This window comes from Mustela putorius, unplaced genomic scaffold (assembly GCF_011764305.1).
Source record: "Mustela putorius furo isolate JIRA1106 unplaced genomic scaffold, ASM1176430v1.1 tig00000450_pilon_pilon_pilon, whole genome shotgun sequence".
Classification (NCBI taxonomy): Eukaryota; Metazoa; Chordata; class Mammalia; order Carnivora; family Mustelidae; genus Mustela; species Mustela putorius.
In genome coordinates this window covers 7,783,798-7,924,001 of record NW_025421385.1, presented here as the reverse complement: position 1 = coordinate 7,924,001, position 140,204 = coordinate 7,783,798, and the positions used below count along the sequence as shown (strand labels likewise).

Here is a 140,204-nt window from a genome sequence, read left to right as displayed (position 1 = left end):
AACAGACATAGAATTAGACAAAATGAGACAGGAATTTGTCCTAATGAAAGAACAGGATAAAATCATAGCAAGAGACCTAAGCAAAACGGAGATAAGTAATGTGCCTGATAGAGAATTTAAAGTAATTATTATAAAGATACTCCCTGGACTTGAGAAAACAATGGAGGACCTTGTGAGAACCTTAAAAAGAGATAGAAAACATAAAAAAGAATGAAACAGAGATGAGGAACTCTTAACTGAAATTGAAAATACACTAGGTGGAATAAATAGAAGACTAGAGGAAGCCAACAAACAGACCAGTGACCTAGAGGACAGAGTAATGGAAAGCAATCAGCTGAACAGGAAAGAGAAAAAATAATGATAATAAATAAAAATAGACTTAAGGAACTCGGTGACATCATCAAGTGTAATAACTTTTGCATTTTAGGGGTCCCAGAAGGGAGGGGAAAGAAAAGGAGGCAGAAAATTTATTTGAAGAAATAATAGTTGAAAACTTCCCAAATCTGAAGAAGGAAACAGAAACCCAGATCCAGGCGTCATGGAGCGCCTCCAACAAAATCAATCTTAGGAGGTCCACACCAAGACACATAGCAATTTAAATGTCAAAAAGTAGTGGCATTCTTGGGGCACCTGGGTGGCTCAGTGGGTTAAGCCGCTGCCTTCAGCTCAGGTCATGATCTCAGGGTCCTGGGATCGAGTCCCGCATCGGGCTCTCTGCTCAGCAGGGAGCCTGCTTCCTCCTCTCTCTCTGCCTGCCTCTCTGCCTACTTGTAATCTCTCTCTGTCGAATAAATAAATAAAATCTTAAAAAAACAAAACAAACAAACAAAAAAAAAAAAAGTAGTGGCATTCTAACTGGTGTAAGGTGATATCTCAATGCGGTTTTTATTTGAATCTCCCTGATGGCTAGTGATGATGAACATTTTTTCATGTGTCTGATAGCCATTTGTATGTCTTCATTGGAGAAGTGTCTGTTAATATCTTCTGCCTATTTTTTGATATAGTTATCTGTTTTGTGTGTGTTGAGTTTGAGGAGTTCTTTATAGATCCTGGATATCAACCTTTTGTCTGTACTGTCATTTGCAAATATCTTCTCCCATTCCATGGGTTGCCTCTTTGTTTTGTTGACTGTTTCCTTTGCTGTGCAGAAACTTTTGATTTTGATGAAGTCCCACAAGTTTATTTTCGCTTTTGTTTCCTTTGCCTTTGGAGACATATCTTGAAAGAAGTTGCTGTGGCTGATATCGAAGAGATTACTGCCTATGTTCTCCTCTAGGATTCTGATGGATTCCTGTCTCATGTTGAGATGTTTTATCCATTTTGAGTTTATCTTTGTGTACGGTGTAAGAGAATGGTCGAGTTTCATTTTTCTACATATAGCTGTCCAGTTTTCCCAGCACCACGTATTGAAGAGACTGTCTTTTTTTCCACTGTATATTTTTTCCTGTTTTGAGGTATCACCTTACACCAGTTAGAATGACCAAAATTAGCAAGACAGGAAACAACATGTGTTGGAGGGGGTGTGGAGAAAGGGGAACCCTCTTACACTGTCAGTGGGAATGCAAGATGGTGCAGCCTCTTTGGAGAACAGTGTGGAGATTCCTCAAGAAATTAAAAATAGAGCTTCCCTATGACCCTGCAATTGCACTACTGGGTATTTACCTCAAAGGTACAGATGTAGTGAAAAGAAGGGCCATCTGTACACCAATGTTGGGGTTTGGCCATGGCCGCCAAACTGGAAAGAACCAAGATGCCCTTCAACGGACGAATGGATAAGGAAGATGTGGTCCAAATACACTATGGAGTATTATGCCTCCATCAGAAAGGATGAATACCCAAGTTTTGTAGCAATATGGACGGGACTGGAAGAGATGATGCTGAGTGAAATAAGTCAAGCAGAGAGAGTCAAGTATCATATGGTTTCACTTATTTGTGGAGCATAACAAATAGCATGGAGGACAAGGGAAGTTAGAGAGGAGAAGGGAGTTGGGGGAAATTGGAAGGGGAGGTGAACTATGAGAAACTATGGACTCTGAAAAACAATCTGAGGGGTTTGAAGGGGCGGCGGGTGGGAGGTTGGGGGAACCAGGTGGTGGGTATTAGAGAGGGCATGGATTGCATTGAGCACTGGGTGAAAAATAATGAATACTGTTATGCTGAAAATTTAAAAAAAAAAGTCTTTTGCTCCAAATATGAAAAAAAAAAAAAAAAGCAGTGGCAAAGAGAATTTTTAAAGCAGCAAGAGAAAATAAAACAGTTACATGCAAGGGAAACTCCATAAGTCTATCAGCTGATTTTTCAGCACAAACTTTCCAGGCCAGAAGAGAATGGCATGATATATTCAAAGTGCTAAATGGAGAAAACCAACAGCCAAGAATCCTCTATCCACCAAGCCTATCATTCAGAGTAAGAGAAATAAATAGTTTCCCAGACAAATGAAAGCTTTCAAAAACTCATCACCACCAAACCAGCCCTACAAGAAGTGTTAAAGGGGTCTCTTTGAGTAGAAAGGAAAGACTGCAAGTAGGAAAAAGAAAAGTTGGAAGCACAAAAGTGGTAAAATTAAGTATGTCTGTAAAAATTAGTCAGGGATTCACAGAATAAAATGATGTAAAGTATAATACCATATAACTAAAACACAGAGGAGTAAAGATGGGGTTCAAACTTCAGCAATCTTCAATTTAATATAGACTGCCATCTGCATAAGAGGTTATAGATATATATAATATATATATATATGTTCTATATAAACCTATTGTGTATATATGTGTGTGTGTGTTATATATATAAACACAATGGTAACCACAAATCAAAAACCAGTAATATATACACAAAAAAATAAAAGGAAAGAAAGCCAACAAACCATGAAAGAGGATAGAAAGAAGAGAAAGGAGCAGAGAACTACAAAACAACCAATACAACTGACAAAATGGCAATAAGTACATACCTATCAGTAATTACTTTGAATATCAGTGTAGTAAATGCTCCAATCATGGGACATAGGGAGATGAAAGGGATAAAACAGTAACACCCATCTATATGCTGCCTACAGACATGCAGATTAAAAGTGAAGGGATGGAGGGGTGTCTGGGTGGTTCAGTAGGTTAAGCAGCTGACTCTTGATTTTGGCCATGATCTCAGGGTTATGAGATAGAGCCCCATGTTGGGCTCCATGCTCAGTGTGGGGTCTCCCTGTCCCTCTTGATACCCCACACCCTGCTCACACTCTCTCTCTCAAATAAATTTTTTTTATCTTAAAAAAAAAGTCAAGAAATGGAAAAGCATTTATCATGCAAACAGAAATATGTGTAAGAAAGCCAGTGCAGCCAATATTTATGTTGGACAAAATAGATTTTCTTTTAAAAAAAGATTTATTTATTTATTTATTTATTTATTTTATTGGGCGGGGGGGGCACAAGTGGAGGGAGGGGTAGAAGGAGAATGAGAGAAGCAGACTCCCTACTGAGCAGAGAGCCTGATGTGGGGCTCACTCTAAGGAGCCTAAGATCATGACCTGAGCCAAAACCAAGAGTCAGATGCTTAACTGACTGAGACACCCAAGTGACCCCAAAATAGGTTTTAAAACAAAGACTGTAACAAGAGACAAAGAAGGACACTACATAATGATAAAGGGAACAATCCATCGAGAAGATATAACAACTGTAAATATTTATGCACCCAACACAGGAGTACCCAAATACATAAAGCAAATAATAACAAACATAAAGGAAGTAATTGAGAGTAATACCACAATATCCCACTTACATCAATAGATAGATCATCCAAACATAAAATCAACAAGGAAACAGTAGCTTTGAATGACACATTGGACCAGATAGATTAAATAGATATATTCAGAACTTTACATCCTAAAACAGAATATACATTCTTTCCAAGTGCATGTGGAACATTCTCCAGAATAGATCACATGGTAGGCCACAAAACAAGTCTTAACAAATTCAAAAAGATGGAAGTCATATCATGCATCTTTTCCAACTATGATGCTATCAAACTAGAAATCAACCACAAAAGAACATCTGGAAACAACACAAGTACATGAGGTTAAATAAAATGCTACTAAACAAGGACTGGGTCAATCAAGAAATCAAAGAAGAAATCCAAAAACACATGGAGACAAATGAAAATGAAAACACAATGATCCAAAATCTTTGAGATGCAGCAAAAGCTGTACTAAAAGGAAAACTTGTAACAATACAGGTCTCCCTCAAGAAGAAAAAGAGTTTCAAATAAACAGCCTAAACTTACACCTAAGGGACCTAGAAAAAGAAGAACAAACAAAACCCCAAACCAATAGAAGGAAGGAAATAATAAAGAATTAGAGCCAAAAAATAAATGAAATAAAAACTTCAAAAAAATAAAAAGCACAGTAGAATAGATCAATGAAACCAGGAACTGGTTCTTTGAAAAGATCAACAAAATTGATAAAACTTTATCCAGACTCATCAATAAAGAGAGAGAGAGAGAGAGAAAGTACTCAAATAAACAAAATCAGAAATGAAAGAAGAGAAACAACAGCCAACACCACAGAAGTACAAAGAATTATAAGAGAATATTATAAAAAAAAAGTATATGCCAACAAAATAGACAACCTAGAAGAAATGGATAAATTCCTAGAAACACATAAATCCCAAAACTGAATCAGAAAGAAATAGAAAATTTGAACAGATCAATTACAACAATGAAATTGAATCAGTAATCAAAAACTCTCAACAGACAAAAGTCCAGAACCAGATAGATCACAGGTGAATTCTACCAAACATTTAAAGAAGAGTTAATACCTTCAGCCTATGAGGTCAGTGTTACCCTCAGACCAAAACCAGATAAAGACACTACAAAAAAAAAGAACTGTAGCCCAAATCTCTGATGAACACAGACAGAAAAACCCTCAACAAAATATTAGCAAACTGAATCCAGTAATACATTTCTAAAAATCATTCACCATGATGAAATGGGATTTATTACTGGGATGCAAGGGTGGTTTGATATTCACAAATCAATCAACATGATATATCACATCAACAAGAGAAGGGATAAAAACTATGACCATTTCAATAGATGCAGAAAAAGCATTTGACAAAGTATAACATCCATTCATGAAAAAAATCCTCAACAAAGTAGGTTTAGAGGGAACATACCTCAACATAATAAAGGCTCTATATGAAAAACCCACAGCTAACATCATAATCAATGACAGAAGCTGAGAGCTTTTCCCCTAAGATCAAGACAAGGGTTCAATCTTGCCACTTTCATTCAATGTAGTACTGGAAATCAGTCCTAAGCTGCAGCAATCAGACAAGAAAAGAAATAAAAGGCATCCAAATTCGTAAGGAGAAAGTAAAACTTTCACTATTTGCAGATGACATACTATATATAGAAAACGACTAGAAATGATAAATGAGGAACGCCTGGGTGGCTCAGTTGGTTAAGCAGCTGCCTTTGGCTCAGGTCATGATCCCAGGGTCCTGGGATCGAGTCCCACATCGGGCTCCTTGCTCGGCGGGGAGCCTGCTTCTCCCTCTGCCTCTGCCTGCCTCTTTGTCTGCCTGTGCTCTCTCTCCCTCTGTCTCTTACAAATAAATAAATAAAATCTTTAAAAAAAAAAAAAGAAATGATAAATGAATTTAGCAAGGCCACAGGATACAAAGTCAATATACAGAAATCCATTGTATTCCTACACACTAATATGAAGTAGCAGAAAGAGAAATTAAGAAAAAGACTCCATTTACAATTGCACCAAAAATAATAAAATACCTAGGAATAAACTTAACTAAAGAAATGAAAGCCTATATTCTTAAAACTATAAAACATTGACGTGGGGCACCTGGGTTAAGTCGGTTAAGTGGCTGACTCTTGATTTCAGATCAGGTCATGATCTCAGGTTCGTGAGATCGAGTCCCAAGTAGGCTCCATGCTCAGCAGGGAATCTGCTTGAGATCTGTCTCTCCCTCTCCTTCTGCCTCTCCCCACCACTCTCTCTCTCTCCCAAATAAATAAATCTTTAAAAAATTAATGAAAGAAATTGAAGACAACACAAACAATGGAAAGGTATTCCATGTTCATAGATTGGGAGAACAAATGTTGTTAAATGTCCATACTTCCCAAAACAATCCCTATCAAAATACCAATAGCATTTTTCACAGAACTAGGACAAATAATCCTAAAATTTTTATGGAATTGCAAAAGACCCCAAATAGCCAAAGCAATCTTGAAAAAGAACAAAACTGGAGGTATCACAACCCCAGATTTCAAGATATACTACAAGGTTGTAGTAATCAAAACAGTATGGTGCTGACACAAAAATAGACTCATATATCAATAAAACAGAATGGAAAGCCCAGAAATAAACCCACAATGATATGGTCAATTATTCTGCGACAAAGGAGTCAAGAATATACAATGGGAAAACGACAGTCTCTTTCTTCAACAAATGGTGTTGGGGAAACTGGACAGCCAAATGCAAAAGAATGAAACTGGACCACTTTCTTATACCAAACACAAAAATAAGCTCAAAATGGATTAAAGACCTAAATGTGAGACCTGATACCATAAAAATCCTAGAAGAGAGCAGAGGCAATAATTTCTCTGACATTAATCATAGCAACATCTTTCTAGATATGTCTCCCTGAGGCAAGGGAAACAAAAGCAAAAATAAACTATTGGGGCTACATTAAAATAAAAGGCTTCTGTACAGTGAAGGAAACAGTCAACAAAACTAAAAGGCAACCCACAGAATGGGAGAAGATAATTGCAAATGACATATGTAAGGTGGTACAGCCACTGTGGAAAACAGTATGGAGTTTCCTCAAAAAATTAAACATTGAATCACTGTATTTTCCAGTAATTCCACTACTGGATATTTACCCAAAGAACACAAAAACACTAATTCAAAAATGTGTTTGAACCTTCATGTTTATTGCAGCATTATTAACAATAGCCAAATTATGGAAGCAGCTCAAGTGTCTATCAATAGACAAACAGATAAAGAAGATGAGGTAGGGGTACCTGAGTGGCTCAGTCAGTTAAGCATCCAACTCTTGATCTCAGCTCACGTCTTAACCTTAGGGTTGTGAGTTCAAGCCTGCACCCAGCATAGAGCCTACTTAAAAAAAAAAAAAAAAAAAGATAATAATGAGATATATCTATCTATCTATCTATAGATATCGATATCGATATCTATAGATAAATAAAACTCAGCCTTAAAAAAGAATGAAATCTTGCCATTTGCGGCAACATGGATAGAACTAGAGAGTATAATGCTAAGTGAAAGAAGTCAGTCAGAGAAAGACAAATACCACAAACACCACATGATTTCACTCACATGTGGAGTTTAAGAAACAAAACAAATGGGGGCACCAGGTGGCTCAGTCTGTTAAGCAAGTGCCTTTGGCTCAGCTCAGGTCATGATCTCAGGGTCCTGGGTTCAAGCCCCACATCAGGCTCCCTGCTCAGCAGGAAGTCTGCTCTCCCTCGGCCCCCTCTTGTGCTCTCTCTCTCTCTCACTCTATCTCAAATAAATAAAATTTTTTAAAAAAGAAACAAAACAGGGGCACCTGGGTGGCTCAGTCCTTAAGCAATTGCCCTTGGCTCAGGTCCCAATCCCAGGGTTCTGGGATCCAGCCCCACATTGGGCTCCCTGCCCAGCGGAAAGCCTGCTTCTCCTTCTCCCACTCCCCCTGCTTCTGTTCCCTCTCTCACTGTGTCTCTATCAAATAAATAAATAAATTTTTTTAAAAGAAATTTAAAAATGAACAAAGGGGGAAAAAAGAGAGAGAGAGAGACAGGGCGCCTGGGTGGCTCAGTGGGTTAAGCCGCTGCCTTCGGCTCGGGTCATGATCTCAGGGTCCTGGGATCGAGTCCCGCATCGGGCTCTCTGCTCAGCGGGGAGCCTGCTTCCCTCTCTCTCTCTCTCTCTCCGCCTGCCTCTCCATCTACTTGTGATTTCTCTCTGTCAAATAAATAAATAAAATCTTTAAAAAAAAAAAAAAGAGAGAGAGAGACAAACCAAGAAACAGACTCTTAACTCTAGAGAACACACTGGGGAGAAGGGGGGTGGGGGGATGGGTGAACTATGTGAAGGGGATTAAGAGGAAATTTATCCTGATGAGCACCAAATAATGTATAGAATTGTTGAATCACTGTATATAACACTGTATGTGAACCTTACTGGAATTAAAAATAAAAATAGGGTTTTTCTTAATACACACACGGCTAGGCCAAACCTTGCTCCAAAATATCCTCCCTTTTTCTGAAAAAAGTATCACTCTCAACACCCCTCCCCCCACAAAAAAATCTCAGTTTGCCTACAAGGCCATGTAAAGAATCTTACCGCTTAACTATTCGATGGCTAAGTCTGATACAGAAAGAAAAGGAAGGAAGGGAGAGATTAAAGCCATTTGCCCTTTCCCATCTGCTGTCTTGGCAAGGACGGGTACATTCACTTTTGGCTTATTCCAGGCCTTCTCATAGGACTTAACCAAATAAAAATGCATTTTTTAGAAAAAAGAGTCTTTGCCATCTGACTTCCTCTCAGGTCATGATCTCAGGGTCCTGGGATTGAGCCAAGTCAGGCTCCACACGCAGCACGGAGTCTGCTTCTCCCTCACCCTCTGTCCCTTCTCCTGCTCATGCACACACACTCTCTCTCTTTCTCTCTCTCAAATAAATAAAATCTTTGGGGGGAAAAAAAGCTTTGTAAAAAAATTGCACACTTTGGTACGGGGGAGGAAATAAAAGTAATATTTGAAATGTGCATACAGAAAAATAAATCAAACACATCAGCAGAATTACTTTATTAAATCAGGAGATTAGAAGGGGTTTTTTTTCCTAAATGAAGCAGCTTTGCTCCCCTGACTTAAAAGGTATAAATAAAAGGCATTCTTTAAGAGTATCATGCAGGGCTGTGGAATGAACACTAGCATAGGCAGAGGTTCCCAGAAGTGGCCATTGAGCTGGGGCGGTGATATCTGTGTCTGTCCCGGAGACTGTGTTCATTGAGCTGGGGCGGTGATATCTGTGTCTGTCCCGGAGTCTGTGTTCTCCATGCCTTCACTGAAGAGTGGCTGAGTCAGACCACGTGAAAATTGGGAAGCCACATTTAGCTGCGCATCATGGTGTAATATACACTTCATGGTACATATTACACAACAGACACTGTTCTAAGCCCTTCACATGTATTACAGCATCTGAAACTCAGATTATCCCATTAGCACCAGCTGAGGACACTGAGTCACAGAAAGGTCAAATCAACCTGGGCATAGGAGCGGAGCTTAAACTACACATCCCAGCCTGCCCCCCCGGGGAGGTACAGTGTGGTCACCCATGAAACAGGAGAAGCACAGGCACGACCTAGCCCATAAAACTTCACACCTGCCATCCTCACATTTGTTGAGACCACAGGCTCAGTGAAGATGACAAGAGCTACCTTGCATGACACTTACCTGAGATGGCAAAGCAGTAAGACCTAAAGAGCCTGGATCATGGAACTTCCACTTGGAGGAAAGCCCCTGCGAACCAGAACAACTTCATTGTAGACTTTGCGTGAGTTAAAAAAAAAAAATAAGTCGATTGTCCTTGAGCTATTATATATTTAGGGTTTGTTGTCGATGCAAGTATTTGTTAATTAAGTCAAAACTTAGGATCTAGAAGTGGGTACTTCCCCAGAAAAAAAAAATGTAAAGTAGATGACACTGGGTTAGTGGGCGGTGAGTAAATTGGGAGTCCGAAGCTGAAGAGATGGAAAGCCACGTCGCACGCGGCAAATCATGCAGTAAAGCTGGTTCCCGCGGTAACATGAAGGGCAAGGCCGTGGAAGCTCTGCAAGTGTTTGGGCAGAACCAGACGGATATACTGCATGTTGGCTCTTATCTTCCCCTTCCAAGAATTATTGCTGGCGTGTTCAAGAAAGAACTGGTCTGTCTGCACACAGTAATGAAAGGGGAAGGGCGCCTGGGTGGCTCAAGTCAATTAAGCATCTGCCTTCAGCTCAGGTCACGATCCCAGGGCCCTAGGACTGAGCTCCACATCGGGCTCCTTGTTGGGCAGGGAGTCTGCTCCCTCTCCCTCTGCCTTCTGCTCCTCCTGCTTGTGCTCTCTCTCTTGCTCGGTCAAGTAAATAAAATCCTTTAAAAAAAAAAAAAAAAGGCAGTGAAAGGGGTATCATTCAGAAATTTGGGACTCCAAAGTCTGGGAAAGCTGACTATTTCTAAACCCCAAACAGTAAGAGATGTAAGACTAAAAAAGGCTCTGAGCAACAAGGGCTCCAAACTCAACCCCAAAGCAGAGATGAAGGATGCGGGCTTCCCACGAGAGCCTGCGGCTCTAACGGACTCAAGTAGCTACTGTTACACAGATGGGGTGAAGAAACAAGCATGTAAATCATTCTTGAGAGGTGTGTCTAGTAAAAAAATTTTAGAAGTGCATACTGACACATGAACTGGCAGCACAACTTGGTTCGAAACCCACTAAGCTTTTAAGGGAATCGTATTGCCACGGAAAACAATAGACTAAACAGTATTCCACTTTTTGAGTTTTAAAATAACCTTTAGGGACACCTGGGTTGAGGCTCTGCCTTCAGCTCGGGTCATGGTCTCAGGGTCTCAGGGTCCTGGGATCAAGCCCCATATCAGGGTTTCTGCTCAGCAGGGAGCCTCTTTCCACCCACCACTGCCTGCATCTCTGTGTACTTGTGACCTTTCTCTCTCTCTGTGTCAAATAAATAAAATCTTTAAAAAAAAATTTTTTTTTTTAAATGTGGGATCGAGCCCCACATCCGGCTCTCTGCTCAGCAGGGAGCCTGCTTCCCTTCCTTGCTCTGCCTCTCTGCCTCTCTGCCTACTTGTGATCTCTGTCAAATAAATAAGTAAAATCTTAAAAAAAAAAAAAAAAGATTTTGAGGGAGAAAGGTTGATCACAAGTAGGCAAAGATTTTATTTATTTGAGAGAGCCTGATGCGGGGCCCGATCCCAGGACCCTGAGATCATGATCTGAGCTGAAGGCAAAGGCTTAACCCACTGAGCCACCCAGGGGCCCCTCAAATAAATAAAATCCTTTTAAATAAATAAATAAATAAAGGACATAAGCTGGATGGATGCCCTTTGTGACATATTTTGTATAATCAGTATTCACTCATCCACCACAATTTTAGTCAATACACAGATAAATCCATAAAATGCTGGGAGTTGGCACCTGAGATGCTCTCTCCCTATCTATCATTCTACATCAAAGGGATAGGAGTAGCAAACCTAAGGCCTTCAGTCACAGCACCTGTCATCAAACATCCTTGTGGGTTTTGGTAGGTGAACTTGGTAAGTGAACCCAGCCTTCCAAAAACATGTATTTATACTAAGGACTGTATTAAATCACATTATTTAATAAAAACATTTGAATATGGGCCTAGGATGGTGTGCTCAGTACCAAAGACACAAATGAACAAGAACCTTCTGTTCTGGGCCTTCCCAGAGCTCATGTTTTAGTGGGGGCCGAGATAAACACAGAATGGCCTCTGTGTTAAGCACTGAATGCAATGAGACAGTAAATACCTAGCAAAGCCGAGACTAGAAGCGCTCAGTCTCCTTTCTTTTCACAATGTAAACTGAGAGGTCTTACTTTTCCTCATACGGTCCAAAAGAATCTTGAGAACAACACCCATTACAAGCACAGGGGAAGAGCAGACAGCGTGACCTCACCGAACACAATGCACCTTACTTCCCTTTCCAGAACAGTTTAAGTCCAGGGATAGCCACATGAGGTGAACTCAGATTTCCCAACATGAGTGGATAAAATACCAGCTACCCAGAACTTTACAGAAAAAAGTAAACAGCTTTTTTTTAATCACAAGATGTGCTATATATATATAGGCAATTTTTTTTAAAGATTTTATTCATTTATTTGACAGAGAAAGCAAGCACAAGCGAGAGACAGCACAAAGGGGGAGGGTCAGAGGGAGAGAATCTCAAGCAGGCTCCCCACTGAGCACGGAGCCCAACACACAGGGGGCTCAACACCATGACCCTGAGATGATGACCTGAGCCAAAACCAAGAGTCAGAAGCCCAAATGACTGAACAGCCCAGGCACCCCAAGGCAATGTTATGTCTGGTTAGTGTTTGAAGATGTTCTAACTTTATAATTTAGTATCTAAAATATGACAGTATTACATTTTCCACTGTTACTACAGATATGAATAAACTTCATATGCCTTCTGAGTTTTAAGAGTAAAATTGCAACGACCTTTTATTTATTAGCCCTGTCCCACAGGAAAGCAGTAAAAATGATAAAGCATTTTAAGATGATTTTGACACACAAGCACAATGCAAGACCTCTTTTGATAGTTGACAGATTCTTTTATTAACAATCAAAAAACTTCACACAATAGGAAAATAAATGTTTCTCTAATGGATAATTAAATGAAAACTATCCAAGACCTTATAGGATTTTTAATGCATCCCAGGTTTGATGCGTACCTTCAGAGATAGGCCATCTGCTTGCCCAATCGTTAGGTATGACTGAAAATGAGAAACAGTGATTTATAAAACTTCTACCTAACAGCTTTCCCAATGCAATTATAACAGGAAATAAAATTTCTATTTAGAACTAGTTTTAGATGACTCACAACACACATCAATCTTAATTTTATCATCATGATGTTATTTTTTTAAATATATAATTACTAGAAACTCAAATCTCATTTTAAGATCATGAATTTGAGATGTGCAGTGAAATTTGTAGTTTCTCTCAACCTCAAAGTCTAATTATCACACAACAGTTCCAGCAGCAGATTCTACTTGAGACAGTATTTGTCTCATGCCCTGTTTTCTTGCAGCACTGATCACACTACGGTGTTTGAAGCACACTTAAGATTAGAACAAGCACTGCTGAGTTGGTCACAAAGATCCCTCCTGGATGAACAACGAATGCTTGGTTCATTTCAGAAGAGATGCCTTTTACTTTTTCTATTTCTTTTCTATTATGAGTAACAGGGCTAAAAAAAATGTTGAAATCTCATTTTCTGTCAAATGATTAAAATCTTTATCTGTAAATTATCTTAGTCTCTTAAAATCTATCTGATGGGGAGGACAAAAACAAAACCTTAGGGAAGAACAGCATGCTTTCCCTTGTTCCCTCAACCCAAAATCAGAGCAAAAACAGAGCCCCATAGAAATTTCAACACTGAATTATTTTTTGAAATCTTAAAGCTTAATAACAGTCAAAAAGTTTTATATGAATCAGTAATCTCTGCATACCTGCTGGTTCAATACAAACCAGGATCTGGCAGACTACTTGTGCTCAAACCGCTGTCTTTCAGAAAGGTTCCACTTTTCTAAATGGTCCATTTAAACAGAGTTCACTGCCTTGCTTATACTTATATGTGTGTATATATCCGTATATATGTGTGCGTCTGCATACATACGTACAGGCACGCGTGCATACATCTGTACACGTGCAAGCCGTAAGCCCGGCTCTCACTGGACTCCACGAAGTCACTTCGTTGCGGGAGAAGGATGGCAATCCCGGTCCCCACAGTGTCTTCAATCTACTCTCATCACTACTCTCATCAACGCTGCCAACCATTCAGAAAACCTAAATACTTTCTAATTGAATTCTAAAAGAAAAGTGCCTTAAATTTAATTTTTTTAAACTTCAGTCTTCAATATCGAAACTGCTAAGTTACCCCATTTTTCCATGCCAAATATATAGAATAAACTTGGGGAAAAAATAATATACTAACTCGGGAAAACATTCAGTTACTAAATAGGCATAAGAAAAAAATCTATATAGAAAAACTATTCCCATGGAAGGTAAAATCTATGTGTGTTGCTCACCACAGCATTATCTGAATAAATAACAATTAGAAACCAATGAAATATTCAGTAACAGAACTGTAAGATAAATTAGCAAGTGTCCAATTATACAGCCCCCTAAAATAACGGAAATGATGAAACATGGAGCGCATGACAATTTAGGCCAAATTACAAGAGGCTCGCTGCTACATTTAAACAGTCCTGCAAGCAGGAAACAAGAACACAACTGGTCAGGCTGTGTCACTGGATTATGGGTATCACTTTCCTTTACTTAAAGGACTATATAATATAAAGCTTCTATAGTGACCGTGCATTTGTTTAAAAGAAAAGAAGATCAAATATGATGGAGTAATTCAAAAACAAGTCTTTGAAAAGCAATGCTCCTGTGCAGGGACATGCCGCTGGCCACATCCAGAAACCAACCACCTGCCGCTCTGGGAAGGCAGCACCGACCCAGGCTGCTGCTCTCCAGGGGGTGCTTGTGAACAGGCAGAGATGGGGACAAGTGCTTGGCCAGAACGGTCTGTGGCCTCATCCCCAACATTTGTTTTATCAATAAGGCTCAGATTTGTCTCCTTTGAGCAGTCACCTAACACATATTTCTGTTTGATGACAAGATTCCACATAAAAGTCCTATTTCTCCCAACAGAAAAATTCAAATGCATGACTATTTCCTTTTCATAATAGAGCAATTCTCAATTAGCAATCAAGTGATTTTTTTTAAAAGACAAAATGGTGTTAACCTTGTGAAACATGTGACCAAAGATAATTAAAAGCCCACGGGTGATATCTACCACAAATACTACTAGACAGATTACTTACAAAAAAGAGCAATTTTCAATAGAAAAACTGAACATTTCCCTTGGGAAACAAATTTAACCTTTTATCATTAAACAACTGGGCAAAGGACCAGGTTTTCTACAAGTGCAACAGAACAAGAGCAAAAAGGCTTCCCCGGAGGCCCTAAGAGGACAGGGATGAGATCTTTTTGACAGTTTCATGATGGCAATCATAACCTGCTGGCTGTTTCAGCTCTCAGAAGAAGATGTTCAACCAAAAGACTAAATCAAATAAAGCACTTACTATTTTCAGTTGCCCAATAACAAAATTTGAAAACAAGAAATTCATAGCATTAAATCATGTTCATCAAATGCTTGAACAAGCTACATTAAGAAATGCTACAAAAGAGCAGCTTACTGGCATACTACGGTACTCTGCACTACTACAAAAATAGTCGTGAGAAGCTTATTTTGCTCAATGTAATGATCATGTTTTACTTTTTGCAAGCCATGTATCTCTCTGTTACATTCTCCCAGTTGATTACATTCCAAATAGCCTTTAGGTAATCCGGTCTGACATTTTTATACTGAAGGTAGTAAGCATGCTCCCACACATCAATCCCCAGCAGTGGAATAAGACCTATTGGAGAGAAGGGGGAAAAAAGCAAAAACTATGAATTTCCATCTAAAACGTGACTTAAACTTTCTTCTACGCACACAAAACTGCCCTTTACAACATTCCCATCCATTTTTCAGTTTCTTTTACAAACAGGAAATTTGCCAAGAATAAATACAAACATTTTTTTTTTTATTTTAGTCTTTGGAAGAAAATGTGATAAAGAGTGAAAAATTTAAAATAGAGTTTGGAAAATTAAGTATAATATTTGAAGAGCTGTTCTTGAAATACTAGTAAATCTACCCATGAGCCAAATCTTGGGCGGGGATCAGTAAGGTACTATGTTTGTGGGGGTGGTTAAGGACCTTCCCAAGCAGTCAGTGGAGTTTTAGGAGAACCTGCTCTGCTCCCAAGGCTAATAATGTTAGTCTCAGAGAATACAGAACATTTGTGAGACACTAACAGAAAGAGTAAGTTAACAAGGGAAACTAAACAAGACCAAAGAAAAAGAGACACTGTATAAAGAAGGAATTATTTCTACAACACTCATTTTCAAAAACTCTCAAACTAAATGACAGCTCTCCTCCAGGAAAACAAGTTCCAACCAGTAGGTCTTGAGCAGTGGAGAGGTTTGTCACTCATCATGTATTACGAGTAATTAACGTAACAAAGTTCATAAATGATTTTTCCTCTCCATATACTGCCATGACTTTCACGGATTTTCATTCCAATGGGTTTTCCTCAAGTGGAAGAGAAGCAGGTATGGCCAGGGTTTACCTAGAAATCACAGCCTCGTCTGTCAGGCACCTTCAAAGATAGACCTGACTCTCCACTGCACTCTCCAGCATCTCACTTTGCCAAAAGAGCCATTAGATCCTGACTAATTCTGAATATATCTAGGGCAGTGAGGGACGTATGCAAGTCTGTGGACATGCACAGAGGCAGAAAACCGGGCTGAGAGCTACTGGTTATGGACACTGAAATGTCACTGCAGGTCGGTCACACTGCAGATCAAAGTTCCAACTAACAGCTGGATGTCTTGTGACTATTTCCTAAAGACATTCTGATTCAATCTGGCTCAACATGAAAAAGGATTTGGTGAGCCCAGCCTGGAGCTTCTAAGCCAAATATTTTCCTATACCAAAACCAAAACCCCCCAAAAGGCCTAAGTCTGGAAATCTGAGCTCCAGTGCTACTCTGACCACAGGTGCTCAGCAGACGGGCTGACAGTCCAAGGTCTGAGGTCAGACTCGGCTTCCAGGTCTTATCCTCCTATGTGTTGTTTAATCTAATTTCAGTGCATGTAATTATGTAAGCTGGTATGCATTCTCTGTCAACTGAAGCAGAGTTTATGTTCAAAACATGTTTTGTTAATGTATCTGTAAAATTACATGTGCTAATTTTACAAAACATCAAGGGCTCTTTAAGCATTTTTGTTCATAGGAGACTCAGACTACTATCAGCTGTTAAGATTTACTCACATTAGGACATACTCAAGATAGGTTTAATCACTACTCATGTTACTTATTTCAAGGTAAATGCTTTACCGTGAACCATCTCACACTAATGAATATGAAACAATTTTCAAACCTAACCTGTTGTTCCTTGCAGTGGATCCTGGTTAGAACAAGCAGCAATCTGCAAGCGTCCCTGTTCCTTATTGAAACCAAGCCAACCCCAACCTGAGCCTTGGACGCCAACAGACACGGCGGTCAACTTCTCCTTAAATTTGTCGAAGGAACCAAAATCACGTTTGATGGCTTCCAGCAATTCTCCTATTTAAAAAAAAAAAATCCAAAAATACCCACAAGTGAACATACTGCAACAATAAATAATTTTATTACATATGTTAAAATCTGCCTGTCATGAGGCACAAGATACCAACTAGACAACACGTGGAAAACATAACATAACCCAGTGAGCCCCAACGTTACTCCTTCCCTGACACTAGCATCATAAGGTCTCACAACCGTTAATTCAGGTGTTACTGAACCATGTTAGAGGGATTTCTTTCCTCACTATGCTATTTCCATCAGAAAAGAAATAATATTTTCCATTATTTTGTTTCCCTTCAACAGAAAATTTTACTTCAACTTCTACCCTACCTGTTCTGTCTCAATTGGCGAATAAAATTTTATGGCTGTTATTTGGTTCTTCCCCAAGGCAGTCAAGATCTTTCCTATCACAATCATGTAATTTTAAAAACAGTGATTTTTGTCTTTTATTACCAAAGGGTACACTGTAAGAGCAACAGTCCTTTTATTCTGTACCAATGTAACATACAATTCTAGATTGAGCACATCAAAGCAAGTAGGCCAAAAATATCACTACTCTGATTCCACTGGTTTAAAGTAATTACCTACTGTAAGCACAAATAATAAAATGGTACAGATAACCCAAAGTGTCAGAGAACCAAGACCTGTTGGCTAAATATGGGCATATATGACATTCTACTAATCCCAAAACCTCAAAAGTATTAGACCTAACCCATCTGCAGACCTAAGCCATAAAAAGAAATGCCCAGGTTTGCCATATTTACTCCCCTTTAATCTTTACTTCCAAATGAAATAGCTTAGTACAAGCACCTAAGATGACTTCCAAAAAACAAGTAAGAACAAACAAACGAACAAATCCACAGAAACTTAAGATGTATGCCACAAGCCGAGAGACAGGGAGAGCTCTATTTCCGCCCCCTCCGTTCCTGGGATGAGGCGGGTAATGAAATCATCTGGGCCTCCAAGAAGAGACACAAGAAGTCAAGTAGACCCACCAGAGTGAACAGACCATTGGCTCTGCAGTCCCTCATTTACCCTCCAGGTGTCCTGGAGAATCTCATTTCCTGGGACAACTGACTTTTTATCAGTTAGGAAGAGCAGGAAAATAACAGCAAGAGGCACTATTCTAAGCATTTTACGTTTGGTAACTTATTTAGTTTTCAAAACAGCTCTATTATTGTCCCTGTGTCATACAGATGAAGAAAGTAGATACAGAGTCATTAAGTATCTGACCCACCCCAGGTTGCTCAACTTCTCTAAAATCGGTTTGCCAGTTAGAAGTACAGTACATTTCAACCAGAACTTGACACATATCTGACACTCTGTGTGTATACAAAAAAAGCTGATGACATAACTACCTGAATGTAGTCTCCATTCCTACATGTGCCCCATTCAAAGTTACAACTTTGTTATACTCCTTGCTATGAAAAATATGTCACTAAATAATGTAAGAATTAACATAAGAAAAGCAACAGGCGGGGCGCCTGGGTGGCTCAGTGGGTTAAGCTGCTGCCTTTGGCTCAGGTCATGATCTCAGGGTCCTGGGATCGAGCCCCGCATCAGACTCTCTGCTCAGCAGGGAGCCTGTTTCCTCCTCTCTCTCTGCCTGCCTCTCTGCCTGCTTGTGATCTCTGTCTGTCAAATAAATAAATAAAATCTTTTAAAAAAAAAAAAGCAACAGGCATTGCTGTTGTGCACAGAATGTAGCTAAGACTACACCAATATCTACCAACCTTTGGGTTCTCCACCACCCTTAGGGCTCAGGTTGGTCCAGAAGATGGAATGATTGATATGGCCTCCACCATTGAACTTGAGCCCAGGCTGAAGAGCTACCTGAGTTGTAACGTCACCTGTAATGTAAAGAGGCAAACGTTTTTTTTCTAATTCTTACTTTTCAAACATTCTATATACCATTTTCTTTGGAAAAAAATCTGATAATTGGACTAGCTTATTTGTAACATCCCTATTGGTCCTAAAATTCCACAATTTACACACACACACACACACACACAAACACACAAGATTTTCTTCAAAAATTATTTGTCCCGGTGGATTTTCAGTTCAATTAATGTCCTGAACAACTCATCAGTGGCCCAGGAGGGAGTGCATGCAGAAAATTCTTTCCTAAAAAAAAAAAAAAAAAAAAAAAAAAAAAAATTCTTTCCTGAGCTCCAAAGACCTCAAAGTTTTCTTAGATATTAAAGATTTCAGCAATAATGAAAACAAAGATAGAAAACAGTGAAATGAGAATATGCGTGGTTCCGTAAACAGATTAAATGGTAAGTTTTCTGGGGCACCTGGCTGGCTCAGTCAGGAGAGCACACAACTCTTGGTCCTGAGGTGATGAGTTCAAGCCCCGTAACGGGAGGTAGAGATTACTAAAAACAAATAAAACTACTTTTTTTTAATAGACATATATTTTTATCCCCAGGGGTACAGGTCTGTGAATTGCCAGGTTTACACACTTCACAGCACTCACCAAAGCACACACCCTCCCCAATGTCCATAATTCCACCCCCCCTTCTCCTAACCCCCCTCCCCCCAGCAACCCTCAGTTTGTAAAACCACTTTTTTAAATGGTAGATTTTCAACTCTCATTTTCTAGATAGACAACTCTTCATTGGCAAATAGTTCAATGTTCCATAAACAAAAACTCAGCATATTCAAAACCCAACTCCAGATTTTCACTCCCAAACTTACCCAATGGCCTTCCCCATCCCAGCAAGTGCCAGCTCTTTTCTCAGGACATTTTTGATAACTAGGTTCTTTCTTTCTTTCTTTTCTTTTCTTTTTCTTTCTTTCTTTAATTAACATATACTGTATTATTTGTTTCAGGGGTACAGGTCTGTGTACTTCGTCATTTCTTACTCCTTTCCCCACACACCATGTTCAACCCACCAATGTACCCACCAGCAAAGCCAGCTCTACCTTTAAAAAAGATCCAGAACCAGGGCACCTGGGTGGCTCAGTGGGTTAAGCCGCTGCCTTCGGCTCAGGTCATGATCTCAGGGTCCTGGGATCAAGTCCCGCATTGGGCTCTCTGCTCAGCAGGGAGCCTGCTTCCCTTCCTCTCTCTCTCTGCCTGCCTCTCTGCCTACTTGTGATCTCTCTCTCTCTCTCTCTCTGTCAAATAAATAAATAAATAAATCTTTAAAAAAAAAAAAAAAAAAACCAGAACCAATCCCTTCCTCGTATTTCTGGGACAGACCAGCAGCATCACCTACCTGCATCTGTGCCACCATAACCCACAACAGTCTCCTGCTTCCACACGTGCCCCCTACTCTCTGTTCTCACCACTGGCCAGAGAGCTCCTCTAGACCCCACACTACTGAGGCACTCCTCTAGGCAAACCCCTCCAAAGGCTGCTCCTCTCACTCAGAGTGAACCCCAAGTCCCTACAATCTGCTTGCGAGGTGCATCATCTGACCCAGCATCTCCTTGTTAGCCCAGCTCCAGCCACACTGGCCTCCCTGCACTTACAAAAGCAGCTCAGCCTGCTCCCAGTTTAGGGTTTCCACTGACTGTCGTTGCCTGGACTGGAACCAGTTCCCCAACTTGTTTTTCTTGATAGGACTTATGGACCTGGCATACCACTACATATTTACTTGACCATCTGTCTCCCCACTAGAACAAAACCTCCAGTATTAAGGACTTCAGAGCACTGCTGTGTCTCAGGGGCCAATATATCGCCTTCTAGGGGCAACCTGGGTGGCTCAGTGGGTTAAAGCCTCTGCCTTCAGTTCAGGTCACGATCCCATGGTCCTGGGGTCAAGTCCCACATTGGGCTCTCTGCTCAGCGGGGAGCCTGCTTCCCTTCCTCTCTGCCTGCCTCTCTGCCTACTTGTGATCTCTGCCTCTCAAATAAATAAATGAAATCTTTAAAAAAAAAAAAAAGATTTTATATATATATATATATATATATATATATATATATATATATATATATATATATCTTATATATCGCCTTCTACATACCAGGCACTCAATAAATGTTTGATTGACTAGATAACGGAATATATTAAATGTAGTATTCATGGAAAAAAAATTAATTCTCTGATATCTACACCAAAAAAGTCACATTGGAAAACATTTTTCCTACCTTGGCAATAAGAAAACAAAATAAAATATTCTTTTTCATGCCTTTAAGAAGCTAAGATTAACTACTTTGGAAAATGGCAATTCCCTTGTTCAATTAAGTCCCAAGTGCTTATTATTCACAAGATACTAAGAGACAAAGTGGAAGAAACAAGAACCACTGAGAGCTGTGTGCTTAGGGAGTTTACATAATAGAAGAAGTTCTCTAATCTGCTCTTGGGGCATATCTCAAAGAGGAGAAACGGGCCAAGTGATCTCAGAATACACAGATCATCTTGGAGACTTGTTTAAGATGCCAATTTCTTTTTTTTTTTTTTTTAAGATTTTATTTACTTATTTAACAGACAGAGATCACAAGTAGGCAGAGAGGCAGGCAGAGAGAGGAGGAAGCAGGCTCCCCGCTGAGCAGAGAGCCCAATGTGGGGCTCGATCCCAGGACCTTGGGATCATGACCTGAGCTGAAAGCAGAGGCTTTAACCCACTGAGCCACCCAGGCGCCCCTAAGATGCCAATTTCTTGTTATTATGTTCACAGGATAATTTTGGTATAGATCAGTGTCCCTCTTAGAAATTATTCCAGGAACATCACCCTAAAAATAAATGTAGATTTTATAGTTTTTTAATAAATCAACAGTAACTAAATTTTTCTAATGGGAAAGAAACATGGTTATTGAAAACTAATTTAATAATCTCAATCTCTCAAAGTTTATTTCACTGTTTTTTTTAAGATTTTATTCATTTATCTGTTTGAGAGAGAGAAGCATGTGCACAAGCAGGGGGAGCAGCAGGCTCCCCAATGAGCAAGGAGCCCAATGCAGGACTCAATCCCAGGATCCTAGGATCATGACCCGAGCCAAAGGCAGACGCTTAACGACTGAGCCACTGAGGCGTCCCTACTTCATTATTTTTAAATTTTAATACAGAGGTGCCTGGGTGGCTCAGTCAGTTCAGTATCTGCCCTTAACTTGGGTGGAGATCGCGGGGTCCTGGGACCAAGCTGCTTGGAGGGCTCCCTGCTTGGCAGGAGGTCTGCTTCTCCCTCACCCTCTGCCCCTCCTCCCTGCCTGTGTTCTCTATCTCTCTCTTTTCAAATAAATTGAATAGATAAAAAAATAAATAAATTTTAATACAAACTTGGGGGGTCCCTGGCTGGCTCAGTTGGTAGAGGATATGACTCAATCTTGAGATTGTGAGTTCGAGCCCCATACTAGAATCAGAGTTTATATTAAAAAAATAGGGGGGCCCTGGTTCAGTCGTTAGGCGTCTGCCTTTGGCTCAGGTCATGATCCCAAGGTCCTGGGATCTATCCCTGTGTCAGGCTCCCTGCTCGGTGGGAAGCCTGCTTCTCCCTCTCTCTCCCACTCCCCCTGCTTGCAATCCCTCTCTCACTGTCTCTCTCTTGGTCAAAAATGAATAAATAAAAATCTTAAAAAAAAAAAAAACAGTAATAATAATAACAGAAATGTGGGGGGTATTACAATCTGCTTTTAAAAATACTATTCTTGGGGCGCCTGGGTGGCTCAGTGGGTTAAGCCTCTGCCTTCGGCTCGGGTCATGATCCCGGGGTCCTGGGATCAAGTCCCACATCGGGCTCTCTGCTCAGCGGGGAGCCTGCTTCCTCTTCTCTCTGCCTGCCTCTCTGCCTACTTGTGATCTCTCTCTGTCAAATAAATAAATAAAATCTTTTAAAAATATAAATAAATAAATAAATACTATTCTTGAGGAGCCTGGGTGGCTCAGTGGCTTAAAGCCTCTGCCTTCAGCTCAGGTCATGATCTCGGGGTCCTGGGTTGGAGCCCTGCATCCAGCTCTCTGCTCAGCAGGGAGCCTGCTTCCTCCTCTCCCTCTGCATACTTGTGATCTCTGTCAAATAAATAAATAAAATCTTTAAAAAAGTAAATAAATAAAAATAAAAATACTATTCTTAAGTTCAACATTTTCTTCAGTTTCAATTTTTTTCCTGTTAAAGTACAATAAAAGTTAAATACTTTTGTTTGAAAAGCTTTTATTTACCTACCTGTAATGAGACTGATGATGTTATGTCACTTAATATTGTCGCCCCAAATTCTCAAACATGGAAATTTAGTTCTTCAACAGTCTTTAATACATATAATTTTTTAAATAAAAGAAAATTCTACCGGTGCTTATTAATTTATACTCAATATAACACAACATAATATACAGCTTTTTTTTTTCCTGTAACTTTCATGAAAACAGGTAAAGGTGTGATTGCACAAGAAAAGAACTGAAATTAAGTTGTTTTTTAAAATACTGAAGAGAAAGGTTCAAGTTGTCAGGCGTTGTCATGCAGGAAATAATTTCGCAACGGGGATATTCCCCACCTTGTCATTATTAGCACATCTTTCCCGATTCTGTTATTTTCTAAAACCCCTTTCCCGTACAAATCATGAAACTACCCTCCTCCCACCCCTCCCCTCCAGAAAGGTTCCCGTCACAAATCTTCCAGAATGTGGCAACTTCCTCTTGTTTTTGTTTAGCCAATTACCGCCTGCAACGAGGCTGAAATACTACATTTTCCCACTAGATGCCCCCAGTCGACAAGGCGTCACGGTCTGACATTTACTCAGCAGATTTCGGGGGCCTGAAGTCCGTAAAAATAAAGAAACAACCCCTCTTCCAAGCGGGCAGCTAAAGAAGCGAGACCCGTCAGTCAGTCGGCTGGTGCGAGCCGCTGCGGAACCGGCTGGAAAGGGTAACGCGATTTTGCACGGAGACAGGAAAACACGGATTCGCGTACGCGCACGCCCCAGACACACAAAGTCCACACACTTCCTACTGGTTTTGGCAAATGGGCTCTTCAGGAAAAAAGAAAAGTGTAAGTCCGTATTCTACCATAACACCGAATTCTAAACACCGGCAGGCACCCACAAGCCTGTTTCCGTTTCGCGCAAAACGACCGCTTTCCTCGCGAATTCTGGCCCCGCGTCGACGCCAGGACACGCGGGGCCGCTGTCCCGCCCCGAAGGGCCCGGGCTCCCCCGCGGCCACGCCTCGCCCGGCGCCCCCAGCCCCGCGCCTACCCTTCTCCAGCGCCTCCAGATACTTCTCCTCGACGGCGTTCAGGTTGTTCACGTAGGTCGCGTGGTGCTTGCTGTGGTGCAGCTGCATGATCTGGGCGCTGATGTGAGGCTCCAGGGCGCCATAGTCGTACGGCAGGTCGGGGAGGCTGTGCTTCTGCCTGGAACCCAGCGACCCCAGCGCCGGCACCAGCGTCCTGCTCGCGCTGCAGAAACAGCAGACACGGGACACGGACCGGTTCGCTCACGCGTCTACGCAGACCCAGCGCCACCCGGGCCTTCCTGCCGCTCGCGCGCTCCCCCTCCACATTCCCTGACGCGTCACACCAACGCGGCAACCCCGAGCCGCGGCCGCACCCGGACGCGCTCAGCGGACACCTGCCCTCAGGCACCACCGCCCGCCGCTTCTCCGCGACCCCGGGGCCTCCAAGGTGCCCGGGACCCGCCGCGCCGGCGCGGGCACGCAGGCAGGGGGACCCTGCGCCCTCGGGGCCGTGACCCGTCTCCGCTGCGCCACGCGGCCCCGGCGCCTCACCTGCGCGCTGCCCGGGACAACATGGTGAGCTCTGCCCGCGGACCACACCTCAGAGACCGAGTGGCCGCGCCGACCGCCCGGCGTACACACACGCGCACCCCCGGCCGCGCCGCAAGGACACCGCCGACCTCCACGGGCCCCGCCCCCGGCGCCCGCCGCTCCCACCCGCTCCCACGCCGGGGGGCGCGCGGCCCCGGGGTCTGCCCTCCAGAGCCAGCCCGCGCGCGGATCCCAGGGGAGGCGAGAACGAGGGTATAAGGGTCCTGCCCCAGGGGGCCGGGGGAACAGCGGCCCCCACTCGCCCGCTCTGGGCGTGCGACCAAAGGGAAGGCCGCGCTCTACCTCCCCCATGGTGGAAGATGGTACGGTCCGCAGTCCCGCCCCTCGGGGGCTCGTGGGAGGGCCGCGGCCGGCGCTTCCACGCCCCTGGTGAAGGGGGCCGTTCCGTGAGCCGCGGTGGCGCGCCCTAGCGGGCTGGGGAGGTCCCTCCGGAAGAAAGGTCCTTCCTGGGCGCTGGTAAGGTGTAGAGCCAGGGCTCCTCCAACCGCTGCCCGGAGTGACCTTTCTCTGCGAGTGAATTTGACCTTGGGATCGGGGCGAGGACCCGGGCGGCCTGCTGGTAGAGTTACTGAATGCCTACCGTGTGCCAGGGACTATGCTGCGGGCTTTATATGCATTTATCTTTATTTCACTCCTAGAGTAGGCACCGTTGACTCCAGACGACAGTAATGAGCTCACTGAAGTTAAGCCGGTTGCCCTGATCACACAGTTAATAAGGGAAAGCGGGGATTAGAACCGAAAGTTCGTACTTTTTTGATGACTAAGCGTTACCAGGCCGGTCCTGAGTTTGTTCAGAGGGACTTCCACGAACCAAAAGCTCAGAATATTTTTAAAAAGTACAACAGAAGATTCTTTCCTACTGTGTCTGATGAGCTGCATCTGATGCTTTCTTAACAATGAAAAAAAAAAAAGAATCCTGAATTGTATGACGACTCCTTATACAGAAGTTAGGAAAGCCTTACACAATTATTGGCAAAAGTTGGGTCCTTATTGAATAGAATAATACAAAAGGAAGCTAAGAGTAGGTCCTGAATAGTTTGAGCTACTCTCTTCCATCCCCATCCCCACCCCTCCCCTTCCCAAGGATGACTAGGATTAGGGGTGGGGAATAGCTAACGGGAACCACTGAGCTGGCTTCTCAGCAAGAGCGCTGGGGCTTGCTGACAGTTGCGAAACTAACCAAGAATATGTGACCGGGTAAAGGAGGAAAATCAGGTTGCAGGCAAGTAAGACATGTGCTTAAAACTCAAACATCTGGGGGTGCCTGGGTGGCTCAGTGGGTTAAAGCTTCTCCCTTCAGCTGAGGTCATCATCTCAGGTTACCGGATCGAGCCCCCCATCCGGGTCTCTGCTCAGCGGGGAGCTGGCTTCCTCCTCTCTCTCTGCCTGTCTCTCTGCCTGTCTCTCTGCCTGTCTCTCTGCCTGTCTCTCTGCCTACCTGTGATCTCTCTCTCTTTCTGTCAAATAAATAAATAAATAATCTTAAAAAAAAAAAAAATCCCCTCAAACATATAGTTGGTTACAGAAATTAAGAATCACTTACGTTAGCTGAACTGAGATATAAAGTAGTTTTTCAGTCAAGGTAGTCTGACATTGATATCAGGAAGGGCAAGCTAGTTAGAAAGCTGTTCTGTGAATCCTAGCTGAAGTCCTAAGAGCCTAGCTCTGAGAACTGGAAGAAAAGGACATTTTGAAGGATGAAATAACAGAATTCAGTGACAGATCAGTCTCTAATAAAAGGGCTTGTTCTAGTGAGAACAAAATATCCCTGTAAGGTGACTGAACCCAGTTAGGCTGCATGGATGTACTCCTAGTTTGTACAGATGATGATACTTTGATACTCAAACTGATTCCCTCAGGAGATGCCGTTTTGAACAAGCAACAATGGGGGGGGGTGCTAGTAACAGTAAGTCTGGTAGAAGTGTCTCTAACATCATAAATGTATCAGCTACATCCTTCCAGAAGACAACACTAGCTGTGAGAGTATCTGGATTGAGACCAAGGACTTGGGGGATACAGGAGATTAGAAGTTTTTTTAGCTCCCTGGTCTGCCACACCCAATAAACAGGACTCTTTTTTTCTTTTCTGTTGGCCACTATGTGAAGTACTCATTCAGCGTTGGTTAGATTACAGTTCACCGGGGTCTGTCCCAAATTCCTCCAGCCAGCTCAGAATGTCATCTGCCACATCCGGCATCATCATTGTGCATTTCCCTTGCATAAACTTCCCAAGGCTACTCAGACCCACCATGTTCTACCAACATATTGGCTGGAGGAGGCAAAATATGGGTTGAGATTAAATCATTTTGAGCCAATTAATCACATTCATGTTCTAGTGACTGAGAGTCTCAAACACAGAACAGCATATCCATTCCCTCATGTAAAAGCAATCTGAAGTAGGCAGTCCAGGGCTGGGATGACAGTGCCATGAAATGATCAAGGACCCCAGCTTTGCTTCACGATACATGATAGTTTGTGGAGCATACCAGCCATCTCATCTCCTTCTATGAAGAGGGAAGGACAAAACTTTGGGCCCCAGCCATGTCCATGTTAAGGACCCTTTGTAGTAGTTTTGCCCAACGGATTCCACTCAAAATTTATGCACAAGGCTACACTTAGCTACAGAGAAGGCTGGAAGATGTAGTCATCATTTAGCTGTGCACATTTCCAGACTGAAAAAAATGTAAAATCTAATCTCCAGACTCATCTCTTGCATATGACCCAGGTCATAATTCTTGAACCTGAGCTTGAGACTTCTCCTCTGTTCTCATGTTGGGTTGTGCTTTCAGTCACATTTGCCTCTCAGCCTCAGTGAAAACCCAGCTCCCTAAAGCTGCCTTTGGCATCAGGTCACCTGACTCTTCGCACCCTTGCTAACCATAAGCCTGGGAAACCAGAATGAGGAGGGTAAAAAGAAAGGGGCCCCATATTTAGAGTTCAGCAGATCCCTCCATAAAGACTGTGCAACGTCTACCCCTTTAGGGGAATGAATAATCATCATAACTCCTCCAGGTGTATTGGTCAGAGTTCCCCAGAGAAACGGACTTGATATGATTTGTATATATGGAGAGAAAGAGATGTATTAAGAAACAGAAGAGAGGGGCAACTGCCTGGCTCAGTTGGTTAAGAGCCCAACTCTTGATTTCTGCTCAGGTCACCATCTCAGGGTCATGAAATTGAGCGCGGGCGTTGGGCTCCATATTCAGCAGAGAAGCTGCATGGGATTCTCTCCCTCCCTCACCCCTTCTCCCTTGCATGTTCTTTCTCTCTCTCTCTCTCTCTCTCTCTCTCTCTCTCCAAAATAAATAAATTAATCTTTTTTAAAAAAGGAAACAGAATTGATATGATTTGTATATATAGAGAGAGAAAGAGATGTATTATAAGGAATTGACTCATGAATTATGGAGGCTGGCAAGTCCAAAATCTACAGTGTGAACCAACAAGCTGCTCAGGACAGTCAATGGTGTGGATCCAGTGCAAATACAATCTTTGGCAGAATTCCTCTTGCTTGGGAGGTCAGTTTTTGTTCTACTCAGGTTCTCAGCTGATTGGATGAGCCCCACCCACATTATGGAAGGCAATCTACCCCAAATTCACCCATTTAAATGTTAATTTCATCCAAAAAACCCTCCAAAATGACATGTAAAATTAGCCACCGCACCAGTTAAAAAAAAAAAAAACCAACATGGCCAATATATTCTGTATGAGGAGTGTGTTGATATTCATATCCCAGGATTATCATGAAATAAAACTGAACTCATGGGCACAGTTCTAAGAATAATTCCCGAGAGCTACCCAAGATGAATGGACTCACATCCCTGAGGGCAATGACCAAGCATAAGGATCTCAGGGTAACTATATCTCCTGACTAGCACATGTCAGGTGTTATGCCCCACACCTAGGAACCAGAGTAGGTGTGCAGGAGGCTCAATCTCATATACCACAGAGGTTCAGATCTTGGTCCACTGGGAAGAGTATGAACTTTGGGTCCCTCCTCAAGCATGTTCCAGAACACTAGCCATCCTGGTTTACATCTCCCATCCCCCTGCATTGGTGCTGGCTTACATCTTCACTGGCCCTTTTGTGGGAAAAATAGCAAAAAAACATGTGAAATGAGCCTAAAAGTGTCTTCACCCTAAAAGTATTAATTTAGGGGCACCTGAGTGGCTCAGTCAGTTAAGCAACTGCGTTTTTGGCTCAGGTCATGATCCCAGGGTCCTGGGATCAAGCCCTGTATCAGGCTCTCTGCTCAACAGGGAGTTGGCTTCTCCCTCTCCCCCCTCCCCAACACTCGTGTTCTCTCCTATTATCTCTGCTTCGCCTTCTCAAATAAATAAATAAAATCTTTTTTTAAAAAAGAGAGTATTAATTTAGTTTAAGGAACTAGTCAGCTATATATTGGCACAAGATATCCTGGCTGATTATGAAAGAAGGCTGGTCAATTACTCATGTGTGGGGTTTGAAGACTATCCTCTCAGTGAGGTACAAACCAGAAGCTCCCTCTTTTTTCTTTTTATTTTTTTTAATTAACATATAATGTATTATTAGCCCCAGGGGTACAAGTCTGTGAATAGCCACGTTTACACTTCACAGCACTCACCATAGCACATACCTTCCCCAATGTCCATAATCCCACCACCGTCTCTCTACCCTCCTCCTCCCGATCATCCTCAGTTTGTTTTGTGACAGTAAGAGTCTCTTATGGTTTGTCGCCCTCCTGATCCCACCTTGTTTCATTTATTCCTTTCCCACCCCCCGCAACACCCATGTTGCCTCTCAACTTCCTTATATCAGGGAGATCATATGATAATTGTCTTTCCCTGATTGACTTATTTTGCTAAGCGTAATACCCTCTAGTTCCATCCACGTTGTCGCAAATGGCAAGATTTCATTCTTTAGATGACTGCATAGTATTCCAGTGTGTGTGTGTGTGTGTGTGTGTGTGTGTGTGTGTATCACATCTTCTTTATCCATTCATCTGTTGATGGACATCTAGGTTCTTTCCATAGTTTGGCTGTTGTGGATATTGCTGCTATAACATTCGGGTGCATGTGTCCCTTTGGATCACTACCTTTGAATCTTTAGAGTAAATACCCAGTAGTGCAATTGCTAGGTCTATGGTAGCTCTGTTTTCAACTTTTTGAGGAACCTGCATGCTGTTTTCCAGAGTGGTTGCACCAGCTTGCATTCCCACCAACAGTGTAGGAAGATTCCCCTTTCTCCGCATCCTTGCCAACATCTGCCATTCCCTGACTGGTTAATTTTAGCCATTCTGACTGGTATGAGGTGGTATCTCATTGTGGTTTTGATTTGTATTTCCCTGATGCTGAGTGATGTGGACCACTTTTTCATGTGTCTGTTGGCCATCTGGATATCTTATTTGTAGAAATGTCTGTTCATGTCCTCTGCCCATTTCTTGAATGGATTATTTGTTCTTTGGGTGTTGAGTTTGGTAAGTTCTTTTTTTTTTCTTTTTTTTTTTTAAGATTTTATTTATTTATTTGACAGACAGAGATCATAAGTAGGCAGAGAGGCAGGCAGAGAGAGAGGGGGAAGCAGGCTCCCTGCTGAGAGCCTGATATGGGACTCGATCCCAGGACCCTGGGATCATGACCCGAGCCGAAGGCAGAGGTTTTAACCCACTGAGCCACCCAGGCGTCCTGAGTTTGGTAAGTTCTTTATAGATTTTGGATACTAGCCCTTTATCTGCTATGTCATTTGCAAATATCTTCTCCCATTCTATCAGTTTTCTTTTGGTTTTGTTAACAGTGTCCTTTGCTGTGCAGAATCTTTTGATCTTGATGAAGTCCCAATAGTTCATTTCTGCCCTTGCTTCCCTTGCCTTTGGTGATGTTCCTAAGAAGAAGTTGCTGCGGCTGAGGTCAAAGAGGTTGTTGTCTGTGTTCTCCTCAAGGATTCGGATGGATTCCCTTCCCACATTGAGGTCCTTCATCCATTTTGAGTCTATTTCCATGTGTGGTATAAGGAAATGGTCTAGTTTCATTTTTCTGCATGTGGCTGTCCAATTTTCCCAACACCGTTTGTTGAAGAGACTTTTTTCCATTGGACATTCTTTCCTGCTTTGTCAAAGATTAGTTGACCATAGAGTTGAGGGTCTATTTCTGGGCTCTCTATTTTGTTCCATGGATCTATGTGTCTGTTTTTATGCCAGTACCAAACTGTCTTGATGATGACAGCTTTGTAATAGAGCTTGAAGTCTGGAATTGTGATGCCACCAACTTTGGCTTTCTTTTTCAACATTCCTTTGGCTATTCGAGGTCTTTTCTGGTTCCATATAAATTTTAGGATTATTTGTTCCATTTCTTTGGGGAAAAATGGATGGGATTTTGGTAGGGATTCAATTTCATCAATGTGTAAATTGCTTTAGGTAGCATAGGCATTTTCACAATATTTGTTCTTCCACTCCATGAGCATGGAACATTTTTCCATTTCTTTGTGTCTTCCTCAATTTCTTTCATGAGTACTTTATAGTTTTCCAAATATAGATTATTTGCCTCTTTGGTTAGGTTTATTCCTGGTATCTTATGGTTTGGGATGCAATTGTAAATGGGATTGACTCCTTAATTTCTTTTTCTTCTCTCTTGTTGTTGGTGTATAAAAATGCAACTGATTTCTGTACGTTGATTCTATATCCTGACACTTTAATGAATTCCTGTACAAGTCCTAGCAGATTTGGAGTGGAGTCTTTTGGGTTTTCCACATAAAGTATATCATCTGCAAAGAGTGATGGTTTGACTTCTTCTTTGCTGATTTGGATGCTTTTAATTTCTTTTTGTTGTCTGATTGCTGAGGCTAGGACTTCTAGTACTTCGTTGAATAGCGGTGGTGATAATGGACATCCGTGCTGTGTTCTTGACCTTAGCAGAAAAGTTCTCAGTTTTTCTCCATTGAGAATGATATTTGCTGTGGGTTTTTCATAGATGGCTTTGATGATATTGAGGTATGTACCCTCTATCCCTACATTTGAAGAGTTTTGATCAAGAAAGGATGCTGTACTCTGTCAAATGCTTTTTCAGCATCTTTGAGAGGATCATATGGTTCTTGTTCTTTCTTTTATTAATGTATTGTATCACATTGATTGATTTGTGGATGTTGAACATACTTTGCAGCCCACTTGGTCGTGGTGAATAATCCCTTTAATGTACTGTTGGATCCTATTGGCTATTATTTTGGTGAGAATTTTCGCATCTGTGTTCATCAAGGATATTGGTCTGTAATTCTCTTTTTTTGATGGGGTCTTCATCTGGTTTTGGGATCAAGGTCATGCTGGTTTCATAAAGTGAGTTTGGACGTTTTCCTTCCATTTCTTTTCTTTTTTTTCTTTTTTTCTTTTTTTTTTTTTTTTTTTGAACAGTTTCAGGAGAATAGGAATTAGTTTTTCTTTGAATGTTTGGTAGAATTTTCCTGGGAAGCTGTCTGGCCCTGGGCTCTTGTTTGTTGGGAGATTTTTGATGACTGCTTCAATCTCCTTACTGGTTATGAGTCTGTTCAGGTTTTTTATTTCTTCCTGGTTCAGTTGTGGCAGTTTATATGTTTCTAGGAATGCATCCATTTCTTCCAGATTGTCAAAATTGCTGGTGTATAGTTGCTCATAATATGTTCTTAAAATTGTTTGTATTTCTTTGGTGTTGGTTATGATCTCTCCTCTTTCATTCATGATTTTATTTATTTGGGTCCTTTCTCTTTTCTTTTGTATAAGTCTGGCCAGGGTTTCATCAATCTTATTAATTCTTTTAAAGAACCAGCCCCTAGTTTTGTTTATTTGTTCTACTGGTTTTTTTTGGTTTCTATTTCATTGATTTCTGCTCTGATCTTTATTATTTCTCTTCTCCTACTGGGTTAGGCTTTCTTTTTTGTTCTTTCTCCAGCTCCTTTAGGTGTAGGGTTAGGTTGTGTATTTGAGACCTTTCTTGTTTCTTGAGAAAGGCTTGTAATCCTATATATTTTCCTCTCAGGACAGCTTTTGCCATTCCCACAGATTTTGAACAGTTGTGTTTTCATTTTCATTTGTTTTCATGAATTTTTTTCAATTCCTCTTTAATTTCCTGGTTGACCCATTCATTCTTTAGAATGATGCTGTTTAGCCTTCATGTATTTGGGTTCTGTCAAAATTTCCTCTTGTGATTGAGTTCTAGCCTCAGAGCATTGTGGTCTGAAAATATGCAGGGAATGATCCCAATCTTTTGGTACTGGTTGAGACCTGATTTGTGACCCAGGATGTGATCTATTCTGGAGAATGTTCCATGTGCATTAGAGAAGAATGTGTATTCTGTTGCTTTGGGATGGAATGTTCTGAATATATCTCGGATGTCCATCTAGTCCAGTGTGTCATTTAAGGCCTTTTTTATTTTTTTTCATTTAAGACCTTTATTTCCTTGTTGATCTTTTGCTTGAATGATCTGTCCATTTCAGTGAGGGGGCTGTTAAAGTCTTCTACTATTATTGTATTATTGTTGATGTGTTTCTTTGATTTTGTTATTAATTGGTTTATATAGTTGGCTGCTCTCATGTTGGGGGCATAGATATTTAAAATTGTTAGATCTTGTTGGACAGCCCTTTTGAGTATGATTTGGTGTCTTTCCTCATCTTTTATTATAGTCTTTGGCTTAAAATCTAATTGATCTGATATAAGGATTGCCATCCAGCTTTCTTTTGATGTGCATTAGCATGTAAATTGTTTTCCACTCCCTCGCTTTAAATCTGGAGGTGTCTTTGGGTCTAAAATGAGTTTCTTGTAGACAGCATATTGATGGGTTTTGTTTTGTTATCCCTTTTGATACTCTGTGTCTTTTGATTGGGGGCCTTGAGCCCATTTACATTCAGGGTTACTATTGAGGGATATAAATTTAGTGTCATTGTATTGCTTGTAAGGTAACTGTTACCGTATATTGTCTCTGTTCCTTTCTGGTCTACTACTTTTAGGCTCTCTCTTTGCTTAGAGGACACCTTTCAATATTTCCTGTAGAGCTGGTTTAGTGTTTACAAATTCTGTTAGTTTTTGTTTGTCCTAGAAGCTTTTAATCTTTCTTTCTATTTTCAATGATAGCCTCGCTAGATATAGTATTCTTGGCGACATGTTTTTCTCATTTAGTGGCTTGAATATATCATGCCAGTTCTTTCTGGCCTGCCAGGTCTCTGTGGATAAGTTTGATGCCAATCTAATTTTTACCATTGTATGTTACAGACTTCTTGTCCCGGGGTGCTTTCAGGATTTTCTCTTTGTTGCTAAGACTTGTAAGTTTTACTATTAGATGATGGGGTGTGGACCTATTCTTATTGATTTTGATCCACCTCCTGGATTTTGATGCTTTTCCATTTGCCATGTTAGTGAAATTCTCTACAGGAATTCGCTCCAATATACCTTCTGCTTCCCTCTCTCTTTCCTCTTCTTCTGGAATCCCAGTTATTCTAATGTTGTTTCATCTTATGGTATCACTTACCTCTCAAATTCTCCCCTCGTGGTCCAGTAGCTGTTAGTCTCTCTTTTGCTCAGCTTCTTTATTCTCCATCATTTGGTCTTCTGTATTGCTAATTTTCTTTTCTGCCTCATTTATCCTAGCAGTAAGAGCCTCCATCTTTTATTGCACCTCATTAATAGCTTTTTTGATTTCACCTTGGTTAGATTTTGGTTCTTTTATTTCTCCAGGAAGGGCTTTCATTTCTCCAGACAGTGTTTCTCTAATATCATCCATGCTTTTTTTGAGCCCAGCTAGCACCTTGAGAATCATCATTCTGAACTCTAGGTCTGACATATTTCAATGTCTATATTGATTAGGTCCCTAGCCTTCGGTACTGCCTCTTGTTCTTTTTTTTTTTTTTTTTTTTTGTGGTAAGTTTTTCCACCTAGTCATTTTGTCCAGATAAGAATATATGGAGGAGAGGGACGCCTGGGTGGCTCAGTTGGTTGGACGACTGCCTTCGGCTCAGGTCATGATCCTGGAGTCCCAGGATCGAGTCCCGCATCGGACACCCAGCTCCATGGGGAGTCTGCTTCTCTCTCTGACCTTCTCCTCGTTCATGCTCTCTCTCACTGTCTCTCTCTCAAATAAATAAATAAAATCTTTAAAAAAAAAAAAAGAATATATGGAGGAGAGAATAAAATACTAAAAGGGTGGCAAAAGATCCCAGAAAAATGTGAGTTAACCAAATAAGAAGAGAACCCAAATTGTGGGGGGAAGAAAGGGGGTAAAATAGAAGTTCAAAAAAGAAAGAAATATAAATATTAGACTGGTGAATAGAACAGAGCCACCCACTTACTTTTGGGAGTACTTTGGTCTCTTAGAAGAAACTGTACTTCCCAAACTTTTAAAGAAAGAAAAAAAATTATAAATATACACACACACACACACACACACACACACAAATAAGGGTAAACACAATGAAGGGATGGAATATGACTATAACGATGAAAATTTTTAAAAAATCTAAAAAAGGAGTTAATAAGATAAGTTGGTTTGGAAAAGAAAGAAAAAAAGAGTGGAGAGAATTTGTTCAGGCTGGAGACTAGAACAAAGCCTTGTGCTAGATTTAGGGTATATTTTGATGTATTAGAAGTTGTATCCCAAATTTTTTTAGAAGAAAAGACCCTATGTATATACAGAAAATAAGGTTAGATACAATGAGGGATAAATATGACTATAATAATGAAGGTTCAAAAAGACTTTTTTAATGAAAGGTATTGTTAAGATACACTAGTTAAAAAACGTTAAAAGAGGAAAGAGTAAAAGTTTAAAAAATTAGAATAAGAAAAAATAAAATTAAAAAATTTTAATTAACTTTGCAAATCTAAGGAATCATGGAAAGAAAGCCATGAATTCTATGCTTTGCTTTCTCCTCCTCTGGAATTCCACTGTTCTTGGTAAGTGAACTTGGTCTTGGCTGGATTTCTTGTTGATCTTCTGGGGGAGAGGCCTGCTGCAGTGATTCTCAAGTGTCTTTGCCAGAGGCAGAATTGCACCCCTTGCCAGGGGCCGGGCTGAGTAATCTGCTCAGGTTCGCTTTAGATCTTTTGTTCCCCAAGCACTTTCCACAGAGTTCCAGAGGACGGGAACGAAAATGGCGGCCACCCAATCTCCAGCCCGGAGGAGCCAAGAGCTCGGGACCCCACTCCTCAGCGTGACCTCGGAGAAAAGCACTGTCACTCCCGTCTCCCTGGCCTCTGGCCATGCTCCGAGCTCACCCAGCCTGTGACTGAGCGTCTCTGTCTCTGGCACACAGCCTCGCCTGGAGTCTCCAAACCCAGCAGATCCCTGCCATTCTCCCATGGGTGTCTCCCCAGATCTGCCACTTGTGGGGTCCCTGCTCACAGAGCGGTGGTCTGTGCCACGGATCGCAGTTTAAGATAACCCCGAGCTGAGAGCTCACTCCTTGACTCCGGCTCTGTAGCCGGCTTCCCCGCTCTAATACCTGTGAGCTCTGTGACACTCAGACACCCCCGATCCTTCTGTGACCCTGTGGGGCCCGAGACCATGCTGTCCCCGTGTGGGCTCCACCCTGGGTTAGCCTCTGGAGCGATGTCCCTCAGTGGAGCAGACTTTTAAAAATCCTGATTTTGTGCTCCGTTGCTCCACCACCGCTTGCCCCACAGTCTATCTTCCCGTCACTTTGGATTCACTTCTCCGCCGGTCCTACTTTTCAGAAAGTGGTCGATTTTCTGTTTCTAGAATCGCTGCTCTTCTTCTCTTTGATCTCCTGTTGGATTTGTAGGTGTTTGGAATGGTTTGATAAGCTATCTAGCTCATCTCCTGCTACCTGATATCATCTCAGCCTGCTACTCCTCCGCCATCTGGACTCCTTCAGAAGCTCTCTTAATCTCAAAACTGACCCTGAACATTCAACTCTCCTTTGAGCAGACATCTTAGTTTTGTCCCACACCAGTTTAGTACTTAATTCAGTTGTTATGGACTGCATTGTGTCTCCCCAAAATTTCTATGCTCCCCCAAATGTATGTTATAACTCCCAACCCCTCAGAATGTGACTGTATCTGGAGAGAGGGCCTTTAAAAAGGTATTTAAATTAAAATGAGAGTTTCAGGGTGAAAGGTGTCCTTATAAGGGGAGAGAAAGTCACACACGGGCTGAGAGATGACCATCTGCAAGCCATGGAGAGAGCCCGAAGGAGAAATCAATCCTGCTGACAGCATGGTCTCAGACTTCCCGCCTCCAGAACCATGAGAACATAAATTTCTGTTCTGGCTCCAGCCACCACATCTATGGTATTTTGCTTTACAACCCGAGCAAACTAATAATGGCAGTTCACAGCTTTCTGTAATCCAATCTGGTTATCAAACTGTCAGCCACAGTTGGGGTTTTAATCACAATCACTGGGTCTTCTTTGCCCTGGGGACTTCCTCCCGTGGCAGCCCCCTCTGCTTTCCTCCCTGCCCTGCTCCTTCAGAGGGCGGGCTGGTGCTCACCGGCTGGGAGGGAAAGAGAAGTCTGTATCCAGGAGGGTTGGCCTTTCACAGCTGGCTCCTGCTTTCATGTCATCCGACCCCACGTACCAGCTCCAGTTCCAGTCAGGGGATGAGAGAAGTGCACTTTCTTTCCATCTGCTTCAGCTTCATTCGAGTGGCCCCACATATGGACAAACACTGTTGTACAGGTGACATAACCGGCTCAGCTTCCCCCCAGTTCAGGTAGATCCCCTGCCCCTGTCCAGGTGTGGCCTGTCCCTTTTCTGGGTAAATGTTCCTCTGGTCAACATGCAAGGCAGACGGCCTGGTTCATGCTTCGTCACCATGCTCCCTCTGAGACTGGCTGGTGCCTCCACCTTCAGAAATATCCTGACAAATGCTGGTAGCAGTGTACAGGTTCACCCCCAAGGTTCAGGGCACATAGGCATGAGTGGGGAGTGAACTCAGAAAGGACCAAGCCCAACACTCTGTTAAAGCCCAGAACACCTCTTCCTTCCCGCCTCCTTCTGTATTTCCCGTTGGGGGCGTGGGGAGCCGCCAAGCCCGCACAGCTTGTCCACAGTGTGAGCTTCTCCACCACCTTTGATCCAGGTTGGAGGGAACCCAGAATCTTGCTTTTGGGAGCAGCTGACTCCATTCGTTGAAGTTGGAGGGTGTGTGAGAAGGGATTTCAACCAGTGCTTTCATCTCCATGTTCTGTCGCTGTTATTCAAACAATGATATACCTACTGTCCTCTGGAGGCTAAGCTTGTTATACGCTGTGCAAAGAACCAGCCATCATCCTTATCCCCAGGAGCTCTGTCACAGACCTGGGGAGCCCGTCACTCAGGAAGGATGGTGGGATCTGGGAGTGCTGATGGGAAGGCCCCATAAGCCACCCAAACACTGGAGTCTGGAGTCAGAGACCAGAACCCAGAGAGCATGGTGTCCCCCCCCCAGCACTGGTGACATTTTGGACCAGACAACTCTGTTACATGGGTTACCCTGAATGTTGTAGGATACTTACCCTCCCCCTGACACCATGCACTAGATGTTATGCCCCTCCGGCTTTGACAACCAAAAATGTCTTAAACATTGCCAAATGTCCCCTAAGGGCCAAGTCCTCTCCAGTTGAGGGCCCTTTTCCTAAAGGTAAAACTATTACAAAAGTGTGAAACCGAGTGAGTTAGTCAGCAAAGGATGCCAGACCTTGGAAGGCATAGTGGAAAAGCCCATGCTTTTCCACCATAGTATGCTGTTCCAGGCAGAATACATATAGTAGAAGCTTTTATACATAGTCCACCTCAACAGCTTTCCAGATTAACAGACATCTTTCTGATCCTCTGGAGGGCACAGTGACAGACACCAGTAACCCATGAAGGATCAGGGCCAGACCCCTCACTACTGCCCCAACAGTTGAGAAGGATGCTTACCAAGAGGCAGCTGTATTTGTTCCCCCGATTTATGCCTAGTTTCACTTACTTACCACTTATTAAAATTATGTGATTTAATGAAGTCTTGTGTATACTGATAGGATATGAGAAAGCAAGTTATTTTCATGAAAACCAAAGTGAATACTTTGGAAAGTTTCCATAAAGGTGAACTGCTAATTATAATCACTGTTCAATTAGATGTGGGCAAAATGAGTAATATAAGATTGGGAAGATCATTGAACAGTGAAAGGGTTGGAATGCTTTGCTGGTGTCTTCAAGTTCTCACTCTACTCCAGAGAACTGACAACGGAAACCGTAGACAATGCATGGTTAGCGTGGTCATGGGCAGCTCCGACAGTTCTCTGGCTCTTCATCTGAGAAGTACTGAATGGATATGCATTTGCATGTTTTAAGTTAAAATGCATTGTTCGAAGTAAGTACATGACTTTATTTTTTTATGCCTCCAACCTTTTTGATCATATGGAATAAGAAGATGTCTCAGTGCTAAGTGAAGAACACTTATCTCTGGGTATGCACTTTGGAAGTAGTGTTTAAAGACTGGTTTTTGGACATACGCTCATTTTTGTTAAAATTTGACTTTCTGATGGTCTACTTTTCTTTCTGGTTCAGTGTAAAGTGGAGATTTGGTTTTCTTTCCTTATGCTTCCCTGGAACACAATGTGGTCTCTCAGCTTTTTTTTTTTCTTTTTAAAAATTTTATTTATTTATTTGACAGAGACATAGCAAGACAGGGAACACAAGCAGGGGGATTGGGAGAGAGAGAAGCTGGCTTCCCACCACTGAGCAGGGAGCCCGATATGGGGCTTGATCCCAGGACCCTGGGATCATGACCTGAGGTGAAGGCAGACACTTAACCAACTGAACCACCCAGGTGCCCCCTCAGCTTTTTCACTAAGTTCTGGGTGAGAAATCCTCAGTGACAGGTGGTCTACAAAACCACAAGAGTCAGTGTCAAACAACAACCAGACAAACCAATAGCAGTCAAGTTAAGATTCCCCCACAGGCCCTTCACTCCACACACCACCAGTGTGAACTATGAACACACACCTCCTCTCTCGTGCATCTCAGTCCCTGGAAAATCAGGAGCGAGGGTCAGCATGGTAAGAGAACAAGAGCAGGAGAACAAGGTCTGAGACTGGAAGAGCTCACCAGCTTCCCTCTCTTCCTCCCGCTGCAGATTGCCAGCTTGCCAGGGGCCTGCACTAAAGGACAAGTCTCAACTTAAAGTCCATGACAGAGGTTTGTATGTAGAACTGGGCATTTAAAACTGAGCCTGTGTTCCAACTTAAAGTCATTATATGATTTATCACCTATGATTAAAAAAAAAAAAAAGGTCCTAGCACCAGCATTTTGATCCAGGGACAAAGAGAAAACCAAGCTCAGCAGGACAGCGTAATGACACAGCGGAGTCACTGTATAATCACATCCCACAAGTCATCGCTACCCCATGTGACAGTGACACATCAACACCATGTTTACCAGAGGGGCTCCTGGGGCGAGGTTAAGTTGGTTCAGTTGATTAAGACTCCAACTCTTGGTTTCCGCCCAGATCATGATCTCAGGGTCGTGGGTGGAGCCCAGTGCAGGGCTCTTCACTCAGCGGGCAGTATGCTTGAGGATTCTCTCTCTCTCTCTCTCTTTCAAGCCCCCCACCAATTAAAAGAAAAAAAAAAAAAAGACTATGTCTACCAGAAATTCTCCCATGATTCTCTCTCTTTCTCTCTTTCTCTCCATCAGTCCCTGCCCTGCTTATTTGAAAAAGAAAAAAAAAAAAGACTATGTCTACCAAGAATTCTCCCAGATATCTGGTTTTTTAGTGTACTTCAGATTTCTGGCAGTGATGTGGCTGTTTTCCCCCCATGAGTTTGTCCCATGAGTCATTTCGGTGGGATTTTAGAGGACAAGCCTGTACCCACCACTTTACCGAAGGGTACCCACCTCTACTCAGCCCAAATGTGGCTTTACATCTAGCAAGTAGTAAGAAAAGTCACAACTTCAGTTCTTCAAGACCTGTTATGGCAGCCTGAGTTGTTTTCAAATGTTTCTTGAAAATTCCTTTAAAGTTGAGGCGCCTGGGTGGTTCAGTCAGTTAAGCACCTGACTCTTGATTGCAGCTCTGGTCGTGATCTCAGGAGCCTGGGATTGAGCTCCGTGTCGATGCAGGGAGGTGGGGGGCTCCGGGCTCAGTGGGAGGTCTACTTGAGATTCTATCCCTCTGCCCCTCCCTTTGCCCCTCCTGCCTCCCTCCCTGAAAAAGAGTTAAAAATTAAAAAATAAAACATTTAGCAGTAGTTTGAATTTAACTTAATTTTTTAAAAAATATTTTATTTATTTATTTGAGAGAGAGCACCAGTGGGGGCGGGGGGAAGCAGAGGGAGAGGGAGAAGAGGAGAGGGGACTCCCCACTGAGTATGGAGTCCTACATGGGGCTCCATCCCAGGACCTCTAGATCATGATCAAAGTTCATGAGCCAATGTCAGACACTTAATCAACCCAGCCACCCCTGTACAAAAGTAGTTATTAAGAATACTTAGAAAGCTAGGGGTGCCTGGGTGGCTAGGTGGGTTAAAACCTCTGCCTTTGGCTCAGGTCACGATCCCAGGGTCCTGGGATCAAGTCCCGCATCGGGCTCTCTGCTTGGTGGGGAGCCTGCTTCCCCCTCTCTCTCTGCCTGCCTCTCTGCCCACTTGTGATCTCTGTCTGTCAAATAAATAAAATCTTAAAAAAAAAAAAAAGAACACTTAGAAAGCTAAATACATTTGAAAACAAGTTGAAGTTAATGAGAATGTTGAATATTAGGTAGATAACTTTAGGAAGACCATTACATTCTTTTTGAGTCAATAAATGTTTATTTTTAAAATTTTCTTTTAATTTTTTTTTAGATTTTTACTTATTTATTATTATTTTTTAAAGATTTTTTTTAAAGATTTTATTTATTTACTTGACAGAGAGAGATCACAAGTAGACAGAGAGGCAGGCAGAGAGAGAGGGAAGCAGGCTCCCTGCTGAGCAGAGAGCCCGACGTGGGACTCGATCCCAGGACCCTGAGATCACGACCTGAGCTGAAGGCAGCGGCTTAACCCACTGAGCCACCCAGGCGCCCCTATTTTTAAAATTTTTTAAAAAAGATTTTATTTGGGGGCGCCTGGGTGGCTCAGTGGGTTAAAGCCTCTGTCTTCGGCTCAGGTCATGGTCCCAGGGCGATGGGGTCGAGCCCCGCATTGGACTCTCTGCTCGGCAGGGAGCCTGCTTTCTCCTCTTGCTCTCTCTCTGCCTGCCTCTCTGCCTACTTGTGATCTCTCTCTGTCAAATAAATAAATAAAATCTTAAAAAAAAAAAAAGATTTTATTTATTTGACAGAGAGAGACACAGAGAGAGAGGGAACACAAGTGGGGGAGTGGGAGAGGGAGAAGCAGGCCTCCCGCCAAGCAGAGAGCCTGATGTGGGGTTTGAACCCAAGACCCCGGGATCACGACCTGAGCTGAAGACAGAGGTTTAATGACTGAGCCACCCAAGCACCCCTGAGTCAATCAATGTTCATAAGAATTTAAATATTACACAGAAGAGAGATGTATTTAGCTCTTTTAAAGTTTTTGTGTGATGCATATACATTTATACATCTAATAGAACTTCAGTGAACAGAACCCAAGATGTTCAACCTATGCTACATCTGCTACATCTATCTATTAAAAATAATCTGGACAGCACGCCTTGATCCCATGAGTGATGTTGTTACCCCCGTGGAATATGACACTAACTGAAGCTATTACACAATCCCTTGTCTAGCACAAGGCCAGGGATGGTCCAACTGACAACAAAGTGAGCACTTGACTCCAGTTTTCCAAAGGCCAAGGCTGAAGCCACATCTATAGTGGGTTTTGAAAAATACCTAGGTCAAAGCCACACCATGGTTTATCCCTTAAAAACTTATTTAACAGGAGTGCCTGGGTGGTTTAGTTGGTTAAGGGTCTGCCTTTGGCTCAGGTCATGATCTCAGGGTCCTGAGATCAAGACCCACATCAGGCTAGGCTCCCTGCTCAGTGGGGAATCTGCTTGTCCCTCTCCCCCTATTCTCTCTCCCTTGACTAATTAAGGAAAATTTTGAAAAACGTATTAAATATTTATTATCTTTGTAATGCCTTCTAGTAAGATTCCCATACAAAACACATTGATCTGCTGTGATTCCTCTTGTATATCTTACTCATTCCCTGTTTTCAATGTCTGAGGCCCACAGACACTTCCTGGCCCTTGCCAATCCCTTCTTCTAAAGGCCTGGATCCTGGGCACCTGGGTGGCTCAGTGGGTTAAGCCTCTGCCTTTGGCTCAGGTTATGGTCTCAGGGTTCTGGGATTGAGCCCCACATCGGGCACTCTGCTCAGCAGGGAGCCCGCTTCCCCCTGCTTCTCTGCCTACTTGTGATCTCCCTGTCAAATAAATAAATAAAATCTTTAAAAAAGAAATAAAGGCCTGGATCCCCATCCTCTTCTCTGAATCTGGGCTCCTGCTTGGGCTCCCACTTGGTTTATAACTAGCACCGCCACCACAAACTCTGTCCCGCATCACTTTCCACCCGTGGGACCCCTCACTGCCGATCCCTGCTCAGAGAATGGAGCTTTGGAAATGTTTGTTTGCCTAAACAATACCTAAATTTCCTATGCCTTCTGGATATGGCCTTGGACACCTGGGTTTTCCTTATTAAGAAAGACCCTCTGGTCTCTGCAGCCATTTTTCGGTTGCCTCCTACCCAAATCTGCTCTCGTTATCATTTGTCTACTCCTCTCTCGGGGGCAGAAGCACTGGCGGTGCTTACTGGTAGTTTGATTGTATTTAGCCCTTATTTTCTAAGGAACAAGAACAAAACCCCCCTCTACCATGCCGAAACCTTCTCCTACTGAGAGGGGGACTTGTTCTTCAGCACAGCGGTCTACAGGTATAAAATAAGGATGTTCCAAAGAAAGACTCTTTTTTTTTTTATCATAATATGAGGCCGAGGAGATTAAACATACTTTATGTTCTCTGCAGTAGTTTTTACCTTTATTTTGCTGAAGGTTTCTTTTTGTGCGTATGTTCCTGAGGAAAGGCTGTTGTGCATGTTTAGGACAGAATCCTTGAAATCAGCTTAACTTTATCCAAGTGGAGGCTTTACCCCTTCTTACCTGGGCTGTTATTGAACCTCTCTGTGCCTCGGGTGTCCCACCCTAAAACAAGACCTCACTTGCCTAGTAGTTGACTTGGGAAAACCAATGCAACAATGTATGTAAAGTATTTGGCATAGTGTTAAGCATCACTTTCCTTCTCTCTTTCTTCCTTATAACTTGCCCCATCTTCTTTTTCCTCTTCAGAAACCCAGGACCTCAGATATCCCTGAGTCCCCCACGGTGTGACACATCTCATACAGAATGTTCCCTCCTCAAGAGGGATGAGCCCAGCTTTGATCCGGAACACTGGGCTTCATAAGCCCCTTCTCCTGAAGGTACATTCCCCCCTGGGGAGTCATTCTCTAAGGGTCCACCTACACTTGGCTTTGACCAAGGGCTTAGAAGCATGGCATTTAGATTGTTTCCTTTTCTTTCATCACAAGGTGGTGCGCTTTCCCAGAGTGCTATAAAGCACTTCCTGTGCTGCCACTTGTTGAAAAGATGTAACACATAACTGATTTTGTGAGATTGTGAGATTGCGAGATAACTCCTGGAGGTTGTGAGATAACTCCTGGATAATCTCCAGGATTAACCACATCCTGGCTCAACCATGCTTTTGAAATCAGTATCCTGTGCTGACATGGGTAGAGGTGTTGGCTGGAGAGAGTGGCTGCTGTATAAAGATTTTATGTCTTGCTGGGATGCCTCTTCCCTGCGCCTTTGGTTATAAGGAGCAGGCTTTTCTTGGGGGGAAGACATGTTTTGTCTGTGCCTGTTTGGTATTTCCAGATTGCCTGCTTCTTTTAGTTTCTGAGTTTATGAAGCTAAAAGAAAGCCCAGTGAACGTGGGACAAGCTTTGTGTTGCTCTCCAGTCCTGATGTCCGTACTCTGTGTGATTTCTTATGCCATTTCATAGGAAACATGTAGGATTTTTGTTGTGCTTAGTGAGAGGAACATGGAATAGTATGTTTGTTCCATAACCCCAAACGTGGAAATCTCCCAGAACTGCCGTGTGGACGATGGTTTTGATGGGCGTCAGGGACCCAATTAGGAGGTTGTTGGAGTTTTCCATGAGAAAAGATAAAGACTGGGATGTGGCCAGTAGCATTGGACACAGATGAGTGGGATAGAGAAAAGAGGTTAAAAAGGCAGGAAAGAGGGATGCCTGGATGGCTCAGTGGGTTGGACGACTGCCTTCGGCTCAGGTCATGATCCCGGAGTTCCGGGATCGAGTCCCGCATCGGGCTCCCAGCTCCACAGGGAGTCTGCTTCTCCCTCTGACCTTCTCCTTGCTCATGCTCTCTCTCACTGTCTCTCTCTCAAAGAAATAAATAAAATCTTAAAAAAAAAAGGGCAGGAAAGAGCAATGAAAATAAGTCTCATGTTGCTCCTAATAGATGTCTGTAGCAGGTGTTCAGCATGGTGACTGAACAACTACTCTTCTCTGGCAGAAATACAGATTTCATGGTCAGGAGTGAGTCAGGCGCATGGCTTTTGGATGGACTGTCTCCTGAGCTAGTGGTTCTTTCATTTGTGGGGAATAAAAGGCTGTCTTTTTTAAATAGAAAAATTAGAAGAGGTTTCATTGAGTGTTTGACCCAACAGAACTTAACTGTTGTACCCATAGGTTGGCAAGCAGCAAAGGAAAATAGAATGGTAGTTTTGAAAAGTTCTGAAATAGGATTCTCCAAGATCTTTACACGTTTAATGTAGCTAGGTCTGTGTCTTATACGGCTTGGGTTTCTGGAAGTAAATAATGGTATGCAAATTTATGCATTATCAATAAAGCAAAGTCGCACATAATAACAAACATTTTCATGCATGGGTTCAGTAAAGCAAACACAATCCATATATTGAGACTTTTAAGTATTCAACTCTCTGCAGGTGAATTGTTTTATTATATTGTTCCCGCTAGAAAAACCTAGCTTTACTTGGCATCTTTCCATTTTCTTTAACTTATTATTTAAATACTCTTTTTCCCTAACTGCCTAAGTCAGAAAATGTTTGGTGATGTGTTAGCGGCACTCTAATGGACAGTGGTTTAAAATATAAGTACATTTCTATTTTACTTCATAAAAAGATGAATCCTGGGTTCATGTGGAAGCTTAACAATGTCATCCTTGATCCAAGAACTTTTCACCCCCTACTCTATTCTCAGCTGGCTGGCTTCTGTTTTCCCTTTTGGTACTTCCTGATCATGAGATGGTTCCTACAGATGTAAGCAACACAGCATCTTCCAGACTATTAAGAGGAAGGGAGCGGGGGAAAAACACTTTTTTCTTTTTCCTCATGAACACCTCTCTTATCAGAAAGAAAAGCCTTTCTCAGATGCACCAGGAGAATTCCTCTGGTCCTGGCCACAATTAGCCAACTGGCTAATTGACTGTCATGATTTTTTTTTTAAAGATTTTATTTATTTACTTGAGAGAGATACAGTGAGAGAGAGCATGAACAAGGAGAAGGTCAGAGGGAGAAGCAGACTCCCCATGGAGCTGGGAGCCCGATGCGGGACTCGATCCCGGGACTCCAGGATCATGACCTGAGCCGAAGGCAGTCATCCAACCAACTGAGCCACCCAGGCGTCCCGACTGTCATGATTTGGTAAAGAAGATCCCAAAACCCCTCATCGACCAAAGTTCTCATCAGGGGAATCCTCTCCATATAGAGGTACTGGAAATATAGAGGGGGGACTCTCAGTTGTCACACAAATAGACAGATACTATTGCATTTAGTGGGTTAGTCTTGGAATGCAGAATGCCCCTACTTGCACAGAACACTTGCACACAAAAATTCAACCCACCCCAAATATCAATAGCACTCCTGTTAAGAAATATTGGCCCATAACGGCCATAATTCATCCCCTGGGCTTAAGTTTTTATGACTCAAACAGCATCAGGGGACCATCAGCAAGAAGAGGAACATGGCTCCCTGAAGTGAGTGCCATGGTACCCTGAGGAAGCTGGAATGCTTACTCATGCTGGCATACCGAATCCTCTCTGAAAGCATGTTATTTGCACTGAGTGGGTGACAAGGACAGAGATGATGATCGGGAAATTATCTCCAAGGTCTGCCTTTATTTTTTTTAAATAAAGGATTTCCCAGGAACTAGAAAAGCCTGTTTCCTAGAACAAGTGATTCTGCATTCCCCACACCTCTATTATCTCTGCTCTCTGTCCCCATCAAAGATTCAGAATGATTGAAACTCCACTGCAGAGCCACTATTTGGGGGATAAAATTTCCTTTGTACTCAGTACAGTGTGGCAAGTATCTAATGAATGTTTCTTGGGTATATAACAAATACACTGATTCAAAACAATACAAGAAGGGGCATCTTGGTAGCTCAGTCAGTTAGGCGTCTGCCTTTGGCTCAGGTCATGATCTCAGGGTGCTGGGATTGAGCCCCGCATTGGGTTCCATTCCCAACAGGGAGCCCTCTACTTCCTCTCCCTCTGCCCCTCCTCCTCCTACTCTATAAAATCTTTTTTTTTTTTTAAAGATTTTATTTATTTATTTGTAAGAGAGAGAGGAGCGAGGGTGAGCACAGGAGACAGAGTGACAGGCAGAAGCAGAGGGAGAAGCAGGCTCCCTGCCAAGCAAGGAGCCCGATGTGGGACTCGATCCCAGGACGCTAGGATCATGACCTGAGCTGAAGGCAGCTGCTTAACCAACTGAGCCACCCAGGCGTCCCTACTCTATAAAATCTTAAAAAAAAAAAAAAATGCAAGGAAACAAAGCCTGGAAACTGTTCAGTATTATATTCAAGGAGATAGGTATGGTTAAATAGCATTTTAAAAATAATATTGGTAAAAATTATTATATGAATATAATTATTTTTACAAAACTTGTTTAAAGAGTACCAGTGGAGTTCTTTGTGGTCTGTATAGCTCTAGGACTATAAATGTTAACTAAACCTGAAAGATTAGATACATTGGGTTAGTATATTGCATTGCTGCTCAAACAAAAACTCTGTAAGAAACTCACTGTAAAACCCACTAGCTTAAAAAGAGAAAATTGGTCTAGAAAGCTTTATTTAGCTCCCATATGTGTGAAGCTGCAAATCTCTATGATTGACACATAGGTTAAATAATGTCTCTAAAGCTGATTGCTACTGAGTAATAGGAGATAACCTGGTAAGGAAGAGTAGAAAGAGCAAGGCAGATAAAAAGAATGGACCAAATGAAAGTACTGACTCATGGAAAAACTTGACATGCTCAGGATCATGGTCATGCCATCTGTGAGCCTAGAAGAGCATCCATGAAGCACTGCCAACTTCTTTAACTGCCAATTCTGCCCATCTCCAAGCTCCTTGGACTTCTAATGTGCCAATGACAAAGGCCAGACTTACTGTGAATGCCCTTTTCTTTTTCTTCCTCTTTTTTCCTACTCATATTTTATTAGATGGTTCCTAAATCAAAGCAGTAGGAATACAGGTTATAGGCTAACTATAAGGCTGATGGGAAAGAAGCGTCCAAGTTACTTCACATCAATCTAATTCAATAGCATGTGCTATTTAAAATAGTCTAATGCAAGTAACATTCAGCATACTTTGATATCTCTTTTGAAATTGTAGGTTAAAGTTGGGTGGATATTGATACTGAGGACTGGGCTAGACCTAACTCAGGTGTTCAATAAATAGTTACTGCTTACAGTTTCATCAAGGTTTGGGGGACTATTGGCTAGCGCCATTAGATTTGTTACTACTACTCTTTCTCCTGTATTTTCTGTGAATGGGAGATTATCCCGCTGTTACGGATTTTAAATTTGTTCATTTGGTTTAGATGGTGACCACCAGATGACTCCACTATACAAGTGTATTCTCTTTACAATTAGATAAATAATCTGAGAAATTATATTTTGGTTCCAAATGTATACTTTCGTTTTCCAGCAATCTGTTATCTTAAGGTTTTATTTTTAAAAGATTTTATTTATTTATTTGACAGACAGAGATCACAGGAAGGCAGAGAGAGAGAGAGAGAAGAGGAAGCAGGCTCCCTGCTGAGCAGAGAACCCAATGCAGGGCTCGATTCCAGAACCCTGGGATCATGACCTGAGCCAAAGGCAGAGGCTTTAACCCACTGAGCCACCCAGGCGCCCCTGTCATCTAAAGGTTTTAAAGTCTATTGATGACTCTTGCCTGAATCAATTATTTCTTTAGATTTGTATACTAGTTATTCTCTAATTTCATTATTTATTCTATCTTTATTTGCTAGCACCCTATTGTGAGGAAGGGGTTTTCCTCATCAACCAGGAGTGAACCATAATTGTTTTCTTTAAAAAAAAAAAAAAAAAAAAAAGGTAGGGCAAATACTACGTTCCCTTTAATTGTTCATTTTCAGAGCAAATCGTCCTCCATCCCCCTCATCAAGTGTTACTCTAGGGTCATAGATTTTTATCTATTCAGTATTTACAATTAATTGTTGCCATTTTCCTTTTGATGTAAAAATTGCCCTGAATACATACATATGAGGATTAATTTATATGAAGTATATGTATGTAATAAATATATATAACTTATATGAGGTAAAACTGACATTAAGTGTGTCCATTTTAGTGATGCAGTGTGATGAATGTTGACATATATATCTATATATCTATATTACATATCTATAAAGCCTGTGTAAGCATCACCTTAATCATGATATAGAATATTTCCATAACCCCCCAAAGTTCCCCATTTTCCTTTCTAGTTGATTCATGCTCCTCCCCCTCACCCTCAGCCAAGCATGGATTTGACTTCAGTCCCTATAGATCAGTTTTGCCTGTTCTTCTGAGTCTGGTTTGACATATCTTTATCAGCCTAAGCACTTCCTCTGCATTCAGGCACAAAATGTCTGACTCATCCTGTACTTTCTTTGCCCCACTGTGGAATCAGCCAATTCTCCAAAAAGAGTTTTGGATCTATTTAGTGAGAAATGGAATTTAGAAACCATGATCTGGAGGGCAAGTGTGTTCATGGTTCCTGAAGGTGACCAACCATCTTGGTTTGCCTCTGACAGTTCCAGTTTTAACATTGAAAATGCAGCATCCTGGAAAATCCCTTGGGACAGTTTGTTAACCTAGTGCTTCTTGGCCTTTTCAGTGCACAGAAATAGGAAATGTACTTTTAGAATCATGTACTCGAATTGATACCTATAATTTAAGTGTATGACAGGCTTTTTATGAAATTCCTTGATTTATATTTGTACCTCATTTTCTCTTCTGCTTAAAAGTTATACATTACAATAATACTCCCATTATCCTATAATACATATAGTTTCAAAACCACAGCAACAGTATTGCCCTTAATTGTAAACCACTTAGAGAAGCTTAAGATTCCTTTATTGTTCTTTTTCATCCTTAGAACATATCCCACCACAGATGTTGCGGGGGTACTATGTTCAAAAACCCTGGAGGAATATTTCTTTTCTCTGGGTATAAACATTAATTATGTTACCAATTTGACTTAAAATTAAGTTTGTTTCAATTTGCTTTCAATGCTGGGTTTACTTTGTTTCCTTTTTTATTTACTTTTTGGCTATGTAAAACTTTAGACGTTCAAAATCAGATGTCTGGCTTCTACTCCTTTCCCCTGCACTTTTCCACAATCCCCTGTAGGTAACCATTTTTGTTTCTAGGATATCCTTCCAAATATCTTTTATTGTTTTTTTCAACATTTTATATTTGGAAAGAGAGAGAAGGCAGTGGCATGGGCAAGAGTGGGGGGGGGGTTGGGCAAAGGAGAAGCAGATTCCCCGATGAGCAGGGAGTCCAATGCAGGACTCTATCCCAGGACCCTGGGATCATGATCTGAGCTGAAGGCAGATGCTTAACCTACTAAGCCACCAAGACTCCCTATCTTTACAATTTTTCTTATAACCTGGGACTCATTCCAAAGCAACTCATTCTTTTTTTATGGCTACATTGTACTCCACTGCATGGTTTTATCATGCCCAACCACTTCCTTATTAAAGGACATTCGCCTTATTTCCAAACTTTTGTTGTGACAAATGACACTGCAACAAGTAACCGTGCCTATATTTGTTTCTGTCTGTGGAGGTGTATTTTCAGAATACGATTAGGGTTAGAAGTAGAATTGCAAGATATAAGAATAGACGCAAATGTCATATTGGTGCTCAATAGAGCTTGAATCATTTTCCCGTTGCCACCAAGAAATTTATGAGCACCGTTGCAGTAATTTATGAGCACTGTTGCACTGTTGCAATTTCAAAGTGCAATAATTTATGAGCACTGTTGCACTGTTGCAATTTCAAAGTGTACTTCCATTATAAGTGAGGACAAACAGCTAAGGACCACTGCTATTCTTTTCTGTGAATTGTCTGTTCACGTTCTTGCCCAAAAGTTCTCTCTGGATTTTTGATTTTTCACTTTTCAAGACTTCCTGTGCGGCAAGTTGCAAGTATTTTCTCCAAACCGATCTGATTTACTGGGAATATACCACGAACCCTTTGACCATCAGGAGAACACTTTAATCTTATCTTTACAAATCACCTCATTTCAGGGCAGTTCCTTTAGCGATAAACACTTTCAGAAAAGCCGGGTAAGGAAACATCAGTCAAGAGTGACCCGACCCCCTGTAGTAAGAGTTAAGAGATTGTTTCACGTTTAGCAGGTAGTTCTTACGCAATGGTCCGGGTGACACCAAGTCTCGCGTAAGGGAGCATGTTCAAATTACAAAACGTATCCCATAAGGTTCATTAACAACTCACTGGGTTCGCCTTCCCCGCGTTTCTGAGTTTGCAAGGTGCCCCTGGAGCTGTTGACAGAGGCACAACTCCCATCTGCTAAACAGTAGCTCCTCCGTTTAGCCTCGGAATGTCAAGTTGGGGATGAATCAAGAAGCCGGGAGCCTGCGTTTCAGAAGCTAGAACACTGGTTTCTAACTTCCCAAACAGCAAGACTATGCGGAGCCCGAACTGACCCTACTCCCCGCCCAGCGCCCAGATCCTGAGGTTGCACCTGGCCCGCCAGCGCGCGGAAGCATCACCGATGGACGCTGCACCACAAAGCGGCCAATCACGCGCCGCCTGGCCCAGATTCCTCCGCCGGAGGCTGCGCCGCAGCCGCAGGTGGCCGGGCGAGCGCTTTCAACCCGCGCCGCCAATCGCGACCCCCGCCGCCCTTCCCGTGATGCCCCGCGGCTGACCTCTGACCTCGTCGCCCACCCCTCCTCTCGGTCCGCTTCTCCCCCCGCCCCCGCCGAATTTGCAGGGCTCGGGATCTGCGGGGCGTGCCACCCAAGCGCAACTCCTCCCTTAGGGCCTGGAGGCTCCGGGCGGGTGTCGTCCCTTCGCTTTTCCTCCCTGCGGCGGGGCGCCGTGACGGACTGGTGGCTGCGGCCGCGTCCGGGAGGCGACTCAGTGAGTGGGCCGGACGCGAACATGGCGGGGCGGCGACGAGGGCGGGCGACGGCTGCGGCGCGTTGGGGCCGGGCGGTGCCGCGGGCGGCGCGGGGCGGGGCGGGGCGGGGCGGCGGGAGGAGCGGGAAGGGGGTGGGGCGTCGGGGCCTCGCGTCCTCCCTCAGCGCCATTTTGTGGCAGCGAGACCCGCAAATAAAGGGGAGCGCCGGGGCTGCGGCGGGAGGAGGAGCGCGGGGGCTGGGGGTAGTGCGGTCTGGAGGTCCGGCTGGCGAGCGGGCAGCGCGGCCTTGGCCTATGTGACTGGGCGGCGCCGGCGCGGCCTCCGTCTGGAGAGGTAGGTGCGGGCCGCCGGCGGGAGCGGCCGCGAGGACCTCGGGGTCCCTAGGGCTGAGGCGCGGTCTGCCGGGGAAGGGGCGGGCAGAGCTCCCAGGGCGAGTCGGGGCTGCCGGGCCCGCAGGCCTCCCGTTAGCCGCATCCCTTCCCGCCTGTGGGGACACTTCCGCCGCCCCGAGGCCATTTTGCCTCCATCCTCCGTCCTGGGGGCGAGGTGGGCGCTCCCGCGGGCCGGCCCTCCCGGGAGGCCGCCCCCTCGGCGCGCGTCGTGTCCCGCCTCTCTGTGGCCCCCTCCCGGCTCTGCTCTGGATCCCGAGGGTTGGCGGCACCAGCGAGTTGAGCAGGGGAAGGAGAGCCGTGTTCGCTGACCAGTTTGCCCGTCGCGCAGTAGGTTATTGCTGCGGCTGCATCCTCCTGAAGACTTCCATTTTTCGGTGATGGCAGACGTTCAGTGAAGAAAGAATCCTTTATTAACTCAGTAGAGCGGGGGTTTCGTGCCGTTTTAAAGTCTCGTATTGGGTCCCTTTAAGGCTGTTACTTGATTTTTGAAAAACCGTATTTCCTTAGTCCGTAGAGGACACAGTGGAAAAGTCCAAGTTCTTGTTTTGATGAAGTCAGTTGGATCTCAGAGGACTGTGTTACAATCCTCAATGACTGTTTCGAAAGTAAAGAGACGGTTCTTTTGCCCTGAGAAGAGTATTTCCGTGAGTGGGTTTATAGTCGTGAGTTCTCCCGTCCAGTTTTCTAGCTCTTAGAATTTAGTTAATTCTGTTACTGAGGAAGGTAGGTAGTGGAAGTCACGAGTCTGTCACGAGTTCTCGTTTTTTAATTTTTAAGTTCTGACCATTTAAGTTTTTTATGGTAGGGGCAGTTGTCGTCATTCATGCCCCCACTAAGGAAAAAAACGATGTGGGATAATCTTTTCAAGATAACCTAAATTTTATTTAATACTGCCGTTCCGTAGCACCTGATGAGGCAAGTCGGGGAAAGAAATTGCAGTCCGCCAGGTGGCAGGAGATAAGGATGAAGTTAATTTTAAGGGTTTGGGTGGGTGTATTTGCGGAGGTCTTCAGAGCTTACCTTGTGTTACACAGATAGCTATAGCCAAGCGGTCAGTATTTGCACTTCTCAGTGGCGGAACTTAAGAATGAATTTCCAAGTCCCAAAGGAGGAAAGTAGTAATAAAAGTGTGTCCCAGGCACTACTGGTCAGCTCATCAGATCTTAGTTTTCCTGATTCAATTTTTGGTCATGCCTGCTCCATATTTTTCTGTGTTAGAAATGAGTTGGTTTGTATGATATAGAAAATCTGTAGTAGCTCTACAGTGTGGAAACAAGAGGTGTAATAATTATATTTGTACAGGATGTTACAGCTTTCAAAGACCATGTGTTCTTGTATGTATGTAGTATAGAATCCCCTTGAAAATATCCTGTACTTGGTGGTCTTTGCATTTTCATATAATTGTATGTTATCTTGCTCTTTAAAAAAAAGTAGTTTACTCTTAAAATTAAGTTGATGGGTGTTTTACCAAAACTAGACCGAGGTAGTGTTTGGTTTTATGCTCATTTTTATTTTTTAAATTATTTCCTACATTTTTGCCTCTAAATGTTTTCTGATATTCAGCCTCTCAGAACAACTTTTCAGTATTCCCATAACCGTATATCCCATTGGATATTAAGCTGGTTGATCAGGCTAGAACTGGGCGTTACAAATAAATATTCTTTAGTTTTAATTTTTTTTAACGCACATTAAAATTATCTTTTGATGTTGATATTTTATTTGCAAAATCCTTTGTAAAACATTTTTATGGCTCTTGAGAGTTGAGATTTGCAGCACTTTGTAAGACAGGCAAAATTGGTACCCTACCACCCAGGGGTTGGAGACCGCAGCCCAGAGTTAAGTGACTTGCTGAAGATCTATTGACTAATAATAAGAGTTGGGAAAAGGTGGGCATCTGATTCCTAACCAGAGCCAAGGCTGTATGCTGTCAGATTATTTTCTTGAGTTTACTTAAAATTACTTTCAGTGAGGTACATGCTTTCTCAAAATATGTTGGCTGGTGTTCATCTCTCTAAGAGAGAACTGAGTTGCATAACTTAGGTCATTATGCTAAGAGCCATGGAAGTACTGGGATCTGGGATGCTAGGCACCTAGCCAACCAAAACCAAACTCTCCATCATAAAGTATTTCTCAGTGTCAAAAGCATCAAGAGTACATGGTGATTCTGAGATCTGAATTTCAGAGATTATCTGAATGTGAATAACTGAAACCTTTAAATAATTTTAAGACCATGTTTTAACCAGTCTTAAACCTCCTAAAAGGTAGCCAAATTGGCCAATTTTAAGTTCTTTTCTCTTTTGCTTTTCTGTTTTTTGGTTAAGCTTATTCATTATTGAGAATGAGAGAGTAGAAGAGTAATCCATCTCTATCAGTTACCAACTTTAGAGAGGTGCTGTGTTTGGGGTCCTAACGGCCAATTTATTAATGGTGTTTTGACCAGGGTTAATCATTTAGTGACTCATAATCATTTTCATCATCTGGAAAATGGAGGCTAACTTCGACTTTGAAAAGTTGTGATTATTTAGTGTGTGACTCATAGTAATGAGTGTATATTCATCCCCCCCCTTTCAAGATTCAGGATTCAACTCAATATTTTATTCAGTTTTTCTATTATTTTCTTTCTTTTTTAAAAAATGTTATTTATTTGACAGATCACAAGTAGGCAGAAAGGCAGGCAGAGAGAGAGCGGGAAACAGGGGGGCGTGATCCCAGGACCCTGAGATCAGGACCTGAGCCAAAGGCAGAGGCTTTAACCCACTGAGCCACCCAGGCGCCCCTCTTTTTTCTTTTTTAAGACTTTATTTATTTATTTGACAGAGAGAGACACAGGGAGAGAGGGAACACAGCAAAGGGAGTGGGAAGAGGGAGAAGCAGGCTACCCGCAGAGCAGGTAGATGCTTAGCGACTGAGCCACCCTGGGGCCCTTAGTTATTTGATTTTTCTAATACAAAAATAGATCTGAGAATCTGGGATGTTCACTGTCTTCATGAATCTGGAATTGATTTTAGATGATTATTGTGCTTTCAGTTGTAATTTAAAGGTTGCCTTGGAGTGCCTGTGGTGGCTCAGTGGGTTAAGCCTCTCCCTTTGGCTCAGGTCATGATCTCAGGGTCCTGGGGTTGAGCCCCGTGTTGGGGCTCCTTCCCCCATCTCAGTGCCTGCCTCTCTGCCTACTTGTGATATCTCTCTCTCTCTCAAATAAATAAATAAAATCTTCAAAAAGAGTAAAACAAAAAAAAGTTGCCTTGGGGAATAATTTTCTTAGTATACTCATGCAATGTGAAAATCAAATTTGAGAACCAAGTTCTATTTTGACTAAATAGTTGAGTGTTGATACTTTTAAATTTAAACCTGTTCTAATTTGCCTTTTGCCAAGCTGTTTATTTAACTCTTACAGCATATACGGGCTCTGAAGGAGAGATTGACTTTGAGTGGAGGAATTTTTCAAAATGCTTAACTTTTGAATTCCCATGTCACATATTCTATAACATGTGAAATGACATGACTCAGAGTCAACGTGAATGTAAACCTTTATGCAAAAACTGCATTTATCTTTGACATATGTCACAAATCAATAAATTTATTTTTATAAAGAAAATATATATATTCTCAGAATGATATGTAATTGAAGTTTGTCCACTATCAAACTTTTTAGAAGAGAATATAAACCAATGTTTGTTTAGAGTTTTAAAAATTCGAGCTTGGGACACCTGGGTGGCTCAGTGGGTTAAGCTGCTGCCTTCAGCTTGGATCATGATCCTGGGGTCCTGGGATCGAGTCCCACATCGGGCTCCTTGCTAAGCGGGGAGCCTGCTTTTCTCTCTGCCTTTGCCTGCCACTCTGCTTGCTTGTGCGTGCTGGCTCGCTCACTCTGACAAATAAATAAAATCTTTAAAAAATAAAAAAATAATAAAAAAAATAAAAACTCGAGCTCACCAAGAATTCTGCAGTGGGACTTAGAAACAAAGACAAGAGCAGGCAGGTCTTGATCCCTGGAGTCCAGGGATCAAGCTCTACATCAGGCTCCCTGGTCACCAGGGAGTGTGTTTCTCCCTTTTCTACTTTCCCAGTCTCTTGCTCGCGCGCGTGCTCGCTCTCTCTCTCTCTCAAATAAATGGATCATTAAAAAAAAAAAAAATAGACAGGAGCAACAGGTCTTCATTGTTCTGTCAGCTTTTGAATTCTCCCTTCAGTTTTTTCAAGAAGTAGTAATTGAGAGTCTTTGTTTATTGATGGGGAGAAGGAAATAATTGCTTATTTTGTGCTAGCCATCATGCTAAAGATTAATGTTTATCTTTAGAAGAAGCTCAGTCATTTTGAGCCTTGGTGGTGATACTCCTTTTGGGGAAGGGGAAACTGAGGCTCGGGTTTTGAGGCTTTTTTTGTTTTTAAAGTATGCCACCCTCTTATAGAAAAGCAGGATTACTAGAACTTCTTTCCTGTGTTTCCTAGTCCTTTCAATGCCTTTTAAAAAAAGTCTTACTTGTTGTTAATTAGGCTTGCAATTAATTTTATTTTAATGGAATAACCTGAATATGTATTAAGAAAAGAATGAACAAATAAACCTAGGCAAAATGTCATGTTATAGAAGCATTTACTAGTTTATAACTGGAATTTATATTGCTTAGGTTTTATAACTAAAATTTTGAGTAGCTATAGTGCCCATTAACTAGTTAACAGGTAGTATAGTGGAAAATTTAACTATTTATACAGCATTCTTACCACAGTATTTGTTATATTAGGTTTCACATTTATTCTCAAAATTTTACAGAATGTCATCTTGTTTATTTTGGGGGGAAAATTAGATTGACTTATTTAGCTTACTGTTATGATTTCAGTAGTAACTGAAGCAAATTCGTTTGTTCATATTTCCATTCAGCATATGTTTGAGTGCCTACTGTGTACTGTGGCATCGGCAGTGAATGAAAGAGCTCTCATGGAGCTAATTTTATAATTGGGAGAAGCAGATATGTAAAATATCAGATCATTATAAGAATCTATGCAGAAAAATAAAGCATGATGTGAAGGGATAGCAGAGGATTGGCATGCACTATTTTGAGTGAGATAGGGAGCTTACTTTAAGAAGGATTTAATCAGATTAGTGGCATGTATAGGTACACATATACTAATTAAATTGGCTAAAAGTTCCAATGGCTAGAATCCACGTTTACCTAGTATATTTAGCTCAGACAAGTGGGGTATTCCAAGGAAATGCCGAGCTTGATAGCTGGGTTCCAGTAGGTTGCAGTCAAGTAGAGTGAATGTACTTTAGACATACTATAACAGAAGTAGATCTCTGTGGGGATAAACAAGGTGAAGGCTTGTTTCCCAAATGATTGTAATCACTGGTGTCATGTTAGGATAGTCACTAAGTAGCTATCCATTATTTCCAACAGAGAATATAAACTGGGCAATAAGAAGTCTAAAGTAAACAGAGACCCATTTAAAGGAAAAAAAAATAGAAAAATATACAGACCTTAAGTTGTGGAAATATGGTTATGTCTTCATAAATATTGGTCAGAGGCTTGATCAGCTTCATTAGCTCAGAAGAAAATGACATACTCAGGTTTTTGATGGCTGCAACCAGTGATAAGATTATTAAAGATAGAATAAGCCAGTGATATATGATCAATTTATGTTTTTTTCCCCCTAAAATGTACAGTATATCTAGTCTGAAAATGAGGTTTTAGTGGCAGTATATGGTTGGAATTTCTGATTTACAGAGTTGGGACAGTATTAGCATAAAAAATGGTATCAGAAGATTGTCTTCTTGGGGCGCCTGGGTGGCTCAGTGGGTTAAAGCCTCTGCCTTCGGCTCAGGTCATGATCTCGGAGTCCTGGGATCGAGCCCCGCATCAGGCTCTCTGCTCAGCAGGGAGCCTGTTTCCTCCTCTCTCTCTGCCTGCCTCTCTGCCTACTTGTGATCTCTGTCTGTCAAATAAATAAAATCTTTAATAAAAAAAAAAAAGAAGAAGAAGATTGTCTTCTTTTGAGGAATCTCAAATAATAGGAAGTCCAGTAGCTTTTAAAAATTCAGTTTTTCGGGACGCCTGGGTGGCTCAGTTGGTTGGACAACTGCCTTCGGCTCAGGTCATGATCCTGGAGTCCAGGGATGGAGCTCCCAGCTCCACAGGGAGTCTGCTTCTCTCTCTGGCCTTCTCCTCACTCATGCTCTCTCTCATTGTCTCTCTCTCTCTCTCTTAAATAAATAAATAAATAAAATCTTTAAAAAAAATTCAGTTTTTCACTCTAAGTTCTTTGGCTAATTTTTTAAAAGTTGAGGTATAATTGACATGGAATCCATGGTCAATTAACTTCAGGTGTACAACATATAATGGTTGGATATTTGTATATTCTGTGAAATGCTCCCCACTTTAAACCTGGTTGCCATTTGTTACCACATTGTTAGAAAAATTATTTTCCTTCTTTCCTTGTGAAGACCTTTAGGATTTATTAGCAACTTCCAAACATGCAGTACAGTATTACTAATTATAGTTACCATGCTGTGCATCTCCTTGACTTATTTCTCTTTGGTTAAATGTTTAATAGCTTGGGATTTGTAATAAGTATGAGTAAGCAAAGTGATTATCAAAGAAGTGTAAAAAATATAAGAGGAAGAATCATGACAGTGCTGTTGGAAATAAAACCTAGTATTAAATTTAAATTAGCTTGTGTTCTTATTTGAATATTAGGAAGTAGAAGTGTTTTCAGTGAGCATAATAAATTTAATGAAAGTTTTTCTATTGTATAACGTATCTTTTGCAGTAGAGTTAGTAAAATTTGTAACAACTAATTCGAGATACAAATTCTGTGGCATGAAATTAAACAGTATAGGAATATATTTTTTTTTAAGATTTTATTTATTTGACAGACAGAGATCACAGGTAGGCAGAGAAGCAGGCAGAGAGCCTGATGCGGGGCTTGATCCCAGGACCTTGGGACCATGACCTGAGCTGAAGGCAGAGGCTTTAACCCACTGAGCCACCCAGGCGCCCCTAGGAATATTTTTATATAGGTTAAATATCATATAAGTGTTGCACAGTAGTGAATTATGATGATAGATTCTATCTACCTTACTAGAACAACATGATACTGTAAAAGGAAAGGCTTAGCAACTGGAACTATACTTAATATCCTTTCAGCAAGATGCCTGGGATACTGCCTGAGGTCATTGTCTGACTTTAGCACAGTGATGTCACTTATGTAAGATTTGTCTTTCTCATGGGGCAGTTACAAGAATGCATTGAAAAGTCACATTTCAGTCCTTTATAGGGCCATCAAAAGGAATGATTAACTTTTTTACAAAGGAATTTTTTTTAATAACTTAAGAAAACAGTGCTAATCTGTTAGTAAAGGAGAAGGTGGGTGTGGAGTATACAGGAACCCTGTAATATTTTTGTAACTTCTGTAAATCTAAAACTGTTATTAAATAATCTAATGATTTGGTTCAAACTGAGTTCCCTAATAAATTGGTTTGGAAAAGCCAGTATTTCTTGTTCCTGCCTTAACTGAAAGGACATCAGTTGAACCTCTTCTCTCTGCCCCTTTTTTCTAGGGTTCAAGATGACCAACGAGGAACCTCTTCCCAAAAAGGTGTGTTTTTTTTTCCTGCAGTTTCTAAGTCCTTGGGGGACGGGGGGAGACAGTTAATAGAGATGAAAGGACTGTCTTTACTTGTTATCTTTTACTCTCTTGCCTTATAACACTACTAACATTGTGGGTGTATAATGTGTTAGACATTGTATCTTGTATATAATGTATTTTTAGAATATTTTCAGTTTTTGAAAAACTTGTATAATTATATCTCTGTGACCTGCTCTTAATCTTTGCCATGTGAATATTTCCACCTGCATAACTGTAAATGTGAAAAAAGATTGCTTCACAACTTATGTTACTTACTCTTTTTTTTGTACTTTTTAAATCTCTTTGGTTGTAAGGTAAAACCACCTCTTTATATATCAACAAAGGGTTATGTAGCTAGTTCTTCGATTCTATCTTATCCTCTGAAGTTTTTGTTTTCTAGTCTCATTTTCTCCCTGGTCTAGTTCCCTAACTTAACTATTTCCCCAACTTAATTTACTGTAGTCACTATTACACACACACATGCACAGAGTTGCAAAATAATATAGTTTCTGAAAGTAATTTGTACTTCAAATGGAGGGTATGAGCTTATTAACCAGTGAGTATTTAAATGAATAGTTTAGATAAGTATTATGGAAATTTGTCTTAAGTTTTGGGAGTCCAGTTATTCATGAAGTAGAGTTTTACTGTGTTTTAATAATCATAATTAACTGTGTGCTTTCTGTTAAACTTTTAATATATTTTGGTACAGTGATTTTCCCTCTTCCGTCATGGTACTATGTTAAGGTTAGTGTTGTAATTTGAAACCTATGAAACGTTAATTTCATGCTAAAGCAGGAGAGGTGCCTAGCCTTTACAATCTTCATTTGGTATAGAGAAACACTTAATTAATATTTCTCAATTTACAGAACAGTTTCAGCTAGAATATTGTACCTTTTTTTTTTTTAACTTATTATTTTGAAATAATTGTTGATATACCAGCAGTTGCAAAGAAATGTACGGGGGGGTTTGTGGCACTCCTCATCCAGCCTCCTTCAATGTTAATCTTGCATAACTATCAGACATCTTATATAACAATATCAAAACCAGGAGCTTGACACTGATACAATCCACAGAGCTTATATGTGCAGTGTGTGTGTTTGTGTATGTTAGCTCAGTGTAGTTTTATCATGTGTAACTTAATATAACCATCACCACAACCAAAGTAGGTAACGGAAGCATTACCACAAGCTTCCATTTTGCCATTCCTCTGTAACTCCATCCATCTCAGACCTTTGGCAACCACTAATAAGTCTCCATTTCACTAATTAGCTATTTCACAAATGTACAAATGAAGTCATACATTATATGTAACTTTCTGAAATTTTTTTTTTCTACCTAGTACAATTTCCTGGAGGTTTATCCAAGTTGGTCCATAGGCTGTTTCTTTTTAATGGTGAATGTAGTATTCCAAGGATATGATTATATAATAGTTTATTCACCAGTTGAAGGATGTTTGGGGGCTACTACAAATAAAGCTGTAAACATTTGTGTACAAAATTTCTCTGTGAAAATAAATATTTTTATTTCTTCGAGATGTATCCTTAGGAATGCAACTGCTGGGTTGGTTGTATGGCACATCCGTTTTTAGTTTCCAAAGGAATTACCAAATATTCTCCACAGCAGCTGTACCCTTTTATATTCTCACCAGCAGTGTGTGAAAGTTTGGTTTCTCTACATCTTCCCCCAGCATTTGGTGTTAACACTTTTTTTTTTTTAAGTCATTCTAATAATGTGTATCAATAGCTCATTGAACTTTTAATTTGCATTTCCCTAAGAATGGTGCCTGTATTAAAGATAAGTAATGTGCCTTTTAAAAACAATAAGAATTTTTTAAAAACAGTAATATGTACTGAGCCATTTAACCTGGGGCTCTCGAGAGGATTCGTATGAATTCAGCACAGTGGTCCTTTGGGAGGGACTTGGTCTGTCTTCAGTAGTTAAGGATATTCCCAATACCAGAAATGAGCAATTAGGGGACAAAAAGGTTAAGATCCTGTCTATAAAAATATGAAGAACAGAAGAGCCAGTGGTATTTAATATTTTAAAGTTTTAGGAAGAGCAGTCAATTCATATTTTAATTCTCTTTATATATAGGTTCGGCTGAGTGAAACAGACTTCAAAGTTATGGCACGAGATGAGTTAATTCTAAGGTAAAATGGTCTTTTTAATCAAAAATATAAAATACTTTGTATAAAACATACTGTGGTTCTATGCTATAATTATTTTTAAGTTATATTGTTTTGTTTTTAACATTAATACATTCTCAAATCATTTATTGTACTTTTTGACCATATTTTCTATGGTCTGTTTCTTTATTATGTAAACATTGAGGAAAACCTAACACTTTAAAGAACTAAAAAACATCAAACACTTTAAAGTACCAGCTTGGGTAACTCCTAGGTGGCTAGAAAAACCTGAGTTTTTCTTGCAGAGGGAAGATAACTCAGAATTTTAACTTTACGCATTGGTACTTCATGTGTAGAACTTGCTGTGGGGAAAGACCCTACTCTCAGAAAGCTTTCAGTTGATCAAAATGTAGACTTATTTGGATGTCATTATTTTTTCCTTTTCTATTTCAGGTGTGAAAAAGTTGTAGTCCTAAAGGGTGCCATGTTTAGGATCAGTGCATGTTTTGTATTGTCTAACTTAAATTTGTTCTTTTTACATTTTATTACTTTGGGTGATAAATTTTTTAGATGGTAATTTTTAGATGACAAAGTCATTTTGATTTATTTATTTTGAGAGAGAGCGAGCGAGCGAGCATGAGCTAGAGAGGAGCAGAAGCAGCAGCAGACTCCAGAGCCAGAATCTGGGCTCCGTCCCAGGACCGTGGGATCATGACCTGATCTGAAGGCAGATGCTTAACCAACTGAGCCACCCCAGCCCTCCCGAAGAGGTGTTTTATAAAATAGGCAGATGCAGATGGCATGTTCCATTGTTAACTGGAGTCTGATAATTTCCCACCTTCCTTAGCTGTTCATATTGTGGACAAGCTCTTTATCTTCTTCATGCAAAGAACTGTTTTTTCATTGCATGCATTTATTTTCCCATACATGAAATTTAAATTCTTAGTATTCTAAAACACTTGTCCTCCTGCTGAGGTGTAAACCCATGCTTGTGCTATACTGCCACTCACATGTTGATATTCTCTTTGTATCTCTGGTTAGTGTGCCCAGTCTTTTTCTTGACATACTTGTAGGGAAAGAAATCAGTAATATAATAAATAAAATTCATAGGAATAATTTTTTATATTAAGTTACCTTTAAGATTTTTAAGTTCTGCAGTTTATATTCTTGAGGTCAGTTAACTTCTTTTAGGGAATTCTCATGTATGACTTTAAAGTGTGTTTTTTTCCCTCTCATTAATTCTCTTGGTGATTTTAAATGAAGTGCTACTTATTTAACTGTTCTGTGTTTCCTATTGTCCTGATAAGGATGTTCTTGGTTGAGGGATGCCTGGGTGGCTCAGTTGGTTAAGCGTCTGCCCTTGGCTCAGGTCGTGATCCTAGGGTTCTGGGATCAAGTCCCACAAGGGGCTCCTTGCTCAGTGGGAGCCTGCTTCTCCCTCCACCTGCTGCTCGCCCTGCTAGTGCTTTCTCCCTTGTTCTCTCTCTGACAAAATCTTTAAAAAACAAAACAAAACTGGTTGAACTTTCATGTTTTTCTGTTCCTCTAAACACATAGTTCTTCCTTTTTTAGGATTGATTTGTTTTAGAAAGTATGCAAGCGAGAGCAAGCACGAGTGGGGGAAGAGGCAAGGAAGAGAGAGAGAATCTCAAGTAGACTCCATTGAGTGGAGCCTTACACAGGATTTAGTCCCACAGCCCGTGAGATCATGACCTGAGCCAAACCAAGAGTCAGATGCTTAGCTGACTGAGCCATCCAGGTGTTCCTAAAATAGATCTTATTTAGCCTCCACAAAAGACCTTTATTCATCCCAAATACTGAGTGAAATTCCTGTTTTGTGTCCTAGGGACCATAAAAGTAAACATGCCTGTGTGCCTGCGTGGCTCAGTCATTAAGCATCTGCCTTCAGCTCGAAGTCATGATCCCAGGGTTCTGGGATCAAGTCCCACATCGGGCTCTCTGCTCAGCAGGGTACTGCTTCTCCCTCTACCCTTACCCCTCGTTCATGCTCGCGCATGCGCACTTTCTCTCTCTTTCTCAGGTAAAAAAATAAAATCTTAAAAAATAAGCATGCCTTTGACTGAACAGTCTTTATGTAAAAGGTGGATTAGTTTGGTATTATGGGAATTTTTTTATTATGGTATAGTATTAATACATCTCATAGCAAAGCTATCAGAGTTATTGAAATTTTATAGAAAGATTTTCTAAAATCAAAGGTACATTGACCCTTGAACAACACAGGTTTGAACTGTGGGTCCATTTAATGTGCGGATTTTGTACAGTGTGGTACTTTTAAGTATTTTCTTGTTTGTTTTTTTTTTAATGTTTTCTTTCTCTAGCTTTATTGTAAGAATGTAGTATATAATATATATAACAAAATGTGTGTAACTTAAGTGTTTATATTATCAGTAAGGTTTCCTTCTGGTCAGTAGTAGGCTATTAGTAGTTAAATTTGGGGGGATTCAGAAGTTATGCACAGATTTTTTACTGTAGGGTTTGTCACCTCTAAACCCCCACCCTACACTGTTCACGGATCAACTGTAAATTTTGATAGCTGTAACAGAAGAGCAGCTGAAAAGCATAGGTTTTCAGGAAGCAGGATAGCAGACATTCAGGTCATGTTACTTTTTGTAAGTTGCTTAAACATCAGACTGGAGACCTTGTTTTCAACAGTAATCACCAGGCTTTAGCATAGCCTGTATTTTGAGGGTAGAGGAATATAACAAGGAAGAAAGATTCCTTCATACTCAGATAGTATACATCGTTTATGCAGATTGTTTCTGCCAAGTAGGTGTGGTTTAAAGAATTGTCCTGGAAAATAGTATATTCTCCCTTTTTTACAGACAAAAAAAAAATACTGCTTTGAACCACTGCTTTCGTTTTATGGTATTTTCATGAAAGAGCTAAGCTGAAGAACCTTTTAGTCCTTTACAATTAAGCACGTTTCTTAGGTGCCATTTGTTTGAGGTAGACAGTATATTTGAAAGTAGTAAGTTTTTTACTTCGCTTTTGTAATCAAGGCATCGTGCTGAGACTCAGTGATACAAAGTCCTATAAGGTGGGTGAAGTGACCCAAAGGAACATACTTGGTATATTCTCAGCAGAGAATACTTTTTTCTGTATTTTCTTTTACCTTGTTCCTGTAAGTTGAGAAGAAATAAAGAAGTGGCTAATTTCATTATTGGTTAAAAATCATAGTGAAATTCTTGTCATTACTTAAATTTATAAGTTTAGGTGTGGTGATTTTTCTGGGAGTATTAATGTGACAACTAATGTACAAATTTATTTTTGTATTAGATGGAAACAATATGAAGCATATGTCCAAGCTTTGGAGGGCAAGTACACAGATCTTAATTGTAAGTTTGAGTTTTACCTTTCTAAAGATTATGTGATTATCTCCTTTTAGATTTTTGTTATAGACACAGGGTGATTGGTTTTACTAAGCAGTTGTAATGTCTGCACCCAGTGTGGGTCTTAAACTCATGATTCTGAGATCAAGAGTCAAGCTTGGGGAGGCTGGGTGACTGACTCGTTAAGCTTCTGCCTTCGGCTCGGGTCATGATCCCAGGGTCCTAGGATGGAGCCCCACATTCGGCTCCCTGCTCAGTGGCGGGAAGTCTGCTTCTCCCTCTCCCACTCCCCCTGCTTGTGTTCCCTCTCCAGCTGTGTCTCTCTCTCTGTCAAATAAATAAAATCTTATTTTAAAAAAGTCTCACGCTCATCCAACTAAGCCAACTAGGTTCCCCTAAGCAATTGTAATTTTCATTGAAGCATTTTGTTAAAGAACTCTCCCAAGCACTCACTTTATTGCTGCTATGAAATAGGTCAATGAACCATGATCCCTTTTCTTGAAGAATGGCAACCCAATCATTTGGGGAAGACTGATATGTAATAATTGTATAATAGCATAATTGTTTTAGTAGAATTACATATAGATGTCTGAGAGTAGAGATGGGGAAATGTACAACTACTTGAAACTTTCCTTGATGTGTCTGTAAGTCTTTCCACAAAAGAATTGGAAGTGAAGCAAGAGTTACTAGTTTAAGAAAGGAGATACATAGAAGCAACACAGAATAAATTCTGAGTTTGATGTGTAACAGTAGGGTATAGGCACATATATACAGATTTTTCAAAACCTGCTGAAAAATAATACCAACAAAGATTAATAATTTCAAACCATTTTAGTTTCTGTCACTTTTCACTGAGTTAGCAGTAACATACTATTTGTGAGTATACAAAGCAATATTGTTTTCCAAGTTCAGAAAGCTTAATACCCTGAAATTTCAATTACTATATGACTATATTATAATCTATAGGTATTAATGTTGTGAAAGTTGTTTTTTTTTTTTTTTTTTTAAGATTTATTTAACAGGGGCGCCTGGGTGGCTCAGTGGGTTAAGCTGCTGCCTTCGGCTCAGGTCATGATCTCAGGGTCCTGGGATCGAGTCCCACATCGGGCTCTCTGCTCAGCAGGGAGCCTGCTTCCTTCTCTCTCTCTCTGCCTGCCTCTCAGTGTACTTGTGATTTCTCTCTGTCAAATAAATAAATAAAATCTTTAAAAAAAAAAAAAGATTTATTTAACAGAATCAGGGATGGAGAGAGCAAGCACAAGCAGGGGGAGTGGCAGAGGGAGAGGGAGAAGCAGGCTTCTCTGCTGAGAAGGAAGCCTGACACAGGGCCTGATCATGACCTGAGCTGATGGTAGTCGCTTAACCAACTGATCCACTTAGGTGCCCTGGAAAATCTATTTATTTATTTATTTTTAAAGATTTTATTTTAAGGGTGCCTGGGTGGCTCAGTAGGTTAAGCCTCTGCCTTCAGCTCAGGTCATGATCTCAGGCTCCCGGGATTGAGCCCCGCATCAGGCTTTCTGCTTAGCAGGGAGTCTGCTTCCCTCTCTCTCTCTCTGCCTGCCTCTCTGCCTACTCCTGATCTCTCTGTCAAATAAATAAATCTTAAAAAAAAACAAAACAAAAAAGATTTTATTGTAAAGGGAGGATGCCTGTGCATGTGCTTGAGCAAAGGAGGGAGAGAGGGAGAAGGAGAGAATCTCAAGCAGACTCCTCCTAGAGCCCTGAGTCCCATGTGGGGCTCAGTCTCATGACCCTGAGATCATGACCTGAGCCAGATGCTGAACTGACTGAGCCACCCAGTATGGTGAATGCTTTAAGTGATAATTGTTTATGCAGTTATTGGCATGTTTTCATCAGATAGGTTACGAACAATGTAGTCAGGACTTTGTGGACACACTATGGTATAGACAGATGCAGATAATGAAGTTCCCGTGTTCTGTTGGAGGTAGATTGTATAATAACATAATTCTATGTAGTATTAGGTGGTTTTAAGCCTCTTAACACCACTATCTCCTAAAAACACTAATGATCAAGAACAAATTTCTTTGTTATAAAAGTACGATAGAAACAAAAGACTTGATGAATTTTTTTGCCCTTGTTTTTATTATTCTTAAAGGCAGTCAGAACTTTATTTTGAGTACGTCATTTTGATCCTGAAATTATATTTCATAATATTCTGGAATTTTTTTTTCTTTATTCATCAGCTAATGATGTCACTGGGTTAAGGGAATCTGAAGAAAAATTAAAGCAACAGCAACAAGAGTCTGCTCGCAGGGAAAACATCCTTGTAATGCGACTAGCAACCAAGGAGCAAGAGATGCAAGAGTGTACAGTAAGTATTTTGGATGTTTCATGTCTTTTTGAGGAATTGAATATTAGTCTGCATAATTACATGTATTGGTATTTAGCTAATTTTACAAACTTAATGTTATAAGTGAATATCTCTTAAACTATAATTATGCTAAAATTTTGGTAGATCACCCCCTTGTTGGATTTAAAAATTACTTTTTTTGGCCAGGAAGTTATAAATTTTAAGTTATTCTCTGAAATTTCCATGATAGGAGAATTAGTATATCGATTCGGATACTTTTCTTGATGCCTGAGGGTATAAGAAGCACTTGCTCCTTGCTAAGCAGACTGTCTTCTTTTCTGTCTTGACCTCTATGTATAAGATATTTTGTTAGTATCAGTAACTTCTTCCGTATCTGCTTTTAATGTTACAGCTTTCCTTTGTAGTATTTGCCATGACTACATGGATCTGAAGTCCACTGACAATATGGTCATTCAGCTCAGGTGGAGTCTAGGTTCAGTGATATGCTATCTTCAGCAGTCTTATCTGTTCTTTTTTATTAGTGTTTGCATATACGTTATGTAAAGTAGAGGTAATTTTATCTATTCTAATTTTGAAAATCTGAGGTTTTAAAAAAAATTTATTTCTTTGAGGTTATCTCTATACCCAATGTGGGGCTCAAACTCACAAGCCCAAAATTGAATTGCATGCTTGCTTTTTTTTTTTTCCTATAAGATTTTATGTATTTATATGCGAGAGAGATCATAAGCCAGGGGGGCAGGGTGGAGGGAGAACAGACTCTGCTGAGCAGGAAGCCTGATGCGGAGCTCAATCCCAGGACCCTGGGATGATGACCTGAGCCAAAGGCAGACGCTTGACTGACTGAACTGCCCAAGGGACTGAATTGCATGCTCTCCGTTGGTCTGATACATTGTTTATTAAATCTAATGCAGAAGGCAATATTCTGGTCATTGGAGACTGATGGTCATTGGAGACTGATAGTATATGGGACACAGTCTTTTTTTTTTTTTTTTTTTTAAGATTTTATTTATTTTGACAGAGAGAGAAATCACAAGTAGGGAGAGAGGCAGGCAGAGAGAGAGAGAGAGGAGGAAGCAGGCTCCCCACCGAGCAGGGAGCCAGATGTGGGGCTCGATCCCAGGACCTTGGGATCATGACCTGAGCCGAAGGCAGAGGCTTTAACCCACTGAGCCACCCAGGCGTCCCCTATGGGACACAGTCTTATTCCCAGTTCTTTTCTCACCAGTATAGTGCTCTTTAGGGCTCAGTCACAGTCCTTTTATTTTTTATTTTTTTAAGATTTTATTTATTTGGGATGCCTGGGTGGCTCAGTTGGTTAAGCAGCTGCCTTCGGCTCAGGTCATGATCCCAGCATCCTGGGATCGAGTCCCACATCGGGCTCCTTGCTCAGCAGGGAGTCTGCTTCTCTCTCTGCCTCTGCTTGCCATTTCTGTCTGCCTGTGCTCGCTCGCTCTCCCTCTCTCTCTCTGACAAATAAATAAAATCGTTTAAAAAAAAAAAGATTTCATTTATTTGACAGAGATCACAAGTAGGCAGAGAGGCAGGCAGAAAGAGAGAGGGGAGAGCAGGCTCCCTGCTGAGCAGAGAGCCCGATGTGGGGCTCGATCCCAGGACCCTGAGATCATGACCTGAGCTGAAGGCAGAGGCCTAACCCACTGAGCTACCCAGGTGCCCACAGTCCTTTTATTTCTTAAAATTACTTTTCTCAGGGGCACCTGGGTGGCGCAGAGAGTTAAGCCTCTGCCTTCGGCTCAGGTCATGATCTCAGGGTCCTGGGATCGAGCCCTACATCGGGCTCTCTGCTCAGCCCCCTCTCTCTTTCTGCCTGCCTCTCTGCCTACTTGTGATCTCTGTCTGTCAAATAAATAAATACAATCCTTAAAAAAAAATTACTTTTCTCAGTAATCACATACCTTTACTTTCTGCAGTTTCAACTCTTGACCATCCCAGCCTTTGGTTATTTTTTTAATCTGGACATACAGTTCCAGGAAGTCTAGTCCAGTAGTTTGAATATAGTTTTCTTTATTTGTAACACCCGCTCTATCCCTTCAACAAAAATTTTTTTTTCCCTCTTAGATTTTCATATCTAATGGAGTGGGCACTGTGTCTCTATAGAGTTTCACATTTCTTTAATTCTTTTCTTTTTCTGTTACTAAGGATCCTAGATTCTACCCAGTTTTAGGTGTCTGTTTGCATGGCATTCTGCTAGATGCTTGTCACACGTAAAGGATGCTCTTAGCTTCAAAGGGCTGACTGCTGATAGAGTGTGAGTGGATTGTGCCAACAGTTATATCTCATAGCACCAGTGTCTCTTGAATTCTTTCTTCTTGAGTCCTACTCTTGCTCTTGTAGTTCATATACTTTTTTTTTTAATGATGGTTAGATACTACATGGTACCCCTATGTCAGGACTGAGGGCCTATTGGATCCTTGTCAAGAGGGGTGCTCCTTTCAAACAACATATAGTTCTTAGACTTCTTAACACTTACTTAGACAGTGTATGCTGTTGATACACTCCTGTGATTCTCCAGCTATTTTATATATACTCTGGCAGTTTGATCATATCGTGCCTGATCAGAGCCTTTGGTGATGCTCTATCACCCTTTGTCTTCTCATCCCAGGTTTTTAAGGCTGTTTGAACTAGAACCTAACCATTTCTAGTCACATTTTTTACAACTCTTCCCTGCACAGAAAAGCTGAACAACTCATTTTCAGTTACAGAGTAAGGTTTTGCAGAAAGGGCAGCAGGAGCAAAAACAACAAGGAAGGGCCAAGATTAAATGTGCAGATGAGGGCAGTTCACTTTGTAAGCCTAAATACAACACTATGTCAGTGTTGCAGAGTCATGTTTTCTTTAGGGATCCCGGCCCGTGGTGTATATAACTCCATGACATGCTTTATCCCTCTTCAGTTATCTTAGAAACTGGTCTTACATTGAATAAACAGTTGTGCTTTTTTGTTTAAGATGAGTTACTTAAGAAAATCTCATTAAGATAAATAAAAATTACTTCTGTTTGTTCAGTGAAATAGTAAATATATTCCCAATCCAGATGATTTGTATTTTTTACTAAATTTATGGTAGAAATTATCAGTTTATAAATTAACGTTAATCCCATTTAAGCCTTAGTGTGTAGCAGGATGTTGAACCACATCTACTCTGGGTGTGAAGAAAGTGATGCATTTAATGCTAATAAACTGTATTTCATATTTTAGAAATGTATTTTTAGTGTGCTAGTAAGTAATACAACTGAAGTGGAAATTGAAGGTTTCATATGTAAGTAGTGGGGTTCTGGTGTGGTGGAAAAAGCCCTAGATTGGGAGTCAGGAGGCTTGAGAACTGTTTTTCTAGTCTAAGTTCTGGCACTGAATTAACTGTATCCTTGGACAGTTAGCTTATGTAATTTCAAAAATAAGCAGTTTGGATTTGATCAGGCACCTTCCACCTATACCATTCTGTGATTCAGCACCACTCAGAAGGAAAAATTGAATACATACTTCTCTTTTGACTTAACAGTGCTATTTATAATGCTGTAATGCCAACTTACATAAATATAAGCATTATGTATTTTTAAATTTGGAAATACAGATATGTATTTTAAGTACAATGTGATACAACTAGGTGTATTTTTAGAAGACTTATACATAGAATAATTTCCATAGATACGAACTGGAAAGAGTAAACCACTGTATTTTTTTCGGTTTTTAAGACTGACTTTGAGAGAGTGCGAGTGCACAGTAGGGCAGAGCAGAGGAGGGGGGAGAGAGAAACTTCAGTGGGGCTTGACCTCATCACCCTGAGATCACAACCCTAAGCCGAAACCAAGAGTTAGATGCTAATCGACTGCTCCACCCAGGCGCCCCTCCCTGTACTCTTTTATATAATATTTTATGTGTGACTTTTTTCTAGTGGGTATCAACATTTTTAGTAAATATAACAGTGAATTTTGGGGAGGGGGGTATCATTTTGGTTGCAAAGTGGGATGTAGCCTCTTTAAAGTTTCCATATATGGAAATGCAATCATAGCCTTGATTCCTACATGGATAACCTTAAATAGTTGTTTATGATTCGTACTTTTCTTAGAGGATGTTAAGCTCAAAGGGGGAAGGACTTAACAAGTTGGTAAATTCTGTGAACGAAAGGGATTTTATCCCACCTTCCTATGTATATATTTTTCTTTGATTTAGTAGTAATTGTGTTTTTTTGCTTTGTACAGACTCAAATCCAGTACCTCAAGCAAGTCCAGCAGCCTAGCGTTGCCCAACTGAGATCAACAATGGTAGACCCAGCGATCAACTTGTTTTTCCTAAAAATGAAAGGTGAACTGGAACAGACTAAAGACAAACTGGAACAAGCCCAAAATGAACTGAGTGCCTGGAAGTTTACGCCTGATAGGTAAACAAATCATACTCCCCAGTCAAGACTTCCCTGACAGTCCCACTACGAGAAAGCTGTGGTGGGACAGCCAAGTACTCGTTTCCACACCAAGACTCAGACTTTTTGAGCCAAAAAAGCCACATTCTTATACTATCCAGCTTGTAATGGTTAATGTAAAACTTACCAGATGAACCTTGTGTTTCAGCTTTTTTCTCTTCCCCCTCCCCTTGCTTCAGAGGCCTGATGGCGTCGGACTATTCCGAAGAAGTGGCCACCTCCGAAAAATTCCCCTTCTAGAACATGTAGACACTTGAGAAATGTTTCTGTTTGAAGAAAATAGAGAGAGAAACAGAAGTCTTAAGTCTGTGGCACACTGTGTCTTCAGACAGTTTGGAGGAATGAAAACCTAGAGATTTAAAATCATGAATTGAACATGTAAAATTCCATTAAAATGTAAAAATGGAATATGCATCGCTCTTAACCTTGAGCATAGTGACTTAGAGACACTGTATATCAGTTTTGCCAATAAGACTGCGGACTTCGTGATTGTTGTTGAACTTCTGGGTCAAAACTCAAATGAGGTGAATTTTGCCTTTAAAGAGTTTATTTGCTAAGAACAAATTTAATAGTCATGAGAGAATCAAATAATAGATTTCAATACAAGTAGTTCATATATTTAACCATTTAGTTTGGGGCTCTATATTACTTGATTGAGCCTTAAATCAATGTGGTTTTAATCAATGGTTTGTTCTTTGAATGGTTGCTATTGCTGTAGATCATCTTACTGAGGACTGTACAAACAAAAAGGTGTGGTATCAAACTGCAGGTTGAAACTGTTTGAAGCATTATAAACATTCATTTCACTACTAGATTGTATAAGGATATTGGCTGTGAAGAGACTCACTGCATTATTTTTTTTCAGTAGTGAAATTAAATCCCCATTCCACTCAACAGGCACATGTTGAAAGAGCATTGTCGTTGGTATTAATGGGGGAATGTGTTTCCTTCATTGTATTTGGGGCTTTTGTATTACACTCTTGATATTAAATTAAATGTGCCTTGAAATAGTTGGTTTTTTTTTTTTTTTTTTTTTTTTTTAAGTTCAAGGAATACTATGATGATTTTGTTGTACTTTTAACGTTTTAATTTTGGGGGGCTGTGCAGAGCAGACTGATTTTGGGAAAAATTGTTGCTGTGCTCATCAAAGTGAAGGAAAAGGCTCCGTGTCTCATTTTTAAAGACCTACGTTTTTCCAGCTGGTATCGTAAAAGACAAGGAGACTTGACAGACACTTCTTACTTTTTGACACCTTGTCCCAGGATATTGCAGTAGACATTAATGTGGGACAGCTTCACAGGGTGCCTGCCAGAAGATTGGGGGAACTCATGCACTGGAACTGTGGGCTGGGCTAAGTGAGATATTTTGTGAATTGAAAAAAAGGTATAGTGATCATTTCTAGCAAATTCATTTAATCATTTAGATAAATGAGGCATTATTTTCTTCATGCTTCCATCCAATCCTGGAGGTGAATTTTTTTCGCCAGATCATTCTATAAATCACCAGTGCGAATTTTCACTTGGTGATAATGGAGTCTAAGATGTGTGGAAGATATATGTTCCAGATTGTCCCAACGTTTAAGTGCAGTTTTAACAAGGGTGACTTAAGTTCTCTCTTAACCATTCAAATCAATTGTAAGTATCTTGTATGTTTGTGCTCTAGGGAACTGATTGTGGGGCAGAGGGTGGGTTGAAGAAGTGGTTTGTGTGACTTTACAGCAAGAAATCCGCTTCTCAAATTCTCACTATTTGTGGGGTTGGAGGGTAAGTAACCAAATCTGTTTGAAATTAGCTTATATTGCCACATTAAGGCATTTGTTTATATTTTATGCCATTTAAGATTACAGTAGAAATGGCCTACGTATTTTTAGCAGGTCAAGAAATAATTCATAAAATGTATTATTAACATGTACTCAGATTTGTTAGCCAGCATCTTTCTTTGCCACGTAGGTAAGAGTCACTGTGAGGTCTGTGGGTTTTCCTCTTCTTACTGTTAAAATGTTTTTTAATAAGATTATACATGCACATGTATAAAATTGGAACATAATGAAGAAAGATGGAGACAAAAAGTGAGAGTCACTCCTGGATGTGACCTTTCCTTCCCCAGTCTGTCTAAGAGCAGTAACCACTGTTAAATTTCTTGGGTATCATCAAGATAAATTCTATGCATACATAGTCATTTTATATATATTGATTTTAAATGTGAACATACGTAACATAGATGATTGAAGTTTGGCGTCCCCCCGCATCACCACCATACATTTTATCCCTTGCACAGTTTTTTAAAGTACATTTAGATTACTTCATTTTTAATGGTTATATAATATTTTCTTTGTATTAATAAATCATAATATATTTTAATCACCTGTAAATGGATTTTTGTTCTGTAAAGAATAGGCTATAAATGGTATGATAAATACATCGTTAACTTGAAACAGAATAGTGCTCAATCAGTACTGTGTTTGGAACAATTGAAATAGAGTGGATTGTGGGCCCTCCCCCCACACTTTACTATTCTGTTTTAATTTTGAAGGAGAAAGATTGAGTTCTCTTCTCTGCTTTAGTTAAGATTTTCCATACATGTAACAGTGCATATAGTTTAAGAGTATTTAAGAGCGATCTACTTAAGTTGTTTTGACAGTTCTGTTTTGCATTATAATCATTTAGGTAATTGTGTGTACACCTCTCAGATATCCTAGCCCCCTTCTTGTGATCGGAAAGCAATGTATAGCGTCTGTTCTTTTTTATAAATCTTTCTCTCAAAGTGTTTCCTTTCCTATTTTCTTTGGAATTATTTGATTTTAGGAATGGGTTGGGAGGGTTGTAATTAAAATTAATTCCAAAGACAGTTACTTGTAATTGAACTCTTCTCATTTTGGGGGATGTGATAAACACAACATAAATCTTACTACATGACATGGTAAAATGACAAATTGTGTAAAGAACAGTTTTCTTAAGACTTGTTTGAATAATCACTAATTTTAGAAGTGATAGGATTGTCTTAGAACAGGCATTTGTGAAAAGGTTTAACTAGGAATGAAACATTCTGCGTTCAGTTCATGACATACTTTATATGAGATTAAGCCAGGTCACAAATTAATGTATTGGTTTTATAGTATTTTTTCTAATCTCTGTTAAATTCATATAGAAGGATTTTCAGTTTAGTTGGAAAACACTAATGCTAAATAGATTTTGTAAGGAAACAAAATGTGGGATCATGGACAGTAAGGTGAGAGTGCCACTGCCTGAGAGTGGTACCTATCTCTGAACTCCTCATGGGATTTCTAAACTCCTGTTCATTGAGGCCAGAGTGTGAGGATGCTAATGGGAAATGGTGGGGAGGGCAGGTGTCTGGAGCTACAGTTGCAATGAACAAGAACACCTGCAAATAAAGTTGCCATATAGAGAATCAAACCCTTAGCAAGTGCTTTCACCTGAGGCTGCTTTGAGCAGCAGTAACCAGGTTCTACTGTACAACAAATAAATTTAAATTACAAGCTTGAATTACATCAAGGTAGAATATGTACTATGGGTTACTATGGGTTAAAAAATAAGTACTATTTTATAACACTGAGTGAAAGAATGAGAATTAGTTACAAAATGCTCTCATTTTAATTTTGAAGGCCTTGCATCTGAAGTAATATATCATCAAGTGAAAGCCCTAGTAAGTGAAGGAAAGAACAAAGTGTCAACAAAAAATTTTTTTAACCAGTTAGGTTAGGTCTTTACGAACTTCATGCCATCACGAGAATATCAGACTATCCCCGATGGAGCATGTGACTCTTGATCTCAGGGTCGTGCATTCAAGCACCACGCTGGATGTAGAGCCTACTTTAAAAAAAAAAATTTTTTTTTTTTTTTAAAGTATCAGGGTATCCCTACTCAAGTATCAGGTCAGATCACAATTATGTAATCAGATCCCTTTAAAAGTTATCATTTCTCTTGTTAAGGCTAAAGAAAAGACCCAAGCTTCATTAAGGACTGTTATCAAGGCTTTTGATTGCATTTTTGCAGTTGCTGTGTATGTGTGTGTAGGTTCTGTAGAAGGTTGCACTAATACTTGGTAACTAATTTGTGGAAAGTTTGGTGCTCCTAGTTTGGCAGATACTTAATATATCTGCATTATTTGTGACAAATAACCCTAGTCTTATTTTTCTGTTCTAAAGATAATCCTTTATAACATGAATAAAATCTTAACCACATATCAATATTAAATTTTCAAAATACGTGTTTAAGTTTAAGACAGCTCAAAAGTATATAAAAAAATGAGGGATTAGTGGATGGAAATATTCTTAAGACTTTTTAAAAAAAGTTTCTTTAAGGGTGTCTGGCTGGCTCAGTAAGTAGAGCATGTGAGTCTTGACCTCAGGGTCATGAGTTCAAGCCCCATGTTGGGTGTAGAGATTTCTTAAGAAATCTATTAAAAGTCTCTAAATAAACAATTATTGAATATGTCTCACTTACTGCAATAAACATTCTTATGACAACTGCCTGTGAAGAGTCACCCTCATCAAATGCTACTTTAGAAACAGTAAATATTTTCTACGCTACTGCTTTTACCTTTTAAGAACTTTTCTGTTCTATGAAGTTAAGTACTTTAGTGTTTTATTAATATTGGTATATCTGAGGTGTGCATTAGTTAATTAGCTTGTTTCCATTTCAAATGATAATTTGGGATGCAACTAGATATCAGAATCCATTATTAGTGTAGTAGAAGGTGTGGCCATTTGGGTACTTTTTGTTTAGGGTTTATTTTTGCTGCTGTATTGGCAAAATACTGAAATGCAGAAGATGGACGTGTTCCAGAAAAGAAGATGGTAATTATAGGGAGGCATCTGCTGTGACAGTTACATTCTGTACGCGTTATATCTATTGCTGTGATAATTGTAAGCAAACAAGGTTGTAGACACTTGTCTTCATTTTGTGATGCATGGCTCTTTCCTTTGCAGCCAAACAGGCAAAAAGTTAATGGCGAAGTGTCGAATGCTTATCCAGGAGAATCAAGAGCTTGGAAGGCAGCTGTCCCAGGGACGTATTGCACAACTTGAAGCAGAGTTGGCTTTACAGAAGAAATATAGTGAGGAGCTTAAAAGCAGTCAGGATGGTAAGGGGTTTTTTGGAAAGTTTGGTTAACTTTGCACTGGCTTTAAAAAAACTTGCCAGGCATGAATATTACAGATGAGGTTCTATATGTACTAATCTGTGCCAGTGGGTCTGAAAAATTACAAATGAAACATTTCTAGTTGAGTCAGCAAAGCCATTTAATTTTAGTGCTTTTCCCCCACGCACACTCTTGTTTATTTTACAAATTTTGTAAGTTTTTGGTTTTGGGAGGATTGGAATTTGGTGAAAGACAGACTGTTTATTACTAAGGCATTACATATACAAATTTATATTCAATATTTAAAAGGGGATTGTCTTCATTTAACCAGTTTCTAAGTGTAAATCTTGAAAGTATTAGGCTATGCAGTGGTCTAAAAATACAGAATTAATTGTACCTGTTACGGTCCTGTTTAGTAAATAGGATGTAATGTTTAAATTTGCTAAAGGTAAACTGAACTGAACTGTCAGTCCCTTTTGCCCTCCCCACCTTTTTGGGGGGGGGGCAAGTATAGCTGCATCCCTTCTGTTTCTCTTCTTTTTGAGGAAGATGAATAGTAACTAAAATATCCGAACTCTGGAAATTAAATTGAAAGTTAAGGGGTGCCTGGGTGGCTCAGTCAGTTAAGCATCTGCCTTTGGCTCAGGTCATGATCCCAGGATCCTGGGATTAAGCCCCATATTAGGCTCCCTGCTCATCGGTGAGCCGGCTTTTTTCTCTTGATCCTGCTGCTTCTGCTCTCTCTCTGTCAAATAAATTTTCAAAATAAATGGAAATTAATATATTTGACAATTGCAAAGATCAGTAATCAATGTAATACCTTTTAAAGTACCTTTTCAAAGTGATAGTTATTAGCTCTTAGTATTTGTTAACATAGTGACTAGGAGATTTTGTTTTGTTTTGTTTTTTGTTTTTAAAGATTTTATTTATTTATTTGACAGCGAGAGATCACAAGTAGGCAGAGAGGCAGGCAGAGAGAGAGGAAGGGAAGCAGGCTCCCTGCTGAGCAGAGAGCCCGATGTGGGGCTCGATCCCAGGACCCTGAGATCATGACCTGAGCCGAAGGCAGCGGCTTAACCCACTGAGCCACCCAGGCGCCCCGAGATTTTTGTATAGTAGCGAAGGACTTTACCCTCTGTCAAGCGTTTTTTTAAGGACTTAAAGGACATGTGTTTTTTATCAGTTTTCAAGAGTGATTTTCTCTGATTTTCGTTTTCATTATAGCATAGGCCTCTTTTGAATGTTAGATTAGAGGATCCACTGCTCTCTAGGGCTAGACCTGCTGTGGAGCTGAGACAAACACTGGCTGGGGGGGTAAGGAGGAAGGGGACCAGCATGTGGGGCCACAGGTAAACATGTTGAGTGGATTTGGGGGGCTGTAATCAGTTGTATCTGGCTAGATGGTTTGACTCAGTTTTAACTTGGTTTCTTTTAAGATATTTGAAGCATGTCTCCCCCCCATTCTTCAGTGACTATTTTTTAAATTCCAGGCCAAAAAAAATTAATAATGTTTTGTGATTTTCAGAATTGCATTCATTCACTTAAACATTTATTGACTATCTGGCTTTGTGACAGACACTAATATTTTAAAATATGAATCTTTAAAAAGTACAATATGTTTAAGAGATATTAAAGTAGGTTTGACTCTCCTTTGCACAGAACTGAATGACTTCATCATTCAACTTGACGAAGAAGTAGAGGGTATGCAGAGCACAATTCTAGTTCTTCAGCAACAACTGAAAGAGACTCGCCAACAGTTGGCTCAGTACCAACAGCAGCAGTCTCAAGCTCCAGCCCCAGGTACCAGCAGGACTACATCTTCCGAGCCTGTAGGACAGGCAGAGGCCACAGGTAAAGACTGCAGTCGACTGGCCAACGGACCAAGTAATGGCAGTTCCTCTCGGCCGAGGACGTCTGGGTCTGGATTTCACAGGGAGGGGGACACAGCCGAAGATGACTTTCCTTCTTCTCCAGGGAATGGTAATAAGGCCTCCAACAGCTCAGAGGAGAGAACTGGCAGAGGAGGTAGTAGTTACGTAAATCAACTCAGTGCGGGGTATGAAAGTGTAGACTCTCCCACGGGCAGTGAAAACTCTCTCACACACCACTCAAATGACACAGACTCCAATCATGACCCTCAAGAGGAGAAAACAGTGAGTGGGAAAGGTAACCGAACTGCGGGTTCCCGCCACGTTCAGAATGGCTTGGACTCAAGTGTAAATGTACAGGGTTCAGTTTTGTAATATTTTTTTCCAGCAAATTTTTATACAGTGTCATTTAATTTGGGAGAGGATGCTGTCCAGAAAATTAACGCATACTTTTTGTCACAATTTGCCTTTTTTTGTGGGTGTGGTTTTCCCCCCCGCCCCCCTTTTTGTTCCCCTCCCCTTCTTTGCTTCAATACCTCTGCCACTTTGGAAATTGTAACAGTTAATTACCTTGAATGTTGCTAAAAGGACATTTTGTGTAGGGTCAAGTTATTTTTATATGAGTTAATGTGAAGTTGTAAATGGAAATCTTTCCTTAAAGTATAATACAATGATGTCTGTATGAATCTGTGTCTCTCCTAGAACCTGTGCTGTGTAAGGGCATTCTTACTCATGCTGTTATTATACTTATGCACCATTCAGACTTGTTAGAGTAGTAGATGTGGGTTTATGACTGCCAAGTTTGCCCAGTACAGTAGTTTTATCACTAAAAGTTGGACTTGCTGATGGAGTCCTATAGTAGTTTCAGTGTTAGATACAGTTTTTCCACCATACATCTGTGCATTTTCTCTTTAGGTGACTGAATGTTTAAGAAATTTGTGTGCATAGTTACTCAGTTTTTATGAACTGTTGTATCCTGTTAATGCATATTGCTCTGTGACTCCAGTATATCTTATCTGTACTGACCAAACCTAAATAAAGATTTTTATTGTAACCACTTGCATTAGTTTTTTTATTTGCTTGTATGTATCGGTTTAGCAGTTGTCACTTCTCTTCATTGAACTGCTGAATTTCTACTCATCCTTCAACATACCACAATGGTGAAGCTTAAGTTCACGTATCAGTTTTGATTGTGCACTTAATTTTTGAAGAAGCTATGCTTTATGGAGTGTGGCTGGCTCAGTGGAGCGTACAACTCTTGATTATAGGGTTGTGTGTTACAGCCCCACATTGGGTATAGTAATTACTTAAAAAAATAAAATCTTTTAAAAACAAGTATGCTTTGTTTTTTAAAAATAAACATGGAATTTAGGACTATAAATGTTTTCTCTGACTTGTAAAAATAATTATAAAATACTCAAATATTCTAAATATAAAGAAAAGTATAAAGAATAGTTATGTATTAGTTTTTAGTTGAAAAGTAGATTTTATTTTTGCGAAATGATTTCAGGTAACTGGGTTATCTGTGTAGTCAATGTGGTTTTTTTAGTTTTGTTTTGTTTAAGATTTTCTTTATTTGACAGAGCACAAGCAGGGAGAGCATCAGGCAGAGGGAGGAGGAGAAGTAGGCTCCGTACTGAGCAGAGAGCCTGACAGTGCTTCAACCCAGGACCTGAGATCATGACTGGAGCCGAAGGCAGATGCTCAATCGCCTGAGCCACCCAGGGGCCCCAGTGATGTTCATTTTAAAACGCTACATTCAGGTCATAATCTTGGGGTCATTAGATCAAGTGCCACATCAGGCTCCGCGATCACTGCAGAGTCGGCTTGGAATTTGTCTCTTCTGCCCCTCTCCCTGCTACTCGCTTGCTTGCTTGCTCTTCCTCTAGAGTAAATCTTTAAAAAAAAAAAACATTGGCCACTGCTATTACACTAACATGTCTGCTGATAGTACGTGGTAAGGCTGTGGGGTGTTAAAATGAAGGAGAAAATGATTGTGACTCAAGGTTGCTTCATTGTCTGATTTTATTTTTTTTTAAGATTTTTTTTTTTTTGACAGAGCAAGACACAGCGAGAGAGGGAACACAAGCAGGGGGAGTGGGAGAGGGAGAAGCAGGCTTCCTGCTCAGCAGGGATTCTGATGTGGGACTCTGTCCCAGGACTCCTGGAATCATGACCTGAGCCAAAGGAAGACGCTTAAGGACTGACCCAACCAGGTGCCCCATTGTCTGATTTTAAACAAAGTCTATGGTATGGAATGGCTTTAGAATCTATAGCTTTTCATATATGTGGTTGAGATGAAATGTGATTTTTTTTTTTAAAGATTTTATTTATTTATTTGACAGAGATCACAGTACACAGGCAGGCAGAGAGAGAGGGAAGCAGGCTCCCTGCTGAGCAGAGAGCCTGATGCGGGACTCGATCCCAGGACCCTGAGATCATGACCTGAGCCGAAGGCAGCGGCTTAACCCACTGAGCCACCCAGGCACCCCTGAAATGTGATTTCTGCTGAAAGCAAAATATTTTGTTTTAGGTATTGTAACATAAGGCACCTCAGAAGTGGAATTATGACACTTGAAACTGAGGTACAGTTTTGGTTTTTTTTTTAACAATTTTTTATTAATTTGACAGAGAGAGTGGTCACAAGTAGGCAGAGGCAGGCAGGGGTTGGGGGGGTGGCAGGCCCCTCACTGAGCAGAGAGCCTAACTCAGGCCTTGATGCCAGGACCCTGAGATCATGACCTGAGCCGAAGGCAGAGGCCCAACCCACTGAGCCACCCAGGCGCCCAAGTCCTCTATTTTAACAAAAGATTTTATTTATTTATTTGACAGACCGAGAGATGGAACACAAGCAGGGGGAGTAAGAGAGGTTCCCACCAAGCAGGGAGCCCAATGCGGAGCTCCATCCCAGGACCCTGGGAACATGACCTGAACTGAAGGTAGATCTTTAACGACTGAGTTACCCAGGCACCCTCCTGTGTTTTTGCTTGTTTAACTGGCATACAGATACATCTTGTCTTCATTGATGTGTTTAAGATACTGCACTCCCTGACTCTTGATTAGCCTCTGCTGTAGTATCAAGTAAATAGATCCTACACAATTTTAAATACATTTATTTAGGATAATTTAACGATTTGGTGTATATTAAGATGCTAAATATTCCCTTGATTTATGAAGTACTTTTGACTTTGGTTTTTCTCTCATATGTCCTTTTTTAACTTGCCCAGTTTAAACAAAAATGGAATTTCTTTCCTTTGATGTTCTGTAATCTTTGGTGTACAATAGGAAATTTTCAACAAGCAATAGAAGTTTTATGACTAAATTTAATGTAGATCTGTTGTTTGTCATTACCAATTTTCAAGTTTCTGTTTTATCTGTGTTAGTCGATAAGTAACTTGGGCAGAGAACTTTGGATTGTGCAGAGTATTCTTCATTTTTGGAATTGGATACTTTTTTTGCTAGTATGACTATGATAAGAGAGGTGGTAAGTCATAATCCAGGATGAGAGAGTGGCCTCTGGAACTAATGGATTTGAATCCTGGCTTTACCACTTAACATGCTTTATGGCTTGTGGCTCAGTTTTTTCCTGTAATTGCATTGTAAATTGCTCCGTTTGTGGCTCAGTTTTTTCCTGTAAATTGCATTAAGTGAGTTAATACATGTAAAATGCTTATAACAGTGCCAAGCACGGAGTGATTATTCAGTAGATATTAGCCATTACTATTATCTCAAAGTTCCAGTCCTGATGACAGGCCATCTCCCTTGATCAAACTACTTCAAATATAAATTTGTATTTTTGGATAGAAAAGATAGTAGCTTACTTGAAATGGATTGTGATGTCTTGGATGTAATAGTGAAAAGCTGTTAAAAGTGTATTACTTCTCTTTAAAGTGGGGCGAGTGGGAGTGCTGAGGCATTCTTTAGATGACTCCTGGAACTGAGAACCCCACCATTTGGCAAAAGCTTGAGTGTACTGCCAAAGGTTAATTTTAAGGGCAGTCGACTTGGATAAAACCCAGAAAGTAAGATAGTTTCAATGTCTCTACTTTAGCGTCATTCCAGGGATATTTGCACTATGAAGATAGTAAAAAAACAACAATAACAACAGCAACAAAAAAAACCTTAACATTTTGATTGAATACTTAAAATTGAATACTTAAAATGCCAGAAACTGACACATAATTTATATGCAATTTCAGTATCACCCCCTTGATATGAGGCACTTGGGTCTTTTACAGAAAACGAAATGGGTTCCAAAAGGTTAAGTGATCCCCCAACGGTTGGTAAGTGTTGGGTCGGCCCTTTAGGTGCCGTCGTCAAAGCTTCCTAGACAATACCCACCTCAGAGCTGGCAGCAAAAGCGTATCGGATTCCAGGAGCCCAGGCTTGGTGCTGTGTCCGCCTGTCTCATCCGCTGGAGTAGGAAGAAGAACTGCTGGAGCTGAGCGTGGCATCTTGCAAGCAGTCTGAATGGTTGCTGTGCCAAATACGTAGGAGCTGGAAACAGCCAAATGAACCAGCAATGTGGCAATGGGGGAAAATGCAAATTATAAAAATTTTGAATATATAGTTGAAGATGCTGGCTAAAGTAAGAGGCTTTAGTTAAGAATAGTCTTAGAAGTGGATTGACTTTTGAAGAATGCACCAGTTTGTGGACCAGAGGGATGAGGACATTTCATGAGGGTCTGGCATGACGGGAGGGTCGGGTACCAGTTGCCATCTCTTCACATAAGGTTCAGTGGATGCTGCTGCCAGGAAGGATTGTAACAAGAACAAATGTAACCATGCTTGGTACAGGGGCTTTCTAGATGTTTGTTTTCTTGGCCCCTCAGCTATATTTGATGCAACTGAGCCCTCTTAGCTTCTGGGACACTCAGAAGCTAGAGGGCTTAGTTGCATCAAATGAGTTGCATCAAACATAAGACAAAGCCATTCTTTCTCGCAGTTTTCTCTCAGATATTCCTTATTTTTCATTAGCAGTTTGTCCTCTAGACCACTGCCCCCTCCTTTGTTGACTCTTTCTTTGGAGCACGTCTATACCCGTGGTTATAATGAATACTTCCTACAACCCTGGGTGATGTTACCTTTGATCTGGAGGCACCATCGGGGACATGTGCCAGGAAAGAATGAAGCTCCCACTACTGTCAGGAGTGCACTGCAAACCAGCTGTGGCCAGTCCACAGTGTTGAGTCCCTGCTCCCTCCAGACTAACCGGGGAATTTGCTACATGGGAGGTTGCGGGAATTTACTCCTGGCTTAAATCTGGCCAGTACTCCTGCAACCCTATTTGTGAAACTTAACCCAGAATGGTTGCAAGGCCCCTTCAGGAGAAACTGCCTCAGTAGCCCTGCTGTAGCCATGGCCCCTCACTTGCCCTTGGAGATGATGGTTGCTGCCCACCCACTCCACCAGCCTAGGTAGCATATTGACTGTAGATCTGATGCCGTTTTCAAAATTATACTTTACTTTTGCCTATTTGTTGTTCTTCGTTCCTTTCTGGCCCATACAGAGCTCCGAATAGAGCTTGATGAGCTACTATAATGAGGAACCCCTGCCACAGGGGCTGTGTAGCCCCTCAACAGAAGCAAGCAAGTATCCTTTCAGTTTTGCTCTTAACTTGGGTCTTGATCGAGCCTCTAGGTAGGAAACAGTTGAATACATTCCTTGCATCCAGAAGAATAAATTCATATTCATTTGTGTTAGGCACTGGGCATAGAGAATACATTATATTCATTCATACTTAATTCCTGTAATGTTTTAGCGGCTATGCATAACACAGTGTAACAAGATGATCTTGCAAAGCTTATGTAGTCTACTACAGGCGACAGGATGAAACTACGAATTTTAACATCTGGTAAGAAGACAAGTTAGGTAGATAATGCCAATGGGCACCAAATGCAGGAGGTAGGAAGGCTTCCTGGAAGAAGTGATGCCTTAGTGGAGTGCTTGCTACCCAGTAGGTTGGCTGACAGAAGATAAGTTAACCTGAGATTTTGAACAGAGATGAAAAAAAGGCTAGAAAAGGTGGATATGTAATGACTTTGGTTGAGATGTGTTAAACTTGATGTGCTTGTGGGAGATTTTAATGGAGAGGGCATCTGCTCAGGAGACAACTACATGAGAGAGATTTCAGGGTGGTCAGCATATAGGGGTAACTGAAGCCATGGGAGTGACGGGTATTACCCAGAGTGCTGGTGCGAAGTAACAACCTCGGGGAAAATGTTAAGGGGCAGTCAAAGTAAGCCCACAAAGGAGACTGAGTAGCCTCAGATGTAAGGGGACACCGGGGTAGAACAGAGCATGAAGCCAAGGCACAAGTTCCATACATTCCTTGAACTCGTATGTTTCAGAACAGGGAACACAGTTCAGACAGAAGGATCTTAGATTTGTTGCTGAATTCTTAGGGAGGACTGCTGGTAATCACTATTCCAGACCAAGGATCTTTTCCAAAGAAGACACAGTTAACCAAGCTATTCCTACTGCGGGGCCAATGCTCTAGCTGTCTTCTTCGGTTCATTTGGCCCATCCGCATACCTCTGCAAAGTCTTAATTTTGATTCCTAGGGCCTAAGGAGTTTTCAATCTGCTTGCAGGCTCCTCAGGAGGAGGCTTGGCAGCAGCTTCCCTCACACAACCTTGTGACAAATTTCTCTTGTCCTAGTGTTCTCAACAGGTTGCACTGTCTACCTAGAAACCCCTTTCCTTCCTCCCATATCCAGAAATCTTACCTTCCTCCCAGGAATTCCATGTGGATAAATCAGGATGCTCTCAGTGGCATGTGTTAGTTTGGCTAATTCAAGCCGGCTTAAACAGGAGGAATATTTGTCTCACGTAGTTGGGAAATCAGAGGTTGAATTCAGATATTGAACATAGGGTTGACCTCAGAGATGCCCTCAAAGGCTGTACTCTCTCCATCTCTGTTCTGCTGTCCTCAGTGTGTTGGCCTTGCCAAAAGTCATGCTTGTAACCGTCCTTGAGAATAATACATTGCTTAAACTAAATTTAACCAAAGAGGAGTTGTACTGGTCACACAAGCATGCTTAAAGATGACCTTGAGAAAAACATGTACTAGCAGCAGGCCTCTAGTGGAGGGGATGATACACGTCTTGGAAGCCGAGCAGCTGGGAACGCCTGCCCGCTCAGGGTGGAACACCAGCCGCTTACCTTTTTCGTTGTCTCCCCCATATTGTCAGAGAAAGCCTCCTGTTACAGTTATCCCTTTAAGTGCATTTGGCACAACTGCCAGCCGTGCCACTGGACCAGACATGCCCTGCTCTTCTTGTTTATTTTGTTTACCTCTAACACTTGTGACCTACGGATGACTCACATTCCTCCTTATTTACTTACTAGACATAAGGCTAATGTGTAACCTTTTCTTCTCCGTTGTTATCTTGTATCTAATAAATACAGGATTGAGGAGTTGTTCGGGCACAGTCAGTCCGTGCAGCTGTCCTCCCCTGCTCCCATTCTCTTACAGCTGACTTGTTTGTACTTCATTCTTCCCCCGAGCGCCGTTAGCAAGGCAGCAATGCTGGCTCCCCTCTTGCTCAAGGCCTCGCATCCAGAATATTGTTCCCAGAGCCCAGCCAGCCAGCTTCCCTTCAACCTTCTGTGGCCAAGACTGGGTCATGTATCTATTCTAAAACCATTGCCCAGGGCTAAGATTGATTAATTAGAGTAAAATGGATGTTGGGAATCAGTCACTGCCCTGGCGGGTCTGACTTCTAATGCTTGCATAGAATAGAGCTCTGCATAACTTTCACCTTGTCTCAGTCTCGTTCCCTTGACCGATCAGTCTAACCTCTAACACTTACTATAAAATAAAACTTTAAATAACTTTCACTTTGTCTCAGTCTTGTTTCGGACCTAACAATTTGAGAGCCCATGGGCACACATGAGCGCGGGAAGGGAAAGAGAATTTCAAGCAGATGCTGCGCTCTCACGGAGCCCAACTCGAGGCTCCATCTCACAACCCTGAGATAATGACCTGAGCAGAAACCAAGAGTCCGATGCTTAATCAACTGAGCCATCCAGGCGCCCCTAAGATTTTATTTTCAAGTAATCTCTACCCGCAATGTGGGTCTCGAAATGATAACCCAGAGACTGAGTTGCATGCTCTGCCAAGGGAGCTGCCCCAATTATTACTCAAATATTTAAGTTTCCATATCTGCGGCTGACTCTAATCTCTATATGGGGTCTTAGGTAGCCCTAGGGGATTGTTAAAACTTTTGGATAGTATCATGAAAATTCATTTATATTTATTAATGCATTAAGCCTCTTGTGGGTCCAACATTGCCCTGAGGGCTAGAGAGAAGACCTGGCAAGGTCTGTCTCTGGAAGGGTGGGCTATACTGTGGGGTGTGTCTAGAAGAAAACTCCCAAACCGGAGGCTGAAAAGTGAATGGGTGGGGTGAGGGGTGGTTATTAAGGTCCTAGATAGCTCTGACAAAGTCTGAGCTTTGCTCAGTTGGGTAAGAGGAAGTCATAAAGGGTTTGAAACAGGAGTGGTCCAGCTTGTTACATGCACGCGCTTCCTGCAGATTTCTCCGAACTGTTAGCTGGAGGAAATCCTTTTGGTCTGAGATTAAGACACTCCGACCTCCTCACACATCAGCGCTGGAGCTGATCTGCCAGCGTGATTATAAGGCAAGTGGTGCCAACCCCACAGGAAGGCACGGAGAAGGGTTTGCCCAAGAGGAGAACCAAGTTAACCCCTAAGGAATGGATGATCACTGGCGCCCGGTCAAAATGGAGATGCGCTTTCGAAGCCACCAGAGCAGAAGCACACAGAGAACGGCCCGCAGGCCTGCAGCTGTCAGGATTCGTACCCCCATTCTCGCCAGTGGCATTCGAGTCCTGGGTTCAACGTGGGGTATTACTGTCACCCCCACTTCTCAATGACTCGAAAAACACTAGGTCCAAAAAAACCCACGCCCGGCCCCCAAAACAAAACGCCAAGACAAACGACCACACGACCGTTCGGATAAGGGTCTGAGGAGGTGGGGGGGCGGGGCCCGCGGGTCCGCCCACTGCTTCGGCCCCTACAGGGTCCACCTCAACGCCGAGCGCCCCGCCGTCGCGCCTGCGCACTGGCGCCCGCGGAGGCGGAGGCGGGGCAGCCTGCGGCTCCGCCCCCGGCGCGGCCTGTGAGCCACGGAGCAAGGCTTTGCCTCACTTGCTCGCAGCTGCAGGCGGGCAGCAGCTAGAAGCGGCCGTGCGGCAGGATGAGTGCAAGCTCTGATCCCGTGGTCATCGTCTCGGCGGCGCGGACCGCCATAGGTAAGTGGCCGGCGTTGGCTCAGCCGCGAGGACCCCGGAACCTCTGGGGCCTGCCGGAACCGGCACCCCGCGCCTTCTCCGGCAGGCCGACCGACGGCCCCGCCCCGTCCTCGCCCGCGGTGCCCACTCCGCCTCGCGTGCTCTGATTGGGTCCGCGGGTAGAACCACCGTGCCGCCCTGCTCTCCCATTGGCTGGCGAAGGGAGGCGCTCTCTTTCGAGTCCTCTGGTTGGCCAGCTCCCGGAGGAACCATGTCAGCCCTGTGGCCGCAGGGGCGGGGTCGCTGGTGGTCCGAGTAGGGCCGCGCTGCTGAATGGAGGATGCCTGAGAATTGCTTCCCGGTGCTTAGTGCCGCAGAGATTTCAAAGCCTTGGGCGCGCGGGACTGTCGAGCCCTTTTGTTAGGGAAGCGTGCGCCGACCGCGTCTGCTGGCGCTTAGGAGATGGATGCGAGGGTTTCCCGCGGGTCCGCTCCGTACCCAGACGCGCCGCCTGGGCGCCCTCGTCGCGCCCGCCTTCCCTTCTGCCCTAGGTTCCTTCAATGGTGCTTTAGCCGCTGTCCCTGTCCGTGACCTGGGCTCAGCTGTCATCAAAGAAGTCCTGAAGAGGGCCGCTGTGGCTCCGGAAGAGGTGTCGGAGGTCATATTCGGACACGTTTTGGCGGCAGGTAACTCCTCGAAGGTCAGGTTCATTGGAAGCAGCCCGCCAACACCCCGCGCACACCTCCCGCTCCTCCGGAGATCTGCTCCTGGAGTTACCTCTGCTGCAAGTCTTCCTGTCGCTCCCCTGCCATGCCCCGGTCCAGCTTGATACCCCGCGACTTTCCTGGGCGTTTCCTGATGAGCTCAGGCTAGACCACCGCCCTCCACTGTCTTTTCATTCTTCTTTTTTTTTTTAAGAGTTTATTTTTTTGGCAGACAGATCACAAGTAGGCAGAGAGGCAGGTAGGGAGAGAGGAGGAGGCAGGCCCCCTGCTGAGCAGAGAGCCCGAGGATCATGACCTGAGCTGAAGGCAGAGGCTTTAACCCACTGAGCCACCCAGGCGCCCCTGCCTTTTCATTCTTTAGAACCAGGCCCATCGGAGAGTATACACAGCCCTCTATGGGCGCCTAAAGTGTCACACATTGAACAAAAGTGGATGAATTCCTCCTTTGTGCCCTGCACTGTGCCAGGTGCTGGAATAGGGGTCCCACAACACAGGTAAGGTTCGGGCCCTCAAGGCTGGTAAGGCTCACTTCCAGCTCCTCACGGGGCTGTCAATCCCTGGGTGGGGGCAGGGGAGTCACCAGAGTGCGCCAGTCTCACTTCCCACTGAGTTTCTAGATCCTTGACCACTGGCAGTTCTTAGACAGTTTAATAACTAGGTTCATGCTCAGGCAGCAGCATAAATTCTGATCCTCGTGGTAACTAGAATGTTCACTTACGACCAACTTTTGTCCTTACCCTGTCTGAGACCTGGCCCATTTTTGCATATATTCATTTTATAGTTTTGTAGTTCTAATTCCTGATTCTCCTTTCTCTTATTGTCTTGAGGGGCCATAAAGTTGGAGCCTACCACTTTCTCATGACTCTCAAGGGCTTTAAAATATGTAATACTCTCCGACTGGCTGTCTTCAGCCCACATCCTCCTCCCTTCTCAGACCCATGATTTAGACTTACTCAGATGTCATTGGGTCCATCGTGCCGGGTGGGTCGTTATCTCTTCCACATCTGCGCTCCCTAGTGTCTCCACGTAATTATAAAACAAATAATGGCTATGTTCATTGAGGGCCTGCTGAATACGGGGCCTTGACAGCACTGGGCTTAGTGCTTTCACGGCTTTACTGAGTCCTGTCAGTAAGTGCACTGAATCATCTTATCTCCATTTTGCAAATGAGTAAATGAGCTTTTGAGGGGCACAGTTTGAAGTGCAGCTAGTATTTGAATCCTCATCTGTCCTACTCCCTAAGCCTAGGTGCCCTCCACAATCTTGTTGAAAGATCACTGGAGGAACATTTCCTCCTTCTTATTAATAACTTCCTTGTGGAAAAGAAAGCTTATATCCATAAGCACAGACTAATCCGTATTCAGGGGCTAGACTGGCAGGTATAGGGCAGACACGGGCCTTTTTCTGTCTGGTTGGGAGTGTGGCTTGGTTCAGCTTGGCTGGGAAGTGACAGGAGCCCAGTTGCTAATCTAATATCTGTGTACTTTCATCGAAACAGTTTTCCCTTCTGTTTGTTTGCTGAGCTGTCTCTGTGTTCCCTCTGCCAGGTTGTGGGCAGAATCCGGTTCGACAAGCCAGTGTGGGTGCAGGGATCCCTTACTCTGTTCCCGCATGGAGCTGCCAAATGGTCTGTGGGTCAGGCCTCAAAGCCGTGTGCCTTGCAGCACAGTCCATAGGGATAGGAGACTCCAGCATTGTGGTTGCAGGAGGCATGGAAAGTATGAGCAAGGTAAGGCCTCTGGAGAGACGGCAGTCACTGACCTCTTGCCAATAGACTCACGTCTGTGCCATCGCAGAGTAAACCGACGCATAGCAGAGCTGAAACATAACAGTAAACACACAAAAAAACGGATTCAACCTTGATCTCTATCTTGATGGTTTTATTTTTATATATATATATATTTTTTTTTTTTTTTTTAAAGATTTTATTTATTTATTTGACAGACAGAGGTCACAGGTAGGCAGAGAGGCAGGCAGAGAGAGAGGAAGGGAAGCACAGGCCCCCGCTGAGCAGAGAGCCCGATGCGGGACTCGATCCCAGAACCCAGAGATCATGACCTGAGCTGAAGGCAGTGGCTTAACCCACTGAGCCACCCAGGTGCCCCTTATTTTTATATTTTTAAAGATTTTATTTACTTATTTGAGAGAGCGAGCAAGAGCATAAGCTGGGTTGGAGGCAGGGGGAGCAAAAGGAGAGGGAGGAGCAGGCTCCCCACTGAGCAGGGGGCCTGACACATCCATGGTTATATAGTCACATAGTCACAACAGCTCTTAGAGGGTAGGAGGTATCATTCCCAGTTTACAGATCAAGAAACTGAGGCCCAGAGCCAGAATTCAAATACAGATCTTCTGACTCCAAGTGTTTCCATTCTATTATAGCTGCTATTCAATTGGTAGGAGTTAAAAAGATCCCCACCTAGAAATCCCTTTCCATTAGTTAATTAGGCCACCTGATGATTCTTACTATAGGCAATATGTCTTTTATCAGGGGAAGTTACACACTGTTAGCGTCATTTATGCCTTTATTTTTGTTTTTTTTAAAAGATTTTATTTATTTTATTTGACAGAGATCACAAGTAGGCAGAGAGAGAGAGGAGGAAGCAGGCTCCCTGCTGAGCAGAGAGCCCAATGCGGGGCTCGATCCCAGGACCCTGAGATCATGACCTGAGCTGAAGGCAGAGGCTTAACCCACTGAGCCACCCAGGCACCCCTCATTTATGCCTTTAGATGAGCTCTTCATTTAACAGATAACTAGTTGCTTCTTTGGAAAGAATAAATGAGGATCTTAAGGAAATCAGAATGGAAAGATTTGGTGATAAATGGAAATAGGGTAGGAGATAACAGCTTTTCAGGAGTAGAAATGGTAGAGTAGTCGGCTGATTCCAGGGGTCTCCAGGCCCCAGACCCTGGATGAGGAAGAGGATGGGCCAGAACTGGGGAGAAGGGTCACAGGAGGGTCTAGGTAAAGACTGAGGAGCCACTGGGTAGTTTTGAGTGGGATCACAAGGACAGATCTAGTGACAAACAACCCCAAATCCATTTGTATTTCTTGTTTCCAGGCTCCTCACTTGATTCATTTGAGGACAGGAGTCAAGATGGGGGAAATGCCACTGACGGACAGCATCCTCTGTGACGGCCTTACCGATGCATTCCACAACTATCACATGGGCATGACAGGTAAGGCACCCACGGCCGAAAACACACTGAGTGCGGACAGGTTTCCAGAAGGTCCTATAACCACTGGCTTTTCAGGTGCTCTCTTCATGAAGGACAGGGACCGTGTCCTGATCATTCTGTCTCTCTCGCATATGGAATGTAGAACTCAAGCACAGAAGAGACACTTCATTTTAGACTTGAAGAAATAAGCCCTGAGACATTACACTCCCTTGCTTAAATGTATGTGGCAATGGCTCTGGGTCCAGGAGCAGTAGAAATAAGGTGGCAGTCTCATGAGAAAGTGGGGGAAGGAGCAAGAATCAAAGGAGAGGGAACAATGTATGTCAGGCTGAGGCAGGGTGGCACGGAGCCATGGGGAGCATGGGCGTCTTGGTCACCGCGGGTGAGAGTGGCAGCAGGGGTGGCGGGAGAGTGTTGCCACACCCCAGCAGCCTCTGTGGGCACCGTGCCAGGGTCTGCCTGGTTGTCGAGTCCAGGCCAGAGGTTCTCAAAGTGGGATATGACAGCCGACTGTCTCGATGTCACCTGAGGCTGTCACTGAAAATCCAGCTCCTGAGCCCTTTCTGAGGTGCTACAGGCTGAATTATGACCTTTGGAAAGTCCTTTGTTGAAGCCCAAACCCCAGGACCTCAGAACATGACTGAATTTTGAGTTAGGGCCTTTTAAGGAGTAATTTAGTTAAAGTGAGGCCTTTATGTGGCCTCTAATTCCGTCTAACTGGCAACCTTGTAAGAAGAGGACAGAATACAAGAGATGTGAGCTCGGGAGAAAGGCCATGTGTGGACACAGCGATGAGGCAGCCGGGAGGAGTGAGGCCTCAGGAGGAAACAGACCTGCTCACCGGGGACTTCTGTTCTCCACAACATGAGAAAATAAGTTTCTGTTGCTTAAAAAAAGAAAAAAAAAGCCTCAGGCTACCATGATTAGTAAAGACTAGACTCCCTAATACAGACGAATATACAAGTGGCCAAAATCTTTCAAGCTACTGCTTTCAAATGTTGACCACCAACAATCACATAAGACTGAGATTCCTTTTTTTTAAAACCCTGCTGGGGCCCTCATTCACGAGGACCTTCAAGAACCTTCCTTATTCCCACTCAAGACTCAGCCCGCAGCACCCCACAGCTCGGACTCTGCAGGTGCCTGGTGGGGGGTGTCTGGAACAATCCAAATTAACAACCACCCCCCACCCCCATTCTCTCTGGCTGTAGACAAAGGCTGTCACTCCTGGGAAGATCCAGCATGTTCTCCACAGTGGTGTAAGCATTGCCAGTGGCTTGGCCTCGGGGGCAGGTTGCAGGGGACCATTTCATTGGCTCCTCCCCCTCTCTTGCTGGTACCTCCTCTGCTCCTGGGGCGCTTGTTCTAACAGGGGTAGATGCATTCCTTCCACACAAACCGGTACCCAGGCCTTCCCCATGGAGCCCCCGTCTGATGCCTGTCCGCTCATTCCTCCCATCAGCCTTGGGAAACCCTCCCTTTTAGATTTATATGGAGGAGCATGTTATGTTGTTCCTCCACTTCTGGTGTTCTAGCTCCCCAAGAAAAAGGTACAGGGAGTCCATCTGGAACGGCTCCACCAACTTGGTGCAGACCAAGATCTTATGCTTTGGGTCCGTGCTGAGCCCTCAGAATCACTTGGGACTGAGTCATGTCAGAGCCACAGTCTGCCGAATGTTCTCAGTGTGCCCATCCCTTGGATCTTGGCCCAGGGGATGTAATAGACCCCAGGTTTGGGCAGGATCTGAAATAGTTGAGAGGGATGTTGGAAGATTCCTAATGGGGCATTGTGACCTCAGGTTCCCTCTTTCTGCCCCACAGGATCCTGTGATGAGGAAGGGGCGGGTTATTAGAGCACCTCTCTTTCCCCTACCCAGGGCAATTTCTTGCTGTTCTTCTGGGGTCCTCTCCTCAGGGGACCACTCTAGAGCTCCCCTGAGTGAGAATGGGGGTTTTACCCATGCCAGCCCCGCCTCTGCCTCGAAAGCAGTCAGTCGTAAGACAGATTCTTCTTCTTCTTCTTCTTCTTCTTCCTCTTCCTCTTCCTCCTCTTCTCTCTTCCTCTTCTTCCTCTCTTTTTTTTAATAGGCTCCACACCCAGTGTGGAGCCCAAGGTCAGGCTTAAACTCTTGACCCTGAGATCAAGACCTGAGCTGAGAACAAGAGTCGGATACTTAACTGACCAGTTGCCGCGAGATTCTTGAAAGAAGGGAAAACCCTACTGTCATTGAGTTTCTACCTGGGGGGGATGGTGGCCACTGAACTGTGGGGGCAGAGGTCAGAGTTTGGAGCTGCTGAGATGCCTGGAGTTTGTGGGGCAGAGTACTAGACAGAAGGGAGCTAGGAAAGAAGCTCTGGAAACCTCCATAAGGGTCCCCTCAACTCTTGGGTCAAATACTCAGCTGTATAGGACAGCACCCTACAAGGTCTAGTAGAAACAGCTGCTAGAGGGTTGTGAATTGATTAGTTGGAAACTTAGGAGTTCTGACCATGCAGAGTAGAAACTTTACTGAACCCACTGGACATTCTACTGACATCTCAAAAAACCCACAGTTTAGTGGCAGGAGCACTCTAGCACCAGAGTAAGGATGATGCTAGACCCAAACTAATAAGCTTAAAAAATAAGCTTCAAAAGGATCCAGACGATCTGCTAGTATGTTACTGGGAACGAAATTCAGTATACTTGCTAAGGATAACAAGATCCAGATGTTCAACAGTTTCTGCATACCTAATACACTACAGTATAGCAACTGTAATGTCCAGCATGCAATAAGAAATTTCTAGACATTTACAGAAGTAGGAAAATGTAGCCTAACCAGGAGAAAAAAATGGTCAATGGAAACTGATCCCTGCAATAACAGATACCGGAACCAGCAGACAAGGTGCTATTTACCTGGGCTTAAGCATATAAAGGAAGATATAGGGGAAATCTCAGCAGTAAAAGGGGAACCATCTGGAAATTAGAACTGCAAAGCCCACAATCTGAGATGAGAACCCCACTGGACGGCCCTCAGGGGAGACTGGAGGCAGAAGACAGCAGGCTCAGTCGATCTATAGAGAGTAGGTCTTACAACCTGAAGAACACATGGATCAAAGATAGAAAAAAAATAGAGCCTCAGTGACCTCTGAAGCAAAATACACACACGGAGTAGGAGTCTTGGAAGAAAGAGATAGGAAACAGAGAAAATATGGAAGAAATAACAGCTGAAAATGTCCAAATTTTATGAAAAACACAGTTCAAGCACCAAGTCCTGGAAGAAAATCAGCAGCCCCGGGGCAGTCTCATACATCAAGGCATAAAGTGGTCCAACTACTTTGGAAAAGATTGGACAGTTTCTTTACCAAAGACCCATGAAAACATCACTGAAAGCATTGCAGGAGCAAAGCAGCTTTATTCATTAGAGCCAAGACCTAGAGATGGCTCAGGGATCCATCAGCAGGAGAATGTGTAACAAATAGTTCTGTATTCTTACCACAGAATACCACTCTGCAAGAGAAAGGAACAGACTTTAAGCGATCAACTTAACGGTATGAGTAAATATGATAAACAGAATGCTGAGCAAAAGACACTAAGTTGCATTTATAATTTATGCTGAAAGAAATCAAAACATTTGTTTTAAGGAGGGTGAGATAGGTAAGGGGCACGTGAGAACTTCCTGGGTGACAGAAATATTACATATGTGGGATATGTGGTTGTGTGCGTTTGTTAGAACTCATTGAATTATGCACTTCAGGTTTTTGTTTTTCACTCTGTATAGGTTTTACCTAAAAAAAGAAAAAAACTGTAAACAAGTACTGAGCTCTAGTTACGTTTGCTCTTCCCAGTATTGTGGGACAGCTCATTCTGAAACTACCTTGTGTGTTTTATAGATTCAAGCAGATGAGTGAATATATTGAGGCTAATGGGAGCCAGGTTTCTCACTACTGTAGAGAGAATTCAAGTACGGCAAGGGGGAAGCGTGCCCTTGTGGCGTGAGAATGTATGCCGGGACATCAGTGTGAGTGTGTGTGAACAGTCCTGAATTACGTGTATAGAACTCCCTGCTAAACAGGCACGGAAACGGTGACATGCCAGGCATAGTGAGCAGTCCTAACACCCAGATCTTTGTCTCTAAATACTTTCTCCACTAAAGGGAACTAAGGTTCCTTTGAGAAGTGGTTCATTCCAGGCTGGGACAAAATAAGTCTCTTCCCTAGCATGGCCTTGGCAGGGGCAGCTGTCTCCCGCTTGGCATCAAGGCTGCCCTCAGACCTCACATCATTAAAAAGAGGCCCAACAGGGGAGCTTGGGTGGCTCAGTCTGTGAAGCATCTGTCCTCGGCTCAGGTCATGATTCCCGAGTCCTGGGATCGAGCCCCATGTCTGGCTTCCTTCTCAGAGGGGAGTCTGCTTCTCCCTCTGTCCCTCACCCCGCTCATGTTCTGGCTTTCTCTTTCTCAAGTAAATAAATAAAATCTTTTAAATTAAAAAAAAAAAAAAAAAAAGTGACCAAGAAGTTCACTGGGCACCAGTCAGACCAATATGTCAAAGTTAAGTGCAGCAAGTAGAAACCCAGAGGCACTGACAGTGGGGCACACAGAATGTTCAGGGACCAGATCTTGATGCCCAGCTCTGGTTCCGGAAGCAGCCAGAAGACAAAGCCCGTGCTGCCCAGTGGCTCCCGGAAGTTCCTTGTCCAATAATGACAGTAATGGGTTATATGATTTGTTAAATGAAGTGAAAATATTTGAATCCATACTGATGTCAAGATGATAAATGGAGAGAGGGAAAAGCTCTTTATAGTAGATGCCAGAACAGAGGAAGGCTGGAGTTGGAAAATCGTGAATGTGAAGAGAAGCGGGTAAAATTGGTTGAGGAATACATTTCTTTGTAGTGTCAAAATAACTTCCCCTGACTTCCTGATTAATTATAAATGGAGGGTCACCTGGGTGGCTCAGTTGGTTATGCGTCTGCCTTCGGCTCAGGTCATGATCTCAGGGTTCTGGGATCCAGCCCCGCATCTGGCTCCCTGCTCGGCTCAGCAGGGACTCTGCTTCTGCCTTTCCCTCTGCCCTTCTCTTGTTTGTGCTCTCTCTCTTGCTTGCTTTCTCTCAAATAAAATCTTTTTAAAAATTATAAATGGAAAAGTAGTAACTTTACAGTGTAGAGAGACTTTAACCAAGTGATCAAAGCTTGCACCACCTGAGATAAACCAATGAGGTTCATTGAGATGGTCAGGCCAGTGGGATACCTGCTTTTCTGCAAAACCTTAATCTAATCTTGAGGAGACCTCTAACGTATATTGGAGAGGTTTGATAACAGAACTGGTCTCTTCAAGAGTATCAAGGTAAAGAAACACAAAGGTAGTGTGAGGAGCTGTTCTCAGTAAAAGGACACTGATGAGATCGGCAGTGAAGATCCTGGAATGAACATACAAATGAGCCACAAAGGACATCACTGGGACACCAGGTGAAGCTTGACGATGGACCAAGGATTAAATAATAGGATTGTGTAAGTGTTAAATTTCCTGATTTTGAGAGCTGTGCTCATGTAAGAAACTGGCCGTTCGGGGGAAAGATAGAGTGAAATTAAAAACTGAGGGATAAAGAGCCATGGTTATAACGTTTCTCAGATGGTTCCGAGAGAGAATGATGAAGTGAATGGGGCAAAAATACAAACTGTTGGTGAATCTGCATAAAGGAAATTTCCGAAAGCTTACAGTTCCGTAGGAAAAGAGAAGGCAAGAAGGAAGCAAAGAAAGCAAATGACTTCTTAAGAGTCCCTGCAGCCTTCCCAAACCCGTCGCCAGTGGGAGGCCCGAACCATCTCAGACTGTCATTGGGCCTGCTTGGGGCGCGGGGGGCAGGGGGTGTGTGTGGGGGGCAGTGCTGGGTTACAGGTGAAAAACTTGAGCTTCTAAAAGCCAGTTCCTGAAAATGCTTATCTTTCGCTTTATTATTAATGTTTTCTTTCACAGCTGAAAATGTAGCCAAAAAATGGCAAGTGAGCAGAGAAGATCAGGACAAGTATGCAGTTCTGTCCCAGAACAGGACAGAGAGTGCACAGAAAGCTGGCTATTTTGACAAAGAGATTATACCAGTTTTTGTATCTTCTAGAAAAGGTGAGTATATAGACTACAGTGGTTTGAACCTTGATGTACCTATTTATAGATAAGAGTGATCCAAAAAATAATATATAGGAATGTTTATACATCGTGTCTTAGGTCTTTCAGGTTGCAAAGAAAAGGTTGATCTTGGGTACATCTGAAAATGGCGGGCTGGGCGCCATTGTTTATCGGGTGCTGGAGGGTGAGAACATGGCACTGTGTTGGCTCTGAGCACTCCTGGTCCCAGAGTGTCCACACTGGTCTGTAGATAGAGCAGGTTTTGTGTGAGAAACTGGAGCATTGGCTTATCATTGTTAGGAGGTAACAGCTGACCTTTTGCCCCTACAGGCTAAATCTCCTCAGAGTCGAACACCCACTACTTCCTGTATATGTCTGCATACAATTCGTGTTTCCTGAGGGTGCATGTTTTTGGGTCCTTTGCTGTTATCTCAGATGGAATGTTCCGGTCAAAGAGCTCTTACTGATGAACTGTTCTGTTACCAGTAACTGCTGTTGCTTACGTCCACCCTTGTGAGATTAGCTTTGACGTTCCCTGATCCTGTCCCTGATCCTGTCCGTTGTAACCAGCTAAGTCCTACACACCGCACCTTTACCACCTTTCGCACAAAGAACTGCCTTCCTCAGAAAGGGCTGTGGTTGTGGAAAACACTCGACGTATCTCATGAGGACAGTGCTTATAAAATCTGGGAACATGCAACTTTTATTATGTGTACTTTCCTGTTGGAATGAAAGTATTTTTTAGTAAACCTTCTTTCCAAATTTGAAGCCTCGTGTCTGAGGACTGCACCATTCCTGGCACACTCACTGCCATCTTGGTACTAATCTTGGTTAATTCATTTTCCTTTGTTCAGGTCTCACTGAAGTGAAAACAGATGAGTTTCCACGCCATGGGAGCAACATAGAAGGCATATCTAAGTTAAAGCCATACTTTCTTACAGATGGAACAGGAACAGTCACCCCAGCTAATGCTTCAGGTTTGAGTTCCCAAAGGGCAGTTAAGGGAACCCTTCTTCTGCTAGGCCTACCAAATTGATGACTTTTTCATTTCATTTATTATTTATATGCAAATTATGCTAAGACCTTTAGTTGCTTGAAGGGAAGATATAGTTTCTCTATATTTGATTATTACTAGCATTGCCCTATTTTTTTTTTTAAGATTTAATTTATTTGACACAGAAAGAGACAGAGATCACAAGTAGGCAGAGAGACCGGCAGAGAGAGAGGGGGAGGCAGGCTCCCTGCTGAGCAGAGAGCCTGATGTGGGGCTTGATCCCAGGACCCTGAGGTCAGGACCTGCGCTGAAGGCAGAGGCTTAACCCACTGAACCAACCAGGCGCCCCTAGCATCGCCGTATTTTTGACTTAACTTATAAAGAATGGATTTGACTTCTCAACATCCGAACTAGACATAAAGATGAAAAAGCAGATTAGGGAACCAGAGAGTTTGATCTTGTCTCTCGATGCTTTTCCAAAACCAGAAACTCCCGATGCCTTATATGAGAGCGAGGCTATTTCTTTTTTGTTTTTTTCGAAGATTTTATTTATTTGACAGAGAGAGAGAGACAGCAAGAGAGGGAACATAAGCAGGGGGAGTGGAAGAGGGGAGGAGCAGAGAGCCTGATGCAGGGCTCAATCCCAGGACCCTAGGATGATGACCTTAGCTGGAGGCAGATGCTTACCCGACTGAGCCCCCCAGGTGCCCTGAGCAAGGCTATTTCATCTTTTTCTTTTCATTACTCTTCCCTCCCCTTTCAATCTTTCCACTTTCCTCGGTTAATGTTCTGTGGTCAATTATGTCATATTGCCAAACTTAGCATTTCTAATTACATTGGAAAATAGGAATTTTGGGGGGGCGCCTGGGTGGCTCAGTCAGTTATGCACCTGCCTTCAGCTCAGGTCATGATCTGAGTCCCGGGATCGAGCCTCGTGTCAGGCTTCTTGCTCCATGGGGAGCCGGCTTCTCCCACTGCCGCTCCCCCTGCTTGTGCATGTTCACTGTCAAATAAAATCTTAAAAAAAAAAAAAAGGCATTATGGCAACTGACTTTGTCAAGATTATATATAAAGAATAATTGAACATGTGTCTTCAGGTGTTTGAGAAAGTAGGCACAGGTATAGAACTCAGTGAGCATTTCAAAAGCAAGGACGTTCGTATTTTACAGGAATAAATGATGGTGCTGCCGCTGTGTTGCTAATGAAGAAGTCAGAGGCCACTCATCGAGGGCTCACACCGTTAGCACAGATCGTTTCCTGGTCACAAGTAGGCGTGGAGCCTTCCATTATGGGGACAGGACCGATTCCAGCGATAAAGCAAGCTGTAAGTTTAATTTTGAATGTTGGCACCTGTTCTTTGTTGGGACAACGAACGCCTTTGGGACCAGAACACCACGCTGTAATTCACTTTTCAGTTCCGCCTTCTCAAACCTTGGCTCAGATCCTCCACCCCAAAATGCCAAGGTTGAGCTTTTGTTTATTCCTCAGATTAAATTTTTTTTTTCCCCCTTTATGAAAGTTTCCCCATTAGTCTTCAATGAGCTTTTTCATGTTAGTTGTATCTCTAGCCTGCTTCCCTGCCGCAAAGAACAGCCAAGAACATTTGAATCTCCTGTTTTTTAGCAGAACCGATAAATAACGTAGATCATCTCACCTACACTTAACATGTTACTACTTCAAAACTTTGATTCCAGAGGGATGTTTTCTGTGTGTCTTAGAATGGTATCACTTAGGTTCATGGAGGAACCCTTAAGAGATCCTCCAATGTCACATAGTGTATGTTCTAGTATCTACAAGGAGGTGGCCACGTGGGTGTTTAGACCTCTATTCCATTAATCTTCCCCTTAGGTTGCAAAAGCAGGCTGGTCCCTGGAGGATGTGGATGTATTTGAGATCAACGAAGCTTTTGCTGCCCTCTCTGTGGCAATAACTAAAGAACTTGGATTAAACCCAGAGAAGGTAAACCTGAGCGAGCAGTCCTGAGGATGGTTAGCGGATGGGTGTTGCAGTGCAAATCTGATTGTAAACAGCAAACCCCAGGCACACACAGCTCTGTAGTGTGGCAAGCAGTGGCCATACGGTTACTAGGCGGACACTGAGAAGCTCCACTGGGACTCAGGAGTTATTTTATTGCTTCCCAGGGCGAAACCCCTGGACTCTCTTCATTTACTTCTGTCTCAGAGCAGCCTTGACTTTTCTGAGCTAGTAAGGTAGTCAGGGTGGATGTCACAGGGTATCAAGGTCCTAAGCAGTTAAAATGAAAGCGGAACTTGAAAGGATAGTTTACTGGTGTAACATTAAAAGGGAAAAGATAATTTAGGATTTTTACTCTATGTCCGCAGGATAAACGTATGTATCTTTTTCCCCTTAGGTCAACATTCAAGGAGGGGCTATAGCCTTGGGCCATCCTCTTGGAGCATCCGGCTGTCGGATTCTTGTTACCCTGTTACACACCATGGAACGGAAGGGTGGACACCGTGGTGTTGCTGCCTTGTGCATTGGGGGTGGGATGGGCATAGCAATGTGTGTTCAGAGGGGATGAAATTACTTAACAGTTAATCATGCCTAAACACAACTGGAACTTAACCTCCTTTTAAACTAGTATGGTACTAAATTATAGTATGTGAGATTATAGGACCAACCAAAGTGAGGATGGAAACCATCTTTCATAAGAACCCAAGGCTTGACAGTTTACTTTTTTTAATGTGTAATACTCAACAAGAGAATTGCATCCAACATTGTTATAAATAAAGGATAAAGCAAATCAGTCATCAAGGGCTCCCGAGTGAACGGCATCTTCATAACCTCCATGCTTGTCATCTTTGCTCTCAGGGTGTAATTTGATGAGATCATCAATTCGAAGAATGGTAATTGCAGCTTCTGTTGCAAACTTCAAACTCTTCACTTTCACTATGGTTGGTTCGAACACCCCTGCTTGCTTGTTGTCTCGCGGTTTACCATTAACCAAATCAAGACCAATCCTGCAATTTAGAAAAAACTATTCAACGGCATCTTACATAACGTACACCTACCCCATTCCAGCTCTTTACATCTGGCCACCCCACTCAAATGTTCATCTTGGGAAATGTTGGGACCTTACGGTAGACCCCTTAAGACTACAGTAGCTAATTACCAATAGCGAGAAGTACTGAAAGAGTTGTAGGAAGGTTAGAGGATAGTGAGGACACGGTTTCTAAACATCATTTAACATCTTACACAGGGACTGCTTAAGAAGGTTCAGATCAGCAGTGCCTGGGTGGCTCAGTGGGTTAAGCCGCTGCCTTCGGCTCAGGTCATGATCTCAGGGTCCTGGGATTGAGTCCCGCATCGGGCTCTCTGCTCAGCAGGGAGCCTGCTTCCCTCTCTCTCTCTCTGCCTGCTTCTCTGCCTACTTGTGATCTCTCTCTGTCAAATAAATAAATAAAATCTTAAAAAAAAAAAAAAAAGATTCAGATCACCCCAAAACAATCCCCCCTGCATCTGTGGGACCCTTGTACAGGTACAGGGAATACCCAGAGAAGCGGGAAGATATCTGGGGGTCAGAGATGCTAATTAAAATACACCCATGCGAATATAATCACTAGAATCATCTTTCTGGAGTTTAAAACAAAGTTAACTATCACAGGATACACAGATGACCATGAAAGAGACAAGGAAATTGTATGCTTACCATTTTAGATTTTTGCGTTCTGGATTAACCTGAGCCTCATTGTGGAAAGCTCTTAACTTTGCAACCAGATCTGTGGAGTCCTGGGCAGCGTTAACTGCCAATGTGTTCGGAATAACAAGAAGCGATCTGGCAAACTCCGCAATAGCAAGCTGTTCCCGAGACCCCTGGGAAGAAAGACAATGCACTGTCTTCACAAAACCCACAGCAGCAGCGCAGGTCTCAAGGGCATAGTAACCAAAGATGGGGGTCCCAGGCCCTTCTTAAAAAAACAGGTCATTAGATGTTCTTACCATGCTGGTTGCGTAGTTCTCAAGGTATATGGAAAGAGCTGCTTCTACAGCGCCCCCACCTGGAACCACGGATTTTGACTCCAAAACTCTTTTCACCACACAAAGAGCATCATGTAAAGAGCGCTCCATCTCGTCACACATGAAATCATTTGCTCCACGTAAGATAATTGATGCAGATGTGCGAGCCTTGGTGCTATTTAAAAAAACAAGTTCTGTATCAGTATTTTTATAAAATAAATCTACATACAAAAACACTGTAAGCACCTTAACTGAATCCTGCTAACAGTTCATTCAGACACAGCAGCAGTGTCTGGGCCAGGCAGAAGAGATGAAATGGTCACTCCACCTCCATTTACCATGGCCTAACATTGTTCTCTCCCATGCGTATAACTGCTCCTATCACTGCAAGACTAGAGCAGCAAATCAATGGGAAGGCCATCTACTTCTACTCATCGATAAAATCTGTACAGCTTCATAATTTAGAAAGCAGCTTACTTTTTGATCAAGATCAGCTCATCATCACAAATTCTCTCCTGTACCACCTCTTCTGCTTGCCCCAACATTGAAGCCTCAAAAGTTTCTTCTCCCTCCAAATTGGCCAGGGTTGACAGAACAGTTGCTATTAAAATAATGACAAAGATCTGTAAGTACTGTTTCCCCATGAACGTTTTCATACCTGGTCTTAAATTCAGAAACATTTATGATAGAAGTAATACACAGATGCAAGTTTAAGGTTTACAGTTAAGCATCAAACCACCATCCTTTTATCCCAACATGGAACTATGTCATTTTGAGGTAAAGAAATTCAGCAGAACTTTTCCAGGAACACGAAAAGTGACTTCAAAAGATCTCTCTGTCGCGCGAAGCGTTAAGGGAGTAGAAAGTAAAAACTTGATGTTTCTGAAGCTGCTTAGAGAGGACTTTCCAATGTAAAGACACACACTGGTGCTTATGGTAACGTGACACACCACAGTTGGAGCCAGCAGAGGCCCTACCTCCAGAAGCTTTAGCGATGCGTTTAAGGTCCCTTTTTAAAACTCTTCTAACGGCCATAGCGCCTGTCTCCACAAAATACTTCAGGCACATGTCATCAATTCCACCGGTGGTTAGAATAACGTTGGCACCAGTAGCCAGGATCTTCTGGATCCGCTCCTTGGTGATATCGGATTCTCTACAGAGAAATGAGAACCCAAAGTCATCTTCTGGTTTATCCAGTTCTAACTTCCATTACGTACTTCCCACAAAATAAATGCACATTACATCATTCTTTCCCTCCTGTGGCCAAAATTTAAATCAATTTACAGAAATGTTCAAAAAATTTAAAATTACCACTTGTGCCTTCCACCCCAATGGGAGTTCCTAACCAAAAACTGTGGTTAGAAAGGAAACAGTGACCCTGTCTTTAGGGATCTGGCAGGTAAACACTCAGCCATGCTCTGGATAAGAGGTACTACAATGGAATGCAGAGATGGTGAGAGGCCAGACTCTAGCCTGCAAGGTGACACAAGGAAAGGCTGAAGGCCCGGAGTTAAGAAGGGCACAGCACTGAAACGGCCAGTAGGACCAGAAAATGGAAAACCTTCTGTAGGGATGCTAGTATGTGGACTGCTAACAAGTTTAGTATTTTTATTTATTTATTTATTATCTTTTAAAAAGATTTTATTTATTTATTTGACAGAGAGAGAGAGAGAGAGAGAGAGATCACAAGTAGGCAGAGAGGCAGGCAGAGAGAGAGGAGGAAGCAGGCTCCCCGCTGAGCAGAGAGCCCGATGTGGGGCTCGATCCCAGGACCCTGGGATCATGACCCGAGCCGAAGGCAGAGGCTCAACCCACTGAGCCACCCAGGCGCCCCCCAAGTTTAGTATTCTTTTTTTTTTTTTTTTAAAGATTTTATTTATTTATTTGACAGAGAGAAATCACAAGTAGACAGAGAGGCAGGCAGAGAGAGAGAGGAAAGCAGGCTCCCTGCTGAGCAGAGAGCCCGATGCGGGACTCGATCCCAGGACCCTGAGATCATGACCTGAGCCGAAGGCAGCGGCTTAACCCACTGAGCCACTCAGGCGCCCCCAAGTTTAGTATTCTTAAATAAGAGTATTATCAAATCAGTGTCTTCAAAAGGGTCCCCTGACATCATGGCGGAGACTGCACTGGAAAGATGGAGGAATGAGGCAAAGAGGAAGTAACCTGGAGATCGAAGAGCATGTTTGACGAGAACAGATGGTCTGAACACAAGTCTCGGTTTATGGCCGAGATGATGGAGAGAGACAGCCAATGACTCCTGGAGTAAAATGGTTCAGGATGACAGAGAATTCAGTTTTTGAAAGGTGCATCCTTCACGCAAGCTGCCAGGAGGCAGGGAGACACAGGACAGAAATCATAAGCAAGCTATGGGAAGGGATACAGATCTGAAAGAAGCAAAATACCCATCACTGAAACCATCTCACTTACCATTCAAAGAATTTTTAAAGTAGAATGAATTCAAGATGACCCTCAAATTAACCTCCCCGTGCATACTGAGCTAGATGCCACACTGCAGGCAGGAGCTGCGAAGCCAAGCGCATCCTTGGGGCTCCACCTTTGAAGCTTAAAGTCTGAATCCTACAAACACACACAAAACCTGTGCAAGGCCCAGGAAGATCAAGTGAGGAACTCACAGCAGAATGGAATTTAGACTGACGGAGAAAGAAAAGCTTTTTTGAGAGACTGACCAGCTAAAGAGTAAGTAAAAAATTAACCAGTCAAAACCAGTAGGGAGAGAGTACATCACAGCACAGGGAAGAACATTATTAAGGACCAGTGGGGGAAGAGTCTAGTCCTAGAAGAACTAGGCCACACCTAGTTCCAGGTATGGCCAGACCACAGAGGAAAAAAAATCAAAGAAATTAAAAAATCTGTTCCAGAGTAATGGGAAACCTACAAATAGATCTGCCCTTGGAAGTGATGAGGTCGTAGCTGCTGTGTGGAAAAGTCTGGGAGAGGGGGCAAGAGTGGAAACCAGGTGGCCAGCTTGGCTGTCCCAACCACAGTGGGCAGGAGAATGGAAAGTAGATGAATTTGAGATTTAATTTGATGATAAAAATCAAGTGGTTTTAAGTGAGAGATTAGAAGAGGAAAAGGCAGGTAAAAAGAGGAGTTAAGAATATTTCCTAGTTTTCTCCAAGGGTCCTCATCACTAAAGCAGCACAAGCAGATTTATGTTCAGTTTTAAACACTGACTCTGAGATACATAAAGTGTTCAGAGGTGTTTGGAGCTCTGAGAAACAGATTTGAAGTTTCCAGCACAGAAATAGTATCTGCAGTCCTAGAAGTGACAAGGAGTTATCCCAGGGACAGCAGAGCAGAGCCCGGGGCTGCCCAGGCATACAAATACCGAGGGGGCAGTACCACAATGCCATGGCCGTCCCTTCAAGTGTTTCAAGAAGGGAGTAGTCACTAGCTTGATGATGCTCAAATGAAGAATCGAAGTGTCTGGTTTTCTAGAATTTTACCCTAGGGACCAATAGTGACCTTAGCAAATGGTCCTCCACTGGAGAACAGACTAGAACTGGGAAGGAAATGAGAAATAAAATACCAGCAAACCGTTTTTGTGTAAAAAACTTGGGACATCCAGCGGTGAAGAGATGGGGAAGGCTAGAGAGTAAGTGGAGCAGGATGTGAGTAGGAGGCTTTTATCTCTGGTTAAGAGAGCTACAAAGTGGCTGCAAGTAGAATTTAGAAAAAGAATGAGAAATGGAATTCGTAACTGGAGATGCAGCTTGAGTACACTTATGCTAGAGGGACTGGCCTTTGGTGAAAGAAAGGATACTTTGTTTACTGGGAAGAAAAAAGTACACATGCAGATCTAAAGGAGAGAGCCACATCTTGGCAAAGACCTCTTGTAGGTTTGGGTCAGTCACTGTGTTTTATTTTTTAACAAAACCAACTAATCATTAAAATATGTGAAGGACAGGGGTCCAGTGGAAGCAAGCAGTCAAACGGAACTCTAGCTCTCTAGCATGCTAACTGATCAGTAACTATGTAGCAACCCTGAGCTCCTGGCATACAGCAAACATTCAATCAACACTATGTTGTTTATTTGAGAAATTATGGTTGTGGATAGATCTTCAGCGATTATCTTCACGCATGAAATCAAAATTTTCATCGAAGTTATATCACCAAATCTATCTTAAAACACCAAGTCCCCACCGCTTTCTAACTTTCCAGAGAAAGTTTGACTTTGGTAAAGATTAAGTTTTCAGGACACTTAGGTGGCTCAGTCAGTCAAAGGTGTGTCTTCTTCGCCTCAGGCCATGATACTAGGGTCCTGGGATTGAGTTCCACGTCAGGCTGCTTGCTCAGCAGTGAGTCTGCTTTTCCCTCTGCCTCTCCCCTATACTCATTCTGCCCCCCCCCAAATAAATAAGTAAAAATTAATTTTTCAAGTCCTCCAAGACCCCCACACTTAAATAATCCCACTGCATCATCTCCGTCCTCTGCTACCGGGACTTGCCGTTATCTAGAAGTGTAACATTCCTTGTTTTTATTTTTTTAAAGATTGCACAAGCAGGGGGAGGGGCAGAGGGACTTGCAGACTCCCTGCTGAGAGCAGAGCCCATCATGGGGCTCTATCTCAGGACTGAGATCTCCACCCAAGTCCACATCAGATGTTTAACTCAGCCAGGTGCCCCACTCCTTGTTTTTTGTATACTTTTTTTTCAATTGTCACCTGCTCTAACAGAAGTCTAATCTACAAACACCTCTTTCAAAGGTCAACATACCTCTGTCTAATCTGGTCCAGTTTCTCAGGGTCCGTAATAACCACCTGTACACCAAGCTTCATTTTTGTTTTCTGCAGGCTGAAGTCAAGGCAAGCAATTTTTGCATTGACTATTCTCTTGGTCATGCCTATAATTGAACACATTAAATTCCTTTATAAGAACTGTGACAACGTTACATTTTATAAAATACAACTATTCTTAAAGCATAATTAAAGTAATAAATATTAAATTATACCAACTCTAAAGATAGATAAATTTACATTTTTGTTACATTTAAACTTACAAATTTTTATGGCCTCTACCTTTCCTTAACTTGCATTTTTCCCAAGTTTTATGTGCTTACATTACACAAGCGATAAACTGAAAACCTGGATGTATACTTTCCTTTTCCCCTGGGCTTTCCTAAAGAACAGTAGGTGCTGGTCTTGGATAGATCACCTAAAGGATGTATATAGTACACAGTCTATAAAAAACAAATTTTAGCCTATAGTATCAAATCCTAGGCCTTACCCTGGGATCCCACCACACAGTTGAGTGCATAGCCACTGATGAGCAGACTCTCCGTCTGACTTCTCCCATGGGCTTTCAGAATATTAATGGAATTGACTGGGTAACGAGGCTGGCCTCTTACATCTGTGTATTTCACTGCAAGGACAGCATCTACTACCATATTGGCGAAGAAATCACCATTTCTAAGCCAAGGGTTAAGGAGAACAAGAACATGGAATGGATAATGGGTGCACACAAAAATCAAGGGACTTCAAAGGCACTTCCTTTCAGCAATCTCATCAAAGAAACAAGCATTAACTATGCCTTCAAAATGCTGGAATACTATTTATCATTGCTTGCAATTTGTATCACTGTGACACTTTATTATTATCTCTCCCCCTAGAAAAGGAAGGAAGCAAACAATTTCAATACAGTATCACAGTATCAGCACAAAAACTAACCAAGATCTTACTTTTAAAAAAGCCTAAACTTGACTGAACGATCACAAGGATACATTCCAATGATTTTGGAAGACATCGATGTCTTAGCAGCATTGATCAGGCAATCTCTTCCAAGTTCATCTGTGTTAATAATTAGATTTTCACTGATGTATCGCACTGCCTCCCTGTTTGAAGTATGTGGGAGAAAACACTTATAAGTTCATTACTCAAACTTTTTTGTTTTATCACTGTATCAAAATGTCTTAGGCACCAATTTTCTGTTTGGCCATTTCATATAGGAGGAGGACACAATAAATCCTCCCTCTTAAGATCATGGCAATTTTATCTATCCCACAAGCATAGCCAACAAAATCTATTATTGGGAGAAAATGTGGCAGTCAAATGGGAAAAAAAAAAGAACAAAAAACAAACCACCAGCCCTACTTCTTACTTCAAATATTACTATTAAAACAGCACTTTTTCAAAATAAAGTTACTAACAAGATTTAAAGAACACTGTTTACAACTGTAACATCACATAATGTAAAATTTTATCTGAATGCAAACAATCTTACTTGCAAGCAAGTCGATAGCCACTAATAACTGATGTGGGATGAATTTTCTGTTTGACCAGTTCATCTGCATTTTTAAGAAGTTCGGCTGCAATAATAACCTGTAGAGAAAATATTCATCGCTCTTGGTCTGACAGCATGTGAAATACGTATGTAAAAACAACACAAAAACGATCAGCTATTATCAACCAGAATGCTACTGACGGTGAATAACTGGTTATTGGGAATCTGGAAAAAAAAATTGACATTTGTTTTTGGTTTTGAGAGGGAGAGAGAATCTTAAGTAAGCTCCACGCCCAGGATGGAGCTGACATGGGCCTTGATCTCATAACCCTGAGATCATGACCTGGGTCACTTAACCGACTATGCCACTCAGGTGCCCTATACACATACACAGTACTTTACGTACAAATGGCCAAAGGCTGATAGCCAGAAAAGTGTTCTGGCTTACAAACCAGTTCTGTGGAACAACAGTAGAGACTACACATCCACTACCTTTAAATATTTTAAGTGCTCAACAGAAACCAACTGAAGACTCTACCCCTCCTATAACCCATGCTATTTTAGATTATTATTTGGTTTATTTTAAAAGCCACTCTTCTATGTAGTGTATATGTACACACACGTACACACACACACGAGAATATTACTCAGCCATCAAAAAGGGAAATCTTGGGGCACCTGGGGAGCTCAGTGGGTTAAAGCCCCTGCCTTTGGCTCAGGTCATGATCCCCGGGGTCCTGGGATTGAGCCTTGCATCGGGCTCTGCTCAGCAGGGAGCCTGCTTCTCCCTCTCTGCCTACTTGTGATCTGTCCAATAAATAAATAAAATCTTAAAAAAGAAAAAAAAAGGAAATCTTACCATGGACAAGAACATGGATGGAATCAAAGGGTATTATGCTAAGCCAAATAGCTCAGTCAAAAGGCAATTATCATATGATTTCACTTATGTGGAATTTAAGAAACAAAACAGGATCATAGGGGAAGGGAAGTTAAATCAAAGTAAAATGACAAAAAGAGGGCGACAAACTATAAAAGACCCAATCTTAGAAAACTGAGGGTTTCTGGAGAGGAGGTGGTGGGTGGAAGGGGTAACTGGGTGATGGGCACTGAGGAGGGCACGTGATGTAATGAGCACTGGGGGTTCTATCCAGCTGATGAATCCCTGAACTCTACTTCTGAAACAGGTAATACACTATGTGTTAATTAACGGAATTCAAATAATCGTTCTTCTAAAGACATTAACAAATCAAAAACTCTGCTTCTGGGGAAATTATAATCACTTTATTTTTAATATTGTGAACAAGTTACTTATAAATTGTATTTATCATTTCAAAAGAAGTACATTCCGTTTTTTTCATGGTTTGGAGTTTAATCTAGAAATATAAACATGTCCTCTACAAACTACTGCCTGTGTCTTTAGACCAAACTATTATTTGTTCCTTACCAAATAATAGTGTTTCTATACTACAAAACACACTACATCAGTTTGCTGGATGATCTCTGAGAAGTTGTTATTGTTCACATTTACTTTCTTGCACTCCTGTTTTGAACTCACGAGACTGCCTATCAGCATTTGACATAAAAATGTCTTTGAAAATAAAAAGAAAAAAGCCAATAATATTCTTTCCCTAGCTAGTTATAAATAAGATTTTTAGGATTTCTGGGTTTCAGGTAGTGGCAGGAGAAAACAAAACTTAAACAAAAACAAAAACAAAACCAAAACAAAAAAACGAGGGGCCTGAACACAGGACCCTGAGATCAAAAGACAGATACTTAACTTACTGAGCCACCCAGGTGACACAGAAAAAGAACTTAAAAAACAAACAAACAAACAAACAAACAACCCCCCCCCAACAACAAAAAAAAACTCTGAAAAAAACAAAAACAACAACAAAAAACACAACCCCTCTGTATGTGATATATGAATATTTTTGTAGCTGAAAAACTCATGAAACTTTTCTCCCTCCTAAGCATGGAGCTTATTTCTGACTCAGAAACAAATGACTTACTTATGGCTTCACTTTATCGAAGTTTAATTTTAGGAAAACTATCTATCAGATGATGAACTACCTACCACTGAGGTGGTCCCATCTCCCACTTCTTTGTCTTGCAGATCAGCTAGTTCACAAAGAACTTTAGCTGCAGGATGTTCTACCTCCAGTAACTTCAAGATGGTTGCACCGTCATTAGTAATAGTTACATCCTAAGAAATTTGCAGGGAAGAAAAAAGACAACACAATCACCGACACACGGCATCTCTTAAGTTAAAAGATACCCATCAGAAACCCATTATCACCTTTACTACACCTTCCAGTACCAGCATTGCGATAAAAACAGAGAATTCACATAGCTAAATGTTTAGGCACTGTTATTTTCCTTTAACGTAACAAACAGGCATACTCACACCAATATCATCCACCAACATTTTATCCAAGCCAACTGGACCAAGAGAGCTTTTTACAATATTGGCAATGGAAGCTGCAGCCATAACTGTAGAAATGAGAAAAAAAAATTTTTTAAATCCACTGCTCCAAATGACAGCCATTTCGGCTTAAAGTAAGTAAATGACATCCAACAGCCTCCGGATTTTCCAAATCTACAAATCTATCCTAATTAATTAAAATAAGATGGACAGACACCCATAACTTCCAGGTGTACGCGCTCTCAAGAGGTTCAACAACAACACATGCCTTAATTCGTAACGTTTGTTAGGATAAACTCAACTTAAGTACCACTCGGGCTAACGTCCAACCGAAATTTCCTCATCCAACTTCACTGTGAAAACCTGTCAGCGATGGGTGGGGTCAGAACGGGAACTGGACACCGAGCGCCCGGCATCTACGCAGGTTCTAACCAGTGCGGTGCAATGGGCAAGTCATCTGGACCGCGGCCGTTCGCTCATCGGTAACATGAGCACTTAGGACCTGTCTTTTCTGGGTAACGGTCCTAAAAAGAGGCGCAAAGGTGGAGATACACGCTCCTGCTAGTTAGAATCGGAACCTAAGAGGCGCAGGGCACCCGGACCAAAGGGGACGCGAGGCGTGACCGGCACGTGTCACTGCGGGGAGCTGGCTCTCCAGGCCCGGGAGCGCTCTTCCAGCTCCAGGGCCTGGGCATCCGCGGGACAGACCACGCGCAGCGGGACAGACCCCCACACCTGCAGGACACTCCGGAATTCCTCGCCGGTGGGGAGAGGGCGCTGCCGCCCCGCCCCGAAGCGGCGAGACCCGCGCGGCTGGACCCCGGGCCCTCTCCCGGGAGAGAAAGGGAAGGCGCTGCGCCGCAGCCGCGGCCCGAGCGGGGTGGGGACCCGCACCGCCCTGGGCTCGGCCCCGCACCGCCCTGGGCTCGACCCCGCACCGCCCTGGGCTCGACCCACGCCTCGTTCGTCCTTACCGTTCTGGGAGCGGATCGCCTCCCCAGTGCTGCGGTCTCCGAACACCGACAAAGGCCCCTCCATCTTCGCGGCGGGGTACACGTCGAGTTTCAGTCTCACCGCGGACAACCAGTGTCTTGGTCCCAAGGCCTGGTGGCGGCCACAACGGCGGCGGCGGCTACGGCGTGGAACGGGCCCGAGCGAGGCCGCGGGGACTGCTGGGAACACCGCTCCCCCGGCCCGGCCGCGGGGCAGGGCGGGAAGGACAGAAGAGGTGGTGGGGGAAGCGAGCCGTGCGGAAGAGCAGGAAGTGAGGTGCCGAGAGAGGGCGGACTCGGCATTTTCGCCCAATTAGAGAACGAATAAGAAGGGCGCGAAGGCAGGAGAACGGAAGTCAGGGTCTCGCACTGGAGAAGGAAGGAGGTGCTCGGCTGAAGCTTCTCCTCCCCTCTTCCAGGCGCGGGTTGCGCGTGCGCCTTTGCACATTCTAGGGCCTTCTAGAAAAGGGGGACGGTAGGGCGGAGCTTGAAGTTGGGATGTGACGAGAGAGGGTGGGCCCTTCACGGGAAAGCTGGGCTTCTGAGCGAGTTCCGCGGGTTTGCTTTTAACGGTCTTCGGCGAGCACGTGGCGAGTCACGAGCTCGGTTCCTGCGCTCACGGGCCTAGGCTTGTGGTCCGGAAGCGCTTTACATGGGCCACATGGGAAAAATGATAACTACGGTTTCTGAAAAGAAACCGCATCTTGCGCTGCCCCGGGTTTCCTCATTGTCCGGCGGGGTTGCATGTGGATCCCACAGCGACCCGCGGTCGCTTTAAGACCAAACAAAGCAACTCCACCCTGGCGGGTTGCGCCCCTCCCGCAAGCGCGTCGCTGCGACGTGGTTGGCGGGCTGCAGCGTCACGTGCACGCCAGCGCAGGCAGTGATTGGAGGAGCCTAGGTAACAGATCGGCCGGTCAGCCGCTGGGCGGCGGGACTTGTTAGCTCCGGGTCGAGGTGCCGGTGACCTCCGGCATCCAAAAGCTTTTCCCTCAGTTAACATGGCTGCTGCCGGCGAGCGGCTGGGACGCTGATGAGGGAAGCGCGCGAGGCTTTTCTGAGGCTTTGCCAGCGATCCCTCAGCAATGGCGCTCCGGTCGCGGCTCTGGGAGTGGCTGTCGGTTTGCAGGAACCCTGGTAATTCTGGCTTCTCTCAGGTGACCCCCCAGGGCCTGCACGTTAAGTGTGTGTTCGCAAGCCGCGTTTTCTGTTAACCGCCCCCGACCTCCATGTCCCCGAGCAGGATACTGGCTAAGAGCACTGCGGAGACAATAGGAAATTAAGAACCAGGGTCTGTGATGACTGTACTCTGTGACCAGACTCACCTCTTGTCTCCCTTCCGGGGAGTGGATGGGGACAGAGGTGGGGTCAGAGTTCCGTTTTGTCCGTGTTTGTCATTTCTCAAGATACTCGTGGTGGTTCCCATTCTTAGGGTGTGGGGTCGCAGCGTTCTCAACGAGTTCCAAGCCAGCGCCGAAGCCTGACGTGGACCCTCTGGATAATGGAGCTGTTGCCCCAGAGTTCACCAATCGGAACCCCCGCAATCTGGAACTCTTAGGAGTGGCCAGGAAAGAGCGGGGTTGGGGGACAGCGTGGCCCTCCCGAGAGTTCTGGCACAGGTAATTAAGGCGGCTATTTAATCGGTCTCGCAGAGCAGTGCGCGGTACCCTACAAATTGTTTCAGTTCAGTCCACCGGCCAGGTGTTTCCGGAGATTGTCTAATCAGGAAGCAGCCACTGGCTGGCGGAGGGGCTAGTGGGCGGGGATGGGGGTCGGGGGACCTTGCGGGGAGGCGGGGATGGGCCCGGAGAGACAGACCATAAATAGGAGTCAGGGTCAGGGAGAAAATTTAAAGAGGGTGGTGTTCGGAGGGGGAGACTGGGCGCCTGCTAAGGTCCCTTCTGAAAGACCGTTTGCCGAGAAGAGCGTTCCCGGCAGAGGAGATGGCCGCGGTGGGAATGGGCTCGCGTGTGTGAACCACAAGGCCAGGGTACCTGGAGCTCAGTGTGCACAGGAGTGAACAGTGTGGGAGGGAAATGGTGCGGTAGGTGGGAGACAGATCATTAGCTTTGTAAACTGAAGTAAGCACGTCACAGTTGTTCACAATAGTGGGAAGCTGAGAGTTTAATAAATTTTGAACTTGAAGACCATTCTGGTTGCTCTGGGGAGAAGTTTGTAAGGGGGGGAAGAATAGAAGCAGGGAGACAAGGGAGGAGTCTGTTCTTTGTTATAAAAATGGTTATTTATTGAACACTTTGTATCTACCAGGAACCCTTAGTTGCTTTTTGTGCACTTTCTCACTTAACCCTTAGAATTACCTTATGAAGCAGGTACAGTAATTTCCTCCATTTTATGGGAGCAAGAGAATCGAGGCTCAGGGGAGACCAGGTTAATAAACTATAGAGCTAAGTTATAAACATGTTTTTGTCTGACCTGCCTGAGAGCCAAGACACTATAAATTGTTACCACTGTGTTGCTTTATATTATTTACTTGGTTATTTACTTAGTAAACATGTTAAGAATGGAGTATTTCTTTCTTTCTTTCCTTTTAAATATTTTTATTTATTTGACAGATCACAAGTAGGCAGAGAGACAGGCAGAGAGAGAGGAGGAGGAGGCAGGCTCCCTGCTGAGCAGAGAACCCTATGTGAGGCTCTATCCCAGGACCCTGGGATCATGACCTGAGCAGAAGACAGAGGCTTTAACCACGGAGCCACCCAGGCGCCCCATGAATGGAGTATTTCTTACAGACTATATAAAATTGTAATTGCAAGTTACATAGGAGTCATAACTGTGTGACACATTCATTCAACAAACCTTAGGCCTATGGCACTTCAAAGGCATTGCATGTCATCCTTGTTAGCAAAAATTTTATGTTTTGTTGTAGAAGAGGGAATAAGGTTAATAAAATTTTACAGTTGCTATGATGCATTTTTACTTAGTGTACATAGAAAGGAGTCAAAGGGAGTAGTAGGCAGATCACTTGAATTAATCTAAAATTCTTTTGACATATTCAACCTATTTACTTAATATTGGATTATTTAAGTAATTAGAGATCTATTTTCCCACTTCTTTTTTCCTATCTGGTGTATTCACAGTATTATCAATATAGCATTTTGGCATATTATAATAGGAAGTGACCTTAGAGAGGATGAGTCCTAAGCCTTTGTTGAACAAATTGTTTAAGACAAGGATCAGCAAACTATGGCCCATGGGCCATAGTTGACTTGCAAGCTTAAAATTTCCTTCCTTTAAAATGTGAAAAAGAATCCCAAAGAATAATATTTTGTGATGTGAGAATGATATAAAATTCAAATTTTATTATCCACAAAGAATGTTTTATTGTAACATAACACCACTCATTTTCACCTGGCTGTTCTAGTATTATTATGGCTGAGTTGAGCAGTTGCAGGAGACTCTAGGGCTCACATACCTAAAACATTTACTATCTGAGTCCTAATGGAAAAGGACTGTTGACCTTTGATTAAGAAACTGTGATTTTGGGGGCGCCTGAGTGGCTCAGTCCTTAAACGTCTGCCTTCGGCCCATCCCAGGGTCCTGCAATCGTGCCCCACATCGGCTCCCTGTTCGATTGGGAACCTGCTTCTCCCTCTGCCAACCTCTTCCCCTGCTTGTGCTTTCTCTGTCGGTGTCTCTCTCTTTCTCTCTCTGTCAAATAAATAAATAAAATCTTTTAAAAAAAAATTACAAATATTAGCTTACCACGTACACTCTTTTTGTCATCTGATCTTTTTCATCTGAATCCTCTCTGCCCCTTCAGAATACTTCCTTGTGTTGTTGAGGAACAGTGGCTCTGGAGCCAGACCCCTTGATTGAATGAAGTCCTAGTTCTATCACTTACCATTAGTTGTAATCTTGCTGAAGTTACTAAACCTTTCTGTGTCAGTTTCTGTGACCTTAAAAAAAAAAGAGAAAGAAAAAGAAAAGAAAGGAAAAACGTGAGATCATTTTGAAACAGGAGCTCTGCCTGTAAGCAGGAGGACAGTGCCTGGCACAGTAGGTGCTCAACAAATGGCAACAGCAGCACTGCCGGAAGTGCTACGTCATTCTTTCTGGTGGCTGTATAGAATATCACCGTATGGCTGTCTTAGTGAGCTAGCTTCTTACTGATGATTACCGTAATGATCCCAAACAGGGTAGCAATGAATTGCCTAGTCCATGCATCTCATCAGTGAGATCAGCGTATTTTTATGGGCCCAAGAGTCTTTAATATTTTGTTGCTGTGAACGGTCTGTTCAAACGTTTTGACTGTTAAGGTACTGTTTTTTTTTTTTTTATAAACTAATTATAGGAGGCTCTCACGTATGGAAATTAGCCCCATGAATAATATGTGTTTAAAATATTTTTTGTTTCTTGCTGCCTTTTTACTTTAGTTTACTGTTTTCTTAACTGTAGAAAACTTGGTCAATTTTTTCTTTATAAAGGTTGGATGACATGGTTTGATGTCCTGTACAAATAGGCTTACTTTAGACTTAATCATAGAAAACAAACTGAGCATTGCTGGAGGGGAAAGAGGTCGGGGGATGGGATAACTGGGTAGTGGACATTAAGGGGGGCACGTGATGTAATAAGCACTGGATGTTATATAAGACTGATGAATCACTTTGAAACTAATGTTACATGTTAATAGAGTTTAAACTAACTAAATAAGTAAGACTTAGTTTGACGTTGTAAAAATATCTGCTTGCTAGTATTACAATTTCAGTTTTTAATTTAAATCTTTGATCGATCTTACATTTATTTTAGTGTTAGCTGGAAAGTAGAAACATAATGTAAGTAAATATCCTTACTCAACGGAGGGTCACAGAGCTTAGCTCTTCCTCCTGAAATCCTTTTTTGAAGTAATGCTGTGTAATTCTCACATCTCAAATACCAGATTTCTCCTGGATATTTGAAGTTAAGTGGAAATGTTTGGTTTATTGTTATTGAGGATATCCTCATAAAGACAGGGAAAACAGCTCTTCCAAGTCAAATCCAGGTTAACTGTGTTGAAGTTAAGTGAAACAGACATTGTATTCTTGAGCAATATGTAGGCATTTATTCACCTGAGGCCTTTTACCTTTAGGACCCTTTTGTGATTTTCTTCTCTCCTCATCTCCCTTAGGTTGCGAGTTATCAGGACTCAGCATCACGTGGAAGCGCGGGTTGAGCATCGCAGCGGCCAGGTTGTGGTTTCAGCATCCACTCGGGAATGGGCTATTAAAAAGCACCTTTACAGCACCAGAAATGTGGTGGCCTGTGAGAGTGTAGGACGAGTGCTGGCAGAGCGATGCTTAGAGGCAGGAATCAACTTCATGGTCTACCAGCCCACTCCTTGGGAGGCAGCCTCAGACTCGGTATTTTGGTTTTCATGTACTTATTTTTTAAAAAGTAAGAATTCCTGGGGCGCCTGGGTGGCTCAGTGGGTTAAGCCGCTGCCTTCGGCTCAGGTCATGATCTCAGGTCCTGAGATTGAGTCCTGCATCGGGCTCTCTGCTCAGCAGGGTGCCTGCTTCCCTCTCTCTCTCTCTCTCTGCCTGCCTCTCTGCCAACTTGTGATCTCTCTCTGTCAAATAAATAAATAAAATCTTTAAAAAAAAAAAATGTAGGAATTCCTGACAGCGGGTCGTTACACAGTAACAATAGTTGCATTTATTAAGTTCTTTCCATGTGGCAGATGCCGAGGTGGGTATCCTGACATGTGTGACCTCATTCCATCCTCATTGCAGCCCAGAGGTCAGGAGTCATATGCCCCAGGTCACCTGAGGCTGGCTTGTCCCGAGTGAGTCCAGGGTGACTGACTGTAGAGCCACGATGTCCCCCACTCTGCTTCCCTGTCCATGTGTTAACATCTTGTCTGTATGATGAAATGCTGCTAATCTTCGACATCTCTAGAATCTCTTATCTGTGTCATCGTTACCACTTTCTGGAAAAATCTGTGCAGGCTGAAGAGTTAGCAAGGAGCAAATCAGCTGTTTTCGTTCTCTTGGGAAGTGAACTGTTTATTGTCAGCTTTCTTGTTGTGCTGACTTAACTTTTTCCTTTTTTCGGGTCTTCAAAACCAGATAAAACGACTGCAGAGTGCCATGACGGAAGGCGGTGTGGTGCTGCAGGAGCCTCGGAGAATCTATGAATGAGAGAGGAGCATTGTTTGGAACCTATGAATACAAAAGCTGTGAGCTGTTCCGTCCTCCAGAAGAGAGCATCTGGAAGAACATCCAGCTTGGAATTTTTGTCTAATCATGTAACCGTGAAGTGTTGTCACTAGTTAAGGTCATCCCCACCTCCCCTTGCGTGCGCGTTGAGGGGGCGGTGGTTTAATCAAGGGCTAAATTCTTCCCCTCTCTTGGATAGAAGTATCTGAGAAAAGCTGTTGTCAATTATGATTAACTTTGCAAGGACAAATGTTTATAAGTTAAAGAATAAACGCAGATTATGAGCTGTTTTTGGTTACGTGAAATCTTTGCCTTTGAGCCCTCTGTGGCGAGAGTACACATACGAGGTTTGTACAGACTGCTTGTTACCATGTCCAGCTCATAGTGGTTGATTTCAATAAATGAGAGCTGTTGCTACAGAGTGTGGACCTTTTTTTAAAATAGGAAATGTCCTTTTCAGTTAATTATTATAAACAGTGCTGTGAAGATAAAAGGGACAAATCATGACCTTATTTGGGCTCTTGATCCCTGACATGCAGAACCAGATGTGAAGAAGAAGGAATGCGGAGAGGAACCGAAAGTGGAGGTGGACAGAGCAGGGTTGGCTTATGCTCAGTTCGGCTTGATGTGAGAATCTGCTGGGTAGGAGAAGCAGCTTGAAGTGCATTCAGCGGAATCTAAAATGAAGCTGGGCTAGGTGGGCATCACCACAGCTCTTTGACAGGAGTCAATTAAATCAAGATAACTGTTTCTGGCTATCTAAGCCTGGTGTGATGAGAAAGAACCTGTAAGCATAACTGCTTACAGGTGGCTTCTAGAGCATTTCCCAATTTTTAAATGGGTGGTGGCCTAATCTCATATTTATACAGAAATGAAATAACATTACTATTTCTAATCTGAGTGATATTTTGTTTTTTTAAAATATTTTATTTATGAATGTTTGATATTTTAAAAAGATGGGTATGCACCAACTTTTTTTTTTTTTTTTTTTTTAAGTATGATTGGTTCTGAGAGGCCTTCAGAAAGCAGTGACTTAGTGGTCCCCTTGTGACCAATAAATACCCCAGTGGAGACATTTAAAAGTGTTTCTTATAGGCCTGATATTTCCTTGCCTCATCTTAAAGATTGGAGCATCTCACTTTGAAGACTGTAGTTGTAGAAGGCTTTTCAAACAAGTCTGGTGTCCAAGGGAAGATGTAAAGACCGAAGACTGGACCAGTGGCTTTGGAAATTGGCAATGACAATAATAGGATTCACCTGGACATAGGGGTTTTCTCTGCAAGGAATAGGATGGCTCTAGATCATCTCTTCACCAGATTCCCTCAGTCTGATAGGCAGTTCCTGAGGGTCTTTGGGGCAAGTTTGAGAGGGTATTACAGACGATGTTACAGACCAAACTGAAGAAATAGATGGGGTATGGGGGAGGGGACTGGGCCAGCTCACTAGGGGCGAAGTGCCCAGCTGAGCTGATTCCAACGTGGATGAGATGCGGCCCCGCCCCTCGCCACAGCTGCTGTGATTACCTCGCTACTGCTGTTCCTTCGGGTGCTGCTGGCCGGTCTGCGCGCACCCCTCTCCGGCCCTGTTTTCTACCACCCACTTAATACGCTAGGTCTACGTAAGTGGCCGCTTCCAGCAACCGCAGAGAAATCGCTGCGGCCACGGTGCCTGGCCTCTGGCTGTGAAGGCGGGATCCCCTGCAGCCCCAGCGTGCGCGGAGGTGCGCAAGCAGACACCTGTGGGCGGGCAGGGGGCGGCGCGCAGCCAATCGCCGCGCGAGCTCCTTAAGGCCGGCGGCGCGGCGGAAGCGCGTGGCAGCACGTGGCCGCACGCACCCGGCGCCCCGGAGCTGCGTGGCCATGGACGTGGGCGCCGACGAGTTCGAGCAGAGTCTCCCTCTGCTGCAGGAGCTCGTCTTGGGCGCTGACTTCGTGGGTAAGCCGCGGGGGGTCCCGGCAGTGTCGCCGCTCAGCTCTGGGGGCCCGTGAGCCTGCGGGGAAGGGCAGGGGCGGGGCGGGACGGGGCAGAGAGGTGAGGCCCAGTACGGACGAGCGCCAGGCCTCGGGAGGCTCCGATAGGGCCCCTCAGAAGGGCGGGAGAGTCCTCCTCCCTCCTGGGCGGTGGGACGTTAAGCAGCACCTACGGCCTTGGCCCCGCTCTGGCCCAGGTGGAGCCCGGCCCCTGGGATGACCGGCCTGGCGTGTCCTTGCTTTGGCTTTCTCCTTTTCGTCCCCTTGACCCCACCTGGCCTCTTGAGCACCGACGGTGAGCCGAACACGTTTGCCACCTGCAGCATTGACAGCAAGAATAGTGGGGCACTGGTCTGTGTCTGGGGACTCTTGTTTTTTTTTTTTTTTTTTTTTTTTTTTTTGCTCACAGGTCTGGACATAGAATTCACGGGCCTTCGCTCTAACCTGTCCCGCCCCCAGCAGATCAGGTAAAGTCAAAGCTGTCGGGGGTGCGTTCACCTGTGCCCTTGAGACTAGCATTCCGGCCATGTCCCCTTCTTTCTCAACAGGCCTCTTGTTGGCTTTGAGGGGGCAGGATGGCACTTTAGGGCGGGAAGGGGTGTCTGGGGACCTGACCTTTGTCCTCAAAATGCCGGTTAGTCTTCGCTAGTGGTCACAAGGTAAAATGCTCCATCTGGCTGAGAGGTGCCCACCCCACGGTGAGGCTGTGGCCCCTTCAAGCCGTCTCCTTGCGTGTGGAATGAAATGCCTGTTATTTCCCCACAGTCTCTTTGACTTGCCCTCGGACTGGTATCTAAAAACCCGCCACAGTGTCCAGCAGTTCACAATCTGTCAGATTGGTGAGTGTCCTTTTCAGCCTTTTGCTAGGAGTCCCTGAAGGAGGTACCTGTGTTGTCTTTGTGTTTCTTGCGGGTGAAACAGCCTGGACCCCTTTTGGAGCGACTGGCTGTGGTTTGGGATGCGTGTTTGGTTTTTGCCTGTGTTTTGCCTGTGGGCCTCCCACTGTGCAACAAAGCAGAAACCTAGTGTAGCAGCTCTGTTCTCCTGCCTCAGTTTGTCAACGTGAAGGAGTCTATACCGTCTTTCAAGAAAAAATGTGTATGATTTCTGTTTACAGAAATCTTATATCTTATATATCTTATATCTTATAACAAGATAAAGTTATAAGCATTTTGCCCTGCAACCTATTTTGCTAATGGGGCTTAGAGATCTTTCTCTATGGGCATAGACAGCTCTCCATTTGTAACAGTCACTTAGTATTCCAAACTGAATGGATTGATTGACTCAGTTTCCTGATGATGTACATTTGGGTGACCTTTTGTGTGTAATAGAACAAGTTGTATTGATTGTCCTGTTGTGTATGTATGTATTTGGTGTCCTTCCATTAGATTTTACCGACTCTTGCTTTTTCTATGAATGGTGAACATCTGTGTGTATGTTGCTCTCTCTCCTTGTTCTTTGCTATACTGTTGTGGTTTTTTACTTAATAGTAAAATCTCTGTGGAAAGTATATGAAACAGCATGTGGATATGTTTCTGTTGTCCTCCCCTACTTTGAAGCCTCCTTCACTTTGCGTAGGGTCTCTTTAGCAATATGGACATTTTAAAGCCGCAGTTGTATAGATTTTCACTTTTTTTTTTTTTTTAGCATTTACTCTGGTTAGTTTTTTAAATTTTTATTTATTTTTTTTTTACTCTGGTTAGTTTTAAAACTAGAAAAAATATTCTGTGTTTGAAGAACCATTCACCATTCTGTTTTAATAATTTCAGTGTGAATTATAATTTGACAGTTCTCCTGTTCCAAGTCTCTGTTTTCTTTTTTTAAAATTGTATTAGAGCGTGAGATGGGGGAAGGGCAGAGGGCAAAGGAGAAGCAGACGCCCCATGAGCCGGGAGCCCCATGAAGCGCTCACTGCCTGGACCCTGGGATCATGACCTAAGTGGAAGGCAGTTGCCTAAGCAACTGAGTCAGTCAGGCTCTATGTTTTCTTTCTTTAGGAGATAATCTTATTCTAAAGCATACACAGTATCTTTAAGTGCAAAGTATTGCATTAAGTGTTTCCTTTCTGAAGCTCACTTCTGAAGCTTACTTCTGGGACGTTTTCTTTGGTATTCATTTCCTCTTCTTTCTTTTAGGATTGTCTGTGTTTTCCAGTATTGAAGGAGAGTCAAACAAGTACGTGCAAAACACCTGGCTCTTGCCCGCTGATCTTCTCCACGTGCTCCCCTGCACCTTCTGCCTCAGGGTCTGAACCAGCTGGCCCTGGACACTCCATAGTCTCCTCTGCTTCTGTGCCTTTCCACGCAGCTGTCTGCTGCAGCTTCTGGCTCTTCCGAGTCTCTCCCTGCACAACCTCTTTCTTGGGGGCCTTTCCCAGCACTTAAGTGCTCCTCTCCCCATTTCTGTGTCTGTGCCCTCAGAGTAGCAGTTCACACGGTGTCGGAATGAGGGCGTTGTGGCTCCAGGCACGGGCAGTCAGGATGGGGGCTAGGCTCTTCCCTGTGGGCAGGATCTCTGCCTTTTTCCTTTGGCCCCAGGGCTAGTTAGTGCTAGAAACAGCCAACATTCAAATACTCTTAGAATGAAAGGAGCAGCCTGCTCTGAAGTCAGCTCTGTGAGCTAGAATTTTAAAAATTGTTTCAGCTTTTCATTCTTACATTAAAAAAAAATTTTTTTTAAGATTTTATTTATATGACGGAGAGAGACACAGTGAGAGAGGGAACAGAAGCAGGAGGAGTGGGAAAGGGAGAAGCAGGCTTCCCACTGAGCAGGGAGCCGGACGCGGGGCTCTATCCCAGGACCCTGGGATCATGACCTAAACCAAAGGCAGTAGTTTAATGACTGAGCCACCCAGGTGCCCCTCTTACATTTATTTATTTATTTAATTTTGTTTTTTTATAGGTATGTAGCCCATTCATGTAACTTCTTTCTCTTCCCGACGACATTTGGGATTTTGGATTCAGAATTCTCTTTCCAGGCTTCTAGTGTTCAGTTTTTGAATCAGTATGGCTTCGATTACAACAAGGTATGACACAGAGGAGGGAAGTGGGAAGGTTTTAAGGTTCTCTGGTCCAGCTGGGCTGAGTCCATTTCCTGTCCACATGAACTGTACAAGGAAAGCTGCTTTTCCCTCTGCCCCCCTGCCCAGAGGATGCCTCTACTAGTCTCCTTGTTCCTCGTCTAGTTTCTCAAAAATGGGATCCCATATATGAATGAAGAGCAGGAGAAGAAAATTAAACACAACATCCTGACTGGAAACTGGAGAGTTCGCAGGTAAAACCTGTTTCTCTGGGGCTTCAATAGTCTCTGTGCCGCTGTTCTGAGTTTTCTGTGGGTTTGGCGTGCTGGCCAGGGTACGGGTGCGGTGACTTCAGTCCATCCTCTTTAGCTGGGGTGGCTTTGGCAGCATGTGATCGCCAAACACGACAGCTTGAAGTGCTGATGGTTCTGTTCCTCACCAGAGAGGAGAGCCGTCCTTCTGCACGGAGTGTGACTTTCATGTTGAAAAGTGAAGGGGAGGGGCGCCTGGGTGGCTCAGTGGCTTAAGCCTCTGCCTTCGGCTCAGGTCATGATCTCAGGGTCCTGGGATCGAGCCCCACAATGTGCTCTCTGCTCAGCAGGGAGCCTGCTTCAACCTCTTTCTCTGCCTGCGTCTCTGCCTACTTGTGATCTCTGTCAAATAAATAAAATATTAAAAAAAAAAAAAAAAGTGAAGGGGAGAAAAGGAAAGGCACCGGCTCTTCACTCAGTACTCAAATGAAAAAGCAGGAGCTTCATTCCAATGCTGCAGAGGAAAAAGCAGGAGCCTCGTGGACTCCCTGTGAGAGGTTGTGCTGGCCTTCAGTGCCATCTCAGGGATGTCTCACGGTAAATTAGACGTAACCTTGATGACACCAGTCATGTGCCTTGGCCTGGACATATTGCCCCGTGTTCTTGAATCTGTATGCTCCTGAGGGCAGGTCTCTGCCTTTTTAAAAAATCCTTCATTTATTTTTAAGGACTTTTATTTATTTGACAATGAGAGACCACAAGCAGGGGGAGCAGCAGAGGGAGAGGGAGAAGTAGACGCCTTCCTGAGCAGGGAGCCTGATGCAGGGCTCGATCCCAGGATTCTGGGACCATGATCCAAGCCCAAAGCAGATGCTTAACCAATTGAGCCACCCAGGCACCCCTCTGCCTTTTTTCTTGAGCTCCCAGTGCTGGTTCTCCTACTTAAAACCACTACTACTACGGAGCTAGGACCAGGAGTGATGGAGTGACAGCATTGTGGTCCCCTGGGCCCCAGGCAGGTCGTGCTCACAGAGTCTGGAGCTGAACTAGTCATCTCAGCTCTTTGTACTTCAGGTTTTTTGCCTGTATCAGGAGGGGAGGTTAAGTTAGACCAATTTTAAACTCTGGAATGTTATGATCGAATATTGGGTCCAGATAGCTATGTAGTATTGGATGGTTTCTTTTTTTAGGTAGGCTGTACAACCAATGTAGGGCTTGAACTCAATCCCAAGATCAAGAGTCATGTGTCCCACTGACTGAGCCAGTTAGGTGCTCCTAGAGGTGACTTTTAAAATTTTTTCTTCCCCTGAAATCCTTATTCTTGGGTTTTCACATAAAAATATAGCTTTTTGTAAGGGAAGGTCTATTTGAATTTTTCATCTTCTCTTATTTTCAAGTGTTGGAGAAAAGTCTTTCCTCATCTCAAAATAACACTGTTTTCTTCTATTTCTAATGTAGAAGCCACGCTTACCAAAGTTCTGTCTTTTCCTTATTTCACCAGATGGTGCTTTTTTACCCCCAAAGCTGAATTAAGCAGACAGGCCTGACAGTAGTGTTTAGTGTTGGCTAGCTCCCATGCAACCCAGTAAAGCGGAAAGGGATGAAACTTGCTCCTGCGTTTGGATGGGAGAGAATCGGCTGAGTGTTTGGTTCACTCTTGCAGAACAAGACTCAGAAAATAGTCTTTTCTGGGTCCGTTTTGTTGCTGAGCTCCCAATGTTAAACCCAGAGTCCTCCAAAACTCTTGTCGTGTTAACATCGCCCGAAGGCTCTGGTGGTTCTCTCTAGCATCCCACTTTCATGTGCCTGTTTCCAGTTCTCTGGATAAAGACCAGATCAAGGTGGTGATCGATGAGGTGACAAGGTGGCTGGACTTGGCAGAGGAGGGCGACTGGATGACTCTCCCTGGTATCACTGGTACGGAGGAGGCCGCGCGCCCGGCCTGCGGGTGTTGGGGCTGGGCACTGTCGCATGCAGGGCTTGTCGGGTGCGTACGCTCTCCTTCCTGGGGATCCTGGCCTTGGCTCAGCACACGTGTTGTCCCTGGGGTTAGATAAAGCCCTGGCCCCTGACCCCAACTCAGAAGCGGGAGGCTTTTGACCTATTTTGACTTTTAAGGTTAAAGATGTCCAGATGTTCAGGGTCCTCCTATTACCCCATCCCTGAGAGCCTAAGTTACTCTTACTTACTTGTGTTCATCTCTGGACCTTTTTACCCTCCATGGCACAGTGTGGAATCACAATGAACCCGCCCTCGGTTAGTGGTCCTTGGGCTTGGTCTCTGGACTCCTGGGGTCTCGGACCCTTTCCAAGGGGTCCACCAGCTCAAAAGTATTATCAGAATCTCACTCTGTGGTCACTTGCCATTGTCACCAGGCATATGCACGGGTAGTGCTGGGGGGTGGCGGTGGGTAAAAGCGCACGCTGGAGCAGGCCTTCCCGGGGGTCCTTCTCTTCGTCGCCACTTCCGGTTTAGAAACGTGAAATCTAGTTTTTATGAATGACCTTTGTGGTGCAGAAGTCCCTTTATTATAAAGAAGAAGTCTTTATTACATCTCCGCCTTTGCTCATCCTTTGATTTCACTGGGTCCAAATACACGTGCGTAAGACCTTGCTGTTGCAACCGCAGGGCAGCGCTGCTCTGGAGGAAAACGCTCATGCACGTCCGAGCTGGGAGCTCAGTCCGCGCTTTTTTCTTTGAATGGAATGTCTTTTTTATAGGAAAGAAGGGACTGTGGTTATTCTGATTTGGGTATTTCAGTCCTTTTCTCAAGTGAGAAGAGTAAGCCTGTGTCACTTGCAGGAAAATAACTCCCAGAATTTGCTAGTGATAAAATTTGAGCTTTCCATTGAAACCCCAAATTTTGGAAAACTCCGGTCTGCCACTGTGAGCTTGACAAGCTTCCCAATACTGAGACCGTTCTGATGGTCCGTGGCTGTAGGTACAAGTGTCTTTGGTTGATCGTGTGTAACGTGTGAACATCAGAAGATTCTAGTAACTCTGCAAATCAATATTTTTCATGTAACCAATGCACAGTGCTACAAAATCATGGGCAGCAGCATAATGGGTTTATTATTTTAGAAGAGAACTTTACACTGTTCAATGTACATTGTTCTAAGGCGATGAATGTCAAAAGCTCTAACCCCCACACAAAGGATCACCAGGGTCATCCATCTCCCAAGTGACCCCTGGGATAGACTTCCAGAATGGACAAGAATGCTGTGCCGTCCCTGTCGTGGGGGCTCCTGGGCTTGGGTACACCTAAGAGCTGTCTCTCCTTTGTCTCCATGCGTATCTCAGCTTCTGCTTCTCCTGAGAGGAAGGTGAGCCACCGTCTGGGTGGTTCTGTACCAGCCTTGTGTTTCCTTGCCACAGGCTTCCAGGCTTTTGAGGTCCAGCTGGTGCTGCGGCAGGCCCTCCCCGACATCTGGACGGTCCCGAGAGACCAGGGGGTGAGTTCCCACCTGTGAGCGGGTGGTCCGGGGGCTCCTTTCTCACTCATTCCGCCAAGTCTGGCCTCTGAAAGGTTTTCTCCCGTCTTCTCTCTCCTTTTGAGATGAACCGCTTCTTTGGCTTCATTCCCAGGAACCCAGGATTCAGAGAACTTGTCTCTACTCTTGTCTCAGATAATAGTGAAAAAAGTGAGCAAACAGCATCGGTGGTATCTTGAGAACACCTCCGGTGATCGAGCGAGCTGTTGGAAGGAGAAGATTCTTCTCTCTGCAAGGGGTTTTTCCGTGTTTTTCCAGATGCTGGTGAAAGCCCAAAAGGTAGGGGAAAGAAATCTTTTTCTTGCTCTCTAGCAAGTGTTTCTGACCATAAAAATAGGCCGGGTCCTCCAACAAAAATAAGATTCCTTGAGATAAGTAGTTCTTTCCTGTCAGCAACTGGCTTCCTAGATCTGGTCTTGCTTTAGTGACGGGGAAAGTTCCTGGGACAGGAACGCTGTGTTCCTTCCCCTGTTAGGCACACGGCCACTGCACTACTAGCCGACCTCGGACTGCTGGGGGACGGTCTTCAGTTTAGACCCTCGGCAGGGACACCCTGCCCCACATCCCTCCTGTGCCCCACTAGACATCCTGGCACTGGAGGCCCTCGGCCACCTCTCATGAGGGTGCATGAAGTGGGGGTGGACTGCCGTGTGCTAGGATCGCTGTGGGTTCTAAAGCTATCCCCTCTGCAAGAGTGTGTTCACCTTGGATGTCTGTTTTTACACCTGGTCTCTGCACCTGTCGATTCCTCCAAGTAGCCCTTAGTGGGCCACAACATGATGATGGACCTGCTGCATCTCCACGAGAAGTTCTTCAGGCCACTCCCAGGTATGGGCGCACCTGCCACCCCCTCTCCGTCTTCACTTGCCACCTTGCGAGGGGGTGTGGGCCAGGGTCGTCCTCTGCTGTCTCCCCACGAGCCGTCGGCTTCTGCAGAGTCCCAGCACCTCTGTGCCTGTTCCCATCTTCCCGGAGTGGAAGTCAAGTGATTTTTTTGCAGAAAAGCTTTTGAATGGATACTCTGACCTCTGTTATGGACGGTGTCCCAGATCCTTGTTTAAAACCTTATAAAATCAGAAATGTGAGCAGGAGAGAGAAGCTGCCTTCAGTCTCTGCTATAATCCTAACACTTTGCTTTTTTCTCTGAGTTCTCACAGATTAGATCACACTATATAGTCGATTTTGTTTGCGTGTATTTCCGCTTACCCAAAGCATTTGTGTCATCGACCTAATAAATACCATGTCAGGGGCTGTGTGGCCTTGTCTCGTGGCTGAGCCATACTCTTTCATGACCGATGGTTCCCTGGCTGGATGTACAACAGGGTCGTGTAGCCATAAAAACATGGACTCGGGAGCCATACGTGGGTCCTCGGTCCATCCCTGGTTATGTTGTGAGCTCCAGCAAGGCACTTTCTCTGCTTCCTTGCCTATGAAATGGGTAATAACAGCACCAACACCCTAGCATCAGGGGATTAAAGGAAGTAATGTACACTATCTAGACGAAGAGAGTGAGATGGTTCTAAGATTTCCCAAGAAATGAATTGACAAAACATCCTAGTTGGACCATATTGAGAAAATCAGGAGAGAAGTAGGAATAAAATTCGTAGGCTATGACCCGAAAAACGAAGATGACAAAACAAAATTGCAGGGAGAGCCAGCGCTGGTAAGAAAGGGAAGGCGGGGAGTGTGGCCTGGTCCTGCGGGAGAGGTGTGGGCCCGGGGCGGGTGAGGAGTCGGGCTGTCCCCTTATGCAATGGGAAGCCACACGGAGGTGCCGAAACCTGGGCAAGTGGTCCACAGCACAGCCCTGCCCGCTGAGCAGTCTGGGAACACACACCCGGAGAAAAGCACTGGCAAGTTGCTTGCTTGGGGAGTGGAATGAGGAGAGCAAGGCTTGGGTTGGTTTCGCAACAAACTTCTTTAAACTATATCTAAGCAGGCCTTTGATCAGTCGATCAATAGCTTAATTCCTTATTGGGGCACTTCCCTCACAGTTTCTAGCTGAATTTTCTTGGATCGTCTCTCAATGGCCCCTTACAAGTGACGATTTCATGTCTGTCTTTTCAACAGCACTTCTTTCTCCCTTCTGTTGGCTAGAACCTTGCAAGCTACATTAATGTTGACCGTAGACAATATCCCGAATCTAATGGGAAGCCAGTTGGCCTTGACCACCATGAATGGCGATGGGAGCTTGATCTATCCATTCTCAATAGTCAGGGGAAAGGAAGTTTTTCACTCCCATTTTGTTCTATTTGTTGCTTTATTTGTTAGTGTTGGGGACAAGCTAGGTTGGAGACTCTCCCTCCCCATGTTTACCAGCCAACTCCTTTCTCTCTGGTCTGTCAATCAGAAAGCTATGATCAGTTTAAGCTGAACATCCACAACCTGTTTCCTGTTCTCATTGACACCAAGAACGTGACCAAGGATATCTGGAAGGTACCAAACGGGACTGCTTTGGGTGGAGGAGTGCTCTGTTCCAGTCACACTTGACTTTCTCTTTTTAAAAATCGTTCCTGGAACCTTTCTCTCCTCTTTTACAGCCAGTACTGGCTTCCTTCGTGTGTTAGCATTGGCTCGCCCCGTGAGCTTCTGTTTTCCTTCCCTCATTCAGGATCCCATGTTTTGAATGAGTTACATGGAGCGTGTCTGATCTACATCAGCGCTCCGCACGACACCTTGTGCGGGGGCTCCATGTAAGCGCGGGGACTGTTTGCAGCCCGCTCCAAGAGCATCAGGCTGGAGGAGGCCCCGAAAGATCTTGACCGAGGAGTAAGGTCATGAGTTTTCCACCCTGAGCGCATTAAAGTCCCCCAGGGAAGCCAATCCTGACACCAGGGTCCCACCACCAGCTCCCTGAGGTTTCGAGGGATGGGGGAGGGGTGGCATTTCAAAAGCCCCCAGGTGGCTTGTGTTGTGCAGTTAGGGAGTGAACCGCATCTGGAGAAGAGAGGCACCCAGCTGGCTTAAATGCCTCTTTGAAGTTAAACTGAGGAACAGAGAAAGGGGAATCCAATCAGCATTTTAAAGCCTCCTTGCTCAGAGTACGTTGGTTGGTTACCGTACTGCCCGGGTGTCTAGCTCTTGCACGCTTCTGTGACACTGCTCGTGTAGCAGAGTCCTAGCGTGAGGCAGGAAGGACATGGACTGATCTGAGGGGACCCATGGAGACTCCTTGCCACACAAGAGGAGATGAGCTCTAGGGTGACCTGGCATTGCCCAAGACTCTCTGGTTCTTGGAGCACCTGGTGTCCTACGTGTGTGTCCTTGGCCATGGCCTGGCACCTTAGAGGCATACGTATATGGAACCCCTTAAACGCTTTTTTAAGGAAGGCAGTAGGGGTTGTTGCAGCTTTACTAGCTTCGGTTTTTGGGGACCTTCTAGGAAACCCAAGATTGCTAGGTGCCTGGACATCCTGATAAGGAATGAGGACACTGATGTTTGAGTAGAAAGTGGGGTTTGTAGGAATTATTTTGCAGGTTCTTTTAATGACCATTTGGTAATACGCAAAGCACATAAGAAAATTATAAGTTTTATTCTCCCTGATTTGTTTTTCATAATTTTAGGAACTGAATTTCCCAAGGGTTTCAAATCTTTCAGAAGTTTATGAAGTCCTAAACAGGTAAGGAAGGATTGTTTTTGTTTTGTTTTGGAGCCGCCTATAGAGCAGGGTTCTCACGGTGGGGGAGGATTCATTCCCCAGGACACACCTGCCAGTGTAGGGGCATTTTGGGCTGTGACAAGTGGGGCCGTACTGGTATCTGGAGGAAAGGCCAGGATGCACAGAACAGCCCCCCACGGCCTAGAATCCCCCAGCCATAGCATTGCCAGTGTTGGGGCAGGCAAGCCCTGTCTGGAGGGCCAGGAACCCATGAGATACCTACAGCTGTTGACTTGTGTGGTGGCTTCATTTCTCTTGATCTGTGTCTGCTTGCTGGCAGGCAGGGCTCCCGCAGATTGGACTATTTCCTTCCGCACCCTGATGTGTGTCATGGGCCTGCGGGCGGGCTGGTGGGTGCGCCCCGAACACTTGACTGAATGACCCCAGAACTAGGGGTGACCTTGACCTTTTTGTAGGAGAAGCAGCTCCCACCTGCCCTCACAGCCCTGACTGACTGAGGCCTGAGTTGTCCTGGTGGTGGGGGGAGAGGCACCGTGTCTGGGAAGCACCAGGGTCGGGGAGCTCAGCAGCTTCCTCCCTGGGAGGACCTGCGAACCCAGCAGCAGAGAGAGCGGGCGCCACATTGCGGCAGCTGAAGGGGGCACCTCTCTGCAAGAACAGATCTTGTCCTCTGCTGGTGGTGGTCCTCCGACCTCCTGCGTGGCGCTCCCCTCCCTGCAGTAGTCTCCTCCGGGGCCTCGGGCTCCATGTTCTCCCTACCAGGGTCCCCGGGTCCCCATTTCCAGGAAACAAATCCGAGGCCAAGCGCTGGTGATCTGCACTCCCTGCTCTCCCCCTGGAGACATTCCCGGCGCCGTCTCAGCAGCCGGCACACACAAGTGTCTCCTGTGTGCGGGGCCCAGGGGAGAGGGCTGCCCTCCGCCTGCCCGTCCAGCATCCTGCCCCGGGGTCCTCCCTCCCCTGGCGGGGCAGTGTCCCTGACGGGGCCTCCAGGCCGGCCGCCTCCTCGCCCTCCCCATCATCCTCTTCTCCTGGCCCAGAAACCGCAGAGCCTCCTCCCGACTCGGCTCCCTCCCTCTCTCCTCAGTCTTCCTTCTCTTTGTGATGCGCCTCTTCAGGAGCCTCTCTGTGGCCTTGGCCCACGGAGGTCGGGTTCTCTTCCCTCACGGAACTTGCTCTCGTGATCTCACGCGGTGCAGGCTGCTCCGTCGTCTCAGTCGAGGGCCGATGCACGAGGCACGAGGCTCGTGGAACAGACCTGCTGACGGCTCTCTGGTGCCTGCACCCCAGCCTCTCCCCACCCGTGCTTCGGTGGTTCCCCTGCCCGGACTTCTGGTGGGTTTTATAGTTTTCAGCCTGTTCCTTATGGGCGCTTGTCCTTCTAGCCATTTCTTAAGCCCCTTCGGGGTTGCTCCTTGGCCCTCTTCTTGCTCATTACTGTGTCCCTTGGGGACCTAAGGCGCTCCCTTAGTGTCAGCTACCACTGCCTGTGACCGTTCAGATCTCCAGGACACCCCCCCCCACCCCGCCCTGCTCGCTGCCTGGCTGCCAGGCCTTCCTGCCCACACGGCCACGAGCATTTTTAACTTGGCGTTGTTCTCGGTCCCTCAAACGCACCTCTGTGCCTGGAGCAACTCACACAAAGGCCTTATGGCCCCAGGGGCCATGCTGAGGGCCGTGTGCGAATGTGAAGGTTTTGTTGGAAATGCACAGGCTCTGAATGCAGACAAAGCCTGGCTTTGCCCCCCACCAGCTCACGAGCACCCTTGAGAGAATGACTGCATCTCTCTGAGCCTCCGTTCCACCACCTGTGACCTGAGGACTGTGGGGAACTCGCAGGTGCCGTGGAGATGAGTGTGCTCGGCCGCGGGAACAGACTCAGACCACGGCCTGCGCTCAGCCCGTGTCTACGCGGCGTCCGCTGCACACACTCTGGTTTTGTTGGGAAACGAAGGGAAGCTTTCCTCATTGAGCGCCCCCCTGCTGCCAGAGCCAGGAGCGGGCCAGCCACGACTTGTGGTCGGCTGACTCCTGTCTGTCTGGACGTTCTGCGTCTCTGGCGTCTCTCTGGTCTGCCCTTCCCCTGCGGGCCCAGCATCCTGGCCTCCGCCCCGCCTCTTTCATTCCAGGGATGGTAGAGGCCGCATGGGTACCCTGTGGCCTGTCCTGGCTCATCACCCCTGCCGCTGCAGTGAGGTTTTAAAATCTGAAGCCGATTAGGCTGGGTTTCTGGTCTGTTTTCCTGATGTTCCTGAAGATCATCTTTTGCGGCCCAGCCCTGCCCACAGGGGCTTCACCGCACCTTGTGCCTTGGCCTCGCCACCGGGCCTCGCTCCCTTTCCCTCGCTGCCTTTGCGTGTTCCCCCATGCTCGAAGTGCCAGCCGCCTCCACGTGGCTTCAGCGGCCCGAGTTCCTCTGGCTCAGGACTCCGGAGGTACCGCCTGCGTTGGGAGGCCCGCCCGCCCTCCTGCTCATGACCTCTGTATCCTCAGTGCTCCATGTGGGCCTCGGGCGCTGCAGCAGCGGGCCTAGGCTTGCGGACATCCCTTGGACTGTGGGGTAGCTCTGTGGTCCCAGCTGGTGTTGTGTGTGTCCCGGTGCCTCGGCTCAGCTGGACATGGGGCAGGTGCCCCGAGCGACCGGGCTGCAGCCTCCAGCCCTGCTGGGCTCCTCTACCTGCCCTGGTGCCCGCCTACCAAGACCCTACCTGCCTGGTCCCGTTTGTCTTTTGTTAGGCACCCCAGTCCTGAGGACCCCTTTTTGCTTATATGAACGCGGTAAGGAGAGACCGAGAAGGGCTTACTTGCAATGAGTCTTTTATCCTGTTTTTCTTCTCTACCAGCGACTTGAATCCGACCAGAAATTCCGGGCCAGTGGTCATTCACGCGAGCAAGTGTGAAAAATACGGTACGTTCCCGTGAGCATACGCCGCGCCACAGGCAGCCAAGTACTGAGGTGGCAGAATGAGGCCTGGCCTCCCCGTGGGCAGGCGTGTGGGAGGGTCATGGGGGGCGCTCCGTGTACCCCTCCTCGCAAAGGAGCCACCCCAGAAGGCATCACAGCTCCTGGGCTCTCCTGATCCCCTTGGGCATGTGGCTGGCATGCCGGGAGGCTCTCCGCCTCCGCTTCCTGCTGCTGCAGGGGCACCGGGCTGAAGACGGTGTGTGCCCTTCTCCCCACCCGCATCTCTGGAGGAAAGAGGGTGGTCGGTGGGCAGCTGGCTGGGGAGGAGACCCCTCGTCCAGGCCGTGTTCTGACGGCTGCTCTGCTCTCTCTCCTCTTCTGGGGCGCTGCTGCAGTGGAGACCAAGTACCCCCACGAGGCCGCGTACGATGCCTTCCTCTGTGGATCAGGTGAGAGTTGCTGTCCTCTGAAAGGGGACCTCCTGCTTTATCTGTGGTAGCCCCCCACCAGCCCGAGGCTCTCCATTTACTTCCAGGTGGGTTGTGTGTCACGGAAGTAAAGCAGAAGTTGGCATCTTGTGATGAGGTGATCCGGTTGAGCCTGGACGTGTATCACATCTCTAGCTTTCCCCTCCAGTTCTCCTGAAAGTGGCCCACTTGCTCGCATGGAGAGTGCGCGGGTGAGTGTTCCTTCCTTCCATCCTGCTCATCCAGTCATCCGGTCTGAGCCCCTGAGCCCTTCTGTCCGCTAAGCCCTCGGGGCTCCTGTGGCTCCCCAAAATGGGAGGGCGCCGAATGTTGTGGTGCAGAGACCGTCGCCGACTGGGCAGCTGCCCTCCTCCTCGGGATGGCATTTCCTTCCGTCCCGGCCTGCTCTGTGCTGGCGCGGGGCCCTTGTCTCCGCGTCGGGAGGACTCGTGGGGCGGGAGGCCACGGCAGTAAGGTCAGGTGCAGGGCCTCCCCCTGCCTCGGGCCTTCCCAGTGTGCTCTGCTGGCTTTGTCCGTTGGCCCTCCCCCATTTTTCACGACCACGGAAATCACGGTGAGGTGGGAGGGCGCCTCCGTGGGGTCCACAGAGGCGGGCTGGGGAGAGGGTTAGTGAGGCGGACTAGCGTGGGTAAGGGAGAGAGTCTTAAAATCCCAAGTTGAAACCTCACGTGCATTGCCCTCATGGCAGCATCGCCCTTGATGCTCACAGCACCGGGCCCCGAGGCACCAGGGCCACACTTGGAATCTGAATTCTAGAGCATGGTCCTTGGTGTACGTGTTTGTTAAATAGGATTTAGGCCTGATGGAAGAGCGGATCAAAATTGTAACAGGGTCTTCGAGGCTGACTTGGAAAATTTTCAGACTAATAAAATTAATAATGATTGTGGACTTATTTATTAGCTTTGGTGCTGCCTATGTTTTTTATTCTAGTAATGGCTATTATGCATAGAAATACCCTATGACCTACTGATGTGAGACTTATAGCTTACATAAGGAATCCAGCTTAAATAAGAAATCTGCCCCCTCACTCTTTCCTGTGCTTTGACAGCATCCAAGTGCTAGTGGGGAGGTACACGTGTGCCCAACGGGAGGGCCCCTAGCTGCAAGGGAGCCCCTGTGCCCTGCGTCTGGCACCTTCCATCCTTGTGTTCTAATCCTCTTGACCTAAAAACCCTCCTAGGTGTAGTGAAGTTCCGTAGCAGCCCGGACCTGCCTGAATGTGAGGCCTGTGGTTCCCCCCCAGACGTGGGCTCTGGTGTGTGGTCGTGTCTGTACCCAGGCAGGGCAGGCGAGGATGAGGGATGAGGGACAGCCCTTCGGGACGGAGGGTGATGTCCGGTCAGTGGGCCTTTGGACTGTGGCCTCTCACTAATTCTCTGAGCCACTGCTGATGTTGGTCAAGGAGTCCTTTTTTTTAAAGATTTTATTTATTTGATTGACAGAGATTACAAGAGACAGAGAGGCAGGCAGAGAGAGAGAAAGGGAAGCAGGCTCCCTGCTGAGCAGAGCCTGATGCAGGGCTTCATCCCGGGACCCTGCGATCATGACCTGAGCCAAAGGCAGAGGCTTTAATCCACTGAGCCACCCAGGCGGCCCAGTCAAGGAGTCTTTACCCAAGTGTCCCCGACGGGTGGTGACCACCTGAAGCTCTACTGTGTCTGGGGCCCCAGAGAGCGCTCTGTGGGGTCGGTGGGTTGGGGGAGGCCTGCAGATTTGGAGGGAGGGAGGGGAGAGTGGCCTGGGGTGGCACCCGCCCCTGTTCCGTCCCAGACCCTTTGCTGTGGCTGAGGACGTGTGCCTGACCGCTGGTGTGCCTGAATGCTTTGGGGTTTTCTCTTCCCCTGTAGTGCCGGCTCCATGCCAGAGCCCTCCTTCCCTCTGTACCTCGACGTGCTGGCTCCCTATGTGAACCAGGTGAATCTAATCCGAGCCGGGGTCCCTAAGATTGTGAGTAGCATTTCTTTTGCTCCTTTCCCCTACTCGGGCGTGTGCTGGGAATCAGCCTGGTTTCCTTGGGGACCTTTCCAAGGTGGTCTGGAAACAACCAAAATCAGAGCGAGAGGGTGCTCTCGTCCCGCTAGGCTTGCTCTTTCCGTGTGCTTTCCTGCCTTTCCCGACGTGGCTGCGCGCCTTCCTTCTGGTCCTTCCTGGCCCAGACACACTCTCTCTTAGCCTCTTAGGGTTTTCAGACCGGGAAGGTTGTCCGTAGGGATCGCAGAAAATCTCCTCTGCTCTTTCCCCCGCCTTCTAGAATTTCTCAGGTCCAGACTGCCCCAGTATCCGACCTCCCGTCCTCCTCCTCCGTGTCCGGAAGTGGCCAGGGGTCAACGAGCAGCAGGTCTACCGTGAGTTTCAGAATCTTTGCAAGTTCGATGTGCGGCGACTCTCGCGGAGCCAGTTCCTGCTTTTGACCAATAAGTTTAAGGAGTAGGTGCCTCTGCTCTCCACATGTCCCTGCGCCCTGCGGCCGCCCCTGCCCTTTGCAGCTGCTTGGAGCCTGCTTGGAGCAGCAGGTCTGACACTGGCGTGCCTGACCTAATAACGTCTCTTGGCAGTGCTCGGAGCATCCTGAAGGAGTACAGGGGCCACCCCACCCTGCAGGTGTCCCTGTACCGGTACTGGAGGCACTCCCCGAACATCAGCTGCCTGTTGCAGTGAGTGACCTGGAGCACTGTGCGGGTCCTGCCGGGGCGGAGCAAGGGCAGAGTTCACTCGCTGGGGGCGTGTGTGTGTTTAAAGATGGGTTTACTTGAGAGTGCACACGAGTGGAGGGAGGGGCAGAGGTGGAGAGAATCTGAAGCAGACTCTCAGCTGAGCGCAGAGCATGCATAACGCGGGGCTCGATCTCACAACCCTGAGATCACAGCCTGAGCCGAAACCAAGAGTCGGATGTTTCAGCAACTGAGGCAGCCAGGCACCCCACCAGCATGTGTTGTAAAGGAGTTCTCGTCAAGCGTGGTGACCTGAATGTCCTTCAGTAACACCAGACAAGCATTGACTGAATGTCCGCCGTGTCGGGTACTATCGTAGCTTCTAGGCTTCAGCAAGTGAAGCAAAATCCCTGCTCTCCTAGAGCTCATGCTCCAGTGGGAGGTAGCAGCGAACAAGTGAATTGCAGGATAGATCAGGTGACAAGTGTTTATTAAAAACAAGAGCAGATCAGGAGGTGGGAGTGGGGGGAGGGGGAGGATAAGGGAGAAGTGGGGAGCCCCTGAGGTCTCTAAGGAGGTAAGGGAATGAGCCAGGAGAGCAGTGGGGCGCACTGTCCAGGCAGTGGGGCAGAGGCCCTTGTGGGGAGGCGTCCGGGTGCCACGGGACTGTGAGAAGACCACGAGGAGAGGCTGGGGAGGAGCGTGGGCCCCACGGAGGGGAGGGGAGGGCCGGGCCGTGGGCGAGGGCCCGGGAGAAGCTGCAGGTGGCCGGAGATTTTCCACAGAGGTGGCTCTGCGTGCGGCAGACTGCAGAGGACGCGCAGGGCCGCGGAGGCAGGTGGGTGGACGGTCCGGTTGGGGCTTGGGCTGTGTGGTTTGAGTGGTCAGAGTCGGGTGCTGTAGGGGGTCACGGCCCGCCGGGAGCAGGGTCGAGTTTGGATCAGGGTTTTTGGCCTGCATACCTGAAAGATGGGATTGCTCTGACGGTTTTGGCCTCCTGGTTAGGAGCCATATCTACAGAAAACCAGACGCTTAAAGAAAAGCGTTTGGCTCCTAGGAAGTCTTTTCTCTGTCTGTCAACCTCTGATGTCAACCACTAGGAAAATGACTTGTCTGCGCGTGTCTGAGAGCCATTCTGCCCTCGAGGCAGGAGTTCATAGTGGGAGAATGATGGGAAGACAGGACATTCGGGTGAGCCGCTTGGGGGCCTGTGCATGTGTCCGCGCTTTTGGACCTGCCCGTTCCCCAGCAGCACGCCGCCGTCCAGGACTGTGCCCTCTCTCTCCTGCAGGGTCTGTGGCGTGGTCACCACCTGGGCCCTCCTGGCGCTTCTCCTCGGAAGACCTGGCCACTGAGGGCAGCCGGCAGCCCTTTCCCATCTCCGCCCCTCTCTGGGACAGCCATCCGTGTGGGCTTTTTTGCGGGTTTTGTTTGTGTAAATCATATTTTACTTGCAAACCAATCTGTGGTCCTTATGAGGAACTTTATTTTGAGGGTGAAATTCTGTAATGATTATCAACGATAAAGAAATCCTTAGATGTGGTACTTTTGTGGCCAGAACTTTTCTTTCTATAAATGGGGAGACGTCCGCATCTCGGGGAATTTTGGCTAGACCCCCGGAGGGTCTCACGTGCAGACAGACTAGCACGGGAGCTGGACAACAGGTGAACCAAAGGCTCTGTTATTTCTGGGAGAAAAATTCTTGGCCACTAGGCCATTTCCCAGACCTAAACCCCTACCAGCCTGAGTTTAGTAAAGTGGAAAAAAATGAAGCTAAGTGTCTGTGTGCATTTGTGATATTTTTGGTAATGTTTTTTGGTATATGATATTTAACATGCACCTCAGAAACAAAGATTACCTGTGCCACAGCTGTGTCCCTTGCCAAGGCCCAGTGTGATCTGCTTACTGTGTCCCCTTGTGGGGGGCCATGCTGGGGGCCACACTGGGGCCATGCTGCTCCACACCTCACCTTGCGTTATTTATTTATTTATTTTTTAAAAAAGATTTTATTTATTTTATTTGACACAGAGAGATCACAAGTAGGCATAGAGGTAGGCAGAGAGAGAGGGGAAAGCAGGCTCCCTGCTGAGCAGAGAGCCCAAAGCAGGGCTCGATCCCAGGACCCTGAGATCATGACCTGAGCTGAAGGCAGAGGCTTTAACCCACTGAGCCACCCAGGCGCCCTCAGCTTGTTGTTATTGTAGCTTTTCTCTATTGGGAGCTGAACTTGGTTGGGCTGTTTGCTCAACTGTGAACCTCACTTACTGACTTAGCAAAGCCTCCTTAAACTTGGGGTGAGGGGCACGCCTGGGTGGGCCAGGTCATGATAGCAGGGTCCTGGGATCGAGCCCCGCATCCGGCTCTCTGCTCTGTAGGGAGCCTGCTTCCTCCTCTCTCTCTCTCTGCCTGCCTCTCTGCCTACTTGTGATCTCTGTCTATCAAATAAATAAATAAAATCT

The 140,204-nt window shown here is 43.9% G+C and overlaps 6 protein-coding genes, 1 long non-coding RNA gene and 2 other non-coding genes across 16 annotated transcripts; 4 read left to right on the top strand and 5 right to left on the bottom strand.

The window, feature by feature from the left end:
- Window positions 1–8,795: 8,795 nt before the first annotated feature.
- On the bottom strand, window positions 8,796–10,654 carry LOC106003608. The gene is made up of 2 exons (XR_001176202.2): window positions 9,459–10,654; window positions 8,796–9,080 (listed from the first exon to the last, which is right to left on the bottom strand). It is a non-coding gene; the product is annotated as an uncharacterized LOC106003608 (long non-coding RNA).
- Window positions 10,655–12,339: 1,685 nt separating this feature from the next.
- Window positions 12,340–24,992, bottom strand: SOD2 (superoxide dismutase 2). 2 transcript variants are annotated; one of them, XM_004770860.2, is made up of 5 exons: window positions 24,656–24,992; window positions 24,124–24,326; window positions 18,722–18,838; window positions 16,809–16,988; window positions 12,340–15,237 (listed from the first exon to the last, which is right to left on the bottom strand). In XM_004770860.2, the coding sequence occupies exons 1-5, from the start codon at window positions 24,676–24,678 to the stop codon at window positions 15,092–15,094; spliced, it is 669 nt and encodes a 222-aa protein (XP_004770917.1). In that variant the 5' UTR covers window positions 24,679–24,992; the 3' UTR covers window positions 12,340–15,091. The 2 variants fall into 2 exon arrangements, with proteins under 2 accessions (XP_004770917.1, XP_012900416.1); XM_013044962.2 differs by lacking the exon at window positions 18,722–18,838 and having other exon boundaries at window positions 24,656–24,813.
- A 26,763-nt stretch (window positions 24,993–51,755) lies between these two features.
- On the top strand, window positions 51,756–80,359 carry LOC101678331 (WT1 associated protein). 3 transcript variants are annotated; one of them, XM_004770859.3, is made up of 8 exons: window positions 51,756–52,079; window positions 60,028–60,065; window positions 62,190–62,245; window positions 65,519–65,577; window positions 67,779–67,906; window positions 72,120–72,298; window positions 77,286–77,440; window positions 79,097–80,359. In XM_004770859.3, the coding sequence occupies exons 2-8, from the start codon at window positions 60,036–60,038 to the stop codon at window positions 79,678–79,680; spliced, it is 1,191 nt and encodes a 396-aa protein (XP_004770916.1). In that variant the 5' UTR covers window positions 51,756–52,079; window positions 60,028–60,035; the 3' UTR covers window positions 79,681–80,359. The 3 variants fall into 3 exon arrangements, with proteins under 3 accessions (XP_004770916.1, XP_004770915.1, XP_012900415.1); XM_004770858.3 differs by lacking the exon at window positions 51,756–52,079 and adding an exon at window positions 52,205–52,413; XM_013044961.2 differs by lacking the exons at window positions 51,756–52,079; window positions 77,286–77,440; window positions 79,097–80,359 and adding exons at window positions 52,206–52,413; window positions 72,517–73,345.
- Window positions 80,360–88,420: 8,061 nt separating this feature from the next.
- On the top strand, window positions 88,421–102,332 carry ACAT2 (acetyl-CoA acetyltransferase 2). 2 transcript variants are annotated; one of them, XM_004770853.3, is made up of 9 exons: window positions 88,423–88,583; window positions 89,114–89,248; window positions 90,835–91,016; window positions 92,347–92,464; window positions 98,421–98,564; window positions 99,422–99,544; window positions 100,731–100,885; window positions 101,410–101,520; window positions 101,933–102,332. In XM_004770853.3, exons 1-9 carry the CDS (start codon window positions 88,529–88,531, stop codon window positions 102,101–102,103), a joined length of 1,194 nt encoding a protein of 397 aa, XP_004770910.1. In that variant the 5' UTR covers window positions 88,423–88,528; the 3' UTR covers window positions 102,104–102,332. The 2 variants fall into 2 exon arrangements, with proteins under 2 accessions (XP_044936019.1, XP_004770910.1); XM_045080084.1 differs by lacking the exon at window positions 101,410–101,520 and having other exon boundaries at window positions 88,421–88,583.
- On the bottom strand, window positions 102,245–113,431 carry TCP1 (t-complex 1). Its single transcript, XM_004770855.3, has 12 exons — window positions 113,178–113,431; window positions 112,186–112,271; window positions 111,856–111,984; window positions 109,782–109,879; window positions 109,282–109,392; window positions 108,789–108,970; window positions 108,279–108,405; window positions 104,517–104,692; window positions 104,017–104,140; window positions 103,522–103,714; window positions 103,232–103,395; window positions 102,245–102,542 (listed from the first exon to the last, which is right to left on the bottom strand). Exons 1-12 carry the CDS (start codon window positions 113,239–113,241, stop codon window positions 102,326–102,328), a joined length of 1,671 nt encoding a protein of 556 aa, XP_004770912.1. The 5' UTR covers window positions 113,242–113,431; the 3' UTR covers window positions 102,245–102,325.
- On the bottom strand, window positions 103,826–103,955 carry LOC123392155. Its single transcript, XR_006606858.1, has one exon. It is a non-coding gene; the product is annotated as a small nucleolar RNA SNORA20 (small nucleolar RNA).
- LOC123392156 lies at window positions 109,480–109,617 on the bottom strand. Its single transcript, XR_006606859.1, has one exon. It is a non-coding gene; the product is annotated as a small nucleolar RNA SNORA29 (small nucleolar RNA).
- A 164-nt stretch (window positions 113,432–113,595) lies between the features above and the next one.
- On the top strand, window positions 113,596–119,769 carry MRPL18 (mitochondrial ribosomal protein L18). Of its 3 annotated transcripts, none has more exons than XM_004770856.3 (4): window positions 113,596–114,096; window positions 114,628–114,814; window positions 118,321–118,552; window positions 119,261–119,769. In XM_004770856.3, the coding sequence occupies exons 1-4, from the start codon at window positions 113,940–113,942 to the stop codon at window positions 119,330–119,332; spliced, it is 648 nt and encodes a 215-aa protein (XP_004770913.1). In that variant the 5' UTR covers window positions 113,596–113,939; the 3' UTR covers window positions 119,333–119,769. The 3 variants fall into 3 exon arrangements, with proteins under 3 accessions (XP_004770913.1, XP_044936021.1, XP_004770914.1); XM_045080086.1 differs by lacking the exon at window positions 113,596–114,096 and adding an exon at window positions 114,110–114,332 and having other exon boundaries at window positions 118,321–118,403; window positions 119,261–119,328; XM_004770857.3 differs by lacking the exon at window positions 113,596–114,096 and adding an exon at window positions 114,124–114,332.
- A 559-nt stretch (window positions 119,770–120,328) lies between these two features.
- PNLDC1 (PARN like ribonuclease domain containing exonuclease 1) lies at window positions 120,329–139,502 on the top strand. 2 transcript variants are annotated; one of them, XM_004770849.3, is made up of 19 exons: window positions 120,329–121,285; window positions 121,730–121,787; window positions 122,086–122,159; window positions 123,456–123,495; window positions 124,222–124,345; window positions 124,505–124,593; window positions 126,407–126,507; window positions 127,966–128,042; window positions 128,217–128,360; window positions 128,840–128,909; window positions 130,432–130,517; window positions 131,646–131,701; window positions 134,545–134,609; window positions 135,002–135,055; window positions 135,243–135,285; window positions 136,942–137,041; window positions 137,346–137,521; window positions 137,650–137,748; window positions 139,037–139,502. In XM_004770849.3, exons 1-19 carry the CDS (start codon window positions 121,210–121,212, stop codon window positions 139,098–139,100), a joined length of 1,596 nt encoding a protein of 531 aa, XP_004770906.1. In that variant the 5' UTR covers window positions 120,329–121,209; the 3' UTR covers window positions 139,101–139,502. The 2 variants fall into 2 exon arrangements, with proteins under 2 accessions (XP_004770906.1, XP_004770908.1); XM_004770851.3 differs by having other exon boundaries at window positions 137,346–137,439; window positions 137,650–139,502.
- Window positions 139,503–140,204: the final 702 nt, after the last annotated feature.

Excerpts from the sequence above, each read along its gene's own strand:
- SOD2 (XM_004770860.2), bottom strand. The coding sequence starts at position 24,678 with ATGTTGTCCCGGGCAGCGCGCAG. Across the intron at positions 24,327-24,655 it reads TTGTCCCGGGCAGCGCGCAG|CGCGAGCAGGACGCTGGTGC; the intron begins GTGAGGCGCCGG and ends CTGTTTCTGCAG. Across the intron at positions 18,839-24,123 it reads TCTGGAGGCGCTGGAGAAGG|GTGACGTTACAACTCAGGTA; the intron begins GTAGGCGCGGGG and ends TTTACATTACAG.
- LOC101678331 (XM_004770859.3), top strand. The coding sequence starts at position 60,036 with ATGACCAACGAGGAACCTCTTCCCAAAAAG. Across the intron at positions 67,907-72,119 it reads AAGAGATGCAAGAGTGTACA|ACTCAAATCCAGTACCTCAA; the intron begins GTAAGTATTTTG and ends TGCTTTGTACAG. Across the intron at positions 72,299-77,285 it reads TGGAAGTTTACGCCTGATAG|CCAAACAGGCAAAAAGTTAA; the intron begins GTAAACAAATCA and ends TTTCCTTTGCAG.
- ACAT2 (XM_004770853.3), top strand. The coding sequence starts at position 88,529 with ATGAGTGCAAGCTCTGATCCCGTGGTCATCGTCTCGGCGGCGCGGACC. Across the intron at positions 98,565-99,421 it reads TTTTGTATCTTCTAGAAAAG|GTCTCACTGAAGTGAAAACA; the intron begins GTGAGTATATAG and ends TCCTTTGTTCAG. Across the intron at positions 101,521-101,932 it reads TTGGATTAAACCCAGAGAAG|GTCAACATTCAAGGAGGGGC; the intron begins GTAAACCTGAGC and ends TTTTCCCCTTAG.
- TCP1 (XM_004770855.3), bottom strand. The coding sequence starts at position 113,241 with ATGGAGGGGCCTTTGTCGGTGTTCGGAGACCGCAGCACTGGGGAGGCG. Across the intron at positions 108,971-109,281 it reads TCTTCCAAAATCATTGGAAT|AAATGGTGATTTCTTCGCCA; the intron begins GTATCCTTGTGA and ends CCCTTGGCTTAG. Across the intron at positions 103,715-104,016 it reads GAGCTGATCTTGATCAAAAA|CACCAAGGCTCGCACATCTG; the intron begins GTAAGCTGCTTT and ends TTTTTTAAATAG.
- MRPL18 (XM_004770856.3), top strand. The coding sequence starts at position 113,940 with ATGTGGATCCCACAGCGACCCGCGGTCGCTTTAAGACCAAACAAAGCA. Across the intron at positions 114,097-114,627 it reads CAGTGATTGGAGGAGCCTAG|GGTGTGGGGTCGCAGCGTTC; the intron begins GTAACAGATCGG and ends TCCCATTCTTAG. Across the intron at positions 118,553-119,260 it reads GGGAGGCAGCCTCAGACTCG|ATAAAACGACTGCAGAGTGC; the intron begins GTATTTTGGTTT and ends CTTCAAAACCAG.
- PNLDC1 (XM_004770849.3), top strand. The coding sequence starts at position 121,210 with ATGGACGTGGGCGCCGACGAGTTCGAGCAGAGTCTCCCTCTGCTGCAG. Across the intron at positions 123,496-124,221 it reads ATTGAAGGAGAGTCAAACAA|GTATGTAGCCCATTCATGTA; the intron begins GTACGTGCAAAA and ends GTTTTTTTATAG. Across the intron at positions 131,702-134,544 it reads GTTTATGAAGTCCTAAACAG|CGACTTGAATCCGACCAGAA; the intron begins GTAAGGAAGGAT and ends CTTCTCTACCAG.